Source organism: Choloepus didactylus, chromosome 7 (assembly GCF_015220235.1).
Source record: "Choloepus didactylus isolate mChoDid1 chromosome 7, mChoDid1.pri, whole genome shotgun sequence".
NCBI classification, from domain to species: domain Eukaryota; kingdom Metazoa; phylum Chordata; class Mammalia; order Pilosa; family Megalonychidae; genus Choloepus; species Choloepus didactylus.
In genome coordinates this window covers 121271707-121377721 of record NC_051313.1, presented here as the reverse complement: position 1 = coordinate 121377721, position 106015 = coordinate 121271707, and the positions used below count along the sequence as shown (strand labels likewise).

Below are 106015 nucleotides of genomic sequence, written 5' to 3'. Positions count from 1 at the left end.
TGCAGGTTATAGCCTAACTATCAATATGCAGGCATCTCATCTAACTTTAGAAGTAAAGTGAAGGCAATTTCTCCTTTTTATTCAGAAGCAGTTTACCTACCCCTGTTCATTCAGCTGAAAGACATCAGGAAAAAAAATAGATCACCAGCTTTGGCTTCCATTCCACAAGAGTCATGAATTAGAAGCAAGAATCCTACTTCTGGTGGCCCCAATTACTGTGATCTCTAAATATGTTCCCTCTGGCTCCCAAACCTAACCAGCTTAGTCCTTCAACGTCAAAAGTTGGAGCATATCAACTAATGCTCACACGGCCCTTTACGGTATTCTCTCACACACTGGTATTAGGCCTGTATGCATAGTACAAACATACTGATCGTTAAAAAAAAAAAAAATAGAATAGTAACTATGATTAGTAGTAAAATAATATGTACTATAAAGTCAAATTTAAGCTCTAGCTATTTGTCTTAGGCTGTCACAATGACCAACAATAGATGGGGCTCCTGTCATTGCAACATTTGGGATATGTTTGCGGCATTACCTGCCAGCTTGGCAGTGCCTGGACAAGCATTCTTCACTCCAAGACTTAGGAAACTCGTCACCTTAGCATTATTTTCATATTGTTATAAGTTCTAAATAGTTTGACTTTTCCTTTGTTCTTATCGTTAGTGTGGTGTACCCTTGTGTAAATAACAATTGATAAGTGTTTGATATCTTATAAATTCTAGAACTTAGAATACAAAGGATAAACAGTAAGAATGAACTGACAATAAAGTTTTTTTAATCATTGTTTTAAAATATATAAATATGAATACAATTTTATCATTGCTTTTAAATATTATACATATGAATCTTCCGAACCTGAGCAGGAATAAGGAACCAATGATATTAACAATGAATCACAGCTTAGAGCATCTGATATTGAACAAAAATTATAAATACCGGGAATGCCTTAGATCTTGAGATTCTGTTCAAAGGAAACAATAATTTGCATTTCTGAAATTTTTAAACCCTGTTAATTTTGATGAAACTCACAGGTATCTTATTATTACTAGCAAAGTAAATATTGGATGCAAATGATGCTCAGAAGCTTACTGGGAAAAGTTGAAACTGAGCACATTCTGTCAGTGCTCAGAATTCAATGAAAAAATTAGCAATAATCCAGGAGAAAATTTTTAAGAACATTATGAATTAGGTTCACACAATAAAATATTAAAAATAAAACTTCTGAAATAATTTTATCACTGTTTATAAAGCAACAAAACATTGAAAAAGTGCTATCAGAATTTTAAAAACTATCTACTATGTAATTAAATAGGGCATTTTACATGCTAAATAGAGACTTTTTAAAAAAGTATTGATAGTGCTTAACTTTGTGGTCTAGATGAATGGTTCTGCTGGCTGCAAAACTTTTAACAACCATAAGTGGACAACTTTATGGAAAACTAATAAATTAAGGCAATAATTCATTATCAATAAAGCTTCAACTATTTCACAAAATGTCTTTTAATCAGTTATGTAATACTAAATTTAATCCATAAAACTGTCTTATGTTAATCTGAGGAACTGAAATAACATTAAACTACTCCTCAGTGCTCAAAAAAAAAAATTGGTTTTGATGTGCAATGGTTATATAATGGTACAGATGGTACCAGTGTACGCCATGGAGAAAGTTCAGAATCTCAGGCAAAATTATAGAAAAAAATTTTAGGTATTTTAATTTGGTACTAAGTCACTGTATTCAATGATTTCAGGATGATGCAATAAAATATTTAAATCAAATAAGTGACATTAAATATTTATTACATTAAACTTTATATTCACTACCATACATTAAATAAGCATCTGAGAAAATTAAATAATGTATCTGAAGAGGTTTAGTTGAAATCATGAAACTGGGAAGAATATTTGGGCACCCTGAAGTGCTAGGTTGGCAAAAGCATTTAGGAAATTATATCAAACTTTTGTATTCCCTTTGATAGATATTGTGAAATGGGAGTAAGTAAAAGTTTGGAAAAAAAGCTTTTTTCAGAGATTTTCTATAACAACTTTTGTTTTCTAGCAGAGACACCAATACGATATGTTTAGCCTTATCAGAAGCTGGATTAATTTAACAAAATAAGAATCAGTTAGCATATGAAAGTAAATAAAGGAAACAAAGGAGAAAAAAGCAGATATTATTTTTTTAAAAAAATAAATATGACAGAAAGCTAAGTAATCCCACTAGGTGTATACCCAAAAGAACTGAAAGCAGGGACTTGAACAGATATTTGCACACTGATGTTGATAGTGCCATTATTCATAACTGACAAAACATGGAAGCAACCCAAGTGTCCATCACCCGATGAATGGATAAATAAAACGTGGTATATGCACACAGGTGGCATATTATTCAGCCATAAAAAGCAATGAAGTTCTGATGCATGTGACAATATGGATGAACCTTGAACATGTTATGTTGAGTGACATAAGCCAGACACAAAAAGACACTGTATGGTCTCACTGACTTGAAATAATTAGAATAAGCAAACTCATAGAGTCAGAGTTTAGAATATAGGTTACCAGAAGATGAGGTAGGGATAGAGACGGGATGTTAAAATGTACAGGGTTCCTATTTGAAATGACGGAAATGGTTAGGCAATGGATGGTGGTGATGGTAGCAGAACACTTTGAACACAATTAACAGCACTGAAAGATATATATGAATGTGATTAAAAAGGGAAATGTTAGATTGTATATATGGTAACAAGAATAAAATTTTTTTAAAAAATCCATGGAACTACACTACACAAACAGGAAACCCTAAGTTAAACCAAGGACTTTATTTTTTTTTTCCATTTAGATTAATTTTTTATTATTTGCCACATTATTAAACTATCTGACAGTGATAGTAACAGTGAAGGAAATGAAAAAAAGCAATTCACCAACAATGTCCATTTAAAAAAAAATTCAAGTACTCTAGCTCTATTATAGTAACATATAACATAGTAAGACATTCATTATTTCAATATGTTAGTAAACTGAATTTCTTAAGAGGAAAAAAATGTTTTTAATTCATATTTGTATGTCCAGGGCCTAATACAACACATAGTAGGTGCAGAGAGGATATTATTTTTATTGTAAAATTTATGAAACAAAAAATCTTATTGAACCTTGCCCAGTAGGTATAATTGTACCCAAAGGTACAAAACTCAGTCAAAAGGCTAGAGAAAACAAACAAACTACTTACACTGTAGACTTGCTGACTTGGTACTTATCCACTGTATTTATATTTTTCTATGTGGTTTGTTTTTTGTTTTTTTTTTTTTTTTTGGTTGGCCTGCAAGTTTGTTTTTGTTTTTTGCTTTTTTTTAATTTTTATTGGGATTGTTCAGATACCATACAATTATCCAAAGATCCAAAGTGTACAATCAGTTGCCCCTGGTACCCTCACACAACTGTGCGTCCATAGCCACACTTAATTTTTGTTCAATTTTTAGAAGCTTTTCATTACTCCAGACAAGAAATAAAGTAAAAGATGAAAAAAGAAAAACAGAAAAGGAAACTCGAATCCTCCCATATCCCTAACCAAACCCCCTCAATTGTTGACTCATAGTGTTGGTATAGTACATTTGTTTCTGTTTATGAAAAAATGTTGACATACTATTAACTGTGGTATATAGTTTGCAATAGGTATATATTTCTTCCCTATATGGTCCTCTATTATTAACTTCTAATTGTATTGTCATACATTTGTTCTGGTTCATGGAAGAGATTTCTAATATTTGTACAGTTAATCATGGACATTGCCCACCATAGGATTCAGTTTTATACATTCCCATCTTTTGACTTCCAACTTTCCTTCTGGTGACATATATGACTCTGAGCTTCCCCTTTCCACCTCATTCATGTGCCATTCGGCACTGTTAGTTATTCTCACATCTTGCTACCAACACCTCTGCTCATTTCCAAACAATTAAGTTCATCCTAGTTGAACATTCTGCTCATACTAAGCAACCGCTCCCCATTCTTAAGCTTCGTCCTATATCTTGGTACCTTATATTTCGTGTCTATGAATTTACATTTATAATTAGTTCCTATCAGTGAGACCCTGCAATATTTGTCCTTATGTGCCTGGCTTATTTCACTCAGTATATTGCCCTCAAGGTTTTGTCCTCAACCCATTTTTTTTAATACGGTTTTGTCCACACACCGTACATTCCATCCTAAGTAAATAATTGATGGTTCTCTGTATGGTCATATATTTATGTGTTCACTACCATCACCACTATCTATATAAGGGCATCTATATTTCTTTCACAAGGCAGGAGGGAGAGTCAAAGAAGGAAGAGAGGCAAAAGAAAGAGGAAGAAAAATGACAGCTAGGAAGCAGCAAAAGGAAAAATAATCTTAAATCAAAGCAGACTAAAGAGTCAGACAACACCACCAATGTCAATTGTCTAACATGCCTCCCCTATCCCCCCCTCTTATCTGCATTTACCTTGGTATATCACCTTTGTTCCATTAAAGGAAGCATAATACAATGATTCTGTTAGTTACAGTCTCTAGTTTACGTTGATTGCATCCCTCCCCCAATGCCTCCCTATTTCTAACACCTTGCAAGGTTGACATTTGCTTGTTCTCCCTCATAAAAGAACATATTTGTACATTTTATCACAATTGTTGAATACTCTAGATTTCACCAAGTTACACAGTCCCAGTCTTTATCTTTCCTCCTTTCTTCTGGTGTCTCACATGCTCCCAACCTTCCTCTCTCAACTGTATTCATAGTTATCTTTGTTCAGTGTACTTACATTGCTGTGTTACCATCTCCCAAAATTGTGTTCCAAACCACGTATTCTTCTCCTATCACCCTGTAATGCTCCCTTTAGTATTTCCTGTAGGGCAGGTGTCTTGCTCACAAAGTCTCTCATTGTCTGTCAGAAAATATTTTGAGCTCACCCTCATATTTGAAGGACAGCTTTGCTGGATATAGGATTCTTGGTTGGTGGTTTTTCTTTTTCAGTATCTTAAATATATCACCCACTTCCTTCTTGCCCCATGGTTTCTATTGAGAAATCAGCACAGTCTTATCAAGCTTCCTTTGTCTGTGATGGATTGCTTTTCTCTTGCTGCTTTCAGGATTCTCTCTTATCTTTGACATTTGATAATCTGATTATTAAGTGTCTTGGCATAGGCCTATTCAGATCTATTCTGTTCAGGGTGCACTGTGCTTCTTGGATCCATAATTTTATGTCTTTCATAAGAGATGGGAAATTTTCATTGATTATTTCCTCTGTTATTGCTTCTGCCCCTTTTCCCTTCTCTTCTCTTTCTGGGACACCAATGATACGTACATTCTTGTACTTTGTTTCATCTTTAAGTTCCCGGAGACATTGCTCATATTTTTTCATTCTTTTCTCCATCTGCTCCTTTGCGTGTAGGCTTTCAGCTGTTTTGTTCTCCCTTTCCTGAGTTATTTTCTTCTGCCTCTTGAGATCTGCTGTTGTATGTTTCCATTGTGTGTTTTGTCTCTTGTGTTGTGCCTTTCATTTCCATAGATTCTACTAGTTGTTTTTTTGAACTTTTGATTTCTGCCTTATGTATGCCCGGTGTTCTCTTTACAGCCTCTATCTCTTTTGCGATATCTTCTCTAAACTTTTTGAATTGATTTAGCATTAGTTGTTTAAATTCCTGTATCTCAGTTGAGGTGCACGTTTGTTCCTTTGGGCCATAACTTTGTTTTTCTTAGTGTAGATTGTAATTTTCTGTTGTCTAGGCATGGTTTCTTTGGTTACCCCAATCAGGTTTTCCCAGACCAGAACAGGCTCAGGTCCCAGAGGGAAGAAATATTCAGTATCTGGTTTACCTGAGGGTGTCTCTTAGAAAATTGGTTCCTGTGATGCCTCAGGTCACTGTGCTTTTCTGCCCAGCAGGTGGCGCCTGTTAGTCTAAGTTCTTGACTGGTGTGAGGAGGTGTGGCCGTGTTCCCCCAGGCTCTGGGGTCTGGTTCTGAATGGAAAGGGCCCCACCCCTTTCCTCTTAGAGAAGAAAGACCCCCTAGGGGGATATCATTAGCATTTCAATGGTCTCTCTCTCTCTGCTTGTGCTATCTCCACCCTTCTTTGAGTCACAGCACTGGGAACTGTAATGGCTGGGGCTTTCTCCACTGAGCCAAAAAAGAAACAGATAGTCCCCTTCAGACCTAGTTCAAGGCGACCCTCCGGCTCTCCAAGGTCAGTCGTCACCCAAAGCCTCCATCTGTTTTTTGGGGATTCGTACCTGTAGTGAGCAGTTCACACTCGCTACTTAAAACCCCAGTTGGAGCTCAGCTGAGCTACATTTGCTTGCTGGGAGAGAGCTTCTCTCTGGCACCACGAGGCTTTGCAGCTCGGGCTATGGGGGAGGGGGTCTCACGACTTGGATCTGCAGGTTTTACTTACAGATTTTACGCTGTGTTGTCGGGCATTCCTCCCAATTCAGGTTGATGTATGATGAGTGGATGGTCTCGTTTGGCCCCCCACAGTTATTCTGGATTATTTACTAGTTGTTTCTGTTTTGTTTTTAGTTGTTCCAGGAGGACTACTTAGCTTCCACTCCTCTCTATGCTGCCATCTTCTCCATCTCCCCAAGGACTTTAATTTTAAAAAAGAAATATGACACAATTTGAAAGAAAAACATTGACTCCAAGAGAAAACTCAAGTAGATTATCTAATAGTTTATGCTATTGCAATTGCAGCTTGATGACAAAAGTGAAAAACAAAGAACTTTTAAGCTTTTTAATTTAATCAGCCCTGAATATCAATCTCCATAGATTTAATAAAATTAACAAATTTAAATTAATTAATAAAACAAGCCTTCTAATTAAATTTGACATTTTTTGTGGCTTAGTGAACAACAGAGATATTAACTATATAAGAATCTCAGACAGTATTACAAGGACTAAAACCTTTAATGTAATTGCTAAAGTGAGAAAGATGTTAGCACCATGATCAATATAGTTGATGTTATAGAGAATGTTACATTAAACACAAATTATTGGGGAAACCATTGGACGCTTTTTATGTGACTCCCTTCTTAAATCATGGCTCACATAAGCACATCACTTAGCTAATGACAGCTACATTAAAAAACGCCACACCAAAACTTTCTAAAAGTCAACAAATAATTTAGAAATTATAATAATTTGACAAACAATTTACACTAAAACATATCACTTAGCAAGTGGTTTTATAATAGAGAGCTTAGAGAACAGAAAGAACACAAGTTAAAAGTTTTGATTTCTATATTAATTTAGATTACCATACTGGTTGTCAACATATAGTTTGTTTCCAGTGAATTACACATTCAATGTTGATTAAATGAATGTCTCAACATAATAAATAAATGGAGATGACAAAATAGACACCCAGGACAATTCAAAGAGTTGAAAGAGTCTAAGTTTGTAATCCAAACAGACTCTTGTTATCTTAGCTAAGCCATTTAGAAACAGAAAGGATAAGCACACAGAGGAATTTAATAGCAGACGTTTTGTGACGTTCTCATGCTTACTCGTCCCTGTTTTGGACTCTGCTGGCTTCTCCAAATGGGATCACCATCAGGGGACAACACTCAGAAGCATGCATAATTGTACTTGTTCTTCTATTTATTCATGAAGCCAAAACCTTTGTTTGCTTTGATTGCCACCATTAGCTCTGTTGTTGAGGAAGCAGAGATCATAAAAACATCAAGCTCTCTAAGCAGCTTGAATTGCCCGGAGGCAAGTAAGGGAAGGTGACTGATCTATTGAGGGAATGACTCAGCCATATTACAGGCAATAGAACTAGCAAGTCAGGGAAAAGGCAAAGAAATCACTTCCTGGTTGTCTACTGGGAAAACTTTATTCTTTAGGCAGAATAGTCTGGACGGGCTCTAAAAGAAAAAACGAAAGTGAAAGCAGAGCATTCTCCCCAAGAGGAGTCAGAGAATGTACATCCATTCCCACAACGGAGCTCTCCCTATAGTCCTGGCCAGAATCTACTCCTTCTACTGCTGTCCTCGCTCTGCTGAAGGAGGTGAGGAGGATGGGGAGGGAAAGAGTCAAGCAGGCTGGGGATCAGAGGAGTGTCTGCCCTAGCTGAACTGGACGCAAGCTTGGTTCAGGAGGCAAGTGGCCCTTGTGGAGGAGGACACTTCTGGGGTTAACATAAACTCCTTGGCAGAACCTTTGTCCAAAATGCTAGGAACGGAGAGGCAAAATGAAACAATGTCTATTTCAGTTACTTGGGGGAATGCTTTTGTAACCGGAAGTTAGGACTGATGATAATTACTGAATCATTATAAAGATATTCCTTTTTACTTTCTTTTATATTAGACAGAAGGAAATACCCAACCTGAACTGTAATCCAGCTGTCTTGATCTCTGACAATGATTCTATAGTCTTTATCTTGTGCCCTTGCAATTATAAAAACCATGTGACTAACCTTCACTTGTACCCATTTATCCAGTTTTTTTTTACTTTAGTCTTATGATCACTAAAGACAGCCCCTAATGAAGGGTCTTGGGTCAGCCCAGAACTAACCCACCCCAAGTCCAAAGTTATCTTGATAACCAAAGCTGGATCTAACCAAAATGGGCCCACCCGACATGGGCAGTAGCTTAGACTTTAACCTTCAAGTCACCTATATCTCATTAAAATACTAAAAATCACACCCATTATCATATTCAGGATGTCATTTTCTTACATACTCTGTGACTAAGCATGTAATCAATCTGTGTATGCTCAACAATTAGATCATTTCTAATTATGTCTGGGGCCATTGCACTCATTATCCTAAAACCTGACCATCTTTTGATGCTATAAAACTATCAAAATTTCTGCTGTTCAGGGAGACAGATTCGGACTGATATGCCATCTGTTCTCCTGCTTCACGCCTAGCAATAAAACTCTTTCTCTCTTTGAAATCTCAATGTCTCAGGAATTGGTCATTTGAGCACATCAGGCAAAAGAATACACCGCCTTAGTCTGGTAACAGTTTTAACTTCGGAATGGGTAAAACTATTATTTCTTTTCTCTTTTCTGGGTTCTCTCCATCTCCTCCAGGCGAAATGTTCCATGTTGCAGCAGGTAGATCTCAGGAAAACACAGGCTCCTGCACACACTTCCTTCCTTCTTCACCATGTATTGTGTTTGGGACAAATTCTCTTCGTATTGATTTGTGGAGGGGAAAAGGGCAAACAGGATCTGACATGGATCTCAACCACATATCTATGCATAGCACTTAAGGATATGGGAAGATAGGGGCGGAGTGAGAACAGTGAATATTAGCAGGGTTGAGAAAGGAGACAAAACAATTTCTATTCATTTTTCTCTCACCCCAAAACAACTTCCACTTTAGCTTTCCCTCTAACCCTCCAAAACAACCATTACTACTCTTATTATATCACCTGGAGCTACTTGGGGGTTGCAAAAGGCTCATGGGACTGGTGGGGCTTCATGAGCTGTTAACTGAGATGGTTTCATGTGCTAGTCCCCAAAGCCATCCTTGGTCATGCTAGTACAATTATTGCATTAGATAGTGGGGTTTCAGGTGAGTTTTTTCTTTTTCATTTTAAAAATTCATTAGTTGCTGCTGTTATAATTTTGCACAATCCACAACATTGGGAGAAGGAAAAAGTTGACCTTGGGCTTTTATAATGTAAAGAAAAATCAAAATGAAAAAAAGTGAAAAAACAAAAAACAAGGGTTTTAGTTTTCTGGGCTGCTCAAGCAAACACCATGAAATGGGTCAGCTTAAACAATGGGAATTTATTTGCTCACAGTTTTGAGGCTAAGAGAAAGTCCAAATCAAGACATCATCAAGGCAATGCTTTCTCACTTAAGACTGTGGTGTTCTGGGGCTGGCTGTTGGTGATCCTTGGTCCTTAGTTTGTTACATGGCAAGGCACATGGCACTGCCTCCTGGTCTTTTCCTTCTCTTTGGGGTTCTGTTGATGTTCAGCTTCTGGCTGCTCCCTCTGTGACTTTCTCTGTCTGTCTGAATTTCATTCACTTATAAAGGACCCCAGTAATAGAATTAAGACCCCATCCTGATTGAGGTGGGTCACATCTTAACTGAAGTAACCTCATCAAAAGGTCCTACTTACAGTGGGCATATGCCCACAGGAATGGATTAAATTTAAGAACATGTTTTTCTGGGGTACATATAGCTTCAAACCACCACAAAAGGATTTACATGTATTACCTAATTTAATCCATTCATAACTCTGGGAAGCAGGTCAGGTATTATTATCCCAGCTTAACTAAAAGATATTAAGAATGAGACTCAGAAGTACCTAGCCCAAGATCATATAGCTAGTAGTACCCAGGTTGTCTGACACTGGCCCAGTGCTCTGTCTACAATGGTGACCTTAGTAAGGAAGATCAGGTGGTTGAACCCCTTGCAACATCAAAATTCTCTATGCAATCTTAAAAATACATGATGAATCCCTTTAGTGATGGAGAATACACTACCAACTAAGTCAGCCCATTCCATTAAGTCTAATTAAAAGAAAATCCTTATGATGAGCCCAATTCCATCTCCCTGAAGCTTCTACAGAAATGGTCAAGTTCTGATCTCTACAGTCACACAGAATAAGTATAATTCTTTACAAATAGCCCTTCAAATATGTGAAATCTCTATAGTCATAAGCAAGGTATATTGCATTTTTTAAAAAAAGGGCTGTTTTTTTTTTTAAAAAAAAGCAGGAGGGTTGGCCTGAATGTCCTACCCTGCCATTACCAGAAACAAGAAGTCCTCCCTAAGGACTTTTGAGGGAGCTTTATTAATTTTATAACTCAAATTGTATTCATTGAGCACACCAGCACTGGGAATGTAACAATGAACAAGTCAAACATACTCAATATCTTTATATACTAAATAGTCTAGCTGGAAAGACAGGCATTTGGATAGTAAAACAAGGGCACCTACCCTAGTCTGGGAGCAGATTCAGGATGTCCTCCTGTGAGGTGACTTATCAACTGAGCTCTGAGGATGAACAACAGTTGAGGGAGGAGGAGGGTGTTTCAGATAGATAGAACAGCTGGTGAGAAGTCCAGGTTATTAGAAAGTACAGTGGGTCCTCAGGGAAGGTAGAGGCAGCCATAGCATGGTGGTTAAGAGTGCAGACCAAAGTACAAGTATAACAATGTTCTTTCATGAACTATAAGAAATGTATGTCACCATTATAAGGTGTTAGTAATAGGGTAGTATGTGGGAAAAAATATACCTAATGAAAACCTTGGACTATAGATAACAGATTTAATAATTTTTAAAGTCAGTTGTTACAAAGGTACCACACCAATGCGAAGTGTCAACAATAGAGGGTATATGGGAATGTTATAGTTTTTTACATGACTTTTATGTAAACCTACACCTTTTCTAATTAAAATAATAACAACAATAATAATAAATTATGCTGGGTAAAAGAAACCATACACAGAGTACTACATATGGTATGATTCCATTTTTTAAAAATTAAATATAAATAAATCTATAGAAACAATTATTTTGGTGGTTATGTAGGGCTGGGAAAGGATAGAGGGATTGAGAGGTGACTGCTAATGGGTATAGAGTTTTTCTTTTTGGAGTAATGAAAATGTTCTAAAATTGGTTGTGTGATGAATGCACACCTCTGTGATTATTCTAAAAGCCATTGATTGTACACTTGGATGGATTGCATGGTATGTGAATATATCTCAATAAAACTGTCTTTTAAAAATATGACATGTGCTTGGGATGAATAGTTTTCAAAGTTATAGCAGTTAAAGCTTGATGTGCTTCCAAGGAGTTACAGAGAAGAATGCCTGGGGGAGGTGGGAGACAGGTGCGAGGTCAATCTTCAGTCAGGTAGGAGATGCCACACGTAACATCTGACGCCATAGGTACCCAAGACTGTGTGCGGAAGGAATGAATAGCACTAGGTGAGGCACAAGGAAAGGAATGAAAGGCGGGGGGTATCCAGGAAGTGCCTACAGAGGTGGGGCAAATGGTGAGCAACAGGCTTTGGTGATACCAGTGACACCATCACCTAATGTCCAAAGCTTTTGAAATCTCACATTCAGCTGAGCCATTATTCTACAGGATGAAGTAGGGAGTTTCCCCACGGGTGGGTAGAGCACAGGGACAGGGAAGTCAGGCTAAGTCAGCAACCGAATAGCTGACCAGCACTGGCCACATTGCTTATAGGAAGCAAACCCCAAGGCCAAGGCTGAGGTCATTATACATTCCACAGATATCCCTCAGGCACCTGCTATGTGCCTGATACCACACTTGAGGCTGGACAGGACTCAGATTCCTGGGAGGGGTCCAGGAGGAGGAAAAAGACCCCAGGTCTTAGAGACAGATGAAAGATGGCCTCCACGGATATTCAAGAGAAAGACCCTCAGGGCGGGGACAAAATCAGAGCTGCTGGCAAATACCAGCTAGGGTAATATGTGCTCTGATAAAAAAGAAGTACAAAGTGCTCAAAAAGCTTCTAGGAGGCACCTACCCAAAGCTTGGGCATTAGGTAACACTCCAAAAAGGAGTTCAAGGCAAAGGAGTCAACCTATGCACAAGCAAGAAGGTGGGACACATTCAAAGAAGGTACAAGCAATTTCATATATCCTTCAAAGCCAAGTCCAGGTGTTAGTCAGCAGGGTAAGAAGGCGGCAGAAGATGCTAGGGGCCAAAACAGGGAAGGCCTCACAAGTGCCAGAATCAGGAGCTTGGACTCATCCTGAGGGAAATAGGGTGTTATGGGAAGGAGTTCAGGAGAAGGAAATGGACTTTGGGGAAGATTATTCTGATCCCTAACATGAAAGATGAATTAGAGAGGGCAAGTGAGTCTCAATCTGGGAAGATAAAAGTAGAAGCTGGTGCCCTAATGTAGCCAAGAAATGGTAAGGTCTGAAGCAGGGAAGTGGTGATGGGGAGTAAGGGATGGAGGTGAGAGAGATAAGGGCTTCCTTCAGCATTTCCCGTCTCACTAAATGGCACATGGTAGGGAGTCCAAAAACCGAGACACCATCCTTTAGCCCTCACACTCTGTCACTCCACTCCCCATCCATCACCAGTCATTTCAATTTTAACTCCTAAAAATCTTTGAATCCTTCTACTTCTCGCCATCTCCATTGTTTTTCACTCTCTTCTAAGTTATCACCATCTCCCTCCTGGGCTTTTATAATAGATTAACTATCCACCCTAAATCTGTTCATGCCCTCCCTTCCACCACTATTCCTTACAATTTCCCTCATTATAGCTAGTGGTCTTCTTTGGTTTTGATTTTTTTTAAATTTTCTTGAGGTTTAAATGGCATATAATCTGTAGCTATTTAAAGTGTACAATTTGGTAAGTTCTGACATGTATATACATCAGTGAAACCATTACCACAATCAAGATGGTGAGGAATCTATCACCCCCAAACGTTTCCCCATGCTCCCTTGTAATCCCTCTCACCCCTACTCCACCGTCCATTCATCCCTAGAGAATTACTGATCTTGTTTGCATTTTCCAGAGTTTGTATAAATGGAATCATACAGCATTTTTCTAGAATTTTGTATAAATGGAATCATACATGCAGTATATATTCTTTTTGTCAGGCTTCTTTCGCTCAGCACAATTATTTTGTTGTGTGTCAGTGGTTTGTTTCTCTTCATTGCTGAGTAGTCCACTGTGTGGATGTGCCCTGGTTTATTTGCCATTCATCTATTGATGCATTTTTGGGTAATTTCCAGGTTTTAGCTATTGCAAATAAAGCTACACTGAACATTAAAAAAAAGAGTGCAGACCTAGATTTAGACCACCTAAATTTGAGTATTTATTCTGCCACCCACTTAATTCTATAACCCCAGACAAGTTGACCCCTTATGAAAATGGGTGATGCTTTAGGGATGTTGTGAGGATTGTTTGATTCATGTGAAGTGTTTAGAAGAGTACCTGGCATATAGTTGATGCTCAACCAATGCTTGCTCTTATAGCGGGAGGGAAACAAGGTGGGAGAGACGAGGCTGATGTTACAGGCCAGACCTCGTAAGCCCTCCTTAGTCTGGCACTGTAAACAGAGAAGAGGAGACTTCAACTTTGAGAAAGTCTCAAATTTGGCTACAGAATGGAGAAGAGAATGGAGGGGATTAAAAAAACATGGATGGGGATCAGTTAGGAGGCTTTTGGAGCAGCCCAGCACTAGTGGCATACACATCTCTTTCCATCTTCAATGACTGCTATTTCCATCTCAATTCCTTTCTGAATTTCTAACCACATCTTCCTCCTGTCACACAGTCTAAAGTTAGTTAAGAAGGAATTACTGAAGCCATCTTGGACAGCAATCATGGCAACTGGGCCCATGATTGGGGACCTCCTGGAAGAGGTGACCTGCAGTATATGCCTGGAATACATGAAGGACCCTGTGAGCATCCTTTGTGGCCACAGCTTCTGCCTGGCCTGCATCACCAAGTACTGTGTCACTTTTAAATCCACCAAGGCAGCCATGTCCTGCCCATTCTGCGAGAAGTCATTTCAAGAGGAGGACATCAGACCCAACTGGATATTGGCCAGCTTGGTCTCCAGCCTCCTAACGTTTGAGGACAAGAGTGAGAACACAGCCCAAGAAGTCTGGTTCTGTGAGCGGCACAGAGAAAGGGCCTTTTTCTACTGCCAGGAGGACCAGCAATTCCTGTGTGTGGTTTGCAAAGACCTCATACAGCACAGACGCCACTCAGTGCTACAGCAGGGGAAAGATGCTAGATCTTACAAGGTAGGTAACACCCTTTTGCTGTCTTGTCTAACATGGGGATAAACCTTTGGGTGGCTTTATTATTGGCTTCAGCACTATTACAGAAAAATTAACTATAACACAATTCTTAATGCAACAATAGCTTCTCTTTCAATTCTGTGTTATATTGTTAAAAATTATTCGCTGATACATTCTACTTCACTTCTAAAATTCTCAGGGACTAAAAGGCATCAAAATTTCTCTACCTGCAGGAGAAAGAAACTTCAGTGTTGCTTTCAGAAATCCCCTTGAGATTTCTGAGTGTAAAGGAAATATCGTTGAATACAAAGTTGAAAATAGCAACAAAATCCTGGACAGATAGGACTTTGAAGTGGGCTGTACTACCTGGGCAAATAAAAGCACTATGCTATTTCTAAAAAAATGAAACCTGGGTATATTAATTGAGTCTTTCTTGGCTGAAAATGGAAAAATCCAACTCAAGCTTGTCAAAGTGGGGATGTACTGTCCTATTTAACAAACCAAAGGGAAAGCAGGGCTGCAATTGAACCTCAGATATAACTAAACCAGGGGCTTGAATGTAACTATGACTCTGATCTCTTACTTCCTCTTTTTTCTGCATTGGATCCATTTTTTCAATCTTTCCAGTACAAGCCATAAACATAGCCATTTCTAGGTTCATACCTCTCATCTTTGCCAACAAAGAAAGACTGAGAGTCAGTCTTTCTGGTAGCAAAATAGAAAATCCCAGGAAAGAACTTTGATTAGCTAGTCTAGGTTTAGGAGCTGATCTAGGAATCAAACACCCTAGTCTATCAGTGTATCCGGATAGGCTAGGTTATAGTTACATTGCATTAACAAACAACTCCACATCTCAGCTTAAACAAAAAAGATTTGTTTCTCATGTACCTGTCTATTGCAGGTTAGTAAGGGAGGGTCTGTTCATTGCAGTCTCTTGGAGACCCAGGCTCACAGAATTGCCACCATTTTGATCACTGGTTATTGCCATGCTATGGGAAAACAGAGACCTGCAGGATCCTGCATCAGCAGTTAAATGCCCAGCCCAGAACTATACAACATCTCTAACAACTCACTGGGCAGCACTAACATGGTACCCCTTCCCCATCCCCACACCACCAAAACCAGAAGTATAAGACTACCATGTGCCTAGAAAGAGGAGAAACAAAAATATTTGGTGAACAACTCTGATGATACCACACCTAGTTATGCTCATCCTAGACTAATGGCAGCTGGAGATGGAGATGGAGCTGTTTGGGGGATTGTTAAGGAGGTGGATGATCTCACTTGAACCATAGTGGACGGTGAATGGGGACTTTCTGAGGGAAGGGGCACTATACTGGTTAGATTCAAACAAATAAAAAGTGTCTACTAATTGATAAAAAGTGGGCAAAAAGCTATTTTCCTAAAACAAAATCTTAATCAGTCTCTACTTATTTTGGGACTTGTACTGGCACCCTAGACAAAATGGCTCCTCCATTTTTCTTCTAACAATAATACTCTGTTCCCAACCTCTTGAACTATCTTCAAGTGCCTGGAAACCCCAGGGGATATTGCCTTTGACTTATAAACCTCCATTTTCCTTACAGTTTCTTCCCTACACTGTTAACGCTTGACTTTCTTCTTCCTTCTACCGTAAAACTGCCACCTCACTCTTCATCCAGTCTTTCACTCTGCAGCGCACCAGACATGCCAGGACTCAGGCTCTGGATTCCATCTTTAATATTACTTTATTTTCTGAATAAAGAGGCCATTAGTGGGGATAAGGGGTATGGGATGTTTGGCCTGTTCTTTTTTATTTATTTTCTTTATTTTGGAGCAATGAAAATGTTCTAAAATTGATTGTAGTGATGAATGCACAATTATATGATGATTCTGTGAGCCACTGACGGTATACTTAGGATGGATTATATGGTATGTGAATATATCTCAATAAAATTCCATTTTTAAAAAAAGAAAGGACATTGGTAGGGAAGGGTGTTAAAATTCAAAGGTTAAGTTCTTGGGAAACAGCTACAAAATACCTAATTATGTTAAGTTTTGTCATCTGCATACACCCATGAAACCACCACCATAATCAAGATGGTAAATACAGTTATACCTTTCACATCGCGAGGGTTAGGGGTGCAGAGCCCCTGAGATCTGGAAAATCCATGTAGAATATTTTGGCCCTCCCAGAGTTTGCCTTGAGGGAAATGAATCACTTGCAGACAGCTGGGAAAGTGTGAGAAACAGTTAAGTTGAAACACCCTGGGGTAAAGGACTACCTGCATGATGTCACCCACAAGAACCAGGATGAGGAGAGGTCTGTTCCAAAGGGAGTAGAGGAGGCGTTCACTCAAACTCCTGTGGACTGTAAATGGGAATCCCTGGGTCCTCTAGGGAGCACAGGCCCAGGAGAAGCAGCAGGCTTCCAGGCCGTGAATAATGCAGGCTCAGATAAGACAGAGGACCCTGCACTTCCCATTTGCCTCAGGCTGCTCTGATTGATAGGAGGGATAAGTCCTGAAGGAGACCACTGGCCAAAGCAGGACCAATTTGCAAAGAGAATTAAAGTTGCCTTTAGCCTTGGAAAACTTTTTGGAAAAAATATACATTTTATGCATTTTTGAGTTTCTAAACATTTTCTGTGTTGTCTGCTGGTCTTCACATGTTGTCTGCAGCTTCTGCAAAACTGTCCCAAAGTTCCCATTTAATTTCATAATTATGCCGACCCACAATACATTGAAACCGTGATGGGGTAAGTCGCAATGTGGAAGGGGTAACTATATTCCCTGAAATTTCCTCATGCCCTTCTAATTCATCCCTCCTAACCCTCCCCAGGCCACCCCTGATCTATTCTGTCACTATTTATTACTTTGCATTATCTACATTTTATATAAATGGAATCATTCAGTGTGTACTTTTTTTTTAATAAATTTTATTTTGAAATAAATTCAATCTTACAGGAACAGTTGCAAAAACAGTACAAACCCCATACATAGAACTTCATCATACCCCAATCCCCCTCCCCCAATCCCCCATCCATCATCTTTAAGATCCTGTCACACCACCGTCTCTTTCCCTCCCTCTCTCCCTGCCTCCCTCCCTCCCTATCTATCATCCATCATCTATTGCTCTGTCCTCTGAACATATGAGAGCTAGCTGCACACATCCTTGAACATACAATATAATTCACATATACCTTTTCCATGGACAAGAACATTCTTTTATGCAATCTCATTAAGCGCAGCTAAGAAGTTCAAGAAATTCAACACTGATATAAAGCTTACATTCTATATTTCCTTTTTTTTTTTTTCCTGTGTCCCATCTGTATCCCTTTGAGCCTCCTCTCCTCCATCCTCAGATCCCATCCAGGATCATCCTTGGCATTTAATTGTCATCTATTTAGACTTTTTTTTTTTTTCCCAATTATGGAAACATATATATAACCTAAATCTTCCCATTCCACCCCGTCCCTAGCATTCCATTAGTGGGATTAATCACATTTAGAATGTTGCAACGCTATCACCTTCCCACCATCCATTTCTAGAAGTTACCCTTCACCCCAAACAGAAACCCTGTGGAGACACGGAAGATTCCCTGGCTTGATAGGCTTCCTATCTTCCTAAGCTTTGGAAGCCTGAAGGCGGGCACCAGGCTGGGAGAAGGCCAAATCTTTGCATGCCTGAAGGCAGGCAGCAATTTAGATAAGGGTCAAGTCACAGGGCTCCTTCAGTGCTCCTGTCCCCTACCCCTGCTGTCTCCCGTCTAGCCCCAAAGACATTGTCCCTTGAGATCAAAGACATGCAATCACACCTTATGGCTTTAGAAAAAATGCACCCTCCCCGAAATACCTGAAAACAGTCACGTAGGAGACTACCTTGTATGCTATAAAAACCTGTAGGAATAAGTCAAATAAACTTTCTTTTGCATGAACACAGAGATGGAATCGGCTCCCTTCTTTCACAAAACCCTACTCTCATTTCTTAACTCCCCACTGCCCCTTCCCCCACTTCTTGGAACCCCTACTTACTTTTCATCTCTATGGTCATATTCTCTGATACTTTCTTTGTGTTTACCATGGGACTTAAATTTAACATCTTGTTTTTCTTCGATACCAACTTAACTTCCATATGACACATAAACTATGTTCCTATACTCCATCATTCCCCCACCTTTATGTAGTTCTTGTCAAAAATTACATATTTTACATTGAGTCCAAAATCACTGATTTATCATTACAGTTCATGTATTTTAGATCCTGTAGGAAGTAAATAGTGGAGTCACAAATCAAAAATACAGTAGTATTGGTATTTATATTTACCATGTGATCTTTACTGGAAATCTTTATTTCTTCATGTAGTTTCAGTCAATTGTTTAGTGTCCCTTCCTTTCAGCCTGCTCAACTCCCTTTAGCATTTCTTATAGGACTGATTACTGGTGATGAAGTCCCTTGGCTTTCGATTATCCGGGAATGTTTTCATCTCCCCCTCATTTTTATCCTCCAGGTGTTTGTGAATTCTCCAAGTCTCTGATGGTTATTGACATCTATTTGTATTCCATTGTGGTCAGAGAATGTGCTTTGAACAAATTCATTTTTTTTTTTATTCTATTGGGGCTTGTTTTTATGTCCCAGCATATGGTCCATTCTGGAGAAAGATCCATGATCACTAGAGAAGAATGTGTGGCCCAGTGACCTGGGATGTAATATTCTATATATGTCTGTTAAAATTCTCTATATCTGTCCTTTCTTTTTTTCTCTGTCGGTAGGGCTCCCTTTAGTATCTGAAGTAGGACAGGTCTTTTATTAGCAAAATCTCTCAGCATTTGTTTGTCTGTGTAAAATTTAAGCTCTCCCTCAAATCTGAAGGAGAGTTTTGCTGGATAAAGTATTCTTGGCTGGAAATTTTTCTCTCTCAGAATTTTAAATATGTCATGCCACTGCCTTCTCGCCTCCATGGTGGCCACCGAGTAGTCACTACTTAGTCTTATGTTGTTTCCTTTGTATGTGGTGAATTGCTTTTCTCTTGCTGCTTTCAGAACTTGCTGCTTCTCTTCAGTATTTTCAGTCTGATCAGAATATGTCTTGGAGTGGGTTTATTTGGATTTATTCTATTTGGAGTTCGCTGGGCATTTATGCTTTGTGTATTTATATTGTATAGAAGGTTTGGGAAGTTTTCCCCAACAATTTCTTTGAATACTCTTTCTGGACCTTTACCCTTCTCTTCCCCTTCTGGGACACCAATGAGTCTTAAATTTGGATGTTTTATTTTATCTATCATATCCGAGATCCATTTTGATTTTTTCCCCATTCTTTCTTTTGTTCTTTCATTTTCTGTTCTGTGGTCCTCAAGGACGCTGAGTTGTTGTTCAACTTCCTCTAATCTTGTATGATGAGTATCCAGAGTCTTTTTTTTTTTTTTTTTTTTTTTTTTTTTTTTTTTTTTTTTTTTAGTGTACAATGTTTTAATACACATGAATATACAAAGTTGATCAAAATGCAATGTTTAAAGATAAAATCCATCTGTAATAAAGCTACAATCCAATATCTAAAATAAGCCCCAGACTCCAGTTAGAATATAGTTCATTGTTCGACATGCCCATGAAATTAAGGGTATCCATGAAAATAAATGCATAGGGACCATTGCTGTGATTTTTTTCCCCATTTCATCTTAAGTCCAAAATATACCAGGCCATAAAACCAAATATAACTGGCCTCCTATTCAAACCAATGTCCAACTGGTGCTATTCTTGGCTCTCTTCAACCCAGCCCACTTCAGATAGGCTTGGAATGGAAAAATGTATTAAAACATAATAGAACTGGATGTCAGCATTTTACCACAATTTCTTTTTTAAACAAATAACTTTTTTTAACATACTGTATCATAATCTTGATGCTAAACCAATACAGCAAATATTTATTTCCTCTCTTTTGAAAATGTAAAACACTGTAACTTATTTCAAAATACCCAGCAGTTAAAAGAAATACAGCAGGCCTACTCACTCCTGCCAGGAAATGGCACACAGAAGCCCTGGCTCAGCCCTTGGAGAGAAAATTGCTGAGCCTTTGTGCTATTGTTGACCTCAGGATGCTCTCACAGATCCCACACCAGTCGCTGATTTACACTAAAAATGAGGGTTTAAAACTAGGGGGAAAAAAAAAAACAAAACTGTTTGCATGCTATTATTATCTTTACACAAAGTGAAATGACTGGGGAACAAATGTAGCTGCCTAGTGTTTGTTTCATTTATATAAGAGGAAGAGGGCAGAAATTACCAAAGTTTAAAAAAGTTTAAAGTTTAAAAAAACTAAAGGAGTGTTGGTGGATAAATGTATTTTGATCTCTTTCCAATCTTTTCCTGCATCATACAACCATTTTAATGTCTCTGCAATATCTTCCATACTTATCTTTTTCATTTCAAAAATTTATCCATGAATACTGAATTTTAACTGACCCTATCTTACTAAAAGGAATAAATGCAGTTAAGTTACTGGGAAAAACTATTCATACCCCCAAAGAAAAAAGAAATGCATTGAACCTTTTAGCATCTAACCATTATATGAGTTTCCAACTGAAACTTTTTTCCTAACAAATTAGTTCCAAGAGTCATTTCAAAGACAATTTTAATAGTTTTTCTTATGAATCAGTTCCAAATATATTAGAGATCAGCTATCATTTTTAAAATACTTTGCAACCTGTAGTCAATGGTTATATATTGTACAAATATGTCCCTGTATCGATCAGCTTCAATTGGGAAGTGTTCCTCCTTTAAAACAGAATAAAGGATTACCTTTGAGGTAAGTGATTACTGCATATGTTTAGTGGAGGAAAAAAAGACAAATATTTATAGATATGAATTAGCCTCTAAACAAGGCAAGGTATATTTCTGTCACTTGTATAAAACAATAACACAAAGATCACCATGTTTTTGTCTTCTCCAGTGAAAATATTTCACCTCAAGCATGAACAAATGAAGTGTTGGCATGCTTATTTAAGTTATGAGCAATAAGCAGTTCAAGGTATTTCAAAGATAAGAAATTCAGTTTTCATCTAAAGTGCTATCCTTTTACTTGTTGCAAAATGGCCACTAACATTTTCAATTTCAATTTTAGTTCACATTTGCCAAAAGTTTGCATGTTTATTCACTGATTCATTAGGTAACAAAATAATACGTTCACAGTATATTATAGTGTATGGAAGTTCATTGACTTCCCATAGAGAAGCCAATAAACTTTACTCATAATATTTGTAGGAAACCGAAAACCAGCTTAACAGCAAAACACCAAATTGACCCTTTTAATAAAAGGTACCAATACTCAAATGCTCTAATAAATACAGATACAACAAAAAAGAAAACAAGTCAAAGTAATTATAGTGAGATGAGGTTATTCCAAAAGCTCCGCCTTGTCAAGCTTCCTAGGAGTCTGAGCCAAAGAAACAACCACCATTTTGTTCATTTTGTTCATTCCCCCACCTGCTCACTGACACTTCCCATGACTACCTTCATACCAGCTAATTCCAGTATTTCCTCTAGGAAAGGTTCTGTAGTAGCCCTGGGACTTGCCAGTGCCTCAGGAAACAGACTGAAAATATTAAGAAGTTAACAGTTGTACGGTGGATGGCTGGAAAGGTGCAGTGCTTTCATTATTCCTGATACAAGAATAATGTCGGTATTTTCTGGCTAAGGAGAGTTGCGCCAGATGAAGTCAATGTGGTGTCTCAGCTCTGCAACCACAGACTGTGAAACATCAGAAGGATTGGAAAGATACTTTGAAAAGCCTAGCGGTATCAGAAAAAGGATAACTACTACTCACAGGACCTTACAGAAGAAAAGGTTTTAAGGGTTTCGCTAAAAACAAACAGCATATAGCTATTTTCCTGAAACTTCGTTTGGTAGAAAGGTAAGAAAAGTTAACTTTTTCACGGTCCACAAAAGCTTCCTCTTCTTGGCTTTGCCTGCCCTGAGCTCCACACCTTTGTAGCCCCTGAAATTCTAATGGCTAGTTATGCACAACGAGTGCGGGTGCTAACCACTGTGAACAGCCACTCTTCACTCTGGTTCCACATGGAGGATGGTTTTAATATCAAGGTTACTGACTCTTAAGCTTTTTCACTTGCACAAACTTAAAGCTATAGCTGCAGCCCAAGAAGGTAAACAACTACCCAGTTCTTCTGTCAGAAAAGAGGCGGAGAAGCTAAAAATGGGTAGCACTCCTTCCAAGGACGAGTCAAAAGGAATGCATTGGAAGGATCCCCTGGAAGGCATTTATGAAGTTTAGCAAAGACCCAAAATAGAAATGTAGACGTTTCATTGACAATGTTCTAATTCAGCCAGACACGGTGAGTGGCACAGCATATATACCCAATCCTAAAATCGGCAACTGTTATTCATATAAATCTTACTACAATCTGACTGCAGTTAACTCTACCTCACACTAAAATAAAGCCAAGAGTAGTGCGGCATGTAAAAAAAAAAAAAATGGGAGAGAGTCTAACACATCCAGACCATTGCAACTCGGAGTGATGCCACTGGTGGGCCACTGGGAAAGGAGAAAATCTGCAGAGAAACCAGGTAATGGTGCTTTGAACATTTTTCCCCACTTGAATTAGTTCCAAGTTCTTTAAGTTATTCTCTTGACTGATAGAATAAAATATATCCAGATTCTGAATTTTTTGATATATCCGATGTCAGGCCATAGAATTCTTCAATAGCTTGAGCATCTATTTTCTCTACAATGTCATCATCAAACAAAAGCCAGAAACCATGACTTTTCACAATAGTGATATAGTGCCCACGATTCGGACCACTGCCACAGTGAACCACCACGGCCACCAGGTCATACATGCGGTCCAGGTTCACCGCGTCACTGGAGGTGTTGAAGAGCCGGAGCTCCAGAGGGAAGACGACCCGGTAAGACAGCTTGGTGTACCTGTGGAGCTGCTCCATGTACTTGAACCGCTTGAGGTGGAGGGCCAAAATCATGGGCAGCTTTTTAACTCGCATCCTTTTCTGAGCCTCCTGTTTGCTGCAGCATGTTTCACAATAATATTTCTGTTCACTACACAGTGTTTCTGTGTTGCTGAAGTCTCTTAGGCAGTGGGTAATAGACGTATTCTGCTCCACATCAACAGAAAGATCAAGAAAATCTTCATCTTTGCTACTAACAGTTTCACAGTTCAAGCATCGAGTTTCATTGGTGAGCGTTCCCTGAAAAATCTCATGGACCCAGGTGAGTTCTGGTTTATTATTTTCCGCAGGTTCATTCATGTTGCCATTTTTTAATTTTCCATTTTGTTTTTCCTGTTTCTTCTCTTCCTGCAGGATGTCTGCAATAGTGTTTAGCAAATAATTTAGAAATTCGTGGGCATCCTGCTGCATGTAGTTATCAAAGAGATCATTCTCTTTTCTCAGCCTTGAAATGAACTTCTTTGGTGGAATCACACCAACCTTCTTCTTCTGCGTGGCAATGCTGTGGAAAAGGTCTGCCAGGCATGTCAGCAAGTTTTCCTTCTTTTTTTGCTGGGCCTTGTATGCCAACACATTCTCACGGAACGGCCGGCAGAAGTACAGCGCTTGGAGCACGGAGTTGCAGTAGCATGTGTTTCCAAAATTGACCAATCCGAAGTAGTGTTCATTGATTGGAAACTGCTCTGGACCAATGTCTTTTTCCAGAGCAGAGGCATTGGTGCCCATATTACAGATGGAGGCGATGTTTCGGACAGTCATTAGTCTAAAGGTTGCAGCGATCCCGCACCGCCATCTTTATGAGGTGAAAACGGGAATGTCCATGGTGGAGCGATCGCAGGGAGGACGGCGCGGGGTGGGGGGGCGGCGGCGGGGAGGCGGCCTGGGGCCCGGCTTTCAGTTTGGCTCTCCAGAGTCTTTTTAATTTGGCATACAGTTTCTTTAATTTCCATAAGATCTTCTATTTTTTATTTATTCTTGCAATATCTTCTTTATTCTCTTCTAGGGTCTTCTTTATGTCCTTTATATCCCATGCCATGCTCTCGTTGCCTGTCTGTAGTTCTTTGATTAATTGCGCCAAGTACTGTGTGTCTTCTGATCTTCTGATTTGGGTGTTTGGGTTCGGGTTCTCCATATCGTCTGGTTTTATCATATGCTTTAAGATTTTCTGTTGTTTTTGGCCTCTTGGCATTTGCTTTACTTGATATTTAATTTGTCAGAATTGCAGCTTGGTGGCGTACACTTTCTCTAACTAACCAGCAGATGGCATCCGTGTCACCTATTCCCCTCAAGTCAGTTCTCCCCAACTTTGTGGTGTGTGGGGATATGATTCTTGTAGTGTCCAACTGGTGCACTTAATTTGGGTGTGTTGTCGGTGCTGTCTGCCCTGAATGAGCGGCGTGTGTCTGAGCAGTTAGGGAGGAAGGGCAGCTTTAATAATCAGACCTCCCAGGTGTTCCCAGGGATTTAAGGCTGTTCTCTGCCACTGACACAGAAGTCCTTGGTATTGGCGTAGGTTCTTTGGGATTTCCGAGTGGTTCCCCCTTCCCTGCTGTGCTCTTCCAGGACCTGTGCTGAGGGAGGGAGGGCCGTGCCACGTCACAAGTGCGCGTCGGCCTCCAGGGAAGCCCTGGGACGCCAGGTTGTGCAGGGGTATTCCCAGCCCACTTCAAAGATGGTTGAATGGGATGCATTAACTTACCCCTTTCCGCACAGCTCCACCCTCCCAGCTCCAGGACAATCAGCCATGGGTGTATTAAAGGCCACTGTCCACAGCCGATATTGTGGCGTGTGAGCGGTGCTGCAGGTTCGGCTCCGGGCAGGAATGCCCCTGCCTGCTGGGGAAATGGTTGCAAGTCGTGCATTTTTTTTCTCCTTTTGGCTCCCCTTTGCTCCCCTGGGCCCAAGACAATCAGCAGTGGGTGTGAGAAGGTGTCCACGCCAGACACCAAGGCGTTAGCCCAGCCCACTCCCATCGTATATCTGCAGCTGCTCCCAGGCTTTTTTTTTTTTTTAAAGAACTAGTCCATCTCCAAACACCAACCCACCATTTCCCCACACCACAGCATGGCCGAGGGACTCTCAGCCGACTCACTCACTCATTTCAGAATGCAGACTCCTGGTTTCACCAAATGCATGTTCCCTGTGGATTTAGCAGACCTTGTCTGGCTGGTGCTACTCTGGAAGTGGTGTTCTGGGTCACTTTCTGGTTTGTATCTAGTATTTTTCACGGAGGTGTTTTTTTGCCCTGTCTCACCTAGCCGCCATCTTAGGTTCTGCCCAGTGTGTACTCTTTTTGTCTGTCTTTTTTCACTCAACGTAATTATTTGAGATTTATCTATAGCGTAGCATGTATCAATAGTTCATTCCATTTTACGGCAGAGTAGTGTTCCACCATATACACCATTTGTTTATCCATTCACCTGTTGACAGACATTTGAGTTGTTTCCAGTTTGGGGCTACCACAACAAACATTAAAAAAAAAAAAAAAAAAAAGAGGCCATCAATAACGTAATCAATAGAATAAAAGAGGAGGTGGGAAGTATAATCAGCAAGTGGTCACAGAGAGGCTGAATCACTCAGGGAAGGTTTGCTGGAAGAATTCTCTACTTAATGATCCCCAATATCAACTTCAATGTACTCTAATTTTAAACTTAGTCCTAGTCCTTATCATGTCCTTAATTCACTCCCACATCCTATTTCTTCCTCGCTTTCTCCATAAACCCCTTTGAATTTCTATGGATTTACTTTTGAACCCATCATTAACCTAATTTAGGATGATGTGAATCCTTAGAAATATGAAGATGTTGAAATTAAAACTGTTGATTCATGAAGAATATCAGTGTCCCACTTTTATAGGATCAAATCCAGAGCCGCATGGTGAGTCTGATGAAAGAGAGAGAGGAGATTAAGAAGACACAGCAGATGAGAGAAGAGGCAATACAGGCCTTAATGGTGAGTGAATCATGGCTTGCTTCTCTCCATTAGAGTCTCCTAGCTAAGGGATGCAGGCTGATTTTCAAGAGGAAGAAATGACTTCCCTCTTCCAGCCTGAGTGGTCATGGAAGGATAAAGAGAGAGAAAAGGAGAGCAGATAAGTTCCCATACAAAGGAGAATATGAGAGATCTAACATCATTTGCTTGGGCTGCAAATGGAATCACAGCCACTGGGTCTGGAGAATAACAAAAGATTCTTTAGTTCCCACTTTCAGAGAAAGTTGGAGTCCAACTTTCAGAGAATTTTCATTATTTCAATTCCCATCTCCTAAATGTCCCCATTCACATAACTACTCCAGAATTATCTGTTCATATATTCTAGACTTCTGGGGAAAACAATTGAGATCCAAGGAAGCAGTGTTTCATAAGGCTAGGATTCTGAATGGTGCATAGAAGCCAATGCCTAGAGTTCAATTCTCTTTTTGTATGTTAAATTTCATACACTTACCTACCATCTGGTGGATTCTGGGAAACAAGTGTAAGACTCCATCAAAGTCTAACCAACAAGCTACTGGTATTTCTTGATGGGTCATGTTCATTAGGTCCCCAAGTTCCAGATCATTTCCCTTTTACTTCTCTAGAACCAGATACAAGCCAAAAAGCAGCAGGTTGTGAGTGAGTACAGACAAACTTGGGAGCTCTTGAAAGCTCAGCAGCACCTCTTCCTGGCAGAAATGGAGACACTGGAGAAGGAAATCAATAGTGGAAAAGATGAATATGTCACCAAAGTGTCCAAGGAACTAACCTATCTTGACACACTGATAAATAAGATGGAGGAGAGTTCTCACTCAGGAATGGAGAACCTTAAGGTAAAAACAAAAGCACCATATCTATTCCTCTTCCCTTTCCTTCCCCTCTTCTTCTCCACCATCATCATCACTGATATCATGAGAGATGCTTAGTCCCTACTCTTCCAAGACTATTTTTCAATATTCATTAAGCCCTTTTTAAAGTATGTTTTCTTGGCGCTCTGTTAAGGCTTCACACAGGATATGGACAAGACAGAGTAATATTAAAAGTTTGAGCAGAAAATAGACCTTACCCTTTGGAACTTGCCACTTTCACAAACAACCAGAAAGGGCACAGGATGGGGAAAATGAGTTCTGCTGTCTCTGTTTTTTTTTTTTAGGATGTGAAGAAATCAGATAAAAGGTAAGATTTCCCTTTATCCATCCATCACAGATTTCCCCAGTACCACTGAATCATAAATGTCCTTTCCCCAAATGTTATTGCTGGCACACAGTAATCCAACTGCCTGATTCGGACAAGAGGTTATTCTACACAGAGGTAGAGCTGACTGCATGACTGTTAGAGGGAAACACCTTATACCAGCCTCTGGTTTCCATCAGGAAGAATTTTCCCTCAGCACACTTCCAGCCTGTCTCTACCCTCTATTCATGGAGCCCAGAGAAGATGGAGTGCTTTACATAACTGGTATATTAGGGGAAATAGCTGGGCACCTTAGCTTAGCACCTCCCCTCTTCCTCTTGGGAAAAAGCCTGCAACAAAATCTGATTCCCCTCTGTTCCTCCACGCTGTAAATTGCGGAAAAACTTGTCCAGGAAGGACTATCCTTGATGGGATGGGTGTGTATATCTAATTCTGGGTTTCAGGATTAAGAAGCCATTTGGCTCTAAGACTAAACTGTATCCTTCAATTTAGATGCTACAGGTCTTAGAAACTGTATTTGGATAGTCCATCTACCTTATTCTGCTTTATTTCTCAACTTATTAGGGAAGAGAGAGGCTATTTATCAAAGGCCCCCTCATATATTACAACAGTGATTATCCCTCAGGCTTGAGGAACCTCTGACTCTGAGAGCAGGGTATCCAGGGACCACTTAATTACTGTCCTTTCTTTCACTCAGGTGGAAATGGGTGCAGATTCCAACCCCCATAGCTGTGTCCACAACCCTTGAAAACAGAGTCCTCAAAATCACAAATAAGGCTGATGTACTGCAAGAGAGACTGAAGCGTTTCAGAGGTCGGAAGTATACTTGCTCTTGGTCCCTTGCTCTTGCCTCTACCTGTTAAGAGAGAATTTATAAAGGAGTGTTAGATTATGTGACCCTATTTTTTTTTTTAATTGCCTATTTGGAGAAAGGAAAAGAACATTTTCTATACCAGGAATTACACTCACAGAAATGCTGGAGGTTTTTGAGGTCAATAAATTTGTGGAATAAATTATTGAGCACCTCTTGGATGCCAGCATTGTGCTCAGTGCTTTCATTATTCTCAATATACTCACATTACTTACTATCCCTTATTTTTATTTATGATAAAACTGAGGCTTACAGAAATTATGTGATTTGTTCAAGGTTACATAGTTAGGAGGCAGAGTCAGGATTCGAACCCACTTTTCCATCATTTGAAAGATTACGCTTTTTGCTGTATCACACTTTACAGTTGTTAGTAGAGAGATCTAACAACAACCAAAATGAGTCAACTTTTATGAGTCTACTGGGCAGGAAGTTGCTCTTAATGGGTTTATCTAATGGCAAGGCGAGCTCAAGGCAAAATTTTCTGCCCCTTCTCTAAGTGAGCTCTCCCTCCATGGTAATCAGTCCTCTATTTCTTCCAGACACCTTGTCAGTTGGCATGGAGAAACACCAAGGGAAATCTGGGAGTGGGAGTGATTTTAGCACCAGGAAAAAGCATTCAGGACAGCCCAAGATGAAGCCTGTTGTGGAAGCTAAACAGAGTGAGTTTACACATTGCATTATAAAAAGAGGAAGTACATTTTCCTTCCTCCTATAAATAAAGAGGAAGGGGAAGCTCTTTAACAGCTCCTCCCCCTCCCCATTTTGTGTTTCTTGGTACTTGGATTCTCCACAGACCTAGGAGAAAACAAGTTTCCTGAGGTCCTAGATCCCTGAGAATCATTCTAGGAATCTAATAGAAAATAACTCATAGTTCTGGAGCAAAAAAGGGGTCTTCTGTATTTTCTGTGACTTTTGATTATCTAGTTGTGGTTTTTTTTTTTTAAATATTCTGTGAGATTAGAGAATTAAAAGGCTGTCATATCACTGAAACTCACCAAATACATGATAACTTCTCCAATATATTCTAACCAGACCATGTGGAAATCCAGTCTGGTAGAAGAACAAAAAAATGTCTGGAGACAATCAGACCTAGGAACATTTCTAAGTATAATAAATGTGACTAAGGTCAAAGTAGAAGGAGCATATTTGGAAGTTTTAGGAAGATCTAACTGCTTTGAACAAATGATTTCATGTGATCAAGGGAAAGTGAATTAAAATGTATTGGAAGTACGATTTGTTTTGTATGACTGCGTGGTATGTGAATATATCTCAATAAAATGAAGATTAAAAAAAAAATGTATTGGGCCTCTTTAGTGGGCCAAGTCTTTTCAGTCATGTGACTGCAGTTAAATGACCATTGCCCTCAATTTTACCCCAACCAGAACCGCTCAGTTGTCTTTCCCCTCTGGGGCAGAATGGACACAGCGGTCATTTTTTGTTCTTATTAGAGAAGTTGAGGGTTTACAGAACAACCATGCATAAAATACATAATTCCCATATATCACCCTATTAACACCTTGCAGTGGTGTGGAACATCTGTTAAAATTGTTGATATCATATTTTTATCATTGTACAATTAACTATAGTCCATGGTTTAACTCGAGATTCACTGTGTAATGTAGTTCCATGTATTCTTTTTTCTGTTACCATATATACAATCTAATAATTCCCCTTTTAATCACATTCAGATATATATATTTCAGTGCTGTTAATTATGTTCAAAATGTTGTGCTACCATCACCATCACCCATTACCTAAACATTTCCATCATTCCAAAAGGAATCCTGTATATTTTAAGCCTTAACTTCCCATTCCTTATCCCTACCCCATCTCCTGGTAACCTATATTCTAGATTCTAAGTTTGCTTATTCTAATTATTTTAAGTCAGTGGGATCATACAATAGTCGTTCTTTTGTGTCTGGCTGATTTCACTCAACATGTCTTTAAGGTTCATCTATGATGTCACATGTATCAGGACTTTATTCCCTTTTACAGTTGAATAATATTGCATTGTATGTAATATATCATATTTTATTTATCCATTCATTGGTCGATGGACACTTGGGTTGCTGCCATCTTTTGGCAATTGTGAATAATGCTGCCATGAACATTGGCATCCAAATATATGTTTGAGTCCCTGCTTTCAGTTCTTTGGGGTATGTATCTAGTAGTGGGATTGCTGGGTCATATGGGAGTTCTGCACTTAGCTTTCTAAGGAATCGCCAAATTGTCTTCCACAGCGGCTGTACCATTACACATTGCCACCAGCAATGAATGAGTGTTTCTATTTCTCCACATCCTCTCCAACACTTGTAATTTTTTTTTTAAAAGCAGCCATTCTAATGGGTGTGAAATGCTTTCTCATTGTGGTTTTGATTTGCATTTCCCTGATGGCTAATGGTGTTGAACATGATTTCACGTGCTTCCTGGACATCTGTATTTTCTTTGGAGAGGTCTATTCAAGTCTTTTGCCCATTTTTAACTGAGTTATTGTAGTCATGGTCATTTTACTGCAGCACATGACTAGAGATAAGAATTGGTGACTGTCCTACTGAAAGGTATGTGCCTGACAAAACCTTAAAACCACCCGTCTCTGCTCAGTCCTAAGAAAATAATGCTAAATAAGGTAGATGAAGCTACAGAAAGTCATGACTACCAGGAAATGCTAGGATTTAGAAACAGTAAAGACTTTCACAATCATTCTCAAGTTTATAGATGAGGATAAATGAATTTTTAAAGGATAGGGTCAATAAGTGGTAAAACATGCATGCATACCTGGGAGTCGACTCTTAGTTCAGTGTGCTTTCCAATTTACCACAAAGAAGGGCTGGAGACTAATCTGCTTATTTGCCTCATAGAAAATGTAGGACCCAACTGGAACCAAACATTCAGGCCACCAAAAGCTACAGGTATGTCTCAGACGGTTCTATTCCTTGCTCTGGCTTAACTGTAAGACCATAAAGGTTTAAACTACAGTTTATAATATTTTAAGAGGTGGTGCCAAGTAGCAGAAAGGTTCTGTTTTCTGTAAGGTTAAGCGTTTTCATTTTAAGTCCATTTCAAAAAGGTTATTATATTGAGGAAAAATGAAGAATCAAGATTAGATATCAAAGAGTACCCCAACTATTAGGAGTGATGAATATTAGAAGTCATAAAATAAATAATGAGTTATGTGTAAGCAAAGGGGATGAATTTCAAAAACAGCGTTCATCTCATGAATGTGCACAAACATGTTCAAGGAAACTATCCAAGGTAAAAATATTTACATAAAGCTAAGAGACCAACTTAGAGTTCAATGAAGGCAGTCCAATTTCCTTCCTGGTGGCATATACACAGGATTAGTAAATATCTGTGAATGAAATAATGAAAGACCCTCAAAGGTCTGTGCTGGGGGAGCACTGTGCTTAATATGGCATAGTGGGAAAAGTCTGAGATTCTCTGGTGGGGGAAATAACAGACTTAACTCTTTTAATAGAAATGGTGATTTTGTATTTCTTTTAGGAGCAATGGCCATCAACCCAAAGAGAGACCAAAGGACGCCTAGAAATTTTGTGGACCATAGGTTGAGCTATCCACCTCAGTCAGAAATGGCTTCTGTTACAGCAGCCACAAAAAGTGAGTAAAGAAAATTAAACAACAGGGACATAGAGAAAGCCCCTTTCCCTCACATGGAGAATGCAGAAAACAGGAAAAGTAAGGTCGACCTCCAGCAGTTACATTAGAACTGACTTCTAACCATGCTAGCCAAGTGACTGGACACAAACTACCCCACTTTTGTGAGACTCAGCTTCCTCTTCTGTAAGAGAGAAGTTAACACATTCCTTTTTTGCCTCCTGGAGTTGCTGAGCCTCAAATGTGTATTTAAACTGTAAGACACTATGTAAAGTTAATAGTATTCAATAATAATAATAATGAATTCTCCCATCTTGCAAAAGAGCAAACTAAGGAAAAGATTAAAGTGATGTGCTTAAGGTCTAGCCAAGGGTAGGACCTCATTGTCCTATTTCCAGTCAGTGGAGCACTAATCCTCTTTTTCTAGCAGCAGAAGTGGTCCTGGACCCAGACACTGCTCACCCAAAGCTCCTGATCTCAGAGGATGGGAAACGTGTGACTATGAGAGGCTCTCTGCAAGGGCCATCTGCTCATCCCAAGAGATTCGACACCAACCTCTATGTGCTGGGTCGGGAGGGCTACTCCTCTGGGACCCACAGCTGGACGGTGGAACTGTCATACTGGGGAGACTGCATCCTAGGGGTAGCTCGAGAATCAGTGAGAAGAAAGGGAAGGATCTCCCTCAGTCAGAGAGAGGGGATCTGGGCTCTGAGGGTCACCAAGGGGCAGTTCTGGGCTCTCACAATTCCAGAAAACAAACTGTCCTTGGATGGAAATCCCCAGAAGGTAGGGGTGACCTTAGATTTCAGGAAGGGGCAGGTGACCTTTTCTAATGCAGATAAAGAGGCTACCATTTTTACTTTTCAAGATTCTTTTACAGGAAAAATAGTCCCATTCTTTGGGCTCTATGGTCCAGGGGCACAACTGACTCTGTATCCCTGAGATGGGCATGACTTTCCCATGGCATCTTATGAAAACCTGCTCAGAAATGGGTTTTTAATGGCATGGGTCAGTGGTTCCTATCGTTTTAGACCCATCTTGGCCATCAATGAAGAGATGGCAGTCTCCCTGCCATCACATCTCTCTGATTCTTGAGGATTGCAAGAGGTCCATTTCTCCACGTATCAACTGGATCTGCCCCACTGATTGTCAGGTGTGCCAGTTTGGATATATTATGTCCCCCAGAAAAAAAGCCATGTTCTTTAATGCAATCTTGTGGGGGCAGATGTGTTAGTATTGATTAGGTTGGAATCCTTTGATTGTTTCCATGGAGACGTGACTCAGTCAACTGTGAGTGAAACGTTTGATTGGATAATTTCCTTGAAGATATGGACCCTTCCCATTCAAGGTGCGTCTTGATTTAATTACTGGAGTACTTTAAAAAGAGCCACTGGCTCAGATGCTTGCCGCAGCCAAGAGGGACACTTTGAAGAATGCACAGGAGCTGACAGTGGAGCTGGAACGCAACCTGGGAGCAAGCAGACACCAGCCACGTGTCTTCCAAGCTAACAGAGGTTTTCCAGTGAAAACCTTTCTCCAGTGAAGGTACTCTGTTGATGCCTAACATTGGACACTTTATGGCCTTAAGACTGTAACTCTGTAATCAAATAAACCCCCTTTATAAAAACCAGTCCATTTCTGGTGTTTTGCATCCCAGCAGCATTAGCAAACCGGAACACCAGGTGAAGCCATAGCATGCATGTTCCATTTCTTAAATGTCCCATTTATAACCCACAACCACCCTGTATTTCTCACCATCCAAAGCAGCCATCTTAAACTTTAGTGTGCACAAGAACCTAGGGTACTTATTGAAAATTTAGATTCCTGGTGCATTCCCAGAAAAAGGCATACAGTATCTCTGAGGCAGGCTTGGGAATTTGCTTTTTTGTTGTTGTTTTTTCTGTTCAATGTTTATTGAAATTTAGTTGCTTTTAGAGTACTTGTATTTTCCTTTTATATATATATATATATTATTTCTCAAATAAAAAGAACATTTCCCAACAAAACAAAGCTAAGCAATGGGAAAAACAAATATCCTGAAATTTGCTCTCTGGGAATTTGCTTTTAAAGAAAAGCTCCAGGTGTTTTTGGATCTACTTTAAGAAACATTGTCCTAAGCAGTGCTTTTGAAATTTTAATATGCAGGCAAATTATCTGGCGATCTTGTTAAAATACAGATCCTGATTCCTTAGGTCTGGGGCTGGGCCCAAGATTCTGCATTTCAACAAACTGAAGATGAAGCTGATACTGCTGGTCCTTGGATCACAGCTTAAAAAGCCAGGACCCAAAGGTTTCCCAAATTTTATCTGGGCTGAAGAGACACACAACCAAACATGGTCCTAACTCTCGTCTTATTCTCTATGGAGAACTCACAATATCACTGCCCCATGGACACAGAGGTCAGGCTTGCATAGCCTGTTTCATAGCCTTCTCACCATGGAACTCTTTCCTGATAACTGGTTTCCCCTGCTATTGAAAGGGCTGAGCAGTTGGTTTTCTTTCTGTGTTAAGTAGCTAATGAGAAAACAAAAAAACACACATAATACATAGGGTGATAGACTATTATGAAGGAAAACCATGAGAGGCCATGAGTTTTCCATCCTTGGGGCACTTCAAGAAATACTGGCTTGTTAGATGTTCCCCCAGAGAGCTAGAAAAATCATTTTTCAAAGTTCCTCCCAAGTTTGGGATTCTTGAATTCTTTCAGATAACACCTATGCTATCTCTTTGTTCTATTTTTTTAATTAGAAAATGAGTTGCATTCAAGTATTTTTGGAAAGAATTACAAAGATGAAACATGGCCCCTTTCTGTATTCCAAAAAGTTTTGTTGTGGGATTAAAAAGACTCACCTGAGATCAAAAAATTGTACCCAAGTGATACAGCAATTCCTTCTGTCTAACATACCTTCCACTTCTGGCTCAAATGAATCCTCTTCTCTGATGTACTTCACAATGCCCATATGCTCATAATAAACTGCAGTGCAGTGATGACCTACCTATGTCTCTGCCTTTCCAACCAAATTCTATGAGCTACTCCAGGGCAAGGACCTCACCCTTTTCATCTCTGAAATCCCAGCAGCAAGTCCATGGTGGTGTGCAAAAATATCCTGAGTGGTCACTTCTATTCCTGAATTGTAATGGCTATCTCCAGATTTTGAGATGCTGATCCCACTGTGTACAACCTAATTGATCCCTGGAACTTTGGTTATCTGTGTGACACCTGAAACTCAGAGCTAGAAATCGACAGATATAAATGTCAGTATTAGTACATACAGCAACTTTCAAAAAAGCTGAAAGGGTCCAGACTTCAACTAGAGATATGAATGAAGCAGATGTGGTTAGGACTAGGGCAAATCAGGCCAAAGATGAAGGACAATACTGACTGCATTTTAAAACTTCAAATTCTATGTGAGACCAAGGGAAGAGATGTTTAGTTGGTGCAAGATCTGTATTTCCCAAACAATTTAACTCGTATAGCTTGTTCAAATACCGTAATTACATGGAACTTTTAATAGGAAGTGAGACCTGGTAGGTTTGCATAGACTAGTGTGAAATAGTGACACATCCCAAAGTAATTTGGACAGAGAATAAAAATATATATGCAGGGCCCTCCCCCCCCCCCCCCCGGAGAAGCTGGGGGAAAATGCAGAGGTGTCCGGCTTCCTCACCTGAATTGTTGCTGATGTTCTCACAAACATTGAGGACACGCGGTTTGATGTGCCGAGCCCTCTATCACGGGACTTGCCCCTATGAAGTTCATTACTGCAAAGGAAAGGCTAAACCTGCTTATAATTGTGCCTACAAGTCTCCCCGAGTACCTCTTTGTTGCTCAGATGTGGCCCTCTCTCTCTAAATAAGCCAATTCGGTGGTGAACTCACTGCCCTCCACTCTGGGATCTGACTTCCAGGGGTGTAAAGCTCCCTGGCAAGACGGGATATGACTCTCAGGGATGAATCTGGACCAGACATCGTGGGATTGAGAACATCATCTTGACCAAAAGGGGGATGAGAAATGAAATGAAATAAGTTTCAGCAGCTGAGAGATTCCAAATGGAGCCGAGAGGTCACTCCGGTGGGCATTCTTATGCACTATATAGATAACCCTTTTTAAGTTTTAATGCATTGGAATAACTAGAAGTAAATACCTGAAACTATCAAACTGCAACCCAGTAGCCTTGACTCTTGAAGACAATTGTATAGCAATGTAGCTTACAAGAGGTGACAGAGTGATTGTGAAAGCCTTGTGGATCACACTCCCTTTATCGAGTGTATGGATGGACGAGTGCAAAAATGGGGACCAAAAACTAGGTGAAAAATAGGATGGGGGGGATGGTTTGGGTGTTTTTTAATTCTTATTTTCACTTCTTCTGGTAGAAGGAAAATGTTCAAGAAATGGACTGGGGTGATGAATGCACAACTATATGAAGGTACTGTGAACAACTGATTGTAACTTTGGATGACTGTATGGTACGTGAATATATCTCAATAAAATTGAATTAAAGAAAAAATAAATCCTGAGGAAATGGATCAAGAGTACTGGTTGACCACCCCCTATACAGGGCATGAATCCCAACAGTGTAAGTCTCCCTGGCAACATGGGACATGACTTCCAGGGGTAAGTATGGACCTGGCATCATGGATTAAAAAAAAAAAAAAAAAAAAGTACTGCTTGAACAATTACATGGAACTTTGAATAGGAAGTGATTAGTATAGGCTAGAGTGAAACAGTGACACATCTCAAAGTAATTTGGACAGATAATAAAAAATACATTTACAGCCCCCCGACCCACCCAGCACCAAGGAGCTGGGGGAAGATGCAGAAGTGTTGAACTTCCTCACCTGGACTGGTGTTGATGTTGTCACAAACACTGGGACTGGCGGTTTGATGTGCCGAGCCCTTGATCATGGGACTTGCGCTTATGAAGCTCATTACTGCAAAGGAGAGGCTAAACTTGCATATAATTATGCCTAAGAGTCTCCCCTTGAGTACCTCTTTGTTGCTTAGATGTGGCCCTCTCTAACTGAGCCACCTCGACAGGTGAACTCACTGCCCTCCCCCCTACATGGGACCCAACTCCCAGGGGTGTAAATCTCCCTGGCAATGCAGGATATGACTCCTGGGGATGAATCTGGACCCGGTATCATGGGACTGAGAGTATCTTCTTGACCAAAAGGGGGATGCAAATTGAGACAAAATAGTTTCAGTGGCTGAGAGATTTCAAATGGAGTCGAGAGGTCACTCTGGTGGACATTCTTATGCACTATATATATAACACCTCTTAGGCTTTAATGTATTGGAATAGCTAGAAGTAAATACCTGAAACTACCAAACTCCAACCCAGCAGTCTGGACTCCTGAAGACGATTATATAAGAACGTAGATTACAAGGGGTGACAGTGTGATTGTGAAAACCCTGTGGATCACACCCCCTTTATCTAGTGTATGGATGGATGAGTAGAAAAATGGGGATAAAAACTAAATGACAAATAGGGTGGGATCGGGGGATGGTTTGAGTGTTCTTTTTTCACTTTTATTTTTTATTCTGATTCTGATGTAAGGAAAATGTTCAGAAATAGATTGTGGTGATGAACGCATAACTATATGATCATACTGTGAACAGTTGATTGTATACCATGGATGATTGTATGGTATGTGAATATATTTCAATAAAACTGAATTAAAAAAAAAAAAAAAAGAGTACTGGTTGAGAACAACACTAACAAATACAAAACACAATAAGTAAATGATCCACAACATTCTACAGCCTTCCAGTGTCCCACAGGATACTTATTCCCCATATGAAGTACAACCAGAGGTCATTTACAATATCCCAGATGGACATTAATTTGCATTGGGGTAGATTAGTTCACAGTAAGTGGCACAATCCTTGGGAGGCTCTGGACTATTCAGAACTTGGAGCTGGCTTAGATGATTCCTATGTCCTGTGCTGATGCGTTGGCCTGGTGGCTTCTTGTAGGTGGCATCTGCAGTTGGTCTCTCAAGGAGTACACAACCCTTTGTGGGCACCTAGGCAATGGGCTGGACAAATATCTCTCTCCTCTAAGGCCCAGTACCCAGTTTAGAAATTCCCACTTAAAATTACACCCTTTCTTGCATCTGATATTTTCTAACACTGTAGCTGTGGTTCCCAACCTTGTTAACACTAAGGTGTTAAACTTGGGCTAATTACCAAAAGTAGTCCCCAAATACCTATGTCCCTACCTGAGATTCTATAAAATATTCACTAGCTAAGTTTTATCTCTCAGAAACTTAAATCCACCAGAGTATTCCTATGGCAGACAAGTCCTAAAACACTGAGCCAACAGCCTCTTTAAGAATAACAATCAGATGCAGCCCCCTTCCCCATAATGTCGACACCCCCTTTCAATATGAACAAGTTAGGATGGTCACAGCCCAGGCACCCCTGAAGAGGGAGAAAGAGATTAAATGAAAGGGGTAGCAACAAACAAGATAAGATTTAACAAAGGTCTATGCATACTGAAACTTTATATATTGTTCAGGTGCTGGGGTGTTGGAATAGCTGGAAGGAGATAAATGACATGGTGGAACTGTAACCTATAATAGCCTTTGACATTTGCTCTACAGCTATTCGTTGAATTGTGCTTTGAAAGCCTTCACCTTTATATTCCCTATATTTCATAAGGGAAGAACTGAAACTGTAGAACTGTAACCCATAACAATTTTTGAAATTACCTATGTAACTGCTTGTTGAGCTGTACATCGCAAGTTAACACCCTTCTGTATGCATGTTATATTTTACATTAATAGAAATAGCTCAAGTTGTGGAACCGTGACCCATGATATTCTTTGAAATTTGTTCTCTAACTACTTGTTAAACTGTATTTTGACAGTTATCATTGTTATGTATACATGTTAAAGTTCACAATTTAAAAATGCATTAAAAAGAGAAGGTCATGCAAGGATGAATAATCATAATTCTTTTGGACCAAGAAGCAGTAGTAATCCATAGGCACTCTTGAGATGCAAGAATACTTGACGCCTATTTAGTATGATGATAAACAAAATTCCATCTCAAATGTGCATCTAAATACTGCTCTCGCCCATCTATCAAACTTAATAAAATTATTTGTAGCTTTAAAAAAAAAAAAAAAAAACTTGGGCTAATAGGAACCAATTGATTGTCTTCTGTTCTCCTACCAGAGAAGATACTTCTTTCCTTTAGAATCATGACCAATAGAGATATATGATTCATAACCTACTGGCTAGAAATGTCCTCAAATTGGTAACAGGGGTCTAAATTTCTACCATGTCTATAGAATGATTTCTTTGAGTTATTAAAGACTTGTTTGTTGCTAAAATGCAAATACCTAGGACTCAGGAAGAAATAAATATTTTAGTAAGACTCTCTTACTAAAGGGTGTCTATCATTGATTGAAACCTAGGTATCAAGCATTTTACACATATTATTCCATCAAACCGTTCCAATGAAACAGTGTGATGTCAAAGATGAGGAAACTGGAACCCAGAGAGGTGAAATCACATGGCATAAGTCATACAAGCAAGAAATGGCAGAATAAAAATGCACACCCAGGTCTCCCTGGATTTTGCCCCTATATATCTTGCCTTCTTCACTGAAAATCTGACTGTACAAAATAAGACCCTAGTATCTAGAGAGATTCACCAGGGAGAAAAGGAAAAGGCAAGATTCCTGTGGAATGCAGGCCTTGATAGATCATGGCACTGGAAGCCTAAGGAAGGCTTGCAAGAGGTTTTAAAAAAATAAAACTAAAATAAAAAGATTAAGGAGCAAGATAAACAAATGAAACACAGGTAGCATCCAAATACACTTTCTTTTTATTTCAAAGTTTTGCCTCAGCTCATCTTGGGAATGTAGAGGAGGAATCTGTTAGAGGTTCATGGGACAGACAAGGTGGGTTTGTGTGAAGGGAGGGAAGGAGCAACTGAACATGCTAGATTACATCCAATAGTATTCTGGCACAAAAGAGGGAGATTTCAATACGGGGACAGAATAATAAGTGCTGCCAAGTGCCATAGAAAAGACTAAGGAAAGGCTTCTAGATGACCACTGGGACAGTGTAAATTGAGTGTCAGGATGAAGTGGGATTGCAGAAGTAAAGAATGATGAGAAACGAGGAAATTAGCACTAATGTAGACGACTTCTCTGACAGCAGCAAAGGGAAGAAGTTGGTTGCTACACAGGTTAGCAGGGTCAAGCATTTTTAAATGCTGATTTCAAAGCAAAAGAGAAGGAAGCAGAAGAGACTGATGATTTTTTAAAAAGGAAGAATATGATCATAACATACAACTCTAAAGAAATGCTCTGGAATTGCCTGTCTTCATGGATATCACTTCAGCTCCCTAAAAGAAAAGACCATGCCTGTCTTGTTCATGCTGTATTCATGGAACCTAGCACAACTGCCTAGCATATTCCCTGAATCAAAGTTTGTTTTCTGATTAACTCTTCCTTTGAATAGTTGGGGAAAGCCTTTTTAATGAGTGTCCTCAATGCTGTGGGGTCTACCTCTGCTGCAAAGAGAAAGAATAATTTCTACAATAAATAAGAACTTAAGATCCAAATAAGAAACATACTTCTAAGGCTACTGGAAATTAAATGTTAAAACTTCTCAGCAATTTAGATATCATACCATGAGACACTGCTATGATGGGGAAAGACTAGCTTGGAAATGAGTACCAGCTGACTCTCTTCCGGACTGATAAACAAAATGATAAGGTTGTAATTACAATGGTATATATTACCAATGGGTGCATCCCTACCCAAACTGTGGTTTGGAAAACCACCCAGAAACAAAAGCCAGTGGACCACGTCTGCATCAAGTATCTGGTTCAAATTCAGTGATATAACTGGCCCAGGATAAGACTTGTCTAGCCAGAGACTAAGGAATTTAACAGTTAAAATAAGGCACAGACCTTGCAAGAAATCCTGAAAGGGCTGCCCAACCCAGGCAGTATCTGAGTCATGACAGTAGAGCTTCATGTCTAGATATTAAGATAACAAAATGTGCAATGTACTGATTTAAAAGGTTGGCAGCACTACTGAAGAATTCTGCATTATCACCAAGCCTTGGTATGTAAAGAAACCCATCACTCAAACTCAGGAAATAGCTATTTCTATGAAATTAAGCCCTTTGCTAAGAAACATCACAATCATCTATAGTTGAACACCAAAAATGCACTGGTTGGACTTCCAGTTTCTACTTTGAACGTGAAATGCTGGAAAAGGCACTGCTACCACCCTAGCAAAAAGAAAAAGCTGAATAATTCTGCAAAATCCAAATTTTTTCTTAAACCCATCAGAAAGCTGATGTTATGGGAAAATCAAGTAGTCTGAAATCCAAATAAAGACAGGTGCCCCCAGGGAGAGATAGGATGTGAGCCAGGACTCACCAGCGGCACAGGAGAATAAGAAGATGGGGCTGCCACATACCTAGGTAATAAGTATTAGCTAACTTTTTTAATGAACTCTAAAGTCCAAGTGTGGGCTAGCCTGAGAGTATAGAGAACCCCTGGGAGCCACACACACAAGGATGGAGGTTCACATCCACTTGCAGGTTTTTCTCCACAAACATCCACAGGGTGTTCAAGGGAAAGAAGGGGTCAGGGAGGAGAACAGAAAAAGCTTCCCTCATGCTACAGGGACTGCAGAAGAGGAGATGCCACCATAGCAGAAAAGGCAGAAAGCCCTGCCTTGACAGTTCTAATTTAAGGAACAAAAAGCAGAAGACTTCCCTGATGAAAAATACCAAGTGTTTAAAAAAGCAGCAATATCAATTCTACATAATAACTTCCAGAAAAGAGATCAGGGGGAACATTTCCCAATTAATATTATGAAGTCAGCAATACCCTGATTCAAAACCAGACAAGGATATTACAAGAAAAGAGAACTCTACAGACCAATATCCCTTATGAACACAGACTAAAAAAAATCCTCAACAAAAACCTAAACAAACTGAGCCCAGCAATTACATAAAGGATAATACATCATGACTAAGTAAAGTTTATCCTCCAAAAGTAAAGCTGGTTCAATATGGGAAAATCAATCAATGAAATTCATCATGTTAACAGACTAAAATAGAAAAAACATGATCATATCAATTGAGGCAGAAAAAGCATTTGATGAAATTAAATGCTAATTCATCATAAAAACTCTCAACAAACTACAAATAGAAGGGAACCTTCTTAATCTGAAAAAGACTTCTACAAAAAATCTACAGCTTTTACCATACTTAATGGTGAAAGTCTGAATGCTTTTCCCAAGAAGAAAAACAAGGCAAGGATATCTGTTCTCCTATTTAACATTTTACTGGAGGTCCTGGACAGTCCAATAAGGAAATAAAAAGAAATAAAAACATCCAGATTGGATAGGAAGGAACAAGACTTGTCTCTATTTGCAGAGGGCATGACTGTCTACAAAGAAAATCTCAAAGAACCTACCAAAAAAGCTACTAGAACTAATAAGTAAGTTCATGTTCATCAAGGTCAAAGGACTAAGATCAATATACAAATCTCAACTGCATGTCTATATCCTCAAAATGAACAAGAAAGTTTTTTAAAGTACCATGTACACTAACACCAAAAACCATGAAATACATGAGTAAATGTAACAAAATATGTGCAGAACCTGTATAATGAAACCACGAAAAAATAACAAAAAATCAAAAGAAACCTAAATAAATGGTGATTCACAGACTGAAATTCTCAATGTTACTAAGTTGTCAATTCTCTCCAAATTGATCTATAGATTCAACACAATCTCAATCAAAATTCTAGCAGGATTTTTTTTGTTTTTTTTTAGAAATCAAGAAGCTGATTTTAAAGTTTATATGAAAAGGCAACAAAGCTAGAAGAGCCAAAACAATTTTTAAAACGATAACAAGGGAGCAACCTTTTACTTTCTCAACAGGAAGCTGCCCAATTCATGACTCACTCAATAAAGCTGTGAGAAAAAAAAAAAGAAACAAAAGCTGAGAATTCAAACTACATGATTTGAAAATTTATCAGAAAGCTACATAATCCAGACAGTGTGCTACTGACAAAAGGACAGACATAAAGATCAATGGAACAAAACAGAGATCCCAAAAATAATATATACATGTAGTCAATTAATTACTGACAAATATGCAAAGGAAACTCAATACAGAAAGGACAGTCTTTTCAACACACGGTGCTGGAACAACTGGACATACATATGCGAAAAAGTGAATTTCACAACACTCAACTGCCTCCCCATACCTTGCACCTTATATAAAAAGGTAACTCAGAATGAATTAAAAACCTAACTATAAAACCTAAAACTTCTCAATGGAAACGTAACAGAAAATTTTTATAACCCTAGATTAAACAAAAATTTCTTAGATATGACATCAGATACATTATCCATAAAAGAAAAAAAATTATAAAATGGATTCTCTCAAAATTAAAATCTTCTGCTCTTTATAAGATACATTTAGAAGAAAAACAAGCGAGTTTAGCATAAAATATTTGTAAAACGTCTATTTGATAAAGGACTCAAATCAAGAGCACATAAAGTGCTCTGGAAATTTAGTAAGAAAACCACCCAATTTCTTTTAAAGGCAAAAGAGCTGCACAGACACTTCATCAACGATATGAGAATAGTAAATAAAAACACTGCACACCTATTAAAATGACAAACAAAACAGCAGGAAAAAAACTGACAATACCAAGTACTGGCATAGATACAAAATTGTAATTCCCATACACTGCTGGGAGGAATGCAAAATGTTGTAAACACTTTGGAAAACAATCTGGCAGTTTCTTACAAAGCTAAATATGCACTTACCTATTGACCCAGCAATCCCACTCCTAGGCATTTCTCCAAGAGATGTAAATCTTATGTTCACTCAAAAACCTGAAAGTCAATGCTTATAATGACTTTATTCAAAATAGCTCCAAACTGGAAACAATCCAAGTGTCCTTCAGTTGGTGAATGGATAAACACTGTGGTATTACCAGACAATGAAATACTATTCAACAATAATTTGGATTAAACTACTAACATCAGCAACAACTTGGATGACTCTCAAATACATTACGCTAAGTAGGTATTACCAGGGTGTTTAAAATGAATGGCTTAACGGAAAATAAAACAAGGGTACAAGATTTTTCTGTGACATACAGTCAGTTACTTTTGATGACAGTGACCTAAGTTCATTAATTAGTATATAGGTTTGGTGCTGTAACCAAGACTCCAAATAACAGGCTTACACATCGTGATAGTCCTATTATAGTCATGGCCTGGTATGGTATCAGCAACACAGTTTCCATCAATTTTCCTTAAGGCAGTGGGTTCCCAAACTCTTGCTGCCTATTAGTATCAACTGAGGATTTAAAAAAACTAATGATATCCAGCTCCCACCCCTAGACATTCTAATTTGACTGACTCACAGTGTGACCTGGGCCCTGGAATTTTTAAAACCCCTCTAAGTAATTCTAATGTGCAGCAAAGTTTGGGAACTACTACCCTGAGGAGCTGCTCTCGTCCATATGGTCCAGGATGGCCTACCATACCACACTTGCATTCCAAATGCTGGGAAAGAGGAAGGACATGAATCACAGGCTGCACACATTACTTCTGCTCACACCCTACTGGCCAATCACATGACCACACCTAGTAGCGGGAGATGCTGAGAAAGGTCATTTTTATTCCAGTCAGCCATGTGCCCAGCTACAAAAAAAAAAAAAAAATGTATTATGGAAGAAGAAAAGGAAGATGACAGATTTTTCTTTTTTGCAAAACAGTCCAATCTAGCAAAAATACCAATCCTTGGATTTGAAGACAAAACTCACGCCACGATGCTGTGACTCTGTCAAATGTATTCCATTCACATAAAGATGGGGCCAAAGATTGTAACAAATCATCAGAGGTAAGAAAACTGAAAGTCAACAATCTTTGTGTCAGAACTTTTACTCCAGTCAATTCCCGGATTTTCACCTGAATGACTTGTTGGAGGAGTATATTGTCTGATTGGCCAAGGTAGTCAGCAATACCCAAACTCCACGTATATGCTCCAGTTGACTGAATACAGTGAAGCATTCTCAACATCACAATATGGAAAAACTTCAAAAGAAAGAAATCCACCAAACACAGCACTTCAAGCCTGAAACCATCTTGTTAAAACCACTCATTGAGTGGAATCTAGACTCGGCATTGTGGGATGGAGAACATCTTCTTGACCAAAAGGGGGATGTGAAAGGAAATAAAATAAGCTTCAGAGGCAGAGAGATTCCAAAAGGAGCTGAGAGGTCACTTTGGTATGCACAATATAGACAACCCTTTTTAGGTTCTGGTGAATTGGAGTGCTAGCAGTAAATACCTGAAACTATCAAACTACCACCCAGAACCCATGAGTCTTGAAGATGATTGTATAAAAATGTAGCTTATGAGGGGTGACAATGTGATTGGGAAAGCCATATGGATCACACTCCTCTTTGTCTAGTCTATGGATGGATGAATAGAAAAATGGGGGAAGGAAAAAAACAAACAAACAAACAAACAAACAACAACAAAAAAACACCCATTGAGGTTCTTCATCTTAGATGTTTGGTGCTGCACTTGCATTTAAGCCTTGTTTTCCAGAAGGAATGCAAATGTAATCATCACTCATGCTGGATGCTACAGTTAGCCTAAATGAAATAAAATATACAGAAACATGAAGTGATAGGTACCTTAGAAAGTGTTATCAAACAAATTATAAATAACTCAACTTTGACATTACAAACCTAGTATTAAACAAACCATTCCTCATTTGACATTGAGCATCTACTTCAGGCATTCCTCTTCATTTGACATTGAGCATCTGCTCATTTGACATTGAGCATCTGCAAAACAGATGTAGTTATAACGTAAGCAACTGAGTTGCACGTAATACAATCATATCTTTTCCAAAATAAAATAAAATAAAAAACTAAACAAAAACAAAAATAAGCTGTTTAAAAGCCCCCCCCAAAAAAACCTTCCCTCTGTTACCCATATCCATAGAAAACCCTAAATTCTATTTTCATCATATTGCTCCCTAGCCAACATCACCCAGAAGCTCCCAAACATCAATTCACATCTAAAACTCTCCAGTGTTACTATGAGGAAACCATATATTTTCTATAACACTGTTAAACTCTAATGAGCTAAAACTGGATTGAGTACTAATCTGTACTAATAAAGGCTAGACTGCAAAACAGTACAACCTGTAGTGGTTTCTAAAGCAACCAGCTGTTTCTTAACAGAAGTTATGTGAGGGGAAAGATTTTTTAAAAATAAAATCTTTTAGGGAACTTTTTACAAACCTGTTTATTGAGATAATACAAAAAAGTGTAGAAATCAATAAATCTTTACAAAGCAATAGTGAAGACACCTATACTACCACAACCCCGATTCATAAAAGTAGATCAATAAGTACTCCAGTACCTAAAGAATTTCTGATTGAAAGATTTAGTCACATTCTATTTCCCTTTTCTTTTGCTGTCCTTTGTGTTCCACAATGTAGAAGTGATACTTCAAGATTTGTAACACAGACAAATTTTCTTTGGAGAAATTAAAAGTAGGTACCTTAGGAGTCTTTCTTATAGAACAGTCAAAAACTGAAAGAAACACAGACATCTGATTCCAAAGTGTTCTGTACTCACAAAATGCCACAGCAAATACAGGAGCAGCATTTATTTCCCATAACATTTATGATCATAAGAAAAGACTCAAGGTGAGTTTTTTGCTTAAACCTAGGAACACCAGAACTAGCTTAAGCAAGGATTAGTGAAAATAGCCAAATTCTCTCTTGGGATTTGCAGAAGTGTTGGGTGAAAAGTTTCCTTAGAAGTGAGGGGAGGAAAGTACACTCTTCTTTTCCTCCTCTTCCATCCTGTTTCCTAGTACACGTATGTGACAGCTAGAGCTCTAGTATCATCCTGGGTCATGACAATGAGGGCAGAAACCAAGCATGTTAGAATATATGCTGAAAAGAAACTGGGTCCCATGCAACTTTGATGAACTGCCAAACTGACCATGGAGGGCCTACCTCCAAACTTCTATCACATAAGGAATAAACCTCTAATTTGTTATCTTTTATTTGCAATATTTATTCAAACTGACCGGGGATTTGGATATGTTCCATTTTGCTCAAGCTGCTGTTATGCAAAATACCAGAAATGGATTGGCTTTTATAAAGGGAACTTATTAGGTTACAAAGTTACAGTTCTAAGGCCATAAAAATGTCCAAATTAAGGCATTAACAAGAGGATACCTTCACTGAAGAAAGGCTGATGGTGTCCAGAACACCTCTGTCATTTGGGAAGGCACATGGCTCGCATCTGCTGGTCCTTTGCTCCCAGGTTGTGTTTCAAAACGGCTTTCTCCAAAATGTCTCTGGGCTTCTGTCTCTCTTCACTTCTCTCAGCTCTCTCTGCTTGGTTCTCCTGGGGCATTTCTCTCTAAGCATCTGGGAGTTCTCTCTTAGCTTCTCTGGGGCAAACTCTAGGCTTCATCTCTTAGCTTAGCATCTCCAAACATCCTTCTGTCTGCATCTCCCAGCTTCTCCAAGCGTCTACGTCAGTTCTTGGCTTTGCTTCAAAATGTCTCTCTCAGCTTCTCTGAGCTTCTCCTCTCCATGAGCTCACTTAAAGGATTCCAATGATCTAATTAAGACCCAAACTGAATGGGTGGGGTCCACATCTCCATGGAAATGATCTAATCAAAAGGTCTCACCTACAGTTGGGTGGGTCACATCTTCATGGAAACAACCTAATCAAAAGGTTCCACCCTAATCAAAAAACTAACAAGTCTGCACCCACAAGACTACACTAAAGAACATGGCTTTTGTGGGGGACATAATAGACAGAAATTATAGCACACCATGTGTTTTCTCATTCAGCCCATTTCTGCCTATACACCTTTTCTTCACACTGTATCCTTCATGTAAACGGACTCCATCTCTCTCTAATAAGCCAATCAAATCCAAGACTGCCTTTCTCTGCAAAAGAAACACGAACTATTTCTTCCTGATATGCATTGCTCCTTTATAATATGTTCTTAAAGAACAACAAGAAGACAGGAAGACTTTTTCTATCAGCTACCAAGACTTACAAGACTCTCTTCTTGTTCTCTTTCATGGCGCAGGATCAGGGTGAAAAAAAGAACACCATGCAGGAACTTCACATCCACAAGCTCTGCCTCAATATCTGCATGGGGGAGAGTGGAGACAGACTGACCCGCGTAGCCAAGGTGTTGGAGCAGCTCACAGGCCAGACTCCTGTGTGTTCTCCAAAGCTAGATATACCATCAGATTCTTTGGCATCAAGAGAAATGAAAAGATTACCATCCACTGCACAGTCCATGGGGCCAAGGCAGAGGAAATCTTGGAGAAAGGTCTAAAGGTGCGGGAGTATGAGCTAAGAAAAAATAATTTCTCAGATACTGGAAACTTCGGTTTGGTGATCCAAGAATACATCAATCTGGGGATCAAATATGATCCAAGCATTGGTATCTATGGCCTGGGGACTTCTATGTGGGGCTTAGAAGGCCAGGTTTCAGCATCACAGACAAGAAGTGCAGGACAGACTGCATTCGAGTCAAACACAGAATCAGCAAAGAGGAAGCCATGCGCTAGTTCCAGCAGGAGAATGATGGCATGATCCTTCCTGGCAAATAAATTGCCGTTTCTATCCAACCATAAAGAAAAATATTAACAAATGGTATTACATTAAAATTCAGAACTTTTGTTCACCAGAAGACACCATTAAGAGAATGACAACACAACCCATGGAGTGGGAGAAGACATCTGCCACACACAAAGGGCTTATATTAAGGCTGTATAAAGAGCTCCTCCTAATCATTAAAAAATAAAAATTTAAAAATAAAAGGCAAGGCAGATAATTTAACTGAAAAATGGGCAGAAGACTTGAGTAAGCACTTCAAAAAGAGAATATCAAATGGTCACACACATCAGAAAAGGTGCTCAACTTCATTAGTAATCATGAAAAATGAAAATAAACTGTGGCACTCTGCAAAAATGGCTAAAATTCTAAAGTCTGAAAATACCAAGTGTCAGTGAGAATGTGAAGCAGTGGGGACTCCTCATTGCTGGTGCGGCTGCTGTAAATTGATAAAACTTCTCTGAAAAACTGGGTGGAATTATCTACTAAAGTTGAACATATATTTAATCAGTGATCTAGCAATTCCACTCCTAGGTATATTCATAGCCATAAGCACAGATATGTTAGATATATACATGCATATTCATAGCAGTCAACAACTGGCAAACAACCCCAAAGTTTATCAATAAAAGAGTGACTAAATTACAGTATATTCATAAAATGGAATACTAGACAGCAATGAAAACAAATGAAATACAACTACATGCAACAACTTGGATGGATCTCAGATGTAATGTTGAGCAAACAAAGCCAGACACAAAAAGGAATATGTGCCGGTTTGTATGTATTATGTCCCCCAAACGCCATTATCTTTGATGTAATCTTGTGTGGGTGGACCTATCCGTATTGAATAGATTGTAATTCTTTGAATGTTTCCATGGAATGTGCCCCACCCAACTGTGGGTGATAACTCTGATGAGATAATTTCCATAAAGTGTAGCCCCATGCATTCAGGGCGGGCCTTGATCAGTGGAGCCATATAAATGGGCTGACAAACAGAAGGAACTCAGTGCAGTGCAGCTGTGAGTAATGTTTTGAAGAGGAGCTACAGCCAAGAGGGACACTCTGAAGAAAGCACAGGAGCTGCAGATGAGAGACAGTTTGAAGACAGCCGTTGAAAGCAGACTCTTGTTCCGGAGAAGTTAAGAGAGGGCAAATAACCCAAGTGCAACTAAAAGTGACATTTTTGAAGAACTGCAGCTTAGAGATGAACATCCTGGGAGAAAGCCATTTTGAAACCAGAATTTTGGAGCAGACGCCAGCCACATGCCTTCCCAGCTAACAGAGGTTTTCTGGACACCAGTGGCCATCCTCCAGTGAAGGTACCCGATTGCTGATGTGTTAGCTTAGACACTTTATGGCCTTAAGACTGTAACTGTGTAACCAAATAAACCCCCTTTTATAAAAGCCAATCCATCTCTGACGTTTTGCATTCTGGCAGCATTAGCAAACTAGAAAAGAATACAATGCATAAAGAAAAACAGGCAAAGCTAAACTATATAGTGTTTTTAGAGATAGTAAAAGGCAGTAAAGCTATAAAGAAAAGCATGAACATAAATATCATAGAGATCAGGATAGTATGAGATGGAGGGGATAGTAATCAAAAGGGGGTTGGGGATGTTTCTGGAAGACTGGCAATGTTTATTTCTTAAGCTGGGTGGTGATTAAACAGGTCTTTTGTGTGCAAGAAATTACTGTGTCACAATTTTTTTGTTTTATGACTTTTCTGGATATTATATTATAATATTAAAAAGTATATCTATATCTATCCATCTAGTTTTTTTTAATTCATTTTATTGAGATATATTCACATACCATGCAGTCATACAAAACAAAGCGTACATTCAATTGTTTACAGTACCATTATATAGTTGTGCATTCATCACCAAAATTAATTTTTGACATTTTCATTACCACACCCACAAAAATAATAAGAATAAAAATTAAAGCAGAAAAGAACAATTAAAGTAAAAAAGAACACTGGGTGCCTTTTTTTTTCCCCCATTTTTCTACTCATCCATCCATATATTGGACAAAGGGGAGTGTAGTCCATATGGCTTTCCCAATCACACTGTCACCCCTCATAAGCTACATTTTTATGCAATCGTCTACAAGGTTCATGGGTTCTGGGTGGTAGTTTGATAGTTTCAGGTATTTACTGCTAGCCATTCCAATTCATTAGACCCTAAAAAAGTGTTGTCTATATTGTGTGTAAGAGTGCCCACCAGAGTGACCTCTTGGCTCCTTTTGGAATCTCTCTGCCACTGAAGCTTATTTCATTTCCTTTCACATCCCCCTTTTGGTCAAGATGTTCTCCATCCCACGATGCCAGGTCTAGATTCCTCCCCGGGAGTCATATTCCATGTTGCCAGGGAGATTTACTCCCCTGGGTGTCAGATCCCATGTAGTGGGGAGGGCAGTGATTTCACCTGCCAAGTTGGCTTAGCTAGAAAGAGAGGGCCACATCTGAGCAACAAAGAGGCATTCGGGAGGAGGCTCTTAGGCACAATTATAGGCAGGCCCAGCCTCTCCTTTGCAGCAACAGTCTTGCCAAGGGCAAGTCCCGTGGTAGAGGGCTCAGCCCATCAAACCACCAGTCCCCTATGTCTGTGAGCACATCAATAACCATTGAGGTGGGGAAGCCTAACACCCCTGCACTCTCCACCAGCTCCTCAAGGGGGGTCTGCATGTCTTTTTCTTTTTTTTTTTTTAATTAACTCTTTTTTTTTTTTAAATAACTATATCAAAAAAATGTTTTAAAGATATACAAAAAACACTGCAAACAAACCATAACAAGGGAGTAAGAAAAAGACAACTAACCTAAAATAACTACTTTACTTGTTCCTACTCTACCCCAAGAAAATAACCTAATATAGCAACATTTCTGTGAACTTGTTCCTACCATAACCATCAGAAATTAACAAACCATAGTCATTCCTGGGCATTCCCAGAAAGTTAAATTTACCCATGATAGATTATCTGTTCTTATTGGGTTATCGTTCCCCCTTCATTAATTGCTCTCTATTGTTAGTTCCCCTACATTCTATATTATAAACCATTTATTTTAGGAGTGTGTTATTTAACCTCCAGGTGTTTGTGAATTTTCTAAGTCTCTGATGGTTACTGACTTCCAATTGTATTCCACTGTGGTCAGAGACCACGCTTTGAATAATTCCAATTTTTTTAAATTTATTGAGGCTTGTTTTATGTCCCAGCATACGGTCTAATCTGGAGAAAGTTCCGTGATCACTAGAGATCTGGGATGTAATGTTCTATATATGTCTGTAAATCCAGTTCGTATCAGATTGTTTAGGTTTTCAATTTCCTTACTGGTCTTCTGTCTAGTTGATCTATCTATAGGAGAGAGTGATATGTTGACGTCTCCCACAATTATTGTGGAAACATCCATTGCTTCCTTTAGTTTTGCCAGTGTTTGTCTCATGTATTTTGTGGCACCATGATTGGGTGCATAAACATTTATGATTGTTATTTCTTCTTGTTGAATTGCCCCTTTTACTAGTATGTAGTGGCCTTCTTTGTCTCTCTTAACATCCTTGCATTTAAAGTCTATTTTATCTGAGATTAATATTGCTACTCTTGCTTTCTTTTGGCTGTAGCTTGCATGAAATATTTTTTCCATCCTTTCACTTTCAATTTCTTTGTGTCCCTGTGTCTAAGATGAGTCTCTTGTATACTATACATTGATGGTTCATATTTTTTGATACATTTTGCCAATCTATATCTCTTAATAGTCATCTAGTTTTAAAGTAAGGAGGAGATAATTGTTCATTCTCATGGTTTCCATGAGAAGAGATTTCCCCAAACTCCTACATCTCCCACCCCCACCTTTCTCTAGAAATGACCTAACAAGGAGTTTGGGGCAGGAGCTGAGCAGGCTTGGCCCAGCTCCTTGCCCTTTCCCTCTCTGAATCTGCTTGCAGGGGGAATGATTTGCCATCAGTCCCCAGTCATACATAAGCTTAGCTGACAGGTTCTGATGGGGGGCAGGGGTAAGTAGACCTCTAGGGTTGGGGGCCATGTTAAATTCAAGGGAGGGCAAGCAAATCAACTAACCATTTCTAAGCTAGTCCCTCAACATAGTTCATAAAACTAATAAAGGTGACATTTTAGTCTCTTCTGACTACTGTATCTTTCCACTGGTTCTGAAATTGGCAGGGAGAAAGAGGGATGTTATTTATTTAATGTCCTAAAATCCCAACAAGAAAGAAAAAATTAGTTGTTGTGTTTTTTTTAAGTACAAAGAGTAAAGCAATTATTTTCCTTTCCTTACCACTGACAACCAGGGGAAATATGTCCTACATACACTAAAATTCCTCAATTGTACCATGGTGTCAACTTTTAACTTTGAAGCACCAAAATCAAACATGAGGACTTATACTATTTAGAATCCTAAATGATGCTATTAAGATTTTTTTTTAATGTAGTAACTTTCAATCTTAATAAGTTAATTAAAAATTTACATGAATGTGGGGAAAAAGAGAACAATTCAGAATATTACAAGGTGCTAAAATCCCGTGGTGACAGGTGTTAAATAATGACAGAGGTTCTGGAATGAAAGAAGCCAGATAATCTACCCAAAGAGGAATAACAGTGTAATTACTGGGCAGAAAAGCCACAGGCCTTGTTAGCTAAGACTCCCTCTGCTTTCCTTGGTAAAGCTTTACAACTCACTGTATCCCTCAGGGTTTCCTGGCCAAGAACTGCTGTGGGGTCAGAAGAAAATTCCATCTCCAACCCCTTGCTGCTCCTGAAAAGAAACACTGTGCTCTTTCTCATTTTAAACATTTTATTGCTAAACACTATGGAAAATGGACAAGATAATAAACCTGGAGAATTCATTCTTCTTATAGGGCACAAACCAGATAATATACTAGGTTTCTAGAAGAAAACGTAAAGGACCATTCTTATCCTTCAGGTGCTTGGTTTAGTTGAGGAAATACATAAACCATTGACCATGAGGGAGTGGGAGGTGCACAGGTGTTATGAGAACCAGAAAAGGTTTAGAGAGCCAGCTAAGAGTTAGAACAGTGACACTTGTATAAAGTTTTAAAAGATAAGTAAGAATAGAAGTGTTTGGGGAACCATGTCAAGTAAAGAATGGCAGGTACATGTGGTACAAAGAAGTGAGTGGGGTGGAAGAACCAAATGAAGTGTATCATGCTGTTGTTATGTGCCATGCTAAAGAGTTTAAACAGGATCCTGAAGGCACTAGGGGAGCTACTGAAAACTGGAGGAAGACAATCACATCTGTGCTTTAACTGGAAAGGGGCAAAGGGACAGCGAGCCTACTGCAATACTGCAGGCAGGGGAGAGAAGAATTCTCAGAATTCAGTGACAAATTAGTTGTGAGGGATGAAAGGGGGAAATGCCAGGTCTTGTCCTGTGAGACTGGGTGGATCAAACTATTAGCCAGAGAATGGGGAGCTGATGCTTAATTTGTGCGGAATATATAATCAGGTTGATTGCAAATGTTTGGAAATGGATAGAAGTGATGGTAGCACATTACAGTGAGTATAATTAACAGCAATGATATGGGGGTACTATTGTGGTTGAAAGGGAAAGTTTAGGGTCATATAGGTCACTAGATGGAAAGCCAGAGGATGAAACATGGGAATGTATAACATAATGAAACTTCTTGAGGGTGAAAAAGTTCTAGAATTGATTACGGTGGTGAATGCACAACTCTGAATTTACTAGAAGACACTGTACACTTTAGATGGATAGTATGGTATGTGAATTTATCTCAACAAAAATGCTTTAAAAAACAAACCAACAAAACTATTAGCCAAAATATGAAAACAGAAGAAATCTTCTTTTGTTCTAGAGAGAAGATGTGTTCAGTTTCTTACATATTGAGCTCTAGGTGTCCGAGTTTCAGGAGACAAATGCAAACCGGAAATACAAATTAGAGAATTTTTAGTACACAGATTAGCAGATCCTAATGTGGTTCTCTGGCCAAATGCATCAGAGGGAACTTAAAACCATGGGGCCCCAGTAACACCTAAATAAACTCTATAGTTCAGAAAAAAAATCTTACTATTATTAGTAAGAGATTTTGATAGGGAGACAAGGTCTGACAAATAGCCAAGTATTATTTTTTCTTTATCCAAGCAATGAAGCACCTGGTTTGCCTACTGGAAATTGGGGGGGAAATATCAATTCATATTAGCAATTAAAATGATAAAAGAAATCTGTATAAAAAACTCGGAACAGCTTACTGAAGAACGTAAAATAAGACCTGAACAAACTGAAAGGCAAACCACATTCTTGGATGGGAAGACAATATAAAAACCTCAACTCTACCTAAATTGTGATATATTTAATGCTTATTCATTTAGAATAACAACAGAAGTATTTTGGGGGGAAAGAGTGGGAAAAAAAATGATCTCAAAGTTTACATGAATACATGCCCAAGAATATCCAAGAAAAGTAAACAAAGAACATAAAGAGAGACACATCTCACTAGATTTCAGAAAACACTATAAGGTCAGTGAAATATAATCTGTGGAAAACTTTGATATGTTATAGTGTAACCTCCAAATAGAATAGAAAGTTCAGGGTCTGCCAGTGTTTTTGTTTTTTTAATAGAAAGAATGTTTCTTACCTCAGTTGAAGGGAATAGCAAAATCTCTTAACAACAACAACAACAACAACAACAACAAAATCTGTGCAGTTGGTGTAAGATGAGATAAACAGAGGAGAGGATTAGAATGTAGAGTCAAAAATCCAGAAACAGATCTTTCTATAAAAGAATTTAATATATGACAAGTACAGTACTTGAATTCAGCAAAAAAGGATGATTTTTAAATAAATAAATGGAGCTGGCAAAACTCGCCATCCATTTAGAGCAGTGCTGCCCAGTACAGAAACCACTAGTCACAAGTGGCCATTGGACACCTGAAATGTGACTAGTGTGAATTGAGACGCTGCAAGCATAAAACACACACTGAATATCAAAGACTTAGTATGAAAAAAAACATAAAATATCTCAATAATAATTTTGAGTTGATTACGTACTGAAACGACAATCTTTTGGATATATTGGATTAAACTGGTGATATATTAAATAAAGCCCCTCCTTTAAATCGGATTTAAAAAAAAATGTAAAAAATAAATATTGTAATAAAACCTAGAAGACTAAGTGTAGAATCAGGGAAGTCAGTGGATTTTTTAATGATAAGGACAAAAGATATGTGTGTGTGCGCGTGCATGTGCGTAGGAAGTAATAAGAAAAACACAACTCAATAGGAAAATGGGCAAAAGACAGATTTAGGAAACACAGAAAAACAATCCGAATGACAAACAATAACAACAGCAACAAAAGATATTCAAAATCACTAGAAGAGGAAATGCAATTCAAGTAACTAAGATTTCTCGTTATACCCATTAGGCCAGAAAAAACTTAAAATGCTAATAGCACCTAATTCTGCTGAAGATGTGGGAAATGAATAAGCTCATACTTGCTGGTAAATGTAAAAGTTACAGGCCTTGAGAAAACAATCTGTCAACATCTATTAAAATTGAAAATATGTAATATCCTTCAACCTAAGAACCCTCTCACAAATAAATCCTCCAAGCACATAAGGACATATGTTCAGGGAATCTTTACTATAACATCATTTGTACAGCAATAAAAATGGAAACAACAAAAACAATCAACAGGATACTAAGTAAATGCCCATCTACTGACAAAGTTGAAAACATTAGGGTCTACCACTAAACAAGACCCATGATGCAATCATTAAAAACTATAAACCAAAAATATTACAAAATTTGATAACTAGGATATATCAAAGATAAAGAGCAAGCTAAAGACTGTTCTTTCTGTACATCTGAAATTTTTCATAATAAAAAAATGAAAAAAAAATGGCGGAGGGAAAATTAGATGCTTTACCTTTTTCTGAGCGCAAATCTCAGAAGTCTGTCCCCTCTCCTCCCATATCAGACCCCTACCAGTTTTCTGACCTGCACTACCAATATATCCATTTCTTCAACTTGACTCAGTGATTTCACAAGATCTCCTCTGCTCTGTTCTTTTATGGTTAAATATATATATATAATATATATTACAAACAAATTTCAAATTACTTTTCATCCCATTACAATAATTCATTTTTTAATATTCCTGTGGTGAAAATTCCTTGACATAAAACACAAAAACTCAGTGCTATTCCACCTCTTCTGAACTACAACTCCTTTTAATCTTGAATAAGAAATATCCCTCCTTGTTTAAAGAATGTATTTGTATCCTAGTACATTCATAAATTCAGTCAACCAAGTTATACAAGGTCATAACACATCTGTGTTATTTTGCTTATTTTTATATAGACATAGAAAAAAGAGAACACAGCTTTGTGTTCCTCCTTTATTTCAATTATTCTCTCCGGAAAATTACTGGGTACTTCATTATCATTCTTCGTAAGGGGTGAGCAAACTACGGCATGTCAATTTTTTTTGAAGTGCCCACAGCTAACATGTTCTATATTTTTAAATACTGGGGAAAAAAAATCAAAAGGAGAATATTTTGTAAAATGTGATAATTACATGAAATTCAACTTTCAGCATCCATAAATAAAATTTTATTGGAACACAACCACACCCATTCCTTTAGTATTCCATAATTCTGTTTTCATGCTATAAAGACAGTTGATTAGTTGCAAAAGACACCGCATGGGCCATGAAGACAACAATATGTCCTATTTGGCCCTTTACAGATAGTGTGCCAACTCCTAATGTATGTCAATCACCATGCCATTCATAATTTTACAGCTTTACCTAGGCATGATCTCCCCTTCCCTCAATATTCAGTGCAAAGTCTCTTTAATAATCTATTGGTTTCCAGGCAAGCATTCTTCATAACCTTGGACATAAACTCCCTCCTGCAAATTTCCTTAGTCTGACAACATCCCGGGTCATCTACAAACAGAAAGCCAGAAGGGAGTGCTTGTGGAACTAAAGCAACACCTTAAAAGTTACAAATGAACAACAACAACAAAAAAAAACAGAACCAACCTTCGTCATCATCACTTTCCCTCCAAAGCAAGGCAAGAGGCTGACCTCCCAGCTAGTATCTTTCCAACTATCTTATCTTAGAACTGAGGAGTTTTGTTAACTGGAACAAGTACTGCTGCTAAAGTCCCTAACAGCCAAATAGTGATGAAAATAAAAATTGATAAACGTAATTTTATCAAGTTTAATTTTCTTCAGACCTCTGGTCCCCCCCCTCCAAAAAAAAAAAACAACAAACAAAAAAAGCAGCGGATCTGTAAGAAAAAAGTATGCCAACTGTATTCAGTACGGGTGATCCTAAATTTTTACACCTCTCACATTTGATCCTATTTTCTGCAAGTAAATAGTTTCTGGCTCTCAGGATGTGGGGTTCTATACTGCACAGCGTTTGTTTAGCATGTCAACTTACACTGTGACAAGTTGGACTATTTCCTCTCCAAGGAGGGTACACCAAAATTTGCTCATGATCTCTTTCAATCAACATTTTGCACGTCAAGTGCTTGGGTCAGGACAAACAGCCTTCTTTTTCTACCAGAAGTTTCATATTCTCCTAGCATTAACTCCTCCCCAGCCCCACCATACCTCTACCCAGCACTAGCTCCTTCCCAGCCCAAACATCACTACTCAGCACCAACTCTTCCCCTGCCCATCACCTAGCCCCTCTCTCTGTTAGTCACGGGCCTGCGGAACTTCCAGCTGCACAAAAGTAAAATGTGGCGTTTCCACACAAGCACTACCTGAGCTTACCAAGAAGCCCAAGTCACAGACCCAGAAGTGGCCTGCGACTGGCCCTGACTCGCAGCAATAAACGAGTGCTTACGGAGCGCTTGCCGCGGTCGGGCTCCATGCGAGGCGCTGGGGATACAAGGTGAGCAGCAGACCCCTGAAATACCAACTCTCTCCGGGCTCCCACTACAGTGGGAGAGGCAGCTCATTTCGAAAAAGCCCGCCAAACCACAGGCGGGAGGAAGAGCTCTTGAAGTACACGGGAGAGAGCATTTAATCCCTGAATGTTAAAAGGCTAAAACTCAAGTAATCGGAAGTGACGTGCCAGCTAAGACCCGCAGGTCCGCCACGTAATTGGCCGCGGTCTCAACAAGCCACTTTCACTCCGGACTTGCCTGGCGAGAGGGAAAGTGTGGCTGAAAGTCCACAACCCGCCCTTGCCCCGCCCCCGGCGACTCCCAGCGCCACCGGGGAGCCACCAAGCCTGGCCAGGGCCCTATCCCGCAGCGTGGACAGGGCAGCCTTGCCGGACCAAGCGCCCGTCCAGCGCCCTGCGGGCAATGGGCTTCAGTGCTAAACCACGCGCATGCGCGGCCCTCTTTCTCCAGAGAATTCCTCGGGTCACCTGGACGCCGGCTTCTCCGCCACCTGCCCCTCCAGGTCCCTTCTCATCCTTGACTCTTCCCGCTGGTTCTCACCTCCGGCCCCACTTCTTCTTCTTCTGCAGGCCCCGCTAAGCCCTGCCGCGGGGGCCTGCAGAACCCGGCTTTCACTCGACACGAGCCACTCGGCGCAGTGCGTCTTCCGCTTCCGGCGAGTATTGTGTGTCGTGCTGCGGGGCGGGGGCGGGGGGAGGAGGAAGGAGGGAGGCAGCGCTCCGGCGGCTCCGCGCCCCGCACTCCCGGATCCGAAGCCGGGAAGGTAGGTGCTGTCCCGCCGCCGGCCCCAGGCCCCGGGGTCTTCCCGGCAGGCCGGCTCCACACGCCGCGTCCCAGCGCCCCGCGACTGCGTCAGCGGTCCCCCTCACGTAACCACTGCTGCCTCCCCCCGCCTCAGGCCCGAGCGGACGTTTTGCCGCCCCGGCTACGTCAGCGCGTCCGGCGTTGCTTGGCTACCCCGTGGTTCCCCGGTCCCGCTGCCGCTCGCCTCCCCGGGTGAAACTGACGCCGTCACCGCCGGTCTCTACTGCGTCATAGCGGCGGGCATCCCACCTTCACGTCACACCTCCTTCTCACCTGGACACGCATCCCTCCCTACCCTGCCAACCATGACGTTTCCTGCCCACCCCCTCCAATCCCTCTGCGCCAGATCTGGCGGGAGAACATGGAGACGAGGGTGGGACAGAGTTGTGGACCACGCTCAGGAGAGGGTCTCAAGGTGGGACCATGGACAGTGGTAGAAACAGAACGACGACGTCTCACAAGTTTACCCTTCTACTGAGACACAAGGCATAAAGGGAGAGGAAGGACCAACCCAGAGGCACTCAAGGCCTCACTATGCCTGTAGCTCCAAGTCCTCTCCATACTTACTTGACCCTTTCCCCATCTCTTTTTCACCTCACTTCTCGGTTCCCTCTGCTAGTCTCGATCCATCCTGGCCCCTAACTCTGCATACAGTTCAACTCACCCCGGGTGAGATCGCCTAATTTCTAACAGATTGAGGACTAATTTCTAGTCAGAGATTCCCATGGGTAAAGATAAATCATCTGACTGAACTTTCTTCTGATGCTGGGGGAAGAAATTCATGTCCCAAGAACTTAGCTCCTACTCCAAATTAAACATTTTCATATGTACCATCAGTACATAAAAGAATAATCATTGGTAACCCACTCATTAAATGTTCACTTCTGCCTCAGCAGGTATACCTGCTAAATTTTCTTCCTTCCATTGGGCCTTGGGGGGTCAGGAGGATGAACAGGGTGGGTATGGAAATAGCAAAATGAATTTATTCATGGATAAAAGTGTTATCATTTTAAGGATGGAGTAAGGGACCATCTTAGATCCATTTCCTACTCTTTTGAGGATTCACTTGAGGGAGATTTTTATTTTAATTACCTCTTTTTTTTCTCTCAATTCCCAACCACATTAGAATCTATTAGTTGGAGACACTACTTCCAGGGAATTAGTTATGAATAGCTATCATGAAGGCTACAGTCATTGCTGAATATTTAGGGTAGACTTGTCAGCTCTCTTTTCAAGAAGTTATTGGCCTTAGCTCAATAACATGCTCTTTAGTTGCCATGAATTTGTCACTTTTCAGCATTTCCAAAGGTCCAAATGCACACACATAGAAATGGAATGTTCTACGAATCATTTCATTCCAAGAAGAGGGCACAGTTCCTTTAGGCTAGTCTGATAGAAGAAAAAATAATTTCAAACTCTTGTAAAGAAGAGATTATTACCCTCATGAACCCATTCCATTTATTACTCTTTGAAAGAATGAGAAAAGAATGGTTGAAATTCAAGATTAGGCCCCAGTGAATTATAACAATAAAATTTCTGTAACATTAACTTCAAATATACCTAATTTAATATCTTAACCTTAATGTCAGTTTTCACTGCACTAACTCCTTTCTCATCTATTAGAATAATATGGCAAACTAAGGATACATTGGTCTGGAATTATTGGTTCTAAGATATAAGTAGAATGAGCCTGCCTCAGGAATACACTGTACTAGGGTTGAGAGAAGTCTTTGTTTTTAGCAAGAGAAAGCAGAGGTGTAAGACAGGAAAGATTGGGGGGTGGATGTGTGTCAGTTTGCCAAAGAAAAAAAAAGATCCAGGTTGATGGCTGGGAGTCACAAGTTTTGAAATAGGGAAACAAAAAAAAAGTTGAGTCTAGTGGAAGAGAAGATGGAAAATACCAAGATAGGACTAAACCTGATGGTAGGGTTTAACATGGGGGTAAATGTCAGGATAGGGATGCAAAAAAATTAAACCGTCAACTAATATTTTTCTTTTCTCTGTGCCCCCCCCCCCCTCCCTATTCCCAAGTTAAATAATGGCAGAGACAAGTCTGTTAGAGGCCGGGGCCTCTGCAGCCTCCACAGCTGCAGCTCTGGAGAACTTACAGGTAGAGGCAAGCTGCTCTGTGTGCCTTGAGTACCTGAAGGAGCCTGTCATCATTGAGTGTGGGCACAACTTCTGCAAAGCTTGCATCACCCGTTGGTGGGAGGACCTGGAAAGGGACTTCCCTTGTCCTGTGTGTAGAAAGACATCCCGCTACCGCAGTCTCCGGCCTAATCGACAACTAGGCAGTATGGTTGAAATCGCCAAGCAGCTCCAGGCCGTCAAGCGAAAAATCCGTGATGAGAACCTCTGTCCCCAACACCATGAGGCCCTGAGCCTCTTCTGCTATGAGGACCAGGAGCCTGTATGTTTGATATGTGCAATTTCCCACACCCATCGTGCCCACACCGTCGTGCCACTGGACGACGCCACACAGGAGTACAAGGTGGGGAACCAGACGTATGGTGCCAACTTGGGGAGAGAGGGAGGCACCCATTGGATGGGAGACTCCCTGGGTAGACGATTGTAAGCTCTTTGAGGGGAAGACTGCATCTGGTTCTCACTGTGTAATCCTCTTAGAGCTATATATGGAGGGGGCACACAGTACATCTGATCAACTGAATTATCCTCAAGCATGAAGAAGAGCAGTGGTGAGGAGTAACCTCAAATTTCTCTCTGACTTGAATTCTTATGGGTGAATATTGGCATGTGTAATCCTGGAATGTATCATTTTTTTTCATAAATGAATGAAACTATTTGGAGAAGATCTAACAAAGAACTGAAAAGGGATCTGGTTTCCTCATTCTGTCTCCTGCTCAGCAACACCACTGATTTTCCCATTGGTATTGAGAATAGAGATTTTATTGTCTTAGCACTTATCACTTACTTTGCTCAATTATGTTAACAAAATCCTGGAAACAAGACTTAAGGTAATTTACAGTATAAGTTATCAAGATTTTATTCTATTTGTGGGTAGATTTGGATGTAAGGATAGGTTTAAAGGTTATCAGGGTACAGAAGGTTGCTTTGACCATAATAGGCAGTTAGCTTAGTGAATAAAAAAATGGACATGGTTGTAGAAGGTGACAGAATTGGTGACTGTTGGATAACTATGAGATTGAGTGAGAGAAAAATTGGGTGAGCAGAGAAGGTGACAGAAACAGGCTACTGGCAGGAGGGAACAGTACAAAGTTTGACACCCCAAATGATAGGCAAGGAAGGAAATTGGATCAAAAGGTGATAAGATGGGCAATAAGCAAACACGGGTTGACCTCTGAGTAAGGATGTCCCAGCCAATCCCAAATGCCACCTCTCCCTGCCCCCTCAGGAAAAGCTGCAGAAGTGCCTGGAGCCCTTGGACCAGAAGCTGCAAGAGATAACCCGCTGCAAGTCCTCTGAGGAGAAGAAGCCTGGTGAGCTCAAGGTAAGGGCAAGCAGTCCCATTTATATGTTAGCCTACCAGAGAATTAACCATAGATTATTTAATCCACCAGTTTGATTCATTAGAAAAATGGTATTCTCTCAAAAAATTAAAAATGATATTTTATTAGGTTTGATTGTCATTAAACATTGTGCTTAAATCATTTGTCTTGAATTAAGTATTAAGGGGGAAGGATGTAAGAAGTGAAGAAGAGACAGAACATCTTGTATCTGTCAAATTGAAGGGGTTCTTGCCATTGAGATCCTTTTTCTTTGTAAAGCAAAGAGGGACTCTGCTGAGAGTACAGGGAGTTTTCTTAGAGTAACTGATGGGCCTGGAGACTTTGGAAGATTCACTGGGGAGGAAGGGAGAAGTGCTGACAGATGGCTCCCAGAAGAACTGCCCAGCAACATTAGGACCACATTCTCTTGACTTAAGTAAACTAAAGCATTCCAGATGATGTTGGTTTATTCCTAGAATAAACCTGTAGGATTCTGTCTATCCTTCAGGATTCAGGATGAAAGCTACTTCTTACAGTCTTTCCTGGCCCTTCAGAAATTAACTTCTTAACTTTCTTAATTTTCATAAAATTTTACTTCTCTTTCATAGCATTATCATATGCAAGTTTGTAGCATGGTATTTTGGGATCTGCAATAATAATAACTAATATTTACTGAGTACTGTGGATTAATTCAGTGGGTGTCCATGACATCTGGAATTTACAGGGTTGTGTTAAATCCCAGGGTTCTTCTCAGGTTGGAGTGCTAAGAGTTCAGGCCTGGCTTGGGACAAGTGGGACATACAGAGAAGGTACAAGATGAGGTTCCTAGAGGACATCTTTGGGAAGGGTGAGCTTAAATGCCCTTTAAAGTAGGTACTTTTAGCCCCAGTTTACACAGGAGGAAACTGAAACTTAGTGAAGTATCTAATCCAAGATAATAGAGCCAGTAGGTGGCAAAACCATGGATACTAGTTCTTTGTGAATCAATAAATATTAAGCTCCCACTACAGGCCAAACCCTGTATTTGGCTCTGGGGATACAATGATGAGCACAAATCTAGCCCCTGCCCTCCTTGAGCTTACAGTAAAGTGGAGAAAATAGATAATGAAATAATGTCACAAAAAGCACAGTTGCAAGTTTATATGTATACAGTATAAAAATCTGACCTAATCAAAAGCTTCGAAAATACTTAGTTTTTGCAGTTGTGATTTACGGATCACCAGAAGTTAAACAAAAATTTAAATTATTAGAAATCATGACTTTTTTTTTTTTTTTTTAGTTCAGTTTTATTGAAATACATTCACACACCATACAATCACCCATGGTATACAATCCACTGTCCACAGTATGATAACATAGTTATGCATTCATCACCACACTCTATCTCTGAACATTTTTCTTACATCAGAAAGAACCAGAACAAGAATAAAAAATAAAAATGAAAAAAGAACACCCAAATCATCCCCCCATCCCACCCCATTTGTCCTTTAGTTTTTATCCCCATTTTTCTACTCATCCATACACTAGATAAAGTGGGTGTGATCCACAAGGTCTTCACAATCACACTGTCACCCCTTGTAATCTACATTATTGTATAATTGTCTTCAGGAGTCCAGACTGCTGGGTTGGAGTTTGGTAGTTTCAGGTATTTACTTCTAGCTATTCCAATACATTAAAGCCTAAGAGGTGTTATCTATAATAGTGCATAAGAATGTCCACCAGAGTGACCTCTCGACTCCATTTGAAATCTCTCAGCCACTGAAACTAGAAATCATGACTTTTTAAAAAATGAGTGACATTTCAACAGAAAGCAAATAAAATTACCTTAGTCCTTTATACATTTTTAACAAAAGAAGCACATGAATTTTTTAAAATTTGAACTAATTTTAGTTGCAAAGGTGAACTTTAAAAAAAAAAAGTACTATGTTCTTTTGGAGGGCTCCTGAAAAACTTAAAAATATATAAAAATGGAGCTTATTCCCAGTCATTAACTTCCTCTTCCTCTTGTAGATGGGAAGTGGGGAGAGGAATAAAAGTTTTAAAATCCTTCTAATGCTTGACCAGAGCTGCTCTTTTTACAAAGGTAAATAATCATTTCAATGATTTCTAAAACTAGTATCAATATTCCTTTTGTGACTATTTGAATTCTCTTTCCTCACTCTCCCCTTGAGTACATTTCTCTCTCATTCCTACCTCTAGAATCAGACCCAGTGCTCCTTTAAAAACTAAATAATATGTAATTAACTATGCCAAAATGAAAATTATTAAAAAAAAAATCTATCTACCTTAAAAAAATTTAATGCAATTTATTGAGATATATTCACACACCATACAAACCATCCAAAGAATACAATCACTGGCTCACTGTATCGTCACATAGTTGTGCATTCATCACCACGATCAATTTTAGAGCATTCTCATTACTCCAGAAAAGAAATAAAAAGAAAAAAGTAAAATCCAAGTCCTCCTAATTCCCCTTAATCCCCCTATTATTGACCCATAGTATTGGTATGGTACATTTGTTACTGTTGATTAAAATATTAAAATATTACTGTTAAAACTCTAGTCCATAGTTTCCAATAGGTACTTTTTTCCCATATACTCCTCTATTCTCCTCTATTATTAACTCCTTGTAATAATGTCATACACTTGTTTTAGTTCATGAAACATTTTTATATTTGTACAGATAATCACAGACATTGTCCACCACAAGATTCGTTGTATTACAGATGCCCATGTTTTAACCTCCAACTTTCCTTCTGGTGACATATGTGACTCTAAACTTCCCCTTTCCACTTCATTCACACACCATTCAGTACTGTTGATTATTCTCACAATAATGTGCTACCATCATCTCTCTCCATTTCCAAATGTTTAAGTTCAACCTAGTTAAACATTCTGCAGATGTTAAACAACCACTGCCCATTCTATAGTCTCATTCTATATCCTGGTAACCTGGATTCTGTATTTTATGTCTGTGAGTTTGCATATTATAATTAGTTCATATCAGTGAGATCATACAGTATTTGTCCTTTTGTGTCTGACATATTTCACTTAACATAATGTCTGCAAGGTTCATCCACATTGTCGCATGCTTCAGGACTTCATCCCTTCTTATTGCTGAATAATATTCCATCATATGTATATACCACATTTTGTCTGTCCATTCTTGTGTTGATGGACACTTGGGTTGTTTCCCTCTTTTGGCAATTGTGAATAATGCCGCTGTGAACATCAGTGTGCAGATGTGTGCTTGCATCTCCGCTTTCAGATCTTCTAGGTATATCCTGAGTAGCAGGATTTCTGGGTCATAAGGCAACTGTATGCTTAGCTTCCTGAGGAACCGCCAAACCATCCTCCATAGCAGCTGTACCAGTTTACATTCCCACCAGCAGTGAGTAAATATTCCAGTTTCTCCACATCCTCTCTAAAACTTGTAGTTTCCTGTTTGTTTAAATAGTGGCCAGTCTAATAGATGTGAAATAACATCTCATTGTGGTTTTGATTTGCATTTCCCTAATAGCTAGAGAAGGAAGCTGAACATCTTTTCCTGTGCTTTTTAGCAATCTGTATATCTTCTTTGGAAAAATGTCTATTCATGTCATTTGCCCATTTTTTAATTGGGTTGTTTGTCTTTTTGTTGACTTGTAGGGGTTCTTCATGTATTCTAGATAGCAAATCCTTATCAGATATGTGGTTTCCAAATATTTTCTCCCATTGAGTTGGTTGCCTTTTCACCCTTTGACAAAATCCTTAGAAGCACTGAAGTATTTGATTTTGAGAAGTTCCCTTTTATTTAACTTTTCTTTCATTGCTTATGTTTTGGGTTTAAAGTCTTAAGAAACTACCACCTATCACTAGCTCTTGAAGATATTTCTCTACATTTTATTCTAGGAGTTTTATGGTATTGGTTCTTATATTTAGATCTTTGATCCATTTTGAGTTAATTTTTGTATAGGGTGTGAGGTAGGGGTCCTCTTTCATTCTTTTGGTTATGGATATCCAGTTCTTCCAGCACCATTTATTGAAGAGACTGTTTTATTCCAGTTAAGTGAACTTAGGAGCCTTGTCAAAATCAATTGATCATAGATCTGAGGGTCTGTTTCTAAATTCTCAGTTTGATTCCATAGATCAATATGTCTATCTTTATGCCAGTGCCATGCTGTTTTGACCACTGTGGCTTTATAATATGCTTTAAGGCCAAGAACTGTGATACCTCCCACTTCAGTATTCTTTTTCATCATATTTTTGGCTATTCCAAGCCCCTTTCCCTTCCAAATAAAATTGATAATTAGCTTTTCCATTTTTTGTAAAGTAGGCTGTTGGAATTTTGATTGGTATTGCATTGAATCTGTAAATCATTTAGGTAGAATTGACATCTTAACAACATTTAGCCTTCCAATCCAGGAACACAGAATATCTTTCCATTTACTTAGGTCTTCTTTGATTTCTTTTAGCAATGTTTTGTACTTTTCTGCGTACAAGTCCTTTACATCCTTGGTTAATTTTATTTCTGGATATATGATTCTTTTAGTTTCTATTGTAAATGGAATTTTTTTCTTGATTACCTCCTCAGCTCATTACTAGTGTATAAAAACACCATTGATTTTTGCTTGTTGATCTTGTATCCTGCCACTTCGCTGAATTTGTTTACTAGCTCAAGTAGCTTTGTTGTCATTTTTTTTCAGGATTTTCTAAATATAGTATCATGTTGTCTGCAAATAGTTACAGTTTTACTTCTTCCTTTCCAATTTGGATGCCTTTTATTTCTTTTCATGCCTGATTCTCTAGCTAGAACTTTTAGCACAGTGTTGAATAGCAGTGGTGACAGTGGGCATCCTTGCTTGTTCCCTATCTTAGAGGGAAAGCTTTCAGTCTCTCACCATTGAGTATGATGTTAGCTGTGGATTTTTCATATATTCCCTTTATTGTAATGAGGAAGTTTCCTTCAATTCTTACCTTTTGAAGTGTTTTTATCATGAAAGGATGCTGAATTTTGTCAAATGCCTTCTCTGCGTCAAGATGATCATATGGTTTTTCCCTTTTGGTTTGTTAATGTGGTATATTACACTAATTGATTTTCTTGTGTTGAACCACCCTTACATACCTGAAATAAAACCCATTTGGTCATGGTAGATAATTCTTTTAATATGCTGTTGGGATGAGTGGATAAACAAAATGTGGTATAGACACACATTGGAATACTATGCAGCAGTAAGAAGGAACGAGGTCGAGAAACATGACAACATGGATGAACCTTGAAGACATAATGCTGAGTAAAATAAGCCAGACACAAAAAGAGAGCTATTGTATATTACCACTAATGTGAACTCTGTGAAAAATGTAAAATAAATGTTTTATATTATAGAATATAAGGGACTTAGCAACTAGTAAAGGGGGAATGATAATCTAAAAAGAACAGAAAAGTTATTGAAGGTAGTCTCAATGATATGGAATGCTCAAGAATGACTATGGTTTATTAATTTTCTTGGGGTATGGTAGGAACATGTTGGAAGCAATATAGTTATTTTAGGTTATTTGTTTTTCTTATTCCTTTGTTTTGTTTTGAAATTTTTTTTTAATTTTTTGGTAAGTTTAAAACAAACAAAAAAATATGCTGTTGGATTCGATTTGCAAGTATTTTGTTGAGGATTTTGCATCTATATTCATTAGAGAGATTAGTCTGAAGTTTTCTTTTCTTGTATGTTTATACAAAATATTCTAATATTTTGGTATTAGGGTGATGTCGGCTTCATAGAATGAGTTAGGTAGTGTTCCCTCTTCTTTAATTTTTTAGAAGCGTTTGAGCAAGAATGGTATTAATTCTTCTTGGAATACTTGGTAAAATTCTCCTGTGAAGCCATCCGGTCCTGGGCTTTACTTGAGATTGGTGTGCTGACATCTTTTATTTCTTCTTGAGTAAGTGTAAGTTGTTCATGTGTTTCTAGGAAGTCCATTTTATCTAAATCACCTTTGTTTGTTGGCACATAGTTGTTTATAGAAACCTCTTATGATCTTTTTTATTTCTTCGGGCTCCATGGTCATGCCCCTCTCTCATTCCTGATTTTATTTATTTGCAGCTTCTCTCTCTTTGTCTCTGTCAGTCTTGCTAAATGTTTGTTGATTTTATTGATCTTCTCAAAGACCCAACTTTTGGTTTTATTGAGTCTCTCTATTGTTTTTTTCTCCATTTCATTAATTTCTACTCTAATCTTTGTTATTTCTTTCCTTCTGCTTGCTTTAGGATTAGTTTGCTCTTCTTTCTCCACTTTCTCCAATTGTTCAGTTAGGTCATTGGTTTTAGTTCTTTCTTCCTTTTTATAATGTAGGTGTTTAGGGTTATAAATTTCCCTCTAAGCACTGCCTTCACTGCATTCTATAAGTTTTGATTCATTGTGTTCTTGTTTTCATTTGTCTCAAGATATTTACTGATTTCTCTTGTAATTTCTTCTTTGACCCACTGGTTATTTAAAAGTGTGTTGTTGAACTTCCATATATTTGTGTATTTTCTAGTTCTACATTTATTATTGACTTCTAGCTTCATTCCATTATGATCAAAGAAAGTGTTTTGTATAATTTCAGTCTTTTAAAATTTATTAAGACATGTTTTGTGCCCCAGCATATGGTCTATCCTGGAGAGTGTTCCATGAGCACTTGAGAAGAATGTATATCCTGCTGTTTTGGGGTACAGTGTTCTATAAATGTCTTTTAGGTCTAGTTCATTTATCATATTTAGGTTCTCTATTTCTTTATTGATGCTCTGTTTAGATGTTCTAGCTATTGAAGAGAGTGGTGTATTGAAGGCTCCCACTATTATAGTAGAGTCATCTACTATATACATCCCTTCAGTTTTGCCAGTTTTTGCCTCGTGTACTTTGAGGCACCTTGATTATGTGCATAAATATTTACGATTGTTATTTCTTCTTGGTGAATTGCTCCTTTTATTAATACATAGTGTCCTTCTTTATCTCTTATAACATTTTTGTATTTAAAGTCTATTTTGTCTGCTATTAGTATAGCTACTCCAGATTTTTTTTTTTTTTTAGTTACTGCTTACATGGAATTTCACTTTCAACCTATTTGTATCTTTGGGTCTAAAATGAGTCTCTTGTGAACAGCATATAGATGGATCATATTTTTTAATCCATTCTGCCAATCTGTGTCTTTTGATTGGGGAGTTTAATCCATTAACATTCAAAGTTATTACTGTAGAGGCAATTCTTACTTCAACCATCTTATCCTTTGGTTTTTATTCATCAGATCTATTTTTTTTCTCTCTTTTTATCCTTTTAGTTACCCTTACTAATACTCTTCAATTCTGTACCCTTCTCCAGACCGTTCTCTCCTGTCTTTTTTTGTCTTCAGCTGGCAGAACTCCCTTTGGTAGTTCTCATAGGGCCAGCCTCTTACTAACCAACTCCCTCAGCTTCTTTTTATCTGTGACTATTTTAAACTCTTCCTTATTTTTGAAGGACAGCTGTACTGGATAGAGAATTCTTGGCTGGCAATTTTTCTCTTTCAGTATCTTAAATATATCATACCACTGCCTTCTCACCTCCGTGGTATCTGATGAGAAATCAGCCCTTAGTCTTATTTGGTTTCCCTTGCATGTGGTGAACCACTTTTCTCTTGCTGCTTTCAGAATTTTCTTCTTCTCTTTGGCACTTGATATTCTAATCAGTATATGTCTTGGAGTGGGTTATACGGATCTATTCTGTTTGGAATATGTTGGGCTTCCTGGTTTTGCATATTTATGTCTAAGGTTTGGGAAGTTTTCAGCCTTATTTCTTCAAATATTCTTCCTGGCCCTTCTCCCTTCTCTGTTCCTTCTGGGACACTAATTATGCATATGTTTGTGTGCTTGTGTTGTCAGTCATTTCCCTGACACCCAGCTCAAAATTTTCCATTTCTTTCTCTATTTGTTCTTTTTTTTCTGTTCAAATTTGGTTGCTCTGTTTTCTTCCTCACTGATTCCTCTGCTTCAAATTGAATGTTGTATGTCTCCAGTTTATTTTTAATTTCACCTACAGGGTCTTGTATTTCCATAATGTCTGTTATTTTTCTGTGTCTTCTTTCAAACTCTTCTTTACATTCTTCTAGTGTCTTCTTAATATCCTTTATCTCTTTATACACATTTTCCTTCATTTCTTTGAATTGATTCAGGAGATTTGTTTGAAAGTCTTTACTTGTTCCAGATTCTGCATTTCCTCTGACTTTTTGATTTGTTTCTTTGACTGGGCCATCTCTTCTTGTGTTTTAGTATGCCTTGTGATTTTTTGCTGATCTGGTTATCTGATTATCTTGATGGGTCTATTCTGACAGTTTCTCTCTCTTGTTTAGGATTTAATTGCCTGGATTTGTATTAAAGCACTGCTTTGACAGTTGGGTCATCAGTATTTCTCAACCAAAACAGAGCTGGGGACCCGTGTGTGCAGGTTTGAATATATTATGTCCCCCAAAATGCCATTATCTTTGATGTAATCTTGGGTGGGCAGACTAGATTGTAATTCTTTGAGTGTTTCCATGGAGATGCACCCTACCCAACTGTGGGTGATGACTCTAATTGGGCAGTTTCCGTGGAGGTGTGGCCCTGCCCATTCAGCATGGGCCTTGATGAGTTTACTGGAGCACTGTATAAGCTCAGACAGAAGGAGCAAACTTGCTACAGCCAAGAGGGACACTTTGAAGAATGCACAGGAGCTGAGAGAGGAACTGCAGTTTACAGAGACATTTTGGAGACAGCCTTTGAAAGCAGACTTTTGCTTTGGAGAAGCTAAGAGAGGACAAATGCCCCAAGAGCAGCTGAGAGTGACATTGTGGAGAGAAGCTGAAGCTTGGAGAGGAATGTCCTGGAAGGAAGCCATTTTGAAAAGAGAACTCCAGAGCAGACGCCAGCCACTTGCCTTCCCGGCGAACAGAGGTTTTCTGGACGCCATTGGCCATCCTCCAGTAAAGGTACCCAGTTGTTGATGCATTACCTTGGACACTTTATGGCCTTAAGACTGTAACTTTGTAACCAAATAAACCTCCTTTATAAAAGCCAATCCATTTCTGGTGTTTTGCATTATGGCAGCATTAGCAAACTAGAACACTATGTCTGGGATGTAGACCAGCTCCGGTGTACCTGAGATAAGGTCTGCAGAGGCTCTGAAAAGCCCTGCAGTTCCCCTGTACTTTCTGCCCTTCCCAGAAGATGGCGCTCTTTGGTGACTTAATAGTCCTCAGAACCTGTTTACCTCCTGGAGCCCTGCAACATCTGACCAGGTGGGACTGATACTGCTGGGTTCCTGTGCCCTCACTTCCTCAGCCAAAGTCTGGCTCAGTGTGGGGCTGTGTTCCCCTCTGTACTTGCAGCAGAGGACTCCCACAGCCACCCCAGTCTGTAGTTATCCCTCAGGCAAGGATCAGGTCACCCACTGCTGTTTTACTCAAGGGTGGGGGATGGGCACCAGGATCCACAACTGGAATTACAGTTTTTGTACATGTTTTCTCAGACTCTTCATCCCTCACTGACCTGGACCCTGAAATGTCCTCCCCTGACCCCCATGTCCCCAAACAGTTGATTCAGACAGTTTCTGCCTGGCTATTTGCTGCTTTGGGGGAAGATTTTACAGTTCCCTCCTTAATCATCCATTGAAAGCTCTTCCTTGCTGCTTCTCCCACCAGCAGCTTGAGTCCTGTGTGGGTCCCTGTGGGCTTGGGTCTCTGTGTCTGGATATAGGTGGGGATTTGTCTCACTGCTGTGAGAGATTTTATGGTCTATGTCCCCAGAGGGAGGTGGAGGGGAGAGGACTGGGTAGTCTGGGGTGGAAGTTTTCCTACCTGATATTTTTCTCTTTCTTCAGTTCAGCATTTATGGGATCCTTCTCCAGTCTTTACCTTCCTCCAGAGTTCTGAACAAGTGAAAATTGTCCTTTTTTCTTGCTGAATCTCTATGGAGAGGTTTTCAGTAGATATCTTATGTTGCCATCATGATCCCTCAATAAACTTTTAAAAGGACTTTCATGTCCAAATATAATAGAATATAGTAGAATAGAATAGAAAAAGTAAAAGGCAAGTAATTTATCATAAAATGTGGTGTGTAAGTATTTGGGCATTAATGCCCTGGAAGATACTCGTGTGGTTATGTGCTTGTTTCTATATGTGAAATCATCAACAATGCAACAAAAACAAATTCAGTCTGATGCAAATGTGGTGTAATGTTGACTCAAACACAATAATCAGCTTAACTCTTAATGACATGATTTTTCAAAATGATAACTTTTGGTAAAGGTCTAAGAGAAACAAAATACAGTCTTTGTGAGTTTTACTCAGCAGTTACCATTCCTGAAAGATTCAGTGTACAGGCATACCTCTGAGATACTGCAGGTTTGGTTCCAGACTACTGCAGTAAAGTGACTATCACTATAAAGCCAGTATAATACCCAAATTTTTTGGTTTCCCAGTGCATACAGAAGTCATGTTTACACTATACTGTAGAATGTTAAGTGTGCAATAGCATTATATCTAAAAAAACAATGTATATACCTATTTTAAAAATACTTCATTGCTAAAAAAATTAAAGCATTCAACATCTGAGCCTTCAGCAAGTCTCATTCTTTTTGCTGGTGAAGGGTCTTGCCTCAACTCTTGATGGCTGCTCACTGATATGGTAGTGGTTGCTAAAGGTTGGGGTAGTTATTATAGTGTCTAAAATAAGACAGCAAGGAAGTTTGCTGCATCAATTGACTCTTCCTTTCACAAAAGATTTCTCTGTAGCCTGAGATGCTGTTTGAGAGCATTTAACCCACAGTAAATCTTCTCTCAAACTTGGAATCAATCCTTGCAAATCCTGCACTGCTTTATCAACTAAGTTTATGTAATATTCTAAATCTTTTGTTGTCATTTCAACAGTGTTCACAGCATCTTCACCAGAAGTAGATTCCTTCTCAAGAAACCACTTTGTTTGGTCATCCATAAGAAGCAACTCCTTATCCATACAAGTTTTATCATGAGATTACAGCAATTCAGTCACATCTTCAGGCTCCACTTCCAATTCTAGTTCTCTTGCTGTTTCCACCACATCTACAGTTACTTCCTCAACTGAAGTCTTAAACCCCTCAAAGTCATTCATAAGAGTTGGAATCAACTTCTTCCAAACTCCTATTCATGTTAATATTCTGACCTCCTCCCATGCATCACGAATGTTCTTACTGGCATCTAAAATGGTCAGTCCTTTCCAGAAAGGTTTCAATTGACTTTTCTCATATTCATCAGTGGAATCACTGTCTATAGCAGGATCTATTTGTTAATAAGACTTGAAAGTCATAATTACTCCTTGATCCATGGTCTTCAGAATGGATACTGTTTAGGCATGAAAACAACATTCTTCTCATTGTACATCTCCGTCACAACTCTTGAGTGACCAGGTGCATTGTCAATAAGCAGTAATATTTTGAAAGGAATCTTTTTTTTTTTGAACAATGGGCTTCAAATATTAAGTAAAACATGTTGTAAATAGATGTGCTATAATCCAGGCTTTGTTGTTCCATTTATAGAGCACAGGTAGAATAGATTTAGTATAATTCTTAAGGGCTGAAGGATTTTCAGAATAGTAAATGACCACTGGCTTCAACTCCGAGTCACCAGCTGCATTAGCCCCTAACAAGAGGGTCAGTCTGCCCTTCGAAATCAGGTATTGATTCTCCTGTCTGGCGAGGAAAGTTCTAGATGACATCTTCCAATAGAGGGCTGTTTCGTCTACATTGAGTGTCTGTTGTTTAGTGTAGGCCTCTTCATTACCAATCTTAGCTAGAGCTTCTGAATAACTTGCTCCAGGTGCTACATCAACACTTGCTTGTTCACCTTACGCTTACATATTTTACGTTAAACCTCAGGAAACAATCTCTGCTAGCTTCCAGCTTTTCTTCTGCAGCTTTCTTACCTCTCAACCTTCATTTGACTTAAGGCAGTGTTGTGGCTGGTTTGATCTTCTGTCCAGACCACTAAAACTCTCTCCATATTAGTAATAAGGCCATTTCACTTTCTTGTCATTCGCATGTTCACTGGAGTAGCACTTTTAATTTCCTTCGAGAACTTTTCCTTTAGGTTCATAACTTAGCTAACTGTTTGGCTCAAGTGCCAAGCTTTCAGCCTGTCTCTGCTTTCAACATGCCTTCCTCACCAAGCTTAATCATTTTTAGTGTTTGATTTAAAGTGAGAAATATGCAACTCTTCTTATCCATCACTGAATACTCAGAGGCCATTATAGGGTTATTAATTGGCCTAATTTCAATATTGTTGTGTCTCAAGGAATAGGGAAGTCTGGGAGGGAGACGGGAATGGCTGGTGGAGCAGTCAAAATACACACAACTTTTATGGGCACGGTTTGTACAATTACAATAGTACCATCAAAAATCACAGATCACCATAACAGATATAATAATGAAAAAGTTTGAAATACTGCAAGAATTACCAAAATGTGACACAGAGACACGCTGTTTGAAAAATGACACCAATAAATTTGCTCAATACAGAGTTGCCACAAACTTTCAATCTGTAAAAAAATGCAGTATCTGCAAAGTGTAATAAAGCAAAGCACAATAAAACCAGGTATGCCTATATATTAAAACCGTGTAATAAGTACTCTTTTTATATATAAAGTGGCATTCAAGTCCAGGTTTAAATTTTTCAATATCTAGTAGAAAATGGTGCAGTTCATCATCTGGCATTGTCTCACACATTGTATCCTTGCTGGAGTACCCCCAATCATAGCAATAAAAAAAAAAATGCCCCCCATTTACAAAATGTCCGTAGGTGAAAGCAACATCCTTATTAAGAAACACCGCCTTAGAAATGTCGAGTGAAAAACAAGAAGGAATGATGGGTTTTAGAGTCTTTTTGCTTCCTATTTACCATAATTATGAATCCTAAACTTCTACCCACATATCATCCCTAAAACAAAAAACAAAGCCAAAAACAGGCTATGTTTTACTTTCTGGGTACACATTGTAAGATTATATTCTGTTCCAAAGTGCACCAGTGAAGACAGCAGTGAAGAAGGAAGCAAGTGACTCTAGAACAGGAGATAGTCAGCCTCAGCTGGGAACTAGCCCTGTAAAGCCCTGCCCTGGCTTTCCATCCCCACCTCTCTTCACGTTCAGCCCTGCCTTTCAGTCCCTATCCACATCCACCTTCCAGATCCCAGTCTCTGCTCACCTGGCTTCCCTCTTGGGTTGATTCTTCCTCATCAGTCACATGAAGCTTGGAGAATCCTTCTTTGGGGAAATCACTTCTTGTTGCACCAGAAGCACAGCAGGAAGAATGTGCTGATAGATTAACCCTCAGAAAGTGTTACGACGGCTGTTTGGACTCTGTGTTGTGCAATTTCTGGAAGTTATAGTTTTAAGTCTGTGTGCTGGCATAGAGAAAGTATGTTTCAAATTTCAAGCAACCAATTTATCAGCAAACTTCTAGAACCTATTCCTGGATTGGGAGCTGCCAATTCTCTGAAATAAGTTGAAACTATTAACAGATTCAGCCCTGAAATGTATTTTGCAACAACCCATTACTAAATTTTTGTTGATTCTGATACTTTTCCAACCAGATCTGTGGTTTTTATCAGGTAGATAGATGTCTTGCATTATATAATTTATGACAATCTTATCTCTTTTCAGAATTTGTACCTTCCTTTTCTTGACAAATTGTATTAGCTAGAACTTTAGAGTTGGACAATAGCAGAGTTAGCTATCTCTGAAATCTCTGAATAGTAGATGTTACATTATTGAGATCTAATACCTTGAATGCATTCTATTAAAACAATAAATATATAAACTCTTTTAGGAGTTAAATCTTTAATGGTCTTCAGTACCAGATCATCAGTGGGGGTGATGATATGGATGGAGCTATTATTTATTGAAGGAAATACTAACGGAGAGAAAAATGAATGTCCTGTTAAACTATTTCCAATGTTGGAAGTCAGTGTTCGTTCAAATACATATAGTAGGTTGGGGGAATGGCTCCCTTAAGCCCTACTGACCCTGATGACATAATGTCCTTCCTCTTTACTTAGAGACTAGTGGAAAGTCGCCGACAGCAGATCTTAAAGGAGTTTGAGGAGCTTCATAGACGGCTGGATGAAGAGCAGCAGATGTTGCTTTCACGACTGGAGGAAGAGGAACAAGACATTCTGCAGCGACTCCGAGAAAATGCTGCTCACCTAGGGGATAAGCGCCGGGATCTGGCCCACTTGGCTGCCGAGGTGGAGGGCAAGTGCTTACAGTCAGGCTTCGAGATGCTTAAGGTTTGACCTTTGTCTCTGCATAGTCTCTCAAATCGAGCCCCATATAGCTTTGCACTGGTGATTCTGTCGGCCTGGGATGCTCACCCATCTGCTCTGCTACTCTAAATCCCATTTTTTCTTCCAGACATGCTCCAAGGATCTTTTTCTATAGAAATGCATCTCTGATTTCTCCCATCCCCTTCTAATCATTTCTGTGTTCTTATATGTTATCAACAATTATATTCCTAATTTGTAACAAAGAAAAAATTCACTATTTTGAAAGGAGGGTAGTCTAGTCTGAATTAGTGAAAAACTATGCATTAAAAATCTTGTAAATGCAGTTACCATTACTTTTAAGTCCCGGAATTTGATTTACCTAATGCTGGGGGAAAAAAAAGAAACATCATTTAAAGGATTCTTGAAATTATGTAAATAATATATTACCGTTGATATGTAAATGGTATCTAAAATGTTTGAAATAATTTGTTGTCTTAAATAGATGCATGGTATTAGCAAACTATAGGAAACATTTATTTTAGAGAGTAGATTACCAGCATTTGACTCAGTGAGGCTTCGTCGTACATTCATTTACATGTTATGTATTGCTTGGTATTTATTCATGTGTCCTTTCATGTATGTCTACCTTCCCCATTAAACTGGGAAATCCTTGGTGGGGGGAGAGATTTGTCTTCTTTGTCTTCTGGACCCCAAGTATTCTCAACAGTGGCACACAGTTATTAATGTGTGTTAAACAATACCAGAGGGGGGATACTAAACCACAACAGGAAATTGTGATTCACCTATGCCACCAGTCTGGAATTTTCTGTACTGATCCTCAAGGGGACTGAGCTGTGTGATTGGTACTTGGGGGACAGAATAAGATCAGACATAATCCCTGTCCCTCTCAGGGACCTCCCAGTGCCACTGAGGAACAAAGACAAACACACAAGAAACCATATGAAAGTGACATAATTTACTAAGCTTCATGATGACTAAAAGTTGAAAGTGGGGATTAGGTTGAGAGAGTAACTCCATTCCCTCTGGAGCTTTTCCTCTTGCATCATGAACCTCAGTTTGCCCCAGGCCTGTTTTATAGATCTCGAACTTTTGAGGGAAGGGGGAACCTTTTGCCTCAGGACCCTTAAATACCAGGACCAATATTGCTTTCTTTTCTCATTCTCTCTAGGATGTCAAAAGTACCCTGGAAAAGTAAGTGATTCCTATATCTCTTTGAGTGAATTAGGTCTTGGCTTTGAGATTAGAGGTGCAATTAAGAGTTGGGGAAGTAAGGATGGGAAAGTCATGCAGTGTCTGGGTAGGATATGGGAGAAAGTTCCTTGTACCCATGAAGCCAGTAGAGGGCAAATCATTGGGACCTCCTTGGTAAGCAGAATGATAATGTAGAACCAGATTCCATTCTGTTCTGTGGGGTAGAATTGTGTCCAAACAAGATGGAAGGAAGAAGTTGGTGAAGGGAGTAGGGTATTTTATCTATTTGCATGAAATATAAGAACACTTGTAGAAAGTTCTGAGGTTCATTATCAAGGTAAGAATTTGTCCAGGGATATATAGCTTTCCATAGATTGATAAAAGAAAGCGAGGGGTGAATGCTTGTCTTCAGGGAGGAAGGAGAAAGTGGAAAGATGGAGTATATTAGTTTCTTCCTATAGATAGCAGTATCTCAATACTCAATTGACTGGAGCTCCCCCCTGACTTTGCCCTCTCTTCCCCTACTCCCTATCCTTCCTAGATGTGAGAAGGTGAAGACCATGGAGGTGACTTCAGTATCCATAGAGCTGGAGAAGAACTTCAGCAATTTCCCCCGACAGTATTTTGCCTTAAGGAAAATCCTTAAACAGCTAATTGGTGAGTTGTTCCCAGAGGAAACTAACAGAGGGAATCAGCAGAAAAATGAAAGTCCTTAGGTCCTACCTTATCTGGGCTTCAGTTTCTCTGCTGTTATTTCCAAACCCGCACTCACCCCCACCCCATTACCTATTTTCAGTCTCACCCTCAGTTAAGTCATAGAACACAGAGTGAGAGAAGCCTTAGGTGTCATCTCCTTTTATGTCCACACATTTCTAAAGAGAGACAGAGAGAGAGTTAAGTAATTTGTTCAATTTATCACGTAGAGTGACCATATAATTTATCATCTAAACTGGAACACACCTGAGAGTGAAAGGGAGTGTCAGTAAATTTATGCAGGAAAAAATAGGCATAAACAGATTCTTCCAGGGAAACTAACACATGGTCACCCTATCCCTAGACCATTTGCTGTCTTGCTCTATATCCTTGGCACATTCCATTCTTTCTGGCCCTTGAACTGTGCCTTGCACTTCTCCAACAGTGAGATAAACGATATTGTCAGTTGGGGGTTGAGAGAGGACCAGGCTGGAACTTAGACCACCAGTCCTTGCAGAGTCAAGAGATTATTAACTGTTTATGTTGAGGTCAGGACAAGAAGTGAAGCCATTGTTCCCTGTTCTTAGATGGGAATGGAGGTTCCTTTCATCCATTAGGTGACACCATGGATTGAAAAAATCAACCAAACCACGGTGTTCTGGGGGTCTTTAAGGGAACAGGCTCTATAAGGTGGGCTGTAAGAGTGAGGCAGGAGCGTTTAGCTATTCCCATCCTCATCTAGCTCCCCAATCTGGCTTCTTCCGCCAGCGGACGTGACCCTGGACCCTGAGACTGCTCATCCTAATCTAGTCCTTTCAGAAGATCGTAAAAGTGTCAAGTTTGTGGAGACAAGACTCCGGGATCTTCCTGACACACCACGGCGTTTCACCTTTTACCCTTGTGTCCTGGCTACTGAGGGCTTCACCTCAGGGCGACACTACTGGGAGGTGGAAGTGGGCGACAAAACCCACTGGGCAGTAGGTGTGTGCCGGGACTCTGTGAGCCGAAAGGGCGAGCTGACTCCACTCCCTGAGACTGGCTACTGGCGGGTGAGGCTGTGGAATGGGGACAAATATGCAGCCACCACCACGCCCTTTACCCCTTTGCACATCAAAGTGAAACCCAAGCGGGTGGGCATATTCCTAGACTATGAAGCCGGAACGCTGTCTTTTTACAACGTCACAGACCGCTCTCATATCTATACCTTCACTGACACTTTTACGGAGAAACTTTGGCCACTCTTCTACCCAGGCATCCGGGCTGGTCGGAAGAATGCTGCACCACTTACCATCAGGCCCCCAACAGATTGGGAATGATAGGTGGGGACGTGGGAATAATTGGGATAAGGCAGAGTCAAGAGCTATGGGCCTTCCTTCCTGTGTCCTGCTGGAACGTCTTCCTGTCTGCCTGGTTCCAGTCCTGAATCATCTGTGAGAAACAACTTGGTTTCTAGGGTGGTCTATGTGGAGGAGTAGGTAGGACTGGACTGGGATGTGGGAGCACAAGTGTGCCTCCCTCCTGACTGTAAGAGTGAGAAGCTGGTTCCCAGGGGATTGTCTCCTCTGAAGACCATGAGGTTGTCTGTTGCATAAGGACCAGTTGAGAAGGAAGGAGAAAGTTGGTAGGGAGGGGGTGTCTTCCTCAAACCAGAGGAGGAAACAGAAACCCCTGTATGTCTTTTTAGGGGGTTCTTTGACCCAGGATAATCTTGTTTCTTGAGGAGGATCACAGAGGTCTGTTTACCTCTGGATCACAGAGGTCTGTTTACCTCTAAGTTGAAATAAAAATGAACAATAGTTGCTCTCATGGGTCTAGAAGTGGGGGGATGTTTCTGGGGGCAGAGACTGGGCATCAAAAAGCCTAGAAGGAAGGTTAGGGAAAGGGGCTAAAGGAACAGATTCCTAGAAACTAATGAAGGGGAGGGGGGTTTCTTTGGTCTTCTATTCCCAAGGTAAGGTTGCCATTATGAGTTGGATTGACCAGAGGTAGGAATGTACTGGGGGAATCAGGAAGAGTGAGAGGGGGCAAAAAGAAAGAACAGGAGAACTCTCGTTCCTGCCTTAGGCTTTCAGCATGTCTGGCTTATTGCCTGCCTCTTTACAGTTGGTTATCTCCAAGAAGTCAGTCACCTTGCTCTTCTCTAAGGGCAAGGTGAAAGAGATCCTGCAAGACTCCCATGCTTTATTTGCTTTCTCAAGAGAACTTAGAAAGGAGAGGATCAGGCAGTAAGAGGAAAGAGAAAGGTTTTTCTATCCAAAGCCCCTGGCCTTAAAGGTTATTAAGTATCTACTCCCAAGTTGTCAGCTTTGTTACCTGGCTAAGGTGTCCAAGCCAAAAAAAGAGAAAGATAATGAAATTCGTCTCACTCTGAGGACAAGGTAGAAGGCGGTAGTGTGGATAGGAAAGGGTCAGGTAGGCAACTCTCTTTGTGAACTGTTTTTCACAAGAGCCAGCCTTTTGCTTGTTGGTTGCCGTCCTTCACCCTTTGCCATTTCCCTTTTCAGAGAATGCAAAACATTTTAATATTGGGCCAAAATAAACAAGCCGCAGAGTACATATGTTGTCAAAAAGGTAAAGTAATGCATGCCAAACCAAACTAAAACAACCTGGATTATTTGCTACTTGGGTAGTCAAGGGTTTACAGAAGATTGGGACAAAAGACTGTAGCTTATTGAGGGCATTTCAGTTCCTCCTACCACCTCAACAGGACTTTGTCCAGACTCTCCTCCTCTTACCTTTGTGCCTTGACTGTGGTTCTTTGTGGCAAGATGCTTTGGTTGGTTAAAAAAATAATAATACTATGGAGCAAAGGACCCACTGAAGTGATCTCTGTGTTGTGTAATTGGGCAATGGCTTTCTTCTGTTGATGTGCATGAAAATCAAAGGGTGTTAAAACTGCAAGTTCCTGGGTCTCAACCTCAGTGACTGATCAAGGTCCAGGATGTGTGCTGAGCATCTACTTTTGAAACACATTCCTCCCAGCCGAGTGTGGGGACCCTTGTGAAACTCATCCTGGAGAATGTTTCAACCTTTTGCTTCCTCTGAGCTGGACACCTGGCTACCTGCCCCAACCTGGCAGGGATTTGATAGGAGAGAGAGACCTCAACCTCTTGTGAGCCATGTTGCCCTCTCCCTGTCTCAGGATTTATCTTCTGCTCCTCCAGCTACTATTCCTCTGCTTCTGACCTTACAATTGGAAGTGATTAACTACAAAGTAGAGGTAAACACAGGGTGCCAAACAGAGCAAATAGGAGACAGAAAGAGACCAGAGAAAGGCATGTGAAGTGTATGTCTAAGGGGAAAGGATGTAGTTGCAGGGGGTAGGGGATACTGTTAACAAGTTTCATGGTCCTGTGCCTAAGACTAGGAGTTAGAAACTATCACTCACTGTTATAGTTTCCTGCCTGCAAAAACAAATACCATGCAACAGGTTGGCTTAAACACTGGGAATCTATTGGCTTACAGTTTTGAGGCTAGATGTCCAAAATCAAGACATCATCAACGCAGTGCTTTCTTCCAGAAACCATGGTCTTCTGGGGCTGGCTGCCAGCAATTCTTGGTCCTTGGCTTTTTCTATTATATGGTAATGCACATGGCAGCCACTCCTGGCTTCTCCCTTCTTTTCTGGGTTCCATTGACTTCTAGCTGCTCACTCTATGGCTTTCTCTCCATGTGTCCAAATTTCATTCTGCTTATAAAGGTCCAATAATAGGACTGAGACTCATCCTGCTTAAGTTGGGTCACACCTTAGCTCAAGTAACCTCATCAAAGGTACTGTTTACAATGGGTTCACACCCACAGGAATGGAATAAGATTATGAACATGTTTGTTTTTTTGAGTACACACCTCAGCCACCACACTCAGCAAGTGAGGCTCACCCATTATGTGTCTAGCACTGGATCACAGGAAGTGTGTTTCTAGGTAGCAGGACTGGGAGGGTAAGCTCTGCTTTCTGAGGGCCAGGAGCCTCTTCCCCTTCTCACCCTCATGATCCGTTCACTCTCACTGGCATGAGTGCTTTTTTTTGAGTGTGTAACCTCTATTCTGTCTGTAGATCTTCCAGGTGTCCACCTTAACCAACTTCAAAACCTATCTGCATAAAGAGACCAGTCTTCGGTCCTGCAAATCTTTGGCATTTTAATATCCTCTTCTGCTCTGCTAGCCTTTCCACCCTCTACCTACTATAACTGATGTAGGCTTGAGGAAAACTCTGGAAGAAATCAAACCCAAAAGAGAACGTGGGCTTGGATTGCGGGGAACGGATTTACAAACAGATGGGTCTCTCAGATCGCCAGCAACACCAAGGGCCTCGGAGGTTGTTGCGTAGAAGTGTGGTTCGCGGGCTAAGGGACTACGCTTCCCAGGAGGCCTTGCGCAGCGCCCCGGAATGCCCGGGGGGCGGGGCGAGTCAAGGGGCGGGGTCTGCGGGCGTCGCGCGGATGGCCGGGCCGGTGAAGGACCGTGAGGCCTTCCAGAGGCTCAACTTTCTGTATCAGGTGGGTCCGCGTTGGCGGCGCTCGGGGAAGTGGGCCCGGGACGACTGGGCCCGGAATGACCGGCTCTCCTTCCCAGGCTGCCCACTGCGTCTTGGCGCAGGACCCCGAGAACCAGGCGCTCGCGAGGTTTTACTGCCACACGGAGAAGATCATAGCGAAGCGGCTCGTCTTGCGGCGGTGAGACGGGTGCGCTGCCTGGAGGCGGGCGGGACGGGGAGAGAACGGGAGAGGGAGCGCGGGCCCGTATCACCTTCCCTCCTTCCCCCCAGGGACCCCTCGGTGAAGAGGACCCTCTGTCGTGGTTGCTCTTCCCTCCTCATCCCAGGTCTGACTTGCACCCAACGCCAGAGACGTGAGTGCTCCTACCGAGGTGGAATGACTGCGGAGCAGTGGTGGGAGGCCAGGGGACCCCTTCCTCGCCGGATGTCCGGCGTGGGATTTGCTGGAGCCTGCTTTTTCCAGCGCTTGGTTAAGTTGTTAACCCCTGTTAGACAAACTACGGTTTTTGCTTGGCTGTTTTTTTCCACCTCAGAAGTAAAGAAATGAGGTTGCCTTGAGAAGCAACCCCGCTCATACACAATAATAGCTTACTTGACTTCGTGGAAGACACGATTCCCATCACCATTCATTGATTAACTCATTCAGCATATACTAAGTTTTTAAGATGTCTCAAGTACTGTGCAAGATTCATTATTCTCGTTGAAATTACAGTCTGATGGGACAAACTAATATAGAAACAAAATAGAAAAGACAAATGCTTTAATTGGAGGAATAAAGTGCTAAATTACTTTTGCAGTGGTGGTGAGGTTCATGATAAGCAAAAGGAGTAGGAGATGGAAATTTTAGGCATGTGTGAGGACTCCACGGTAAGAGAGCTTGTGGTGCTGTTAAGGAAATGAGAGCTCAGGAGACTGGAGTTTGAGGTAGGCCGGGACAAAGCTTGAGGCTGGAGAGGGAAACTAAGGCTAGTTCTTGACAAGTCTTGCTAAGGAGTTTGGCCTTTATTTTAAAAGGTAGAAGGAAATTGATGAGGTTTATGCAGAGCCTGACACCATAAAATTTGCATTTAAAAGTGGGAGAAGACAAAGAATTCCTTACTGAAAAGCAGAGGAGGTAAAACTGGGTGCCAGAGACCCCTCTCCTCTGCTAAATCTGGCACTCTCTTTTTGCCACTTCCATCCCAGGTCGCAGGGGCCAGTGCTGGACTGTACAGACCTGCCTAACATGCCAGCGCAGCCAGCGATTCCTCAATGATCCCACACATCTGCTCTGGGGAGACCGGCTTGAGGCCCAGCTAGGGAGCCAGGCAGGTGAGAGATGGTAGGGGAAAATGGAGGGTAGGGACAATGGGACATACAGAGATGAAGAGGACATACGGGTTTGTGTCAGAGGTGTCAGAATTTTACAGCTCTTAATTTTGCTCCTCTAATTCTCCTTTTCTACCTAGATCCCAAGCCACCACAGCCCCTGCCAAACACAGCCCACCCCAGCCTAGCCCACCATCCTGAGAAGAAAGTTCAGCCTCAGAGTGTCAATCACCAGTGATGGATTCATCTTGTATTCCAAGTAAATAAAGTTGAATTCTGTTTCACTTTGTGTGATTGTGTTCTATGGGGATTTTAGGTCTTAAATTCACTGTCCTCTGTTTCTGTCCATATCTCTCTGTCACTGTCTAACCTCTCCCTTGTCATTACTGTCCTTGTACTCCCACCAGGCAGGGAGATCCTGATTTCTATAGCCCATTTGGCCCCACTAAGCAGCTCCCATTTCCAGGACTCTGGGATCCAGTGTCCCATCATCCTGCACCCTCAGCACTGTCACATTTGTAACTCAGGTTCCAGAATAGACTGTCTGCAAGGTACTGAGCCTTCTTAGGGCATTCCATTTTTAGCTAGCCCTGACCACTGACTGAAGCCTGGACAGACAGCTGATACCACTGCTGCTGTTTTTAAGTGAGGGCAAAAATACGGAGAAGGAGGGTTCAGATCCTCCAGGCCCACTCAAGATTGATCTTATCCCAATCTCAGAGTTTTCTTCTATAAAATTCTAATGAGAGAAATGGTACAAACCTGAACTACCTAAATCAGAGAAAGGACACTGGCAAATGTTACACAAGTATGCAGCACAGGTAAATTCTCAAGTTTTTCTAGAGAATCCTTAAACAACTAAAGTCATTTTCCTTGAAATCTCTAGAAAGCTTATTCATGGATAGAAATCTCTGACTGACCTCTTTGCTAGCTACCAGCTAATCAATTTTCCCCTAAAAGTGTACAAACAAAATTCACCATTCCCAGAATGCAGCTTTCTTTCTGTATTTTCTCTTATAAATCCTGTGATGCAGTATTGCTGTATAGAAATCACTTCGTAACGTTGTGACTTAAGACAATGATTTATTATTTCCCCTGATTATATGGGTTGCCATGCTGACAGAGCTTGACTGGGTGCTGTCTCTACTCCTTATGGCAGCAGCTGGGGTCACTCACTCAGCTGTGTGTAACTGGTGGTTGGTCTGGAAGACTCAAGAAAACTTCAGTCACATGCCTGGTATCTCAGTGCTTCTCCATATATCCTTGCCACATAGCTAGCTTTGATGTTCTCACAGAATGGCAGTCTCAGGGAGGTTATACTAATGACATGGCTTCTGACTTCCACAAAGAGCATTTCAAGAGGACAGGTCCCAGTGTGCAAGTTTTTATCAAGCCGTTTTGTGCACCATGCTTGTTAATGTTCCCTTGGCCAAAACAAGTCACATGGCCATATGTGGGAAGGGCTACACTAAGACACAAACACTGGGCAGATCATTGGTTCACTAAGAACCAATGATATAAAAATCTGCCATGGAGAACTTCTGGGGAAGATGGAGTAGGGAGCTCCAGGACTCAGTCCTTCCTCCGTAACAGATATTAAACAGGAGGGAACTGTCTGAAACAACTGTTCTGGGGCTCCGGAGGCAAGAAAACTGTACAGTATCTAGGGAAGAGTGAGAGGAAGAGGCTGATGAACTACTGTAAAGAACAGTGAGTTGATCCACACAGCAGCTGCTGGCAACCATCCTCCACTCCCATATCCAGTGGCCTTGGGGTCCAGTCCCTGGACAGTTCACTGGTGAGAAAAAGGCATTAAAATCTTCCCCAAGGACAGGAATAGGCACAACTGATCACTGAGCTGGCTTTCTGGTGAATTCAGATCCCTGTATTTTGGCTCTGAGCTACTGTTTCAACCTACCTAGGACCAAGTGTGCCGGTTTGAATGTATTGTGTCCCCCAAATGCCATTATCTTTGTGATCTTGTGGGGAAGACGTTTTGGTGCTGGTTAGATTTGCTTGGAATGTGCCCCACCCAGCTGTGGGAGATGATTCTGATGAGATGTTCCCATGGAGGTGTGGCCCTGCCCATTCAGGGTGGGTCTTGATCAGTGGAGCTATATAAATGAGCTGACTCAAACAGAGGGAAGGGAGTGCAGCTGTGAGTGATGTTTTGAAGAGGAGCAAGCTTGCTAGAGAGGAACGTCCTGGGAGAAAGCCATTTTGAGGCCAGAGCTTTGGAGCAGACGCCGGCTGCCTTCCTACCTAGCAGAGGTTTTCCGGACGCCATTGGCCATCCTCTGGTGAAGGTACCCGATTGCTGAGGTGTTACCTTGGACGTTTTGTGGCCTTAAGACTGTAACTGTGTAGCAAAATAAACCCCCATTTTATAAAAGCCTATCCATCTCTGGTGTTTTGCATTCTGCAGCATTAGCAAACTAGAACACCAAGGCAGTGACAGCCATTGTTTCAACCTCACCCCAGAAGGGGTGGAGGTGGTGGATGTTTAAAGACACAATGCTTCCTTAGGGCTGTGGGGAACAGTTAGCTGAAGGGCTGCATTTGCTGGGCAGCCAGGGAAGCACAGCCTTGGGAACCATCAAAGAGGCTTTTGGCATCCTTCCTCATCCCTCCCCAGGGCACTTTGGAGCCAGTTTATGCCTCCTTCTTGGCTGGGAAATACTGACTTGGGAAAGTCCTCTCTGAGGTGATCCTCCTCCCAGAATCTGTGCTCTAGGCAATGAAAGTTAGAGAGAACAAAAAGAGAGTAAAAAACTATAGAGGCAAAACAAAAACAGAACACATCAAGATTCCCTGAGAAGGAAGAGATGATAGGAAGCTTTCTCATGGAGGTGGAACAATCCATACAAAAAGTGAAGTCTCAAAAATTGTACCACATATCCAGGGCAAGAATCAGATGAAGAGCTGAAAAGTCTGGTCACCTAAACATAGGCTATTCTAAAAGTCTGGATTAAGTTGAACCAAGCATCAAAGAAGAGCATTAGCACAAAGCCTAGGCAAGAGAGAGAAATGACCTTCAGAGTAAACTCATCAAGATAAATCAGATGCCTAGATACCAGCAAAAGACTTCAAGCCATATTAAGAAACAGGAAGATATAGATGGCCCAGTCAAGGGAACAAATTAAAACTTCAGAGGAGGCACAGAATTTGGAAAAAGAATTCAAAGATATTCAAACAAACCTCCTAAATCAATTCAAGAAGATGAAGGAAAACATGGCTAAGGAAATTGAGAAGACAATGTGTGAGCATAAAGAATTTGAAAGTATAAAAAGAAACAAATTATGGAGATGAATGGCACAATAGAAGAGATTAAAATATACTAGAATGAAAATGTTAGAAAAATTGATTGTAGTGATGAATGCAGAACTATGTGATGAAACTGTGAGCCATTGCTTGTATATTTTGAGGGGATTGCATGTTGTGTGAATATATCTCACTAAATTTGCATTGAAAGAAAAAAATATACTGAGGGATTCTGAGCAGATTTGAATAGGCAGAAGAATCAGTGAACTAGAAGAAAGGAGAACTGAATCTTATAGCCAGAAGAACAGATAGAAAAAAGAATGGAAAAAAATTGAGCAGGGTCTCAACGATTTGAATGACAGCATGAAGTGCACAAACATACATGTTATGGGTATCCCAGAAGGAGGAGACAAAGCAAAAGGGGCAGAAAGAATATTTGAGGAAATAATAGCCAAAAATTTCCCAACTCTTATGAATGATGCAAATATACATGTCCAAGAAGCACAACATACTCCAAACATAATAAATCCTAATAGACCAACACCAATACATACCCTAATTAGAATGTCAAATGCCAAAGATAAAGAGAGAATTCTGAAAGCATCAAGAGAAAAGCCATCTGGCACATACAAAGGATCATCAATAAGATTAAGCGTCAAATTTTCCTCAGAAACCATGGCAAGAAGGCAATAGTATGATATATTTAAGGTAGTGAAAGACAAAAGCTGCCAGCACCAATTTCTTTATCTGGCAAAACTCAACTTCAAACTGAGAGAGTTACTCCCCCAGGGCAGTAGGTAGAAAGCCAGGAAATGCGTGGACCAGACATCGCAGAGCAATTTGACTTTCGGCATACTTCATGCAACAATCATGAACGCATGGAATAGCTGAGATCAGCGAAATCCGTAAGTTCTCGCGGCCAGGGGACCCATGCCCCTCCCTGCCAGGCTCAGTCCCATGGGAGGAGGGGCCGTCAGTGCTGGGAACAAGGAGGGAGAACTACAGTTGTGGCTCTTATTGAAAGCTCAGACTACTGATCCAAACTCCAAACATAGACAGACTGAGACCAGACACCGGATAATCTGGAAGCAGTCAGCCTGGAGGAGAGGAAATAGGGCTAGCAAAAAGAGCAACAAAACAAAACAAAACAAAAACTACGGAGACTTTTTGGAGTTCTGGTGAACATAAAATGGAGAAGGGCAAGGATCAAACAGAATCAGGCTTATATGCAAATCCAGAGGGCGAGATTCCTTGACTAAAGAGCTGGTTTCTCTGCTTTCTTGATTGTTCCTTAATGGCCCTAATCTCCTTGTCTCTTAGCATTTCAATACCCATTAGATCTGCAAGGAGGGCCCTTCTTTTTCTTTTTCTTTTTTTATCTTTTTCTCTTTTTCTAAAACAATTACCCTCAGAAGCCTATTACAGAAAGCCTCAAAGACTTGCAATTTGGGCCCAGGTAAGAGCAGACTTATGATAGTTCTGAGAGACAAAGCAATAAGTCTAGTGCCTGAGAAAATTCGCTAAACACCACAACTTCCCAAGCAAAGAGGGGTGTCCCATTACAGCCATCTTCCTGGAGGGCTGGGAATGCTCCTGCCCGGCACCATCACCACAGCCCAGAGCTACCCCAAACAACCCAGTGTAACAGGAAGTGTTTTCAACAACACGCACACACAATACAATATCAGGTGTGGACAACAGCCTTTCGCACACCCACAGCTAATTGTCCCGGAGCTGGGAAGGTGGAGCTGTGTGAAAAGGGGGAAATTAACATACCTATTCAGCCATCCTTTCAGCAGACTGGGAAAGCCCCTGCACAGCCCTGCGGCCCAGAACTTCCCTTGGGGGATGGCACTCACCTGTGACGTAGCACAGTCTTCCCTCAGCAGAGGACCTAGGAGGGCACAGCTTGGAAGAGGGATCCACTCACAAGTCCCAGGGAGCATCTGCCAATTCCAAGGACTTGTGGGTCAGCAGCAGAGACAAACTGTGGCAAGACTGAACTGAAGGATTAGACTATTGCAACAGCTTTAAATCTCCAGGAAAACCTGGGAGATTTGATTATTAAAGCTGCCCTCCCTCCCTAACCACTCAGACACACGCCCCACATTCAGGGTGGGCAACACCAACTACACACACAAACCTGTCGCACCAATTGGACCCCACAAGACTCACACATCCACTCACCACAAAGACAAAGTTGGGGAGAACTGGCTTGAGGGGAATAGGTGGCTTGCAGACACCACCTGCTGGTTAGAGAAAGTGTACTCCATGAAGCTGTAGATCTGACAAATTAGAGATAAGTGTTTGAATCAGCCTACTTATCCTAAAAGAACCCTATCAAGTTAAGCAAATGCCAAGAGGCCAAAAACAACAGAAAATTTTAAAGCATATGAAAAAAACAGACAATATGGATAACCCAAACCCAAACATTCAAATCAAAAGATCAGAGGAGACACAGTACTTGGAGCAACTAATCAAAGAACTAAAGACAGCAGACTATGACTCCCGGGGATGAATCTGGACCTGGCATCGTGGGACTGAGAGTATCTTCTTGACCAAAAGGGGGATGCAAAATGAGACGAAATAGTTTCAGTGGCTGAGAGATTTCAAATGGAGTCGAGAGGTCACTCTGGTGGACATTCTTAAGCACTATATAGATAACACCTCTTAGGTTTTAATGTACTGGAATAGCTAGAAGTAAATACCTGAAACTACCAAACTCCAACCCACCAGTCTGGACTCCTGAAGATAATTATATAATAATGTAGATTACAAGGGGTGACAGTGTGATTGTGAAGACCTTGTGGATCACACCCCCTTTATCTAGTGTATGGATGAGTAGAAAAATGGGGATAAAAACTAAAGGACAAATGGGGTGGGATGGGGGGATGATTTGGGTGTTCTTTTTTCACTTTTTGTTTTTTTATTATTCTTGTTCTGGTTCTTTCTGATGTAAGGAAAATGTTCAGAGATAGATTGTGGTGATGAATGTATAACTATGTTATCATACTGTGGACAGTGGATTGTATATCATGGATGATTGTATGGTGTGTGAATGTATTTCAATAAAACTGAATTTAATAAAAAAAAACTGAATTTAATTTAAAAAAAAAAAAAAGAACTAAAGACAAACAATGAAAGCATAGCGCAGGATATAAAGGACATGAAGAAGACCCTAGAAGAGCGTAAAAAAGAAATTGCAAGAGTAAATAAAAAAATAGACAATCTTATGGAAATAAAAGAAACTGTTGACCAAATTAAAGAGATTCTGGATACTCATAGTAGAAGACTAGAGGAAGCTGAACAGTGAATCAGTGACCTCAAAGATGACAGAACGGAAAATGAAACAACAAAAGAAAGAATGGGGAAAAAAAATCAAAAAAATCAAAATGGACCTCAGGGATATGATAGATAAAATAAAATATCCAAATATAAGACTCATTGGTGTCCAGAAGGGGAAGAGAAGGGCAAAGGTCTAGAAGAGTATTCAAAGAAATTGTTGGGGAAAACTTCCCAAATCTTCTAAACACCATAAATACACAAATCATATATGCCCAGTGAACTCCAAATAGAATAAATCCAAATAAACCCACTCTGAGACATATTCTGATCAGATTGTCAAATACTGAAGAGAAGGAACAAGTTCTGAAAGCAGCAAGAGAAAAGCAATTCACCACTTACAAAGGAAACAGCATAAGACTAAGTAGTGACTACTCAGCAACCAGCATGGAGGCAAGAAGGCAGCGGCATGACATATTTAAAATTCTGAGAGAGAAAAATTGCCAAGAATTCTTTATCTAACAAAGCTCTCCTTCAAATTTGAGGGAGATCTTAAATTTTTCACAGACAAACAAATGCTGAGAGAATTTGCTAACAAGAGACCTACCCTACTTGAGATACTAAAGGGAGCCCTACCAACAGAGAAAAAAGAAAGGAGAGAGATGGAGAAAGGTTCAGTACTAAAGATGTTAAAAGGCATTAAGAGAGAGAGGGAAAAAACATATCTGACAAACATAAACCAAAGGATAGGATGGCTGATTGAAGAAATGCCTTCACAGTAATAACACTGAATGTAAATGGATTAAAATCCCCAATTAAAAATATAGATTGGCAGAATGCATAAAAAAATGAACCATCAATATGTTGCATACAACAGACTCATTTTAGACACAGGGACACCAAGAAATTGAAAGTGAAAAGATGGAAAAAAATATTTCATGCAAGCTACAGCCAAAAGAAAGTAGGATTAGCAATATTAATCTCAGATAAAATAGACTTTAAATGCAAGGATATTATGAGAGACGAAGAAGGCCACTACATACTAATAAAAGGGGCAATTCAACAAGAGAAATAACAATGATAAATGTTTATGCACCCAATCAAGGTGCCACAAAATACATAAGACAAACACTGGCAAAACTAAAGGAAGCAACCGATGTTTCCACAATAATTGTGGGAGATTTTAACACATCACTCTCTCCTATAGATAGATCAACCAGACAGAAGACCAATAAGAAAACTGAAAACCTAAACAATCTGATAAATGAATTGGATTTAACAGACATATATACAACATTACATCCCAAATCACCAGGATACACATTCTTCTCTACTGCTCACAGGACTTTCTCCAGAATAGATCATATGCTGGGACATAAAACAAGCCTCAATAAATTTAAAAAGATTGAAATTATTCAAAGCACATTCTCTGACCACAATGGAATACAATTAGAAGTCAATAACCCTTGGAGACGTAGAAAAGTCACAAATACCTAGAGGTTAAACAACATGCTCCTAAACAATCAGCGGGTTAAAGAAGAAATAGCAAGAGTGTGGGGAACTGAGTCTTCCGTGTTGCCTGAGGCATATCTGGGGTGGTGGCTTAGAACGCTGAGCCGCAGGCCTGCATAGAATGCCATGCAGGCCCGCCCTGTAAAGATGTGTGTCTTGTGACTACCATTGTCTTAAACCTAGATTGTATGCACCTGATGTAAATACACCTGATGTAAACGTAAGTATCTGGTGGGCTCTCCCCCACCTGAGGACCTTTAGCATATACACCTGATCTTCTGAAATAAATAGCTGGAGCAAGGCTGCATTGTCGTCCACTTAGCACGAGATACAAGTGGGCCCCCTGCTCCCTTAATTCTTAGCTTTGTGTCCATGTCTCATTTCTGCGTCGCCCTGTCAGCAATAAGTGGCGCCCGAACAGGGACTTAAGAACCGGATCTGGTTCCTGACAGAAGAATCGCTTGCACGAAGGAGGTACAGCAGCGCTGGAACTTGGGTGGAGGTAACGGCCATGTTTGTATGCGTTCCATTGTAGAACGACTCCCGAGCATTATAAGCAGGGTAATGGGTAATGTTGAAGGACACAATAAATATGTTTCCTATATTTCCCTCTTACGGCAGCTGCTGCGGGCCAGCGGTGTCAAGGTGGGGGAGTCACAAATCTTAGAATTGCTACAGGTTATTGAAAAATACTGCTCTTGGTTCCCTACCCTTGGCTCCCTTGAACTGCATGAGTGGGAGCGGGTAGGTAAGGAATTGAAACAAAAGCATATGCAAGGAGTTAATTTACCTGTTACTATTTGGTCTACATGGTCTTTGATTAGGTCTGTTCTTGAGACTTTAAAAACTGATGACAAGGAAGAATATGAGTCTGATGACAATACTGGTCCCAATCCTCTTTTTGATGATGATAAGGGTAAAAAAGATCCAGTAAAATCTCAGGTTTTTTGTTCTTGTCGGTGCCCCGGGCCCCCTTCTGCGCCTTGCTGGGGGGAATGGCCCCTGCCTCCTCCGCTGCCTCTTCCTGCACATAGCTGTACCCCAGTAGTTAAACCTGCCCGCCTCTCTGGCATACAGCAGGGTCTGGCAGAAGCCAGGTGGCAAGGAGATTTAGAGGCCATATGTTGTCCTGTTGCCTTCCCTGTTATGGTTCGTGAGGAAGTGCCTCCTGGACGAGACGCTAATTATCCTGATGGGGTCTATACTTACTTCCATGAGCATGTCCCATTTGCAGTTCTTAAATAATTGAAAAAAGCTGTACAAACGTATGGGGTTCACTCCCCTTTTTCAGTTGGCATATTGCAAATTACTGTTGTGGGCCTAGGCTCCCCTCAGGGACTTATGCAAGGTGTTTGTATTTTGCCTTGCCTTGGCCCTGAGGGACAGAAGGCCACTTTACAACCTTATGTGGCTGCTCTGCCTCTTAATCTTTGGGGCAGAGACCTACTTGAACAATGGGGTGCTACTGTACATATCCCTCCTCCTAGTGGAGTGTACAGTATTTAAAGCCACAAGATAATGGCAAATATGGGGTATGTCCCTAGCCATGGGCTTGGCGTACGTTTGCAAGATACCCCTTCACCCACCCAAGTCTCAACAAAATGTGATCAATTTGGTTTAGGATACAAACCTTTTTTAGTGGCGGCCGCTATTTATTTGCCTCCCCAACCTGTCCCATTAGTATGGACTACAACAAAACTGGTATGGGTAGAGCAGTGGCCGCTTACAAAAGAAAAATTAGAGGCTTTACATGAATTGGTTAAATTAAACAGCCCTAGATCTTTAACTTCAGCTGCAGAGAAGGAATTACAATTAGTGGAAGCTAAAGTTCAACAAGCTCAGATATCCTGTGTTGACTTTAATTGCTCAAGCCAGAAAAAAGGCAAAACAACTCAATGGTTTTGACCTTCGTTTAATTGTGCACCCTATAACTGCTAAAGAACTCTCGGTTATTTTGCAACAGCAAACTGGGTGGCACTGCCGCAGAACGACATTTTCCAGCTGAAAAGAAAACACTGAAACATTATTTCCATAAAGCCCTCCTATATGGTGAAAAGACATGCTAACTAATAAATGGACAATGGGTACTTTATTAACACGGGGAAGAGGTTATGCTTGTGTTTCCCCAGGTGATGGATAAGCACCACTTTGGATACCAGCCCGACGACTGAAGCCATACCATGAACCCAGCAAAGAAAACAAAATTCCTATGGGACATCGAGCCACCAGTGATGCAGGTCCAGGGTCTGACACTGAAGACAACAGTGATCGGGCCAACACCCCGAACTAGGGAAGCCCGACATCCAACTTGGGGGCAGATAAAGAAATTATGTCAGGATGCTGAAAAACAACTCCAACGAGACAAGCTGCCTATGACAGGTTCTAACCTGATGACAGCAGTGTTGGCTCTTATTGCTATTGCTGTGAATATATCTCCAGCATGTGCTCATTCTGGAAATTATACCTATTGGGCTTATATTCCTAACCCCCCATTGCTGCAACAAGGCAACAGTTCGTTCAGTTTTCCCTCCTCCTCATTTTGGCTGCCTGGGTCCAAACCATTGTTGGGCATGGAGGCCACGGGGCACAGGCTGTCAAGGAGACAAAACTAACCCTCTTGGGGGGCGTTGCCCCTCCCTTACATCACCCTGTATGGCCCCGGATGATGGCTGGTTAGCCAGAGACCGGTAAGATTCCTCAGGAAAGGAACAACCTAAGACAGGCACAGTTGCAGAGGGGCCATCAGGAGAAAACTTGGGGGCCAACAGAGGTGGGGCACAGAACCTCACCCCCCCAGCTTTGTGAGGGTCTGAACCCTCACCCCTTTTTAAGGGAGGTCTCCTGCCCCCGTGGCTACTTTGTTTCCCACGCCCGGCTCAGATCAGAGCCAGTGGCAGACAGAGATCTGACCAGCAGCTAAAACAAAAAGGGGGATATGTGGGGAACTGAGTCTTCCATGTTGCCTGAGGCATATTTGGGGTGGTGGCTTAGAACGCTGAGCCGCAGGCCTGCACAGAATGCCATGCAGGCCCACCCTGTAAAGATGTGTGTCTTGTGACTACCATTGTCTTAAACCTAGATTATATGCACCTGATGTAAATACACCTGATGTAAACATAAGTATCTGGTGGGCTCTCCCCCACCTGAGGACCTTTAGCATATACACCTGATCTTCTGAAATAAGTAGCTGCAGCAAGGCTGCATTGTCGTCCACTTAGCACGAGATGTAAGTGGGCCCCCTGCTCCCTTAATTCTTAGCTTTGTGTCCGTGTCTCATTCCTGCGTCGCCCTGTCAGCAATACAAGAGAAATTGCTAAATATATGGAGACAAATGAAAATGTGAACACAACATATCAGAACCTAAGTGATGCAGCAAGAGCAGTACTGAGGGAGAAACTTATAGCACTAAATGTATACATTAAAAACGAAGAAAGAGGTAAAAATCAAAGAACTAATGGAGCAACTGAAGAAGCTACAAAATGAACAGCAAACCAATCCTAAACCAACTAGAAGAAAAGAAATAACAAGGATTAAAGCAAAAATAAATGACATACAGAACAAAAAAAAAAAAACAAAAAAAAAAAAAACAGAGAGAATAAATAACAACAAAAGTTGGTTCTTTGAGAAGATCACCAAGACTGAGAAGCCCCTAGCTAGAATGACAAAATCAAAAAGAGAGAAGACCCATATAAACAAAACAAAGAATGAGAAAGGTGACATTACCGTGGATCCCAAAGAAATTTAAAAAATTATAAGAGGATACTATGAACAACTGTATGCCAACAAACTGGATAGTGTAGAGGAAATGGACAAATTCCTGGAAACATATGAACAACACAGACTGACCAGAGAAGAAATAGAAGACCTCAACCAACCAATCAGAAGCAAAGAGATCCAATCAGTCATCAAAAAGCGTCCCACAAATAAATGCCCAGGGCCAGATGGCTTCACAGGGGAATTCTACCAAACTTTCCAAAAAGAACTGACACCAATCTTACTTAAACTCTTCAAAAACATCAAAGAAAATGGAACACTATCTAACACATTTTATGAAACTAACATCAACCTAATACCAAAACCAGGCAAAGATGCTACAAAAAAGGAAAACTACAGGCCAATCTCCTTAATGAATATGGATGCAAAAATTCTCAACAAAATATTTGCAAATCAAATCCAAAGACACATTAAAAAAATCATACACCATGACCAAGTGGGGTTCATTCCAGGCATGCAAGGATGGTTCAACATAAGAAAATCAATGTATTACAGCACATTAAAAAATCAAAAGAGAAAAATCAAATGATCATCTCAATAGATGATGAAACAGCATTTGACAAAATCCAACATCCCTTTTTGATAAAAACACTTCAAAAGGTAGGAATTGAAGGAAACTTCCTCAATATGAAAAAGAGCATATATGAAAAACACACAGCCAGCATAGTACTCAATGGTGAGAGACTGAAAGCCTTCCCTCTAAGATCAGGAATGAGACAAGGATGCCCACTGTCACCACTGTTATTCAACATTGTGCTGGAAGTGCTAGCCAAGGCAATCCGGCAAGACAAAGAAATAAAAGGCATCCAAATTGGAAAGGAAGAAGTAAAACTGTCATTATTTGCAGATGATATGATCTTATATCTGGAAAACCCTGAGAAATCGACGATACAGCTATTAGAGCTAACAAATTTAGCAGAGTAGCGGGATACAAGATTAATGCACATAAGTCAGTAATGTTTTTATATGCTAGAAATGAAAAAATTGAAGAGACACTCAAGAAAAAGATACCATTTTCAATAGCAACTAAAAAAAATCTAGTACCTAGGAATATACTTAACCAAAGATGTAAAAGACCTATACAAAGAAAACTACATAACTCTACTAAAAGAAATAGAAGCGGACCTTAAAAGATGGAAAAATATTCCATGTTCATGGATAGGAAGGCTAAATGTCATTAAGATGTCAATTCTACCCAAATTCATCCACAGATTCAATGCAATCCCAATTAAAATTCCAACAACCTACTTTGCAGACTTCAAAAAGCTTGTTATCAAATTTATTTGGAAAGGAAAGATTCCTCAAGTGCTAAAAACATTCTAAAAAAGAAAAACAAAGTGGGAGGACTTACACTCCCTGACTTTGAAGCTTATTATAAAGTCACAGTTGTCAAAACAGCATGGTACTGGCAACAGGATAGACATATTGATCAATGGAATCGAATTGAGAATTCAGAGATAGATCCTAAGATCTATGGCTGACTGATCTTTGATAAGGCCCCCAAAGCCACTGAACTGGGACATAACAGTCTCTTCAATAAATGGGGCTGGGAGAGTGGGATATCCATATCCAAAAGAATGAAAGAGGACACCTACCTCACATCCTACACAAAAATTAACTCAGTGGATCAAAGATCTCAATATAAAAAACAGTACCATAAAACTCCTAGAAGATAATGTAGGGAAACATCTTCAAGACCTTGTATTAGGGGGCCACTTCTTAGACCTTAGACTCAAAGCAGAAGCAACAAAAGAAAAAATAGATAAATGGGAACTCCTCAAGCTTAGAATTTTCTGTACCTCAAAGGAATTTGTCAAAAAGGTGAAGAGGCAGCCAACCCAATGGGAAAAAAATTCTGGAAATCATGTCTCTGACAAAAGATTGATATCTTGCATATAAAAAGAAATTCTACAACTCAATAACAATAGCACAGACAGCCCAATTATAAAATGAGCGAAAGATATGAAAAGACAATTCTCTGAAGAGAAAATACAAATGGCCAAGAAACATATGAAAAAATGTTCAGCTTCACTAGCTATTAGAGAGATGCAAATTAAGACCACAATGAGATACCCTCTCACACCACTTAGAATGGCTGCCATTAAACAAACAGGAAACTACAAATGCTGGAGAGGATGTGGAGAAATTGGAACACTTATTCATTGTTGGTGGGACTATATAATGGTTCAGCCACTCTGGAAGTCAGTCTGGCAGTTCCTTAGAAAACTAGATATAGAGTTACCCTTCGACCCAGCGATTGCACTTCTCGGTATATACCTGCAAGATCTGAAAGCAGTGACACAAACAGATATCTCCATGCCAATGTGCACAGCAGCATTATTCACAATTACCAAGAGATGGAAAAAACCCAAATGTCCTTCAACAGAGGAGTGGATAAATAAAATGTGGTATATACACACGATGGAATACTAAGTGGCAGTAAGAAGGAACGATGTTGTGAAACATATGACAACATGGATGAACCTTGAAGACATAATGCTGAGCAAAATAAGCCAGGCACAAAAAGAGAAATATATGCTACCACTAATGTGAACATTGAAAAATGTAAAATAAATGGTTTATAGTGTAGAATGTAGGGGAACTAGCGATAGAGAGCAATTAAGGAAGGGGGAACGATAACCCAATAAGAACAGATAATCTATCGTGGGTAAATTTAACTTTCTTGGAATGCCCAGGAATGACTATGGTTTGTTAATTTCTGATGGTTATGGTAGGAACAAGTTCACAGAAATGTTGCTATATTAGGTTATTTTCTTGGGGTAGAGTAGGAACATGTTGGAAGTAAAGTAGTTATTTTAGGTTAGTCGTCTTTTTCTTACTCTCTTGCTATGGTTTGTTTGAAATGTTTCTTTACTGTATTTTTTTTTTATTTCTTGTGATATAGTTAATTTTTAAAAAAAAGAGTTAATTAAAAAAAAAAAAAAAAGTGAAAAAAATATGCAGAGCCCCCTTGAGGAGCTGGTGGAGAATGCAGGGGCATGGGGTTTCCCCACCTCGATGGTTGCTGATGCACTCACAGACATAGAGGACTTGGTGGTTTGATGGGCTGAGCCCTCTACCACGGGACTTGCCCTTGGCAAGACTGTTGCTGCAAAGGAGAGGCTAGGCCTGCCTATAATTGTGTCTAAGGGCCTCCTCCCAAATGTCTCTTTGTTGCTCAGATGTGGCCCTCTCTCTCTAGCTAAGCCAACTTGGCAGGTGAAATCACTGCCCTCCCCACTACATGGGATCTGACACCCAGGGGAGTAAATCTCCCTGACAACATGGAATATGACTCCTGGGGAGGAATCTAGACCTGGCATCGTGGGATGGAGAACATCTTCTTGACCAGAAGGGGGATGTGAAAGGAAACAAAATAAGCTTCAGTGGCAGACAGATTCCAAAAGGAGCCAAGAGGTCACTCTGGTGGGCACTCTTACGCACAATATAGACAACCCTTTTTATGTTCTAATGAATTGGAATAGCTAGCAATAAACACCTGAAACTATCAAACTACAACCCAGAACCCATGAATCGTGAAGACAATTGTATAAAAATGTAGCTGATGAGGGGTGACAATGAGATTGGGAAAGCCATATGATCCACACTCCCCTTTGTCCAGTGTATGGATGGATGAGTAGAAAAATGGGGGGGGGGGCACCCGGTGTTCTTTTTTACTTTAATTGTTCTTTTTCACTTTAATTTTTATTCTTACTATTTTCATGTGTGTGGTAATGAAAATGTCAAAAATTAGTTTTGGTGATGAACGCACAACTATATAATGGTACTGTGAACAACTGAATATATGCTTTGTGTGAATGCATGGTATGTGATTATATCTCAATAAAAATGAATTAAAAAAAAAAAAAAAACTGAGACAGACAGGGGAGTGAATCTCCCTGGCAATGTGGACATGACTCCCAGGAATGAACCTGGCCCTGGTATGGAGGGACTGAAAATGCCTTCTTGACCAAAAGGGGGAAAAGAAAGGTAACAAAATAAGGTTACAGTGGCTAAGAGATTTCAAATTGAGTCAAGAGGTTACTCTTATGCAAGCTCCAGCTACATATCCCAAATGGCTACAGTATGCCAAGCCCTAACCAACAGTGGTCCCAAAATACCTAGGTCCCTATCTGAGACTCTATAAACGTTTCACTCACTAAGTATATTTTTTCAGAAACTTAAATCCACCAGTGTTCCCATGTCAGTCAAGTCCTAAAACCTAGAGGCAACAGCTTTTTTAAGAACATCAACCTGGTACAACCCCCTTCCCCATAATGTCAACACCCCTTTCCAATATGAACAAGTTAAGGCAGACACTGCCTAGACACCCCTGAAAATTGAGAAAGTGATTAAATGAGAGGAAGGAGTGGCAAAAGACAAGATAGGATTTAACAAAGGATTATGAATACTGAATCTTTATATAAATTTATTTAGATATTAGCTAGAAAGAAATAACTGAAATTGTGGAACTGTAACCCATAGCATTCTTTGAAATTTGCTCCATAACTACTTGTTATATTGTAGTTTGAAAATTATCATTTTTCTGCATATGTTATATTTCACAAAATCTTTTTTAAAAAATTAGGGAGAGAGGGCAGTGTGGTGGTTCCTCAGGAAGCTAAGTATAAAACTGCCATATTATCTAGCAATCCCGTTACTAGGAATATACTCGGAAGAACTGAAAGCAGGGAAACATGAATAGACATTAGCACACCAATGTATACAGCAGCATTATTCATGATTGCCAATGGATGGAGGTGACCCAAGGGTCCAGTGACTGAAGAGCAGAAGTGTGAACTGTGGTATATACCATATGATGGAATATTGTGCAGCTGCAGAAATGAATGAAGTCATGAGGCATGCAACGATGTGAATGAACCTTGAGGACATTATTTTGAATGAAATAAACAAAAACGAAAGGACAAATATTGTATGGTCTCACTAATATAAACTAACTGTAATGAGCAAACTCTGCGAGTTAAAGTTGAAAGTACAGGTTATAAGGAGGTAGAAAGAGGGCAGAGATTGGGCAATCGATGCTTAAGGAGTACAAAATGTTCAATAAGGTTGATTGTAAAGATTCGGAAATGGATAGCACAATACTTTGTGATGGTAGAACAATACTGTAAGCGTAATTAACAAAGCTGAGTGTGAGTATGATTGAAAAAGGGAGGCTAGAGTCGTGTATGTCACCAGAAGGAAAGCTAGAGAATAAAAACTGGGTCTGTATAACAAAAAAACCCACAGTGGACAGTGATGGTGGTTAATGCATACATATAAGAAATTTCTTACATGAGCCAGAAAAAATGTATGTCACTATTACAAGGTATTAATAATAAGGTAGTACATGGGAAAAATACAAGTAATGTTAACTAGAGTCTATAGTTAGCTGTAACATTGTAATATGTTTGCATTAATTGTAACAAAGACACTATAACAAAGCTAAATGTCAGTAATAGGGGGTATAAGGTGTATGGGATTTTTTCTTCAGAAGAAATGAGAATGTTCTTATATTAACTGTAGTGGTGATTGCATAACTATGTGATTATACCAAGAGTCATTGGATGGATTGTATGGATAAAACTGTTAGAAAAATAAATGATACTGGGGGATAAGGGGTGTTCCAGTTTGCTAATGCTGCCATTATGCAAAATATCAGAAATGGATTGGCTTTTATAAAGGGGGTTTATTCGGTTACAAATTTACAGTCCTAAGGCCATAAAAGTGTCTAAATTAAAGCATCAACAAGAGGATACCTTCACTGAAGAACAGCCGATGGCATCTGGAACACCTCTGTTAGCTGGGAAGGCATGTGGCTGGCATCTGCTGATCCTTTGCTCCTGGGTTGCTTTGCTTTCAGCTTCTGATTCCAGGGGCTTTCTCTCTAAGCATCTGGGAGTCCTCTCTTAGCTTCTCTGGGGTAAACTCTGGGCTTCATCTATTAGCTTAGCATCTCCAAACATCCTTCTCTCTGCATCTCCAAGCATCTCTAAGCATCTCTGATCATCAGTGTCTGTGTTGGTTCTTGAGCTCTCTGAAGTAGTCCAGTGAACTAATTAAGACCCACCATGAAAGGGTGGGGGTCCACACCTCCATGGAAATAACCCAATCAAAGGTGTCACCCACAGCTGGGTGAGTCACATCTCCATAGAAACAATGAATCAAAATGTTCCACCCAACAAGACTGGGTTAAAAGATCATGGCTCTTCTGGGGTCCATAACAGTTTCAAACTGACACAAAAGGTATGGGATGTTTTGGATTTTCTTTTCTTTATTACTTTCATTTCTTTTTTTGGAGTAATGAAAATGTTCTAAAATTGATTGTGGTGATGAAAGCACAACTATGTGATGATGTGGTGAACCACAGATTGTATACTTTGGATGGATTAGATGGTGGGTGAATATATCTCAATAAAATTGCATTTTTAAAAAATGAGGGAGAGTTTAAAATATTCACAGATAAACAGAAACTGAGAGAGTTCATCAACAAAGACTGCCATAAGAGAATTACTAAAGGGAGTTCTTCAGGTTGAAAGGAAAAGACAGGAGAGAGGAGCTTGTAACTGTGTAAATAAGTAAAGATCTTCAGTAAAGATAACTAAAAGGGTAAACGGAAAACCCAATAGTACTATGTTCTCAACATATAAATCTACTCTTTAATTCCCATAAGAGTCAGAACACAATTGAGCAGGAAAAAGACGTATTTTCTTATAATGGACACATGAAATACAAGGAGGTAATGTGGAACAAAAGCAACATGCAGAGGGGAAACAAACGGCTATTGGAGCAGAGAATGTATATGCTATTGAAGCTAAATTGGTATCTTTTCAAATTAGGAGGTCTTAGATGTAGGTTTTGGAACACACAGGATAATCAGAAAGAAAGTATGTTTTAAAAATACAGAAACAGAAATGAGAAAGGAATCAGACAGACACATCACAAAAGATCAACTATACAGAAAAGGAAGCTGCAATAAAGGAAAAGGGAGAAAAAAAAGATATGACATGTAAAAACCAAAGGACAAAATGGCTGAATTAAACACTGCCTGTCCAGTAATAACACTGAATGTTAGTGAATAAATTCCCCAATAAAAAGACATAGGTTGGCAGAATGGATTTTAAAAAGCACAATCTTAACTATATGTTGTTTTCAAGAGACTCACCTTAGACCCAAAGACACAAATATATTGAAAGAGAAATGGAAAAAGGTAATCCATGTAAATAGCAACCAAAAGAGAGCTGAGTAGCTATACTAATATTGGAAAAAATAGACTCTAAGTCAAAATCTGTTATAAGAGACAAAGGAGGACACCATATATTAATAAAAGGGTCAATCCACCAAAAAGAAATGACAATCATAAATATTTACACACCTAAGCATGCTGCAAACATGAGGGAAACACTTGCAAAAACGAATGGAGAAATAGATGTCTCTACAATAATAGTTAGAGACTTTAATACACCACTCTCATCAATAGGTAGAACATCTAGTCAGAGGATCAGTAAGGAAACAGAGAACTTGAGTAATATGATAAATGAACCAGACCTAACAGAAACATACAGGGCATTTCACCACAAAACATCAGGATATACATTCTTCTCAAGTACACATGGCTTGTTTTCCATGATAGACAATGTATTGGGTCACAAAACAAGTTCTCACTAAATTTAAAAAGACTGAAATAATACAAAGCATCTTTTCTGGCCACAGTGGAATGAAGCTAGAAATCAATAATAGGCAGAACTAGAAAATCAACAAATACATGGAAGTTAAATACCACGCTCTTGAACAACAGATGGATCAAGGAAGAAATTACAAGGGAGAGCAGTAAATATCTTGAGACAAATGAGAATGAGAATACAACATATCAAAATTTATGGAATGTACCACAAACCTGCAGCTGTTAAGACCTCTGGGATGTTTTATGTGACGATAATTGTTTAAAGTTGAGAGTGATGATGATTGTACAACTAAGTGAAGATAATGTAAGAAACTGACCATTTATCTTGGAATAGAATAATTAGAACCCACTACCTAATAAATCAGTCCCTTGACTTGAGGCTTGCTCTTGTGAAACTTAGGGCTATAAACAGGAGGCTGAGCCCTCCTATAAGTATGCCTAAGAGACACCTTCAGGAACCTCTTTTGTTGCTCAGATGTGGCCTTTCTCTAAGCTCAACTTGGCAAATAAATTTGTTAACTGCCCCCCCCCCCACAAGGGACATGACTCTCAGGGGAATGAATCTCCCTGGCAACATGGGACCTGACTCCCCAGAAAGAGCCTGGCCCTGGAAGCGAGGGATTGAAAATGCCTACTTGACCAAAAGGGGGTTTAAAAAAGGTAACAAGCTGAGGTTACAGTGGCTGAGAGATCCCAAATAGAGTTGAGGGGCTCTCCTGGAGGTTTCTCTTATGCAAGCTCCAGCTAGACATTCCAAATGGCCACAGTATGCCAGGCCCTTACCAAAAGTAGTCCCCAAATAACTGGGTTCCTACCTGAGATTCTATAAAAGATTCACTCACTAAGTTTTATCTCTCAGAAACTTACATCCACCAGTGTTCCTACACCAGACAAGTCCTAAAACCCAGAGGCAACAGCCTCTTTAAGAACAACAATCAGATGTAGCCCCCTTCCCCATAATGTCGACACCCCCTTTCAATATGAACAAGTTAGGGTGGTCACTGCCTAGACACCCCTGAAGATAGAGAAAGGGATTGAGAGGAAGGGGTAGCAACAAACAAGATAAGACTTAACAAAGGTCTATGCATACTGGAAATTTATTTAGATGCTGGGGTGTTGGAATAGCTGGAAGGAGATAAATGACATGGTGGAACTGTAACCTGTAACATTCTTTGAAATTGGCTCTACAGCTACTCATTGAATTGTGTGCTTTGAAAGTCTTTACCTTTCTGTATATACCCTATATTTCATAATAAGGAAAGAACTGAAACTATGGGACTGTAACCCATAACAATTTTTGAAATTACTGTATAACTGCTTGTTGGGCTGTACATCGAAAGTTAACACAT

General features: G+C 40.0%; 4 protein-coding genes, 1 long non-coding RNA gene and 1 pseudogene across 11 annotated transcripts; 4 read left to right on the top strand and 2 right to left on the bottom strand.

The window, feature by feature from the left end:
- Positions 1 to 7500: 7500 nt before the first annotated feature.
- Positions 7501 to 33803, top strand: LOC119539460 (tripartite motif-containing protein 10-like). 4 transcript variants are annotated; one of them, XM_037843056.1, is made up of 10 exons: positions 7504 to 8030; positions 14256 to 14730; positions 26533 to 26628; positions 27252 to 27479; positions 27800 to 27822; positions 28538 to 28653; positions 29251 to 29370; positions 31570 to 31620; positions 32213 to 32326; positions 32754 to 33803. In XM_037843056.1, the coding sequence occupies exons 2-10, from the start codon at positions 14305 to 14307 to the stop codon at positions 33263 to 33265; spliced, it is 1686 nt and encodes a 561-aa protein (XP_037698984.1). In that variant the 5' UTR covers positions 7504 to 8030; positions 14256 to 14304; the 3' UTR covers positions 33266 to 33803. The 4 variants fall into 4 exon arrangements, with proteins under 4 accessions (XP_037698986.1, XP_037698984.1, XP_037698985.1 ...); XM_037843055.1 differs by having other exon boundaries at positions 7508 to 8030; positions 32751 to 33803; XM_037843058.1 differs by lacking the exon at positions 31570 to 31620 and having other exon boundaries at positions 7501 to 8030.
- On the bottom strand, positions 21977 to 24636 carry LOC119539473 (ubiquitin carboxyl-terminal hydrolase 46). The gene has a single exon (XM_037843081.1). The coding sequence runs from the start codon at positions 24433 to 24435 to the stop codon at positions 23335 to 23337; it is 1101 nt and encodes a 366-aa protein (XP_037699009.1). The 5' UTR covers positions 24436 to 24636; the 3' UTR covers positions 21977 to 23334.
- An 11952-nt stretch (positions 33804 to 45755) lies between the features above and the next one.
- On the bottom strand, positions 45756 to 59828 carry LOC119539520. Its single transcript, XR_005217891.1, has 3 exons — positions 59458 to 59828; positions 46085 to 46183; positions 45756 to 45988 (listed from the first exon to the last, which is right to left on the bottom strand). It is a non-coding gene; the product is annotated as an uncharacterized LOC119539520 (long non-coding RNA).
- LOC119539504 lies at positions 48459 to 48999 on the top strand (annotated as a pseudogene).
- LOC119539464 (E3 ubiquitin-protein ligase TRIM39) lies at positions 59149 to 82863 on the top strand. 3 transcript variants are annotated; one of them, XM_037843061.1, is made up of 8 exons: positions 59149 to 59680; positions 59816 to 60136; positions 61753 to 62212; positions 63095 to 63190; positions 77239 to 77469; positions 78635 to 78657; positions 79199 to 79314; positions 80119 to 82863. In XM_037843061.1, the coding sequence occupies exons 3-8, from the start codon at positions 61760 to 61762 to the stop codon at positions 80664 to 80666; spliced, it is 1467 nt and encodes a 488-aa protein (XP_037698989.1). In that variant the 5' UTR covers positions 59149 to 59680; positions 59816 to 60136; positions 61753 to 61759; the 3' UTR covers positions 80667 to 82863. The 3 variants fall into 3 exon arrangements, with proteins under 3 accessions (XP_037698989.1, XP_037698990.1, XP_037698988.1); XM_037843062.1 differs by having other exon boundaries at positions 80093 to 80227; XM_037843060.1 differs by lacking the exon at positions 59816 to 60136 and having other exon boundaries at positions 80119 to 82570.
- Positions 82864 to 82950: 87 nt separating this feature from the next.
- On the top strand, positions 82951 to 85437 carry RPP21 (ribonuclease P/MRP subunit p21). 2 transcript variants are annotated; one of them, XM_037843131.1, is made up of 5 exons: positions 82970 to 83846; positions 83923 to 84023; positions 84116 to 84198; positions 85031 to 85156; positions 85294 to 85437. In XM_037843131.1, exons 1-5 carry the CDS (start codon positions 83625 to 83627, stop codon positions 85389 to 85391), a joined length of 630 nt encoding a protein of 209 aa, XP_037699059.1. In that variant the 5' UTR covers positions 82970 to 83624; the 3' UTR covers positions 85392 to 85437. The 2 variants fall into 2 exon arrangements, with proteins under 2 accessions (XP_037699060.1, XP_037699059.1); XM_037843132.1 differs by lacking the exon at positions 85294 to 85437 and having other exon boundaries at positions 82951 to 83846; positions 84116 to 84314.
- The last annotated feature ends 20578 nt before the right edge of the window (positions 85438 to 106015 follow it).

Excerpts from the sequence above, each read along its gene's own strand:
- LOC119539473 (XM_037843081.1), bottom strand. The coding sequence starts at position 24,435 with ATGACTGTCCGAAACATCGCCTCCATCTGTAATATGGGCACCAATGCC.
- LOC119539460 (XM_037843055.1), top strand. The coding sequence starts at position 14,305 with ATGGCAACTGGGCCCATGATTGGGGACCTCCTGGAAGAGGTGACCTGC. Across the intron at positions 27,823-28,537 it reads GTGAAGAAATCAGATAAAAG|GTGGAAATGGGTGCAGATTC; the intron begins GTAAGATTTCCC and ends TCTTTCACTCAG. Across the intron at positions 29,371-31,569 it reads TGTTGTGGAAGCTAAACAGA|AAAATGTAGGACCCAACTGG; the intron begins GTGAGTTTACAC and ends TTTGCCTCATAG.
- LOC119539464 (XM_037843061.1), top strand. The coding sequence starts at position 61,760 with ATGGCAGAGACAAGTCTGTTAGAGGCCGGGGCCTCTGCAGCCTCCACA. Across the intron at positions 77,470-78,634 it reads CAGGCTTCGAGATGCTTAAG|GATGTCAAAAGTACCCTGGA; the intron begins GTTTGACCTTTG and ends CATTCTCTCTAG. Across the intron at positions 79,315-80,118 it reads AATCCTTAAACAGCTAATTG|CGGACGTGACCCTGGACCCT; the intron begins GTGAGTTGTTCC and ends TTCTTCCGCCAG.
- RPP21 (XM_037843131.1), top strand. The coding sequence starts at position 83,625 with ATGGGTCTCTCAGATCGCCAGCAACACCAAGGGCCTCGGAGGTTGTTG. Across the intron at positions 84,199-85,030 it reads TTGCACCCAACGCCAGAGAC|GTCGCAGGGGCCAGTGCTGG; the intron begins GTGAGTGCTCCT and ends CTTCCATCCCAG. Across the intron at positions 85,157-85,293 it reads CCAGCTAGGGAGCCAGGCAG|ATCCCAAGCCACCACAGCCC; the intron begins GTGAGAGATGGT and ends TTTTCTACCTAG.